Source organism: Folsomia candida, unplaced genomic scaffold (genome assembly GCF_002217175.1).
Source record: "Folsomia candida strain VU population unplaced genomic scaffold, ASM221717v1 Fcan01_Sc017, whole genome shotgun sequence".
In the NCBI taxonomy this organism is placed as follows: domain Eukaryota; kingdom Metazoa; phylum Arthropoda; class Collembola; order Entomobryomorpha; family Isotomidae; genus Folsomia; species Folsomia candida.
This window is the reverse complement of record NW_019091209.1, coordinates 64811-186706: the sequence shown is the minus strand read 5'-3', so window position 1 is coordinate 186706 and position 121896 is coordinate 64811. Positions and strand designations below refer to the sequence as shown.

Sequence of the window (121896 nt, the reverse complement as noted above, 5' to 3'; positions counted from 1 at the left end):
AGTTTTTATCTTACACTGCCAATTTTTCTTTAGAAAATTTGCCAGATTTCTAATTTCTTAATCTGCAATTCTACAAGTTCTAATAAATTTCGAGGATTTGTAAATCGAGATTTTAAGTCTTTCTTTTCACTCAAATTTGTGAAAAAATAGGTTAAATTTTTCTTATTGACTAATTTCTTCAACTGATTTCCCATTAGTTTTAATCAATTTCGGAAAATTTAAAAATCTAAAGATTTCCAGTTTATTAAATTCAAATTTGTATGACAAAAAATTCATTAAATTTTCCCCACTAGTATGAATTTCTCTTCCACACGTGCGTCTTATTTATGCCATTTCGATTACCAATATTATGTAACCATTCATGATGTGAAAAGGCTGTTGGCTATAATGCAATAAATCAATTATTATTATGTCGATTCAATAATTAAATTCACACCATATTCACGTTTTTAATTACCAATTTATTCTTTTTACACAAAGACACGATTTACCAGGGAAAACATATAGTATATTTCATTTCATTTCACTTAAAATTACCAAATTTACATATAATACATTATGACATATATTTACTCATTTACATATATTTCCTAATTTACGTAAGTATACATAGTTTTTTATACCAAGTAAGTATACATTTATATATTTTAATGGATAACAAAAAACGTCGCCATGATGATGATCTCCATCACGACGATGATAAAAGGATTGTCTTACAGCTTTACACAAATTCATAATCAGTGTTTTTTTTCTTAATTTCTTGCACCTTTTCCGCCCTGTATTTCTTGCACTGCACAAATTGCAAGAAATACGCGCCAGCCACCTAGCGGCTCACCCTTCGTATTAGATACACTTATATAATTACAGAGATGGCGCTCATTTCCTGCATTTCTGCAAAAAAAATTCGAATACAGTTTCTCACAGGTGGGTTTCTTTTCACGGGGAATAATCCTAATAATCTGACGTATACATCCTCAATCATTCCCTTATCCTTAATAAATACACATTTACTTATCATTAACATGGTTATCATTATCATTTTTATTACTTTACAACTTACAACTTACTTGTTAAATAACTATTCTAATACATCAATTACAGATATTACATTAGAAACATATTTATAGATTACCGTGGAACGTACGTGCATTATGTGCTATCTCGTCATTAAATATTTCCTATATATACGTCCAAAAAATTCAGATATATAATCTCGCACGTGGCCATAATTCAAAATTACGAAAAAAAAGAAAACATGAAACTTATTTACTACAAAATTTTCCCACTCTTTCCATTTGAGTATCACAAAGTATTCACGTGGGTAACATTTATGTAAATGAGTAAAAATCCCACGTGGTGATGATTCAGTTAAAAATCCCACGTGGTTCAATTAGCTTTCCCGTGATTTGTAATCATAAATGTGTAATAATTGATTGATTTTCATTTTTTTTGGTGATGGACCATCCTTATTTAATACTGACTCGGTAATAATAATTTTATCTATCTATGTACTCGCATTTATTTAGTCCTGCTGCCTCTTATCACAGTTTGTCCTAGCAAATTCGTGAATAGATAGTTATAATCCGTTTAAATACGCGTCGTTCATTAGTGACTGAATAAAGTACAACTTTCTCTCGCTTTCTCTCTCTTAAAGCGTGGCATCATCAAAAAGTTCATTATCATTATTATTGCTGGCCTCCATTATGCATACAAACGGATGAAGATGTGCTGTATTAAATTATTAATCAAGTGTTGCTATCCTTTAAGGATTCAAGCCGCAAGTTCAAAATATTTAAACAGGGTTTTAATTCAAATGTGTTACATGGTGTGATTTTTTTAATATTCTGTGATTTCTTTGTCAATTCTGATTTCTGTGATATTTAACTATTGAAACAGAGTTTGAAGAACTGTGATAATAATTATACGTTGTGATTTCTGTGATTTTCACACCGCGTGATTTTCATGATATTACTGCGGGAAAAGTGAGACAACTTGTGTAAAATACACTTTATGACGAGACCAACTTGATATTAGGATTCGGTCTGAAATTCTGACCATTTTTCTATCGTAGTTGCCCCGCCTAGGACAAAGTCTCGGTTTGCATTAGATTTGTATGTTAAAGGTGAAAGTTGGTCAAAAAAACCGGACCGAAAAGTGTCTGAATTTTGTGACTAATCCGAAAATTAAGCTGGTTTTAAAACTCGCATATTAAAGAAAGTTGCTCCATTTATTTCATAATCACAGAAATCCGATAAATCACATATTTCACAGTAAATCACATCACATTTTGATTTTAACCACTCTCACGTGATTTCCCAAACCTAGCCTTGAACCACCTCCAACACCACCACTGTGAAACGCCTACATTTCTGCGGTCTAGGTCATAAACACAGCTCTTACAACACTCTCTCTTCCCCACATGACCACACGTTCTCCAAGGAGTGAAAACACAACCAGGAATCACACGCTAAAATTGAGTAATTTACTTTCCACTACTGTGGGAAGTTGGCATGTGGCGTGGTTTCGTCCAGTTTAATTTTCTCCGTCGCCTTTTATCCGTCCCAACAATGGGGAAACAACCCAACGGGAAATTTACTAAATACGACGGGAGGTCCGCAAAATTATGCCCGATTAACACATGGCTTAAAATGAACGGTGAAAGCGTGCCTAAAACTTGGTGAAAGTGAAGCTTTCTCCACAGCGGGAGGCATACTTTCGCGGAGAAATCGCTACTTTCCAGCTTGCGAAAGGTCTCGTTTTTGCAGGAAAGCAGTCGCGGTGAAAGCGTGACTTCAAACTTGATTAAAGTATAGCTTTCTCCGCGGCGGAAGCTATAATTTCGCCGATAAACAGCTGCCTATCAATGGAATATGCTTGGCGGAAGGTGTAACTTAAGCGAGATCGCTTTCACAGTGAAAGTTTACCTTGAAACGTGGTGAAAGTGCGACTTTCTCCAGGACAGGACCCACGATAAATAACTGAATATCGCTAAAATAAGGTTTCCGAAAGGTGGTCAAACCCCCCTTAAAAAATTTCGTCCATGATGCACCCTGGTTTCCTAAAATTCCTTAAAATTATCTCCACAAATTTACCTCACATACAAACCGTAATTTTCCCCATGTTACTCGGGTTTTCCTCGCTCTCTCTCTTTCTCTCACTTTCTCCGCAATAAATGCTTCCCTCATTTACATAATCAAATCCTCGTGGGACTATTTCCCATCAAAATATATTAAATACGACAACATCAAGTAGTTAGAGGGAAAATGATGATGCGAACAACAACATACTTTCACCAGCCAGAAAATAGACTCACTCTCCTTTTTCTTAACCATTCCCTTGTTTTATTTTTGGTTCACCAATTTAGCTCGCTCAGTGCTGCTCAAGCCTCATAAATTATTTGGGTGAAAGTCATCCCCGGATCAACAAAAACTTTCTCTTTTAGTACAAATTGTCCTCTCATTTGTCCCAATAAAATACATCCATTCGGGAACTATCATTTTATTTTTAGCGTTAAATTTTAATTCGGTGGCAGATTAAGGGCAGACTTTCTCTTTACGTTGCATCCTCCCCCCACACAGGGGAAAAGGTGGCTTAATTGGAGACATCAATAATTTAATTCTAGGGAAGAAAACTAGATATTTCAATTTACCCAACTTTCTCCTTAGAGAAAGTTCATACCTATTAAAAAATAATTTCATGCTTGGTCGCCTTAGTCACGACCAGGACTGGTCACTGCGTGGGACATAACATTTATTTTATGCCCCATAAATTGAGAAATATATGTATATTTCTATGCATTTCTTCTTCTTCTCAAAGTGAAAGCAAGCCTCCATTCCGCTCAGATTGCAGATTTTCGTGATCCAATCTTGAAGAAATTTGATAAAAAAATATAAGAAACACGGAATTCCACAGAAAAAAACTTGCATTCGATTCGGAAATGGTTATTGACTTGACTTTCTTCATTCGTCGTAGCGAAATCAATGCGGTTGGTTGGCCTTTTTTAGTCCTATATTTTCCTCGGCTGGAGAAAAACGTGTCTCTCCAAAAAATATGAAACCAATAGGGTGAAAGGCTTTCTCTTTTTTTCACTGGGTTCTTTTTTCAATGGATGTTTTCTCATATTTTTGATGATGAGAGGAAGCTTATTTTTGTCCTCGGTCTCTTTTTTATAATCCTTTCCCCAGCCTCGATAAGGACTCGGTAATGGGGAAAGTAAACAAATTCGATAAGAAGATATCGGCAAATTGTATGCGGAGAAAGGTTTTTTCAGATCCAATTCCTCAAGCTCATTTTACAACCGAGGGGAATTTGCACGGACAAATCCGGGGGATAACTTGGCTTTCACTTCTTCTGGAATTTTGTGCATAGAAATTTGCACATTTGCGGAGAAAGTGAACCAACCCTCCGGTTTTGATGGGATATACTCGTTCACTTTTTCGCACATAATTTGCACGGAGAAAGCGACCAATCCGGCAGTTAGAAGGGGCAATGTCTCTTTTACTTCCGGGAGCATTTTTTGCACATAATTTGCACACTCACGGAGAAAGTCCCGCAGTTTGAAGGGATACCCGCTTTCGGCACAGATTTCGCACTTTCACCTTCCCGACTCAATCACAGTTTCTTTCTTTCTTTTTTTGCACCCACAATTTTTTTCGCACAATTACTTTCTCCTCGTGTCCACCACGTCCGCTGATCAAATCGCGCTAACTTTCTCGCCAAACATGGTCACTCCGGAGCCGGATCCGCACCGAATTTCCCGTGGCGTGGTGGAGCGCGTGTTCGTCCCTGGAATAGAGCCACCCGAAGATCTCGGCGTTTCGCGGAAGGTGCAGATCCCATTCATCTGGTGAAGCGAGCCCACCTCAGGGTCCGACCTGCTGTAAAAACAATAGAGCGAAAGAGAACAATGAGACGACCAGGTGGTGGTGAAAGTAGTGGTGAAAGTGGTGGGTTTTAATTAATAAACAACGGAGAAGGAGAAAGCAGCGTCGTCTCTTATTATGAGCCCAGGAGGGTCTCTACTAACGCTTAAAAGATTATCAACTTTCTCTTTCTACCAAGAACAAAAGAGAGGTGGTCTTGTTCTTGGGGTTGTTCTTGCGATGTTAATTTTTGAACAGGGCTGGGCAAAATATGTACGTTCTAATTTTAGCAATGTGCTCCCAACTAAGGGGGATTTCTTGGGGTGTGTATAGTGTGAAAAACATTACATGTTTAACAAAGTACTGCACGAAATTAGTTTTATTCGCGATTTACGCGTTCATTTGGGGGAAAATAATAAGAACTATTAATAAGAAAATTCACGCAGGACTTGGTAACATGATAAAATCCGTAAACTTAAAAACTTTTGCAAAATTTTACATATTTCGAATGAACATTAGCTTATCAATTTTTGTAAACTAACTCAGATCAAGGGCGTCTCTTTATTATGTAAAAGTTTGTAAAATTATTGTAAAAATGTACTCAATTTAATTTAATTTCGTAAAATTTACAGATTTTCCAAGTTACCAAGAACTGTATGAATTACCTGAATGTCAATTTATTTTTTAATTAAATGCGGAGTCGCTAATAGCTTAAAAACTTGTTTTCTGCAGTACGATTCGAACCTATAGCTTCTCATTTTCATAAAGGTTACTCTAACCACTGAACTATACCGACACTTCTGATCTTATACTCGTATATATTTTTGAAGTCTAATCTGTTAATTTCGTCTGCATTTTCGTACCCCACTTAAATTCACTTTAATACCCTAGGAAATCCAAACCTTGGAAATCACGGAGCTCAAAATAATGTAATTTGCCCACCCCTGCCAAAATTTAACTCTGGACCAAACTCTATATATTTTACGAACCGGCGTTGAATGAGAGCCACGGCTTGGTAACCGCACCGCCTGCAGCAGGAGATAAGCCGACAAGAGGGGCACCATCCCAAGTCCTTGCAGCACGGAGGCAGCCGCGAAGTCAAGATTCGTCGAAACGCTGCACGAAACTCGGTATTGAATATGGAATAGATGACCGGGTTGAAGCACGAGTTTGAGTAGCCCAGCCATGTCAGGATCTGAAAGAGAGAAAGTTTGCGACAAACTGATTACTACCCGGGTTTTAAAAATGATTAAAATATGGACACCATGAGCAACCTTGATCTTAAAGCTTAAAATTCTCGAAAATCTGGATGACTTTCTCCTCACCAGGAAAAAGTTGTATGATGGACATGGGACACACAAAAATGCCTGATTTTAGGGGTACTCACTTACACGACAGCTTTTTTGGCATAAATCTCCAAACTAACACAATTTAAGTGACTCTCTCCTCACCAGGAAAATTGTATGATGGGCGACAATTATTAGACCCGAAAATTTGGTGCTCCCTTTTTTACATAAATTTCGAAAATCAATACAATTTGTAGTCAAAATCTGTCCCATTTCATAAAACATTTGGTAGGAAAGTGTGGGATTTTTTGTCCCAAATTTACAGACATTTTGGGTATAAACCTTTAAAATTTTCCACATTTCGCAAAATTTTGTCTGGAAAACAATATTCTATTTATCATAAATATGGACTGTTTTACTATTTTGTGACATTATTTCGCTGGCTAAATATTAACTGAAAATGCAAAATTTATGTAAATAAGTGAGCACCCCTATTAGAAAACCAACCTTAAAAATTTAAATTCAGGGCGTGCCATAAATGCTAAATATTCAAAATTCCCATCTTCCCTCTTAAATATTTCCCTCTTCTATGGAAACATCTTTCTCTCCTTCTCAAATAAAATCAGGCCACGTGTCCCACACCGCAGCTTTCTTTGGCTCCCTCACATTTATCAATATTCTCCTCATTATCACGGTGGTCTGGTCCGAGTCATTATTATTACTCGCCTAACGCGACCGGATTAAGAAGTCAAATGTCTCGTTATCACGCAAAACGAGCCGCTTCATACTTTCTCTCACCCACTTTCTCTCCTTTTCGTTCCTACCACCACCACGTACACAAATTCTAAATTTGAGCTACTTAACTCACTCCTCAGTCGCGTCTTCTTCAAATAATTCGCTCTCTCTCTCTATGTTTGAACAGTAAACTTTTCCTGGGAAGAATTCTGGACACATTTATTTAGCCCAAAGTAAAGTGAAAGTGAAAGTGCTGTTCGTTACGAGGAAATTCTGGCGCTTTTCTTCTTCTTCCTCTAATGAAGTGCCTAAACTTTACGTTTACCCGCCTTCGTGACAGGCACGGTGGAACGGGGGGTGGGGACAAAAGGGGGAGAAAAATATGTGGCTTTTCCTGTTAAACTTGTTTCCAAAAATTTTGCAAAAATTTTAAGGGAGATTTTATTAGAAATTTATTTAGAATTTAAAAAATTTATTAGTCATTTGATAAAAACTTTTTTTTCATGTGTGAAAGACTATTATGCAATTTATTCGCAAGCTAATTTTATCCTGTCAGCCGTTTTAAGCAATTTTATTTTCCTGGTTTTCAGAAATTTACAAAAAAATCATGGAAGTTGTTCGAAATGTATCAAAAAAGTGTTTTTTGTGAGGTTCTTATGTCAATTATTTGCAAACATTGAATCCATTTAATGTTTGCAATCTTACCAAACTCCTTGCTTTCTTGCATTTTTATTAGAATTACAGTTTTTCTAAAGTTTACCCAAATTTTGATGGGAAATCATGAAATTTTTACTGTTTTTATTTTGCTACATTATTTCGAAAATTATTTGGTAAATGATCTGTAAAAGATGTTGGCCTGAGTATGCAAAATTTATCAGACAGCATACTAATATTTATGCAATAAATTTGTCATTGTCCCCTTTCACCGTTCCGCAGCTCCATCAATGTCCAAATATTTGCCTCTCTGTCTGTGAAGGACTGAATGCTCGACCAGTTTCACTTTTCACACCAGTAAACAAACTTAAGGTGCTATACGATGACAAGCTGATTATGTGACATACATTTCTGTTTCACTTTACCCCATTAAACCTCTTTAAATGCAAATTTCTAAAATTGCATGAATTTCACGAGTTTTCAGATCAATCCAACTTTTCATACTTTTTTGTAAAGTATATTTTTGGTACTGTGTAACCTTGCAAAAAATTTCGAAAAAAATAGTCTATTTATTTGTTATTTTTTAAAATAAATGTTCCCCCAATTGAATAAACTATTTTTTAAATTAAAGCTATTGAATTTTTATTTTCTAGAAAATTTATCGTGAAAAAATTATAAATGAATTAATTTTTTTTTAAATTTAGAAATTTGCATTTAAACCCATTAAACAGGGGGTGGAAAGAGACTAAAAATCTATCCAACATTAAATACTCGTCCAATAACACCTTAATACTCAATTCCACAATCATCAATTTCTTTTCACTCTCACTAACAAATCTCCACTCCACCTCTTTTTCTCATCCAATCCATCATCCAATAGCACCTTAACGCAAAAAGTCAGCCTCTATTTAATTTATTTTGCATTTAAATGCACCCTCTTCCATCACACCACGTCCGTCCGTCCATCCAACAAATAATGAAGTCAAAGTCTTTAAAACTTTGTAAACCTGCTAAATACTCACCTTAAAAGCCAAGTCTGGAATGCACGTTTTGCAGAAGGCGTAGACTATGTTGGCGCAGAAAAAGGGCACCCAACACACCAAAAAGGTTCCTGAAAATGAATAAAAACATGTTATTTTCCTTAAAACTTTACACGTCAAATTTCAAAACTTTCCCATTTAGACAAGTTTTTTTTTGCATCCAAGTTGCAAAAATTTTGCACAAAATCTATTAACCGAGATAAGTCCGAAGCTACATTTTTCCAAATTTACGAAAAACTTTTCTCGTTACCTTTTTTCTAAAAAAACTAATTAAATTGTTGTCAATCTCCCAAAGTGTGTTCAACTAATTAAACATTAGTTACAAATAATTTGTTAAAATTTTGGTACTGGACACGAATTACGATCCGAATCAATAGCGATTTTAGAAAAAAAACTGTACGGAAATTTTATTACGTAATTAAAATTTCGAAATGCAGTGCGACCTTATTTCAAGTAATTGAACAGTACCGTATTTTACACAATAACATAAAACTAAAGAAGTATAAAAACCCAATGATTTTCCACTGTCATCATCACAGGGCGGATATTTATTTACAAAATAGTGACGAAATATTGATAAAAAAAATAAGAATTTAAAAATTTTGTAAAATTAGAAAACTTTTACTTTTTAATCCTCGATTTTTTTGAAAAAATATTTTGATTTTTGTGTGATCACACCGACAAAGTCTGACCGTCGGTCGGCATTAGATGAAAAAAATTAAAATAAATAGATACCCGCCCTGTGGTCCGTTACATTATATAACTCTTCATTATCTCCGTTGACTGTGGCAATGTCCAGGAGGACAAGTGTATTAAGGAGCAACTCACCCATGATGACCCCCACTGTCACGGCTGCTTTATGGTCAGAAACCTGTAAAACCCACATCAAATTTTGTCATCACCACAAAACATCTCGTCACCCGGGTTTTTTACGACGTAAAGTCTACGTAGGTGCCATTTCTTTACGGAAAATGGAATTTTTTCCTCTAAAAAGATCCCCTTATTTTGATACACTTTTCGTTTTTCTTATCAAAAAAGCTCCTCTAAATTTTTATCAGGTCTTATCATTTAAAAAAAGGCCTCTCAATTTTGTATCTGGGGTTTTTTAGTAGAAAAAAATGCTCATCTAAAATTTCTTATGCGGGTTTTCAATAGTCCACTAAATTGTTCTATCGATTTTTTTAAGAAAAGGCCTCAAAATTTGCTATCTGTTTTCATGACTTGAAAAACCTCTCCTAAACTGTTTATCAGTTTTCTTAATTAAAAATGACTCCTCTAAATTTTAACCATGTTCACAACGTTAAAAAAGCTCTCAAAATTTGTAATCCTGGTTTTTTATCTTAAAACAGTCCTCTAAGTTTTGTATTCATTGTTTTTCGAAAAAAAGGTTTCCAAATTTGTTATCCTGGTTTTCATTTCAAAATTCGTCTAATTTTTTTTAATAGTTTTCTGCTTAAAAAGGACCTCCAAATTTGTTATCTCAGTTTTTTACCCCCAACAAAAACCTCCCAACTTTTGGCCTTCTTCCTACCAAATTTCGGAAACCCCCACGCATCTAAACCTTTTTAACATGGGACACGTGGGACCCTTTTGCTTCTCAGAAATCGCACCCACTCCTCCCCCCCAAAAAAATGATAAAAAATCCCACCTGATACGACGAGTTAGCATGTGTCGGTGTTGTCCTGGCGGTCGCATCGCCGGCGCGAGGTGGCGGCCTCGTCACGGCTTTGATATTCTTGACGTGCTTCCTGGCATAGAGGTAGAGGCGGCAGTAGATGCCCACCATGATGAAGCACGGCAGGTAAAACGAGACGCAGGACGAGACCTAATTTTTCATTGAAAAAGATTAAGATTTATGAGCCTTGTTATAATTATTTCCGTAAAAAAGGGCCTAATTTTAAAATACAGACCATAGTCTTGTAAAATTATTCACTAATAATGGGGAAGCAAAACAAGTTTAACCCAGACTATTTTTTGATCATGTTAGTTTGAAGGATAAACTCTTTATAGAAACAACATTTAGTGTCAAATTTGCACAGATTTAGTAAGCTTTGGGTGCCGCGAAGACGCTTGGTTTTCCAGCGGAATCTATTCCTTAAGGCCGCAATTGGGAGTTTTTACTAAGTTGTGGCGCCCAAACCTTGCTAAATTTTCGCATCTGCGCAAATTTGACACTAAAAGGTGTTAATAAAGTCCGATCCCATTTTTCCTATAAAAAAGTGAAGGCTAGTATAAAAAAAACTACCCGTGATACTTACAAAAAATGTTCGACATATTTACCTTAGTATTTGGTCTTGTTACCATTTACTTTAACCATGCCCTCAACTCTTTGTTTAAGGCTCTGTGCTAATTTTTCCAATGTGTCTGTGGGAATCGAATTCCATACATCTTGAACTTTTTTTACTAGCTCTTCCCTCGTCCGGGGTTGTGGTTCTTTGTATACATTTTCCTTAAGTATGGACCACAGGTTCTCCAGGGGATTCAAATCTGGGCTGTTTCCGGGCCACACCCCCTTGCTCCAGACCGTTTAAACTTGCGTCTTGATGAGACTCAAACTCGCTTTTGCTGTATGGGCTGTAGCACCATCCTGCATGAAAACTATTTTTCTTTCATTCGGAAATATTTCCTTGTTCCCCATGCTATCGAAATAGATAGGTAATATTTTTTCCATATAATACTTTGCATTGACTGTTTGGCCTTTTGGTATGATATGTAGAGGAGTCACGCCACGTGCACAAAATCCACCCGCTACCATAACTTTAAGCCCGAATTTTGGGACTGCTCTTGATGGTACATCCGATTTGTTTTCTGTCCTGTAACGAACATTTTGTTGGTTCAATTTTGGATATAGCTCAATAATAGATTCGTCAGTCCAAAGGATGTGACTGCGCAATTCTTCACCAAGTCTATTTTCACTCAAATGGCCACTTTTCTGAAGGAGTTCTCCAAATTTCAGACGGTCATCGATATTTTTTTGTGACATGAGAGGTTTTTTGGTTAGTTTGTAAGCTGTGTGACCCCACCTCGTAGATTTCACAAATTTTTGCACGGTCACATAGTTAATTTGCTTCTTCTTCTCTTTATAGCGTTTTGAGTCATTTAACTCCCTTGCACAATTACGTAATGAACTACCGGTTTTCTTGTAAAGTCTGTTTTTAATCATTCTCTTTGTGGTAGGTGACACCTTTCTGGGTCGCCCGGGTCGCTTTTTGTCGTGGACAAAATTTTTGTTCTTCCATTTCCAAACAGTTCTGCGGCTGCAGCCCAATTTTTGCACAATTTCTGCAGGTTTAAACCCCTGCTGATGCAATGTTTGTATCTTAACTCTAAGATGCTCATGACTTACACGTTTAGTTGTTCCTCCCATGGTAAAAATTTGAAATAAATAACTTCACTGGTTCAAAAGTTCCAGCTGAATTTGTAACAACCGCGCTCCAAAAAATTCATGGGATCGGACTTTATTAACACCCTTTAGATGTTGTTTTTATAAAGAGTTTATCTTTCAAAACAGCATGGTCAAAAAATAATCTGGGTTGAACATGGTTTGCGTTCCCTTTGTAGGATAAATATTAATAGAAAAATAAACAAAATGAAAAAATTATTCTTTTCAAAATTAATTACCACGGCGTAGGTCGGGCTCAGATCGAGCGCACACGTGGGCAGGGCGAGTGGGTCCTTGGGCATCTCCAGTTCGTCCGCTCTGTGCAAATCAAGTGAAATGGGGACGAAGGAAATCAGCGCGGCGAGAATCCAGACGACGGCAATGACACCCAAAATGCTCCTCTTGTTCACCCAACGCCCGTAGCGGAGGGGGTCCTTGATATGCACGTAGCGATCCAACGAAATCGCTGCCAGGTTCAGGATGGATGCCTGTGGGGAAAGTGAAAATAGAAATTCGAGGCACACAAATTGCGAGGCACGATAACCTGAAGAAATTGCGAAATATTTTTTTTTGCAAAAAATTACATGGGACAAGCCGATTCGCAAACTTTATCCGGGAAGTACGATTTTCACGATGACCAGAGAAAATCGTGAATTTTGTTCAAAAAACAAAAGCAAATTACGAATTTTTTAAAACATTTCATGGAAAAAGCTTGTCCGCAAATATATCTGGGAAGTGAACTCAAACAAATTTTACGATCGAGCAAATTGCGATTTCTTTTGCAAAAAAATGATCATAGGAAAGGCTGATTCGCAAATTTATCGGGAAAGTGAAAGCGAAAGTTAGTTTATCTCTTCAATTCTCTGTACAAATTTTTGCACAGTTTGTCCCGTATTCACGACAAACCCGACAAGGTTTGCGAAAATTTGTATATATTTATTTGCGAAAATTTGAATGCTAAAAGTTTGCTATATTTTGTCATAAATTAACTCAGGAAATGAGTTAAACATATTTGTTTAAGGTTATTTCACAAACTATTTTGAAACACTTCTGCATCTATTTATGGGAATTTCACAATCATAAAAATATCAAATATTTTATGTTTGTTTATTTTAAGAGTAAAAAAATGCATGGAAACTTTCATTTTTCCGTTACTACTAAATTGCATAGCATATTACTCCTCGTGTGAAAACTGCACAATTTTTATGTCCCCTGAATAATAAATCCTACACAGAATTTATCTCCAGCACGTGAAATGTACTTTCTCCAGCTTATTTTCACCCGAAACATGGCGAATTACGAGGCTGCATTGTGAAGATAAATGGGCCAATTTTCGCCCCATTTTCACTCGCCAAAGTGCACTTTCACTATGCATTTACTAGATTCAATGATACCAAAAGATGCAAAAAACCGCATGCGACCCTCACCGAAAGTTGCAGTGGGATGGAGCAGTGGCCGCGGAAGGTGTGTGGTGGGACATCGGGGGACATTAACATTGTCGGATAGGGAAAGGAGGGGTTTGTATAAGATGGGGAGATGATGCGGACACCGAACAACCGTGATGACATTGTCCCCCTGTCCCCTTAAGCTTCCGCGGCCACTGTACACGTTATTGAGCTGTGGTACCGACTTTCAGTGCCCGCGGAAGGTGTGGGGACAGAGGAGGGCATTGCCATTGTAGATTAGAGAGGGCCGGGTTTATATAAGATGGGGAGATGATACGGACATCGAACAACCGTGGGGACATTGTCCCCCTGACCCCTTACCCTTCCGCGGCCACTGGGAATGACCAAAAAATATGGAACTTGGGAGGCCTTTTCGACCATCACATGCACTCTTAGAAATCCAGTATTAGAATAATCCTACTTTTTAACTGACAGATCTTCCCCAACTTTTAATTTTTTTTAAATAATCCAAAATTTTGGGTTGATTATTTCCACCAAAAAATTTCTATCGTAATATTTCCTAAAGTGAAAGCACGTTTTGAAATTTTCGGTTTCTTATTCAACCCGACGTGCCCTTTTTTGTACGTTTTGTTATCCTTGAATCCAGTAAATGCACATGGTGAAAGTGCACTTTTCCGAGTAAAAATGTGGCAAAAAAGTGAAAATTGGCCCATTTATCTTCACACTGCAGCCTCGTAATTCTACGAGAATATAATCTCGAGACAAATATATCATGTACATTTAATTTTATGACATAAATTCGTGTCTCGGTAAAGGTCACGTGTGAGCAGTATTTAGTTTCTGCTACATTTCTTGCGGCCACAAAGGAATGAATATAAGAAATGGGATGTGCAAGAAATTGCACGAAATAGCTTGTAGCCTTGTAGCCGCGCCATTCCTTGCAAGTGGTCCCTTCCTCTCGAAACCATACCTGTTCACATTCATTCATTCGACGGCAGTGAATTAAAATGAATTTGCTGTCACTTGAACGAAAGTGAGGGATTCGTCATTTCCAATGAATGAAAGAATTTTTCACTTCTTTAATTTTTCACCAAATGCTTAATACATGGGACGAAATAGCAAATGAAGTCGAATGAAGTGAAATTAAATAAATTTGGACGAAAATGACTCAATGTGAATGAAAATCTTCAGTCAGAAATCGGGATGACTGACTTTTGAATGAAAATTGAATTCTTGAACAGGTACATACATATGCTCGAAACCCTGCACTTACACTTTCTTTCTATATTTTGTCATTGTTAAATCAAGCAAATAAAAAAACAATAAAAAAAATTGTTTGAATCTTCTTACCGTTGAGCACATAACGTCAAAAGCAATCCACGTGTCGCAAAACTGTTCTCCAAAGACCCAGTAACCCAGCAGGTCATTCACCCCGGCGAAAGTCATGACCAAACAGGCCACGAACATGTCCGCGATCGCCAAAGAGACGATGAAGAGGTTCCCAATGCGGCGCAGAGAGCGCTCCGTCGCCACAGCGATGCACACCAGCGCGTTTCCCACGATCGACGCCATGATCATGAAGGAGAGGAAGATGCCTAAAACACAAAATGGACAATAATTAGGCTCAAATTGTTAACAAAATTTTGAAATAAACTTGAACCAATTTTTTTTAAATAGTTTTTAATATCGAAGCAATTCACGCAGTCCTTGGTAACTTTGTAAAATCCGTAAATTGCGTTCCACAATTTGATAAACTTTTGCAAAATAAAAGGATCTTAGTAATTTTTCACAAATTTTATAAGCTTATTTTCCTTCGAAATATTTGACTTTCTCCGACTTTGTGCCACCTACTTAATCCATAATAATGTAAAATTCCGAAAATTATCATACAGTGTGTGACAAAATCATAAACATGGTTTATTATGTGACACTCGGTAACACTTTTTCCCACTTTGTGTCACTTTCCCCACAAAAATACCTCCTAAATCGTAACAAAAACCTCTCCCTACTCCTCCACGTCGTTTCATCCACTCCATTTTTGTTCCCGGGGGTAACATGCGACAAAAAGCACTATTCAAATACTGCCCACTCCACTCCACCTCCACCTCGATTTCCATGTATGTCCGGGTAGTAGTGAAACATAATGGGAAACGCAGTGAAGCCGACAGCAGCCAGGGCATTTCATTTCCCCAGCAACCACTTTCGCATTGCCAAATCACTTCATCATCTCCCAATTTACATGCAAAACCAGATTCGAGCCCTATGTCGTGTCGTGTGTGAGGAGCACTTGGCGGTCGGGTGGAGCAGCTCCTTGTTTACTTTTCGATCCCATGTCAACGATCATCTTCACGAGGGGAGGATTGTTATTATGCCAGAAAGCTTATGCCGAGTATGACGACCCAGAACCAGAAAAGCCAACAGGGCGCGGGCAACCACGGGGACTTTCTGAGGGAAAATAATTCACTTACAATAGGGATCTCTCAGCGAATGCTCTCCGATTTTGAGCAAATAAGTGCGAATCGATAGCAAATTTGATTAGTGTGATATTTGCGAAAGACACAATCCCCCAATGGGCACGTTTGCCAGAGATATTTTCATCCGAAGAGGAGAAAACGCGCCACAAAGTCGACAAATTTTTTACTTTCTAAATTTACTGCGCGTTTTCTCCTCTTTGGATGCAAATATCTCGGCCAAACGTGCCCATTCGGAGATCGCGTCTTTCGCAAATTTCATCCTACTCAAATTTGTCATAGATTAACTATAATTTGCCAAAAATCGGAGAGCAACAACTGGGAGACCTCCCTTGTAAGTAAATTTGTCTTCAAATTTACTAATTTAGCTAAAAAAATAGGAATCAACGTCAGATCTACCGCATTTCTAAAACATCTCACAATCCACGTGGTGAAAGCTCAATAACCCCCTAAATTTGGGATTTTTAAACCTACTCTAATTTCCATAAGGGACAATAATTAATAGACTAACGAGGGAACCTCTTATAGTGCCCGGAGCTCCCAGCATAACCACTATGTACATTCGACGTAGATTTTAATACTAGTCCGAGGATGTGACAAAATTTCCGTGTCAAAATGACATTTCGTCAAGTGGTGACGACTTTAGTGACGCGCCGAACGGTCACTTTCGCCCATGCTTTCAAAAGAGGAACGCTTTTCACCACTCGCTCCTCACCTCGTCTGTCGCAACGAACCTCACAGGAATGGGAGGAAGAAGATGTCGACGGTGTAAATTTTACCTATCAAGAGATGGTGAATATTCTTAACTTCTACAATCGTGCCAAAAAAAATAAATTAGAAAAGACAAGGCGTAGGTACAGTAAAGTTCGTGATTATAAATCCATCCATCGTATGCGAAATTATGTCGAAAAAATGGGTTGAGATTTAAGTGAGATGAGTGACGAGCGAGTGGTGGAAAGCGTTCCTCTTTTGAAAGCATGGGCGAAAGTGACCGTTCGGCGCGTCACTAAAGTCGTCACCACTTGACGAAATGTCATTTTGACACGGAAATTTTGTCACATCATCGGACTAGTATTAAAATCTACGTCGAATGTACATAGTGGTTATGCTGGGAGCTCCGGGCACTATAAGAGGTTCCCTCGTAAGAAGTAACAATATTTCGCAATATTATCGTCCCCACCAACCTAGTTCCGCCGCCACTGTCACTACCACTACCTTTCGAGCATAACTTTCACCCAGCCGCCCTCCGGCACTTAAATAATACCACGAATTACTCACTTTTCCATGCAAACAGAGCTTAATGTATGTTTTCCCCACTCTAAATTACTCCTCGAAACAGAGAGGCTCGAGACACACGTATTTTTTCTATTGATTCTTCGTCTCTTTCTCCTCCCAAAGAGAAAGTCAATCTCGAGATGTATGTATCCATTAAGGAATTGATAACAAGACGACCAAGAAAAAGGAACCATCTTGTTGAATAAATACGATAAAAAAATCAACATTTTTTCAACAGCAGTGCAAACATTATGTTCACATCGTACTTAACAATTGTCCTCACGATATTACACAAAACTCTACTTGAGAAAGATTGTCAGGGGCGGTGGAACGTAGTTTGGGGACAGTGGAAAAATATGTGGGATTGTGCAATTCAGGGTATTCCGACCCAGGGTTTTATTGGGTTGGGTTTTTTAGGTTTTAATGGGTTTTAATGGGTTGTTAACGAATAAAACCCATTGGGTTTTACCATGTTAAATGGGTTTTATTTGGGTTTTAATGGGTTTTATTCGGGTTTTAATGGGTTTTAACTGTGTTTCAGCTTAAAACTATATTCTAAAAGCTGAAAACAGCTGTCGTACGTTAGACGAAGTTGTTTCATGGCAGCTAAGCAGTTTATTTGATTAATACTGTAAGTTTTAAAAACCAGGAATAAATGAGCGAGTGCCATTACAAGTTTCAAGTGACAAAAATATTTAAAAATAATAATTTCGGAACGAGGTATGTTTAAGTGAGCATACATAATTTAATTACATTTAATTTACATTTTGCTGTCATAATTAATACTTTTTTCCCGAATACTTCTTCTCATCTCAGCGAATAAATTAAACAAAATACTGTAGTATTTTTTTAATTTATAAAGTTTTTTAAAATGTTTCAAGGCGATCTTAATTATCACCTCTGGAAAAATCGAGTACTTATGGACAACGAAGTACCTTATTATGAGCAAAAGAAGTGTGTCTGTAAAAAGCACTTATTATATTCTCAATACATACGTACTTTCATTGTTCATAAGTACTCGATTTTTTCCAGAATTGATAATACACGTTAAGATCGCATTGAAATATTAAATTTTAAAAACTTTTAAACAACTTGGATTTCATTATGATGAGAGGAAGTATTCGAGAAAAAGGTAATATATATTCTCATAAAGTATTAAACTATGATCAGTTAAACAGGACTATTTCGAAACGGATACAAATTCTAACATGGACAAGTAGGATTTGCATATTAATTGAAATTGGATTGCAATAGTAGTGAAAATTTTTGTTCAATGTATTACTTATGTAAAACCTAATAAAACCCATAAAACCCATTAAAACCCAAAAAACCCATTAAAACCCATTAAAACCCCTGGGTCGTTACTTTTTGATTAAAACCCTGGGTTTTTCCGAACCCTGGTACAATTTGATTAAACTCTTACTTAGCAGAGACTGGAAAAATACTTGGTCAAAATGGACACCATTTTGAGCTCAGTACTATTCCCAGGGTTTGGATTTTCAGGGGTGTTACACCCACAAAAAGGCGTGAATCTACGTGGAGAAAGTCTTTCGAAAATACGTGTTTTGTTAAGAAATTAGCTTTCTGTCGAAATACGGAATTTTTTAAATCTCGCGAAAACAATGCGGCAATTCACGCAATCACCAGGTATAATTCGTAAAATTTGTGCGTTTTGTACCATAATTTACAAACTTTACAAAATAAAGATCCCTGATCAGAGCAAGTTTACAAAATTTTGCAAAGGTTTGTGAATTGTCTCATTAACTTCTAATTTCTTAAAAACCATTTCTAAAATTAAATTTCCCAAAATATAATCAAAATTTTCTAAATCATAAAAATGAGTGCAAATAATAAAGTCAATTTCTACTTACATTTTCTACTAAACCCCTTCATATTCCATGCAATATTTTGCCCACCCCTGCCAATTTTTCGCATGTCCCCATCTCTCTCTCCGCGTCCCTTGGCCTCATACGTACATATTACACAAGCCCATTAACAATTGTCCCGATATTACGCAAAAAAGAACCATTTTCTCCACCACTCTCCGAAATAATGTGGTATTTACCGACTCGATTTATTTGTGTATTTAGCTTCCTTTCTTCTTCTTCTACTACTTTCTCTTCTTCTTCTTCTTGTTTAAGGAAATGATAAATCAATGAAATTCGGTATAAGTAAGTCTTATACAAGAAAAGTTAAATTTAATCCGCTCGTCACAAGAAACGAAACGCGATATGAAAACAGAGACAAGTTTTTCGGGTGAAAGTAAGTAACCACTTGGAAGAAATAACGGGAAGAAAGTGGTTTCTTGAAGCTATTTTGATCTTCAAGAAATGTCAAAGGGCGCCCCGGCGCTGTAAATACTTAATACAGCGCGTCGCTAGATGGCGCATATTCCGTGCACTTTCTCTCAGTTCCTTGCACCTCGCATTTCTTGCGTTTTGTTTCCTTTCCACTATACAAAAATATAGCAAACCTGCAAGAAACGTAACACTGAATGCAAGAAATAATTGGGAGAAAGTGGTAATTATTTGAAGCTGCAAGAAATGCAGGGCGCAAGAAATTCAAACCCGCCGCTGTAAATATTTCATACTGCATGTCGCTAGATGGCGCATATTTCTGACACTCCCCTGCAATTTATTGTAGTTTTTTGCACCTCGGATATCCTGTTTTTCTTGATTTGCAAGAAATCTCCTAAACCCCACAAGAAATGGGTTTTTGCAGCTATTTTTACCCTGCAAGAATGCAACGCGCAAAGAAATTCCTTCCCGCCGCTATAAATACCTCATACGACGGGTGGCCAGATGGCGCAGTTTCTAGCACCTCGTATCTCTTGCGATGTTTGTTTTGCATATCAAGAAACCCGTAAGAAACACTGAAATCAATGAAATTCTGTAAGCGTCTTTACACGAAAAGTTAAATTTAATCCGCTCGTAGGAAGAAACGAAACGCGATATGAAAACAGAACGAGACAAGACCCGATTTTGAGAAACTTGGTGTGTCAGTCAATCACATTGAAAACGTGGCTTAAAATATTGCATCAAACTTTCTCCTGGACTTTCACCATCTGACGGGACATTGTCCTGGGAAAAGTTTCTTATCGTTGACACCTTAAAAAATCCTGTTGCCCTTTCGAAATATAAATGCAGCCAAGATTCAAAATTATTTAATTACCATACTAAATCCAGGGTAAAGTTAATTTGTTAAACGTAAAGTTTACTCTGGATTTCTTATATTTAGTTTCACTAATTTGGATTTTAGACTGGATTTACTGTTGAAAATAGTGGTGGTTTTTAAGAGTGCAGGGTGGTTTAAATGTCACGCTACAAAGGACAAATTTGCAAAGGGAAAAGCTCCTAAATCTCCATTAGTTACGGGTTTGGGATTGAGGTTTTTATTAATTTTTATTAAACCTGATGGATGTATGTATGTATTATGTGAGGAGGATTCCTACCCATAGGGGTAGACATCCAGCTGCGCAGGTCACCAGTTGGACCTATTGCAGACACCTCAATGCACTCGCATGCGATTATTGTGTCGGAGCCTCTCTCGATTCCCCAGCTACAAAGCTGGCGGAAAACCTGATGGAACACTTATGACAAAATTCTTAAAATGTTGAATTTCGGAGACAAAATTTAGGTAATTAATGGAAATTTACGTATTTTTCCAATTGAAAATGATCAGAATTTGGGGCAGAATCCGAACATCAGGCTCGTCTTCATCTAAAATGTATAGGATTATTACAGAAATTTGTTTCATTTTCCCAAATAATCAGTCAGAAATTTCAAAAATTATATATAAAATGATATAATTTTCCAAGGACTGCTTTCTCTCAGGCTCAATTTCATCATCTGTCAAACATGGGGACAATGTTCCCCTGGAAATATTGAATTTTCCTATGTTGTTTCCAAAAAGCTCCCAGTTCCCAATGCCAACGTCCCTGCTTAATACCAAATATTTATAATCTGTTTACCTTCACCGTTCAATAATTCATTAATTTTGCAATGAATGAATGACGAAGTAGACAAACAAAGCAACACAGACGGCTTTCACCAAGCGACTAAATACTGCGGCTGACTGGCTGACTGTTTTATTTCGGGAGGAATGAGACTGCCCGATTTCAAATTAAGTTGGCCCCCTGAACTTTTATCCGATCCAATCCAGGCTTCATTTTGGTGAACAAAGAGCGACTAATTGCATCAGAATGGGTTTGGACTTAATCTCGAATTTGCACTTTGCCCAGGCGATGAAAGTCAAATAGAAGAGAGAGAGTGTCTACTTTACTACGTAGTTCGGTGGAGAAAGCAGAAAAAAACTCGACTTGTGCATAGCCCGAGCCAGACAATTTTCCCATATAATTTCTTTAAAAAACAAGGATTTTCTGCTTCCCGTAATTTTTCTGGGCTTAATTTCAATTTTTTTTAAATTACATAATTCTGTTAAATGAACAAAGTCAACTATTATTTTGTAAAACAATTCCTTAAATTTTTCTAAATTAAATTTTCGTTTCTTCTACCATGTAAACAAACTCTGCCAGATAACCTCTCAGTTTTCCCACTAGTTTTTTTCATGCCACGTGGGTAGAACTTCAGTTGTCTTTGCCTTAGTCTTAATTATGCTACATAAAATTAAATTTCCCCATTTCTTGCATTCGACTGTGACAAACTGCAAGAAATATGCGCCACCTAGCGGCTCACCCTTCGTGCTACAATTAAATTGCAAGGATTATCCGCAAGATGGCGCCTATTTCTTGCATTTGTTTCACTTCTATACGAACTTACACATAAACAAAATATTTCTTGCACCTATTTCTTCAAATTACAATTCATAAACCCAAGAGACAGACTGACATTCACCGCATCTCCATCAGACCTACTTTCTCTCCTTAAACCTTACGAGGACACCCCACCTTCTCTCCTTCACAAAAAATACTTTCTCTTCTCCCCCTTTTCTATCCCACACCCGCTGCAGAATTAATTAGGATTAGATGAAAACGGAGTGATTTGCAGACACGAAAGAAGAACCCGGTCAATCCAAAGAGAGAGAGAGAGAAAGTGAGAGAGTGAGAGCGAGGGATTAGCATGAAGAATGTGTAATAGGAGGATTACGAGATCGTCCTTCTCCTCGATGAAAAGAAGCAAATGCAAACTTTCCAACTTAACCGGGTTCCAATTGTGAGGAAAGAAATGACAAAACTTTGTCAAAAGCGGACTTCACTTCACTTCAAACTCGAAAACACCACCCTCTTCAATAGACAGACAGACAGCTCGGATCCTCTGCCCTTCACACCCACCAAAGAAGAAGAATGTGGGGCCAGAGACAAAAACAATGAGATGCGACACCTCGAGGACTTCAAAGATTTCAAGGAGTTGGAGGTGAGCCGATGTCGAAATTTTGAGATTGCACAATTCTACGTGCTTTCACTTTGCGAAATTGGGTAAAAGTCAATCCTAAAATTGTGACTGTTTCGTAAAACAAAGTAATTTAGGACATTTAGCTTTTGTCAGTGTTAAGTAGCTTGTATAATATTTCATATGACTCTTTCCATGCAATTGTATTGTAACTAAAACTCATATCCTACTATGTAAATGCTCAAGGTCATTCCACTCAAACAGCTACTTATTCTTCCGTATTCTCAACTACTTACTCACTCTCAGTCAGTCACCCATTTGAACCACTTCTTCTTCTTGCTATCCTAAATTCAAAGTCATTTTTAAATAGAAACTAAATTCCCAAATTGTAAACTAAGTAATAATTTCTGACAATTAAAACCTTTATGACTGCTCAATTCAAATTAAATCTTCTGTGCTCGTTTTAAATACACTTATTCGACATCACCAAATTCAAGAAACAAAATTCAACACATTTCATAAGCCACAAACTAACAGTCAGGTTGAAATGTATTTTTGTAGGTGTGCCGATGTCGAAATTTTAAGATGCCACAGTTCTCGTGGATACGTGCTTTCACTTTGGGAAATTGAGATCTTTTTGGTAAAAGTCAACCGAAAATTGGGATTATTTCACGAAATAAATTAACCATAATTCCTAAAAAAAGAAAGGTTGATAGTTTTCTTGAGCTTTGGTGTAAAAAGAAAATTGGGATTTGGTAGACTTTCATCTAGATTAACGTTTGAACGGGGGAGAATTTCAGGTTTTTTTCAGTTTTGAAATAATTCAAAATTTATAAGGTGGTTTTTTAACCAGAAAAAATTCGAGGGTGATACAAGCACGTGTTAATCAAGTATTGGAGGACACGCTGCAATGCAGGAAATTGGATGCATAAAAAGAACAATTGCACTTTTCTACGCCTCTGGTCTTCACATTTTAGCAAAAACAGTCACGTGGTCCTACCCAAAAATGTGGGACGAGCTTGTCACCATTGACAAGATAAGGTCCTAAAAATCAAACGTCTCTATCTCTCTCTGACTAAACTCTCCATTTAAGGATCGCATTCCTCCATATTTTCCAAATTCTCACCAAACTTGGAAACAACTTTCTCCACTCGGCCGACTTTCTGTCTCGCAACTTTCTCCTCCAAGTGAAAAATACTTCTTGATAGTGTACACACTTCGCAGATTGGCTGCCTCTTCATCCGTCCTCTGGCAGGGTTTGGAAAATAACGTCCGAATGTGATTTACTGCGATTTCTGTGAAATATGTGATTTGTGGGGTTTCTGTGATTTATTAGGAAAATGGGACAACTTTATTTAGTGTGCATGCTAGATTCAGACCAGTTTAATATACTGATTTGGCACAAACTTCCGAGTATTTTAACACTTTCGCAGTTGTTAAAATCGCATTTTGATGTGATTTTCTGTGATTATGCTGCAAAATGGAACAATGGACCTTTTTTTGGACCAACTTTCACCTTTAACATACAAATCTCATGCAAACTGCGACTTTGTTTTAAATCGGGGCAGGACGAATAGAAAAATGGTCAGAATTTCGGGCTGAATCCAATTATCAACTTGGTTTCGTCCTAAAATGTGTTTTGACGAATTGACGAAAAAATCAAAGGGTGTGAAAATCACAGAAATCACAAATTATGTTTAGATCAGTGTGTAATTTTAAACAATTTCACATGTTTCGCTTTTCCGAAAAAATATCACAGAAATCGCAATTAGCTAATAAGTGTGAAAATCACACCGAGTGGGTGTTTCACTTTCCCCCAGAAATATCACAATTGGCGAACAATCATGAAAATCACATAAATCACACCACGTGCTTATCACACTTCACCAAAACCCTAATCCTTCTCCTCCACCACTTGCTACACGACCACCACCACCACGGAAACTTATTAACAAGACGGCTTCTTTCTCCCCGCATAAAAACTTCTCTTTTCCTTCCACGACCACGACCAACCACTTTGAAAACAAATTTCCTAAACACTTACTTTCCTCCGCACATTTACGGAAGAAACGAACCAATTAATGAGCAAGGAAGAAGCACAAGATAAGTATGATTTTCAATCAAATTTCAATGAAAGTCAAGCATTTATTCCGAGAACACGATTCTCGAATATTTTCATAAATTCCATCTTATAGATTTCTTCCTTGATTATTGACTCCTCACTTCACTTTACTTCACTTTGGCCTCAGAATAAGTAAAGTTGTCGGAAATCTACGCATTCCAAAGTGATCGTAAGAATTCAAGGAAGGAATTGTGTGGTTTCGTTTATGTAATAAAGTGATAAACAGATGTAGGAAAGGAGCGGAAGTGAAAATTTCTGGGTGAAAGTTAAATTTAAAAACATGACTAATAGGATTGAGCATTAAGGTGCTACACGACGACGATTTGACATGGCATAGATTTTTAATCTCACTCTACCCCAATTCAATATATCTACATGTAAATTTTTAAAGTGGCATTAATTAGTCAATGAATTATGAATATCAATTACCACGTGCTAATAGTACACTCTCAATAATTTTTTGACGATATTGTTACCGGCGGAGGTACTATGCAATTCTACCGCTCGGGTAATAATTTATCACCGAAGAGTAGCATATATACAGAGGCTAAATCCTGCACGACCCCCAAATGTCAACACTCAGTTAATAAAAATATTACCGATGCCGGAGGCAATTTCTTACCCTCAGAAGATAATTTGTTACTATATTGTTACCACGCGGTAGGGTTGCATAGTATCTCCGCCGGTAACAATTTTGTCAAAAAATTATTGAGAGTGTACAAGGTCCCTTGTTTAGGACGATATTACTTATTTCCCGTCCACGGAACTTACACAATTTGGACAGACGGACAGAACATTACTCTCCAAACATAAAACAGCCACTCACTCACCACCCAGATAAGGTTAACAGTCAAACCGATGTATGTTTGTGCAATACGTAGATTATTATTCTTCTACATAACGCTCGAGATTAATAAAGTTTTCGTAACGCTCAAAAAAAAAGTGGAGGTGGAAATTTTGCATCCAATATTATTTAATAAAGGAGCAGCCTGTTGGCATCAGGGTTTATGAAACTGGGACAATCACACGTTATGATTTCTGTGTGACTTTCACAAGTGAGATTTCTCCCACAATGCAATTTCTGTGATATTACTTTGCGTCATAATCACAGAAATCCCATATTTCACAAATCTTAAATCAAATCACATTTTTTCTTAATATTTCAGATGCAGTGCAAGAAATAACGGGGAGAAAGTGGTTTCTTGCAGGTAAATATTTCGACCTGCAAGAAATGCAAAGCTAAAGAATCACTATCAATATTTCATCCTGCACGTGACAACATGAAGCATTTTTATCACACTTTCATGCACCTCACATTTATTCCTTTCTACTGCAAAAAAACCGCAAGAAACTGCCAAACCCTGCTGTTTTTCATAGATATTGCACATTACATCTGGTGGCTGACACACCTGTCGTGGAAAACGAGGAGGAGGAAGAAGAAGATGATCAAACCGGATTTAAGATGCATTAGAGCAACTTGGTGCCCGTCGTCGTCTCGTCTCGTGGAGTGATACCCACTTTCTCTCCTCGCCTCCCAAGTAAATTAAAAGCCGACTTTCTCTCTCTCTCTCTCGACTACAAACAATTACTTCCAAGTCACGAATTGGGAAGACAAGGTTGATCCGATGGAGTTGATTGCAGAATAATGAGCGTTCAAAGCAACTCTGTCAGCAAGGAGGGAACAGAGGTCGGCAGGGAGGAGGGAGTTGTTTTGATGACCTTGGGTTTTTCGGGGATCGATTAAAAGTATAAAATTTTGGATTTTGCTGGATTTTATAAAGATTTTAGAATTGGGTGCGATTTTGTTTTTTGGGAGACGGATTTTTGGTTTTTTAATAAAAAAAACCGGTCCACTAATTTTTTTTATTATAGATTTTGCCGACGAAAAACAGGAATCTGAATTGTTTTCATGGATTTTCATTTTTTTTTAATTCTTAAATTTCATTTTTCTAAATTCAAAACCTTTAAATATATTTAAAGGTTTTGAATTTTTTTAAAGGTTTCCTAAAAACCTGTCATTTCCATTTTTCTTTTGGATTTTCCTTGAAAACCCAGTCATCTGAATTTTTCCTTAAAAAAGATCCCCCAAATTTGTGTATGTTTTTCTATAAAAAACAAGTTCGTCCATTTTTTTCTTCGCGATTTTGCCCCTAATAGACGTCACAAAATGTTTTGTATGGAATTTTTCGCGTTTTTTATGCATTTTTAAAGGAAAATCTAATTCTGCTTTACGTTCCGATTTCCCCCACGTGGCGCAATCTCCCCTTAAATCCAAATCCCACCTTTATCTCCACACCCCCTTTACCCGCCGACCCATGCCCCCACCATACCTCCAACTTTCACCCATCTATCCTCCTAACCCACCCAGAATACGTAAACCCTTACTCTCCCAATACTTCCCTACCCTTCAATCCTATCCATTTGTTGCAATTTTTTATTTCGCAATTTCATTTCATTTCACTCTCAACCTTTATCAACAACAAATCAACAACAAGTCTGGGATATAATTAAACCGAGGAAATCTTCTTGCTCATTGACAGAGCCGAGTTTGGGGGCTGCACGTGGCATAAATTTCAATCTTGGATGACTTTCTCCCCATCCATCGAGTGAATTACTAATCCTCCTCTCCAGCAATAAATTTTGCCAACACGGCGGAATGGAAATGAGCAGAGAGAGAGAAAAGCAATATTCCAAAATAATTGAATACCTACCTACCCACCTCCCTCCATCCCGCTTTCTCTCAACAACTCGGCAAGAAATAATCCCATCCTGACGATTTCTCGGCGTCATCAGCATTCTCGTAAACTAACTAACAGCAAATTGGCGATGTCATCATTAGTAGCATGATCGGAATCCGTCCCCCCCCCACTTCCCCCACAAAATACAAATATTTGTTGTAATTTGTACAACTTGAACTTGTATCTTTCTCGACAGATGGATGATTGTAATTGTTCCCCATTCCCCCCCCCCCAAAAAAAATACTATATTTGTACAACTTTCACTTGTATCATCCTTGACAGATGGATGTCATAAAAAACGCGGAACATAGATATATGAAAAAACAAAAATAAGGTTGACTTGAATACAACCCTCTGAATTTTTAAGGGTCCAATTTCTTTACAACGTTGAAATGTTTACAAATATATATTTTTGGAAAAATTTGGCTTATTTCTAAAATGATAATGGAAATCTTTATCTGAAAACCTAGTTTGACCGTCGGTCGTCATCAAATGGAAAATTTGACAATAAATACATGTCGGACATCCGGTCATAAAATTTCTCAATGACTTCCGGTCATCATTAAACGCACTAATGTATTATACTCCTTACACTAGCTGCAGATTTGTGATAGAATCCCAAACTAAAATTTGTTGCACTCTAAATAAAAATAACTAAAATTTACCCAAGGTAAAAAATCGGATGACACTACAATTGTGCAAAATTTTGCACAATGTAGAATAAAATTTTGCAGTGTTGGATAAATTTTGCACAATTTTTGTCTCATCCTCTTCTTTTTTACTTAACCTTGGGTAAATTTTACTTATTTTTATTTAAAGTGTGCTTTCGCTTGTAGATACACATCAAACAATGTTCCCTTGACGGATGGGTGTCACCCACGTGACAAGTATTATACAAAATTCGGATTGAATTTGTTCCAGGGTGCGACTTAAATAAAAAAAGGTGGAGATTGATCTCGCATTCTGTGCACATTCCAGCTTTCCATTTCCTAATTTCGCTGCCTCCATCGTCTACCCGGCGAGAAGAGAGTTGTACAATGGATGGACATGGTGTGCAAAATAAATTCTGCACATTTTTTTGCATAATATCCGTATTTTTTTACGGAGGGATACTCATGACAATCACTTTCCATAGCGACATCAATAAATTAGTAAATTTCGCAAGTATTTAGCCATGCCCACATAATCTGCTTTGTCACATTTCGAAAGTCTTTTGCAGCAGAAATATGTTTTTGAAATTTTTGAATAATTAGTACCTAGGAAATCATGATAAATATTAGGATTTTTTAGACATAACCATTTTGAATAAAAAAAATTGTTCCAAACTTTCATAAAATTTCACAGTTTCGCAAAGCTCTTGCTGGAAAAATAACATTTTGCTCGCGAATTATCCACACATTTGCAAAATTATTTACATACGAACATGTTAAATTTACCCCTACGTGGCACACAGGGCACAAAAACGCCCCAAAAGCAAAACTCTCCTCAATTTCACAATTTTGCAAAACCGTTACCAGAAAAAAATTACAATTTGCTCGCGAATTTTTCACATACATATTTTTCATTTGGCTAATTCGATACGAAACAATAACTTCTTTCCATCCATAATAATGGCACAAATTTAACACCACGTGGCACCCCATAAAAAATGCCGCACCAGTACAACTCTTCTCTCTCTTTCCCCAAGACGACGGCGAAATTGAGGTTTTCTTCTGATCTATTGGTTCGTCTCGATTATCATCTAATGCAACTTTTCCCCTCGTTTTCGAGAGAACCCTTTGTCCTCTCGCTTTCACTCTCTCGGGTTTCGCCTTCCCCTTCAACAGCTCTCAGAATCCATAATCCTTCCCCGTTCGTCCTTCATAAATACTTTCGAATAAGTTCAACTTGTCTGAACCGCATCGAAACTTTCTTCACTTTCTTCACTTTACACACTCCAACTCCGATCCCATCTCATCATCAACTTAACTCTTGGAAATAATTTAATTTAAATATGTATGCAGACATTTTTGAACGATATGAAATTAAGTTCGGAAATGGAGAGAAAAATGAAAACTTTGAAGGAAATCTTCAATTCTAGGAATAAGTTGGACAAAATTCTGGTCTAATCGGACACGAAAACTGAACAGATAATGAAATTTGCCTTTTTCATGGTGTGCAATTTCAACCTAAAAATGCGTCAAATTGCCAGTTTTTCTGATCCTTTCGGTCAAAAATATTTTGGCCGTTACCTTAAACATACAGAAATATTTGACCAATTTAAAGGTGCCGTTTTTCTTCTCGATATTTCGATAAATTTAAATGAAAAAATTGGATTAGAAAAAAATGGGAAAATTGCTTTTATTATTTTAAGTAATTGAGCATTTTTTAATTGAATTTAATCTTCCAGAAGGCATTGTTTTGCAGTCAGACTTTTACTGAAATGAGGGTTTGTCCACCTTTCGCCAATCTTGTAATGCTATCCAGCTATTTATTTGCGAGACCATGGTCCTCCACAAACCAGGACACAAGTTCACCCCCACTTTCGTGGAGAAAGTCGCACTTTCACCAAGCTTGCTTACGTACTTTTTGCACTTTGGTATCAAAATCATGTCTTCTTCAAAATTTTAAGACTCTTTTCTTCTCCCGTACAAATACATGCTACAAAATTTGCAAATATTTTACAACAATTGCAAAAAATGCGTCACTTTCACCAATTCATAATGTCATCTTGTATGCCTTATTTATCCGGTCATTTTGCACTTTCCTCGGTCGAGTATGTCTCAAAGTCATGCATTAAAAAAATACAATTGCGAAAAATCACGAAATTCACCATGTGACCTTTTAACCCTTGTTTTTCGGGACCATACGTACTTTAAAAGTACCGTACCAACCGTGGTATATGGTGGTACCAAATACCAGGCCCGGGGCCCGCAAGGGCCCGGGCCAGGTCAGTAGCTTTACACTAGATATAATGGACTTTTTCGTGTATTGAAGGTTTTACAAACAAAATATTCCACGCAAATAAATTTTCTTACATCTAACACTAACAATGCACATGTCAGACATGTTTCGCACGGATCTTCTTGAAACCAGCACTAAAATATCAAGGAATTAAATACAAACAATAGTTAGTATGACATTTGAGCACTTCTGCAGAATTCGCGAAATTGTGAAGGTTTTAAGTTGGTGAAAACGCGTATTTTCACCATGCGAAACTATGCAGAGTTCACCTCTCCGCTTTCCAATTTTCTTCTGTTCTTCTCTTCGCCAGGTCATCCGTTTTCGCCTTCACTCAAAATTGAATTATTTAATCTCCCAACCAAGTTCTGATTCGATTTTTTATATTTGGCTTTAACATAATTTTTTATAGTCAAATAGGTTTACAACTAAAAATATGCATTGTGAAAGAAATTTAAAAGAAAATCGAATCCACTATTTTTAACCACTTCTTTAAAAAATTCCACTGATAACAACGTTTGATTTTTAATATTAAGAAGTGTTAGGAAATTATGTAAAAGCCAAACAAAAAATCGGACTTGGTTGGGAAATTAATTAATTCAGTAATTCAGTGCATTAATTTTGTGAGGAAGGTGAAAACCGATGACCTCGCGAAGAGAGGCGCAGGAGAAAATCGGAAAGCGGAGAGGTGAACTCCGTATAGTTTCGCATGGTGAAAATACGCGTTTTCGCCAACTTAAAATCTTCACTATTTCGCGAATTCTGCAGAAGTGCTCAAATGTCATACTAACTATTTTTTGTGTTTAGTCCGTGCGAAACATGTCTGACATGTGCATTGTAAGCTGCTAGATGTAAGTTATTTTTCATGTTCAATTATTTGTGTATGAATTTCATTGGCTTACACTTTTGTATGACTGAAGAGCTAACATACTGTGGAATTTTTAATTTTAATACCTTGACATTCGAATTTTAATTAATAGGCAAAGTCATGATTTTAGCTGAAACTTCATTCAAAAATTAAGTTAAAAGGGAATTTAGGCCCATTCAAGAAAACCTAAAAGTGTGGGTCGACTTATTTCTGTGCAAGAGCAATTTAAAATTTGTGATTTGTAGGGTAAAAATCGGAGAGGATCACTTCATGCCTACCCATTTTTAGTTAAAATTTCACCAAATTTCACCACAATTTGTCAAAAGTTGGCATATTGCTACATGTTATACATATTTTGTGGGATTGTGGGGAATTCTTTGTATGGAAAGAGTTGCTACATTATTAATTTCTTGAAATCGAAAATATGCGAAGTTTGCAAAGATTCAACGTCAAAAAAGCAAAGATGCTTTTTGGCAACTCAGATGTTCCCTGATAGGGGGCAAATGTAACTTAACCCAGGGATAAACTTAGGTATGAACATAGGACCCTTAACTTACAATGCGATGACGCCAGCGGACTCACTCCGATTTTAAAGAAACCACGATAATTATGGAACCTTAGAGAAATAATAGAAAACGTGTTTCTAGGATTTTTCATAACCTGAGGATTTTTCATAATCGGAGGATTTTTCATAATCCTCAGTTTAAACGATATTATAACGGAATCGGTGAGAGAGAATTTCAATTTTGACCGTGACATTTTCTGCGAGGGAGAAAAATAGATTCTGGCCAACGAATTCCATCATAATTTCGTTTAGGCTTAAAATGCTTGGGCATGAACTGGTTTACTCTGTTTTTGATCCGACTAATTTTAAATTGCTCACAAGGAAACAAGCAGACTTGTATATAGCTTTGTACATATTTTCATGCATAGCCCGTTTCCGCCTTTGAGGAAATTTTTGAATTCATTTTCAGCCAAATTTGGATTTTTCAAAGTGATGAAAATTTGTAAATTTTGACATTATTTAAAAAATGAAAGAACATTTTTTGCACAGAATTCTATTGAGTTTATAAAAATTCTACATTTCAAAAACTTTTATTTTTTCGGATTTTCTGGTCTGGAGCATATTTTTAAAATCCCGAAATAGTTTACAAATTTTGAACGTTAAAGTATTTGGAAAGAAAGTTTTTGTAAGTTTATGGAGGTAATTTTGAGCAAATACGTTCTTTCCTTTTCAACATTGCGTTAAAAATTCAAGATCAACAACTTTTTGAAAAATCCTGAATTGGCTGAAAATGTATTGAAAAATTCTGTCACAACCGAAAACACGAACATTCAGGAAAACGAAAATTACGGGACGGATTATTTCAGTGTGAGAAATTTAAAATTGGTCGAACTCAGAGGCAACCAGTTCATGCCTAGGCATTTTAAGCTTAAACGAAATTCTGATGGAATTCGTAAACCAGAATCTGTATTTTTCTCCCTCGCAGAAAATGTCACGGTCAAAATGGAAATTGTCTCTCACGGATTTCGTCATAACTTCGCTCAAGCTGAGCATTATGCAAAATCTTGAAAAACGTGTTCAATTATTTGTCTCAGGTTGCAAAATTATCGTGATTTCGTCAAAATCGGAGAGAGACCGCTGGCGTCATCGAATTGTTAGTCTGACTGCTTCAGGCCCAAATGCTAACAATTCTATATTTTTTATTCTTACCGCTTGGTTCAATTTTGAAAGTATTTTCAACCAAAACGTTGGCTTTTCACCATACTGTATGTTTTTGAATATGTACCTGAACTCGAGAAATAATACAATAAGTGTTCTAAGAATTAACTGGAATTCAGTTTTGGGATTTGCATTTTCGCCAATTCCAAATGAGTCTGGCAATTTTTCAAACTTTTAAAACGGATAGAAAAGTAATTGGTCGTAAAGGGTTTGGGATGTTTTGGGAAGTAAGCGACATGTCATATTCGCATATTTATGCAACCTGGAGAGCGCACGTAAATATTCACTATTTTCCCATTGAACTGGGAAAATAATGTGCTCTTAATACTGGTAGAAAATTATCTACTTCGTTCCAGAATGCTCTAGTATTCCTGAGCGAAAACGCTAGCGTAATATCGAAGATATTGAATTTATGAAAGGGCCCGGCACTGAAGCTCATACCAGGCCTGACAATTTCACGGTACGGCTCTGGTACTTTTTGCACTTTGTCTGTTGGAGTACGTCTCAAGATCATGCATTTTAAAAAAGTTACAACTGTTCCCTAAAAAAATTGCAAATTTTATACAACAATTGCAAAAAAAATGCTTTTCGCTTTCACCCAGTCACTTCATTCACAAGGACAGCTTTTTAGCCGTGGTCTATGTATGTATCAAGTTCGTTTTCTCTGGAATCTGGTACGTAGGTAATTCAGCTTGGCAGTGGTTTGGGGAGGACGTAATTCAATAACGCCATCACTAAATCCGCATTATAATACTTATGAGAGCGGGGCGGGTCGGGAAAGTGACTGCTAATTCTGGGATTCCCATCCATTTAAGCACTCAACGCTAAACCACTTTCTCTCTTCCTTCACAAAAACATAACCTGACACTTCTCCCCCAAAAGCTGGATAACTTTTGGGCTAAATTCTCATCCTACGAGAAGGCAAACGGGTACTCATGACAACGTCTGATTTAGTACAGTTTGCAAATATTTACTTTGCAAAATAAGATTGCGAAATGTTCAAAATTTCCTGGGTAAATTTGGGAACGAAAATCCTATCCTTTGCGTTTAACAAAGGTTTAAAGAAATTTTATACAAATTTCACAAATTTGACTTTTTGCATTTCGCACATATTTTGCAAAACAAGGATACACGTTTGTAAGATTTTGTTTAACGCAATTTTATGAATTTCGCATCTAGTAAAATTTTATAAATGTGAATACAAAAGTGGCATCGTTTTCCAACAAAATTTTGCAAAATTTTACAAATTATTCCAGACTTTTGCACGTTGTCGTGACTACCCCTAAATATTCCATTAATAAAACTCTTTTATTTCACTGATTTTAACATCAAAATCAAATCCCGTACATTTTCAAATTTTGAAGAAAAAAAGAAATTATTAGTAAAATAATTATCGAAACAAATTTGCACAGATGACAGACGTTTCAAATTTTCAGACTACAATTTCAAACATTGAAATGAAATTCTAAAATCAATTTGGCTAATTATCTCCCAAAAACCTGGATTTTCAAAATTCTGTAGCTTTTTCGAATATTGACTTGAAAATTCAAGAAATATATTCATAACAATTTTTGGAAAAATTGCAAACAAATTTCACAATTTCAAAAATTCGACACGAAATTCTAAAATCAGTTTGCCACTTGAAGGGGAAAATATATTCACTCGCTGCCCTTTAGCTCGCCCACTTTCCCTGGACATTCGGATTCTGGAACAGTCAACAATTTTCTCCTCCCCGAAACCGAATTTAATTCAGTTTCCAATCACAAACCCGAATCGCCCGGGTGTTCATTGTCCGATCATCCTGCCAGTTTTTCACCCGGCAGACGTCATCCAATTATATTCTCATTTATAAAACTCCCACTTCACGGACTCCCGTAGTGTCGGAATCCATTGGCAGGGTTCTAAAAACGCCATGTTTTTTGAAAATTCGTGATAAAATAGTTTTAAAAAACTTCAAAAACGCAAACAAGTGCCAATTTGTTAGATAAAACCACGTGTCAATTTGTTAGATAAAACCACGTGTAAATTTTCTCGATAGAAAAACACGTGTCGATTTGTTACATAAAATTACGTGTCAATTTATTAGCCAAAAAATAAGTACATACGTCCCGCTTTGTTACAGGCAAAAGAACACGTACAAGTTTCTTAAACACGTGCAGATTTGTCCAGGAAAAAAAACATGTTCGAAACCCTGCCAAAATTGCATCCTTCCTGCCTTTTTGGCGAAACATTGGAACCTTTTTCTCCCAACAGCCAACCAGCCAACCAACGGACACTAGACCGCACTCATTTTCACGTTAGGTAAATAGGTTCACGGTTTAAATAACTAATTCACCCCACTTCAACCACCAACTTGTTCTCCGCAAACAAAGAAACTCTTTCTCCCACAAAAAAAACGACGCAGATTTAGCCTCGCGATTTATTTTATTTTACTCCCGAGTAAAAATAACCACACGGTTAATACCAAGAAACGTGTGCTTACATATCCACGTGTAAAAAAAGGGTAAAAAATTAGACCATTTTTATGCTGAAAAAAATTGAATTTCTATATTTTCCCAAATTTGAAGGACCTGTGGAACTGATTTTTTTAATGTTTCACTCAAAACCAAAATTTTTAGGTTTTTGGTGTGATTAAGCAAAATTATGTCATGATTTTCACCGATTTTTTTAGTTTTTAGTTCCTAATTTTTAAAATCCTAAAACACTCATTTTGAAAGTTTCTATATTTTTCAATCTCATTATTGCAGACTGATTTTTCTCCAAAAAATTTAGATGTTGGATACGCTTGAATTTTTGATTTAGCGTTGCAATTTATTTTATTTTATTCGCGAGTAAAAATAACCACACGTTTCTTTCTTATACCAAGAAACGTGTGGTTACATAATCCACGTGTAACAAAAAGTAAAAAAATGAGAACATTTCTATTCTATTCTCTGTAAAAAAATTGAATTTTCTTCAATTGAATTGAAATTTCTCCAAATTTTGAAGACGCGTGGAACGAATTAAGAAAATGTTTCACTCAAAATCCATAATTTTGGGATTTTGGCATGACTTATAAAACTCGTATCATGATTTTTTTGTTTTTAGTTTCTAATATTTTAAAACCCTGAGTGAGATTCTCGCCAATATTTGAATGTTTCTATTTTTCAATCCCAGTTTGAAAATTGAAACCTTTTCCCCCAAAAAAGTTCAACTTTTCAAATATCATTGAAATTCTAAGAATTCTATTCTTCTTGAATTCGAACTTCGAGAAATTTACAAATTCAATTTCTTCTTATAAACAGAATAAAAAATGGCCCAGTAGGCAATTCGATGGTCGACTTCTCTGCGAACACAGCGAATTGAGAGCGAATTCGCTGCAGCGAAAAGTCGCCACGATTTCGAGGACTATTTCACGTAGAATTCTGCACGAAATCGCAGCGAAATATGTAACAGCGAAAGACCTACGAAAATTCGCTACGAATTCGTAAAGAAAAATTCGCTATATTTTCGATGAGAGAAAAAGTTCCTCGAATTCGGAGCGAATTCTCAGCGACTTCCGAGCAACAATTGAGCCAACCAAGCGAGCTGCGATTTCCCAGCGAAATCACAACGACTTCGCTACGCCTCCAGCATCAGCGTAATTATAAATTGTAGTCTCTTTCCAACCTTAGCCATGAGCACACGTGCTCACCGTCCTGAGCATCTCTTGAGTAAAAGATCTCAGAGACGAATAATTTCTGAACGAATTAAAAAGTTTTTTATAAACCAGCCAACTGCACCTGAAATAACTAGTTATCCTTCTGATTTACAAGTGAACAGTGATTCTGAGGTACGACCATTTAGTGCAGCGACGAGTGACTTGGAATTCTGGCCCCCCTGTTCACCAGACAATTCTATTGAAGTTTTTGAAAAAGTTAACGTTCCAGAATTTAGTAAGTTTAAGCACATCAATAGTCCTTCGCCTGAGAAGAACTATTTATTAGAAATAAGGAAGTGGGCAGTGAGTAATAATATCACTAGAAATGCTACTTCCGAATTATTGCAAATTTTGAAAACTCACACGTGTTTTGATCACTTTCCGAAGGATGCGAGGACATTGTTAGAAACGCCCAAATTTACAAATAGTATTCCCGTTGGAAAAGGAGAATTTGCATATTTTGGTGTAAGCGATGGTATAACTAGATTTTTAAATTGCGATCCTCTTGTTGGTGAAATTAAGTTGCAAATTAATATAGACGGGATTCCTTTATTTAAGAGTAGTAGTACCCAGTTTTGGCCAATTTTAGTGTCAGTGCTTAATACAAATTATGTGTTTGCGGCTGCTATCTTTTGTAGCGGTGAAAAACCATCCAATTTACAAGCGTATCTTCATGATTTTATTCTTGAACTTAACCAACTATGTGAAAATGGCTTAAATCATAATCGTAAGCACCGTCCAATTAAAATCCAAAATTTTATTTGCGATGCACCAGCCCGTTCTTTTGTGACTGCAATTAAAAATCACACAGGATACTACGGATGTGGAAAGTGCGAGACTAAAGGAACTTATGTAAATCATCGTGTAGTGTTCCCCAAAACAAATGTAATTTTAAGAACAAATGATTCTTTTCGTCAACAATCACAAAGTCGTCATCATCATGCGCCATCGCCTTTACTTGATTTACCTATTGATATGGTAAATGACTTTGTTTACGAGTACATGCATCTTGTGTGTTTAGGCGTCACGAAAAAATTGTTAAAGTTGTGGACTGAGGGCCCTCGAGCTCCGTATAGGTTACGACATGCTGCTATTGAGGAAATATCAAATAGGCTAGAAAGTATTAAACTAACAAAGGAATTTGCCCGTAAACCAAGGACATTGAAGGAACGAGATAGATATAAAGCGTCAGAATTTCGAACATTTCTTCTATATACGGGCCCTGTTGTTTTGAAGGACATTTTGCAAGAAAAATTCTACCATAATTTTCTAGTACTATCCGTCGCAATAAGAATTCTTTTGAAACCACACCAGACCGAATCAAATATTAATTATGCTGATGATCTTCTGACTTTCTTTGTAGAAAAGTTTAAAGAATTATACGGGCGAGAGAACGTGTCTTACAATGTACACGGATTAATTCATCTGGCGGCAGACGTAAAAAATCACGGATCACTAGACCAGTTCAGCGCATTTCGTTTTGAGAATTACCTTGGGAAAATTAAAAGTTTAATTAAAAGTTCTAAGTTTCCTCTCCAACAAATTCATAACAGGCTATCCGAACAAAGTTTTATTTTAGAAACTTCAAATTCCTCAAATAATATTTCTACAAGTTTAAATTACCATGCTAAAGAAATTAACTTTAAAAATTGCAAAATCAGTGTAGAGTTTCCCAATAATATTGTGCTCCTTAAATGTGAAAAAATCTTGGTCGTCAGCAAACTTGTGAATGAATCAGATGCAATATTTCTGACTGGAAATATTGTGTCCTCTCCTAGAAAATACTTTGAGTATCCTTGTGACTCCAATTATGTTTTAGTTTTCAGAGTGAATTTAAAGAAATTAGACGCCACTGAACTTTGCGTCCCAATTTCGGATGTGACCCATAAATGTGTCTGTGTTCCCCTCAGTAAAACCCAGAGATTTGCAGTATTCCCCCTAATTCATTCGGATTGAAAATGGATCATTCAAATTCTACCCATGCCATTGTCCACTTTCCTTCCGACGATACCGTGGAAATTGTTCCAACGAGCTGGATTAACGACCAGGCGACACATTGCCAGTTTCCACCAGCAGGAGAAAAAGGGGTTAAGAAAATTAAGAAGAGAAGCGGTGCACCATTAAATCACTGGGCAGTATATGAAGCAGCGGTACTGAAATATTTTGGCAAGTATAGCTTAAACTTAATTTTACACGCTAGTTTGGTAATTACTCTCCTCGATTAAAACACGAATACGTTGCAGAGTCCTACGAGGCAACAGCAGCGGAGAAACTTCCAAGGGCGATAACTGGCAACAAGTTAAGTGATTCTGAGATCCACAGCGGCACTAGAAGTAAAATGTCCTCGTCCACGCTGCCAGCTATTTTATCAGTTCCCCCAACTACTAATCCTCCATAAATTATTTCGGCGTTGGGACAAGACAATGATAACGAAGGGACGACCTACTTTATTCTATCTGGATATGATGGCAATTTAATCTTGGTGTCGCCAGAAGGACAGACCCAAGGCATCACACCGAGTACTACAAATAGTATCCCTGGTAGTAATAATAGTATTAAATACTGCACGGCTAAGAATTTTAAGCTTTATGATTGATAATCAAGGCTTTTGTAATATATATTCTATGCACTATTGTAGAAATTATGAGAGAAATTTTGGCTCAACGGTGACCCAAAATGAACACGGACGTCGGCTGAATAACATCCTTAACTTGCTGAACACTCGCGGCAACGACCTCCCTGAAATAGAAGATCTATTATTTTCATTCCCTGAGCAATTTTTTCCTCTTCGGACCCTGGCTACCCTGGATAGTTTGGTATTTACTTGAACTATGTATTTGTTATTTCTTTAATCTCCAAAAGTTCAAAGTTGTAATTTTTTTATTTCCATACAGAATAATGTGTTTTTGGGATGTGGAGGAGATAACTTAGAAGAGTGCTTGGAATTAATGGCAAGATACTTATGTTCGGATGAATTATTTTCGCGACCCAGTTACCAGGGACGAAGTGGGAAAAATCAATTTAATTTATTCATTTTATTTAATCATTTTAATTTATCCTCAACTTAATCAAGCTATATTTGGTAAATCCTTGCTTCAGTATTTATGTTCATGTATGTAAGAAACCTTAATCGGGACAATTGTGTATTTCAGAAAGTCTATCAACTAAAGCTTGTGCCATGCCTTTTACAAGAAAATCTATTGATGAAGCCTTCCCAAAAATTTTGAAGAGGGCAGCTGATAGATATATGAAGAAAATGTAAGTGATTCTCATTAAGCAGAGAGCATGGTGAAAAATGTGTTGATAAATTATACTAAATGTGTTTTTTCCTATTAATAGGAAAGCTGCGCCCAGCTTCACACCTTCACAGCCCAAAAATACAACAGTTGGACAGTGAAACTCATTAAAAATAACTATTTCAATATGATACTGAAGTTTGTTCTCCTGGTGTTACCATTAATAAATATATTTTAAATTGGCCATACAAAATGCGTAACGACAAATTCGTAACGGGTTAGCAGCGAGATCGCATCGAATTCATGACGAAACATCGCCTCGAAATCGCTACGAGGTAGCGCGGAGTCGTCGCGATTGTTGTGATGAAACCAGGCATTCATACGCCCCAACTTTTTCGCAGGTGTGCATTCTCGCAAAACTTTGCAAAAAGTATGCAAATTATGCAACCTTCAGGGTATCTATTTTTACTCGAAAGGTCACTTATACTGCAGGTAAGTAAGTAAGTAGTTTTTCCCCGTAATAATTTTTCTCTCGAATATGCATCCACTTCCACGTGGTATAATTTGTGGCAAATTTTTCTACTGCTTCCATTTTACCACAGGTTTTATAACCACGTGAAGAATGCCGCCTGCATATCCGTGAGTCACACCCCGTTTAATGGATTGCATGCACATGAGGCATGAATTATTCAAACCGTCCCGCCTGCCTATCATGTAGTTACATACTTAATTCCGCATTTATGTAGGATAACCAGTGGCCGCGGAAGGGTGAGGGGACAATGTCCCCACGGTTGTTCAATGTCGACATCATCTCCCCATCTTATATAAACCCGGCCCTCCCCTATTATCCGACAATTTTAACGTCCCCACGGCTTCCGAGGTCACTAAGGATGCACACGTAAAGGGAGGATTCACAGTAACCGCGGAAGGGTGGGTGGGACAATGTCCCCACGCTTATTCGATGTCCATTTCACCGTATATAAACCAGTACTTCCCCTATTATCCGATAATGTTAATGTCCCCCTCTGTCCCCACGGCTTCCGCGGCCACTAATGATGTATAGGGAGGATTCACAGTGGCCGCGGAACCTTGAGGGGACAGAGGGACAATGTCCCCACGGTTAATCGATGTCCCATCTTATACATAAACCCATCCCTCCTCCCCTCTCCTACAATGCCAGCAAAGTCCCCCCATGTCCCCACGGCTTCCGCGGCCACTGATGACAACAACGCAACCTGTAAGAAGAAGACCAGGAGAACATGATGGATTGATTGCCACGTTTCATATTTCAGTATGAAAACCACCACGACGGGAATTTTACAAGGAAAACTTGTCTCTCGATTGGGTAGCATGTTTTTAAAGAAATGGATGTCATATTTACTTACATGTCAAGTTATGAAGGACATTTGTGTGTTTTGCATAAAAAAATGCACCTTTTCAATTTTTTTTTTTATAATCTGGTAAGAAATTGTGTCTCAAACATGACAAATAATGAACGATATGTACTTTTCTTGGAAATAATGATTTTTCTGATTTTTTTCAAAATTTGGTAAGAAATTGTAACTCGTAGATGTCGAGTTCCTAAGAAGGATATGTATTTTTCATGGAAATGACGTCATTCCTTCTGATTTTTTCAAAATTTGGTAAGAAATTGTATCTCAAATATGTGTATTTTTAATAGAAAAAGTGCTTTTTTTTAATATTTTTATCAAAATTTGGTAAGAATTTAGACCTTAAAAACCCCATAAAATGCGATTCAGTCCTGGAAAATGTATATTTTTCAGCTAAAGTTGCACCATTTCTGCAAAAATATTGGATTTTGTTTTCCATTTTTGCTGAAATAGATGTATTTTTTTCATTTGCATAATTCTTACTGGAAATATGTAAATTAAGAAATATATGAATGACCCGACCAACAAGTTTTTACCATCGATCAAAAAAAAATACAAAGTTTTTTTTAGGAATCACTTTCTCCAAATTTGCCACTTACTTTTCTTCTGAGCCGTGAAGCAAGTCGAATTTACACAAGAATCCATTTCGCCATTTCGCAAAGTGCTTTTGTAAACGAAACAAATTTGGAATTCTTATTCACATTTTAATAAAATTGTTGACCTAGCCTCGATCCATTCACAAGTGTGTTTTGCTAATATCATTCAATAACAAGAGGGAGACATCCGTATTCTTTTTTGTCACAGCGCGGATATGTATGCAGGAAAAAAATTGGGGAAAATATTCATCTAAAATATATTCATAAAATTCTATATTCATAAAAAATCTTACAAAATGTTTTTACCAAATTTTTAATTTTTTAAATTCAATTGTTAAAATTTGTCTTTTTAAAGAAAAATTGTGCCCAATAAAATCGTCGAAATACCGACAGAATATTCAAACAATGTTTATGAAAAATGTAAAAATATTAATTTTCCGGGCATTTTCTTCCCCAAATTATTAATTTTTTTAAATTCGATATACCGAAAATTTTTACTCAAATATTTTTTTAGCGAAAGCCAACCTCGTCAAAATATCGATTAAAAAACTTATGGAACGACTACACAATTTTCAAATATTAGCACAATTAATAATTGGATTACACGGAGTTAAGTGGAAAAGTCGAAGAAAAAGTTTTGCTTTATTTTGTCAATATTTCGAATGCTATCTGCTATTCATTATCAAGACATTTACAAGATGGGAAATTTGTTACAAGATTTCGTAGTTGAAATTAGTTAGTGTAAATTCATAAAAATAGTTGTCATGTTTGTGGCGTTGGATACTGGGGTCACGTTTTGAAGTGATAAAAAATGTAAAGGGACCCAACTTGATGGACCGAGGGAAAACCTTGCCATAAAGAAAAGAAGGAAAACCTCAGTCAATCCACCCAGACCCCATTTGGCATCAAGTTGGGTTGATGTTTTGTTGTGTGTCGCTTGAAAGTGGGAGTGGTTTTGTGTTAATAAATTTTGGATGTCGAATGATTGGTAGAAGTAAAGCTGCCCAAATGGGGTTGATGTTTTTGCCGTCATTAGAGTTGATTTTGTCTTTGTCAAGTTTTTTAATGTAAAGTCCTTCTTTGTATTTAAGGTAAAAATATCTGTGTTCTGATTCAATAAGTGCAGTGGATTGAAAATGGATGGTGTGAGTGGGATTGTCTTTGATATGTTGTGCTACTGCTGAAACGATTTTTTGCTCGGTGACATGCTTGTTTTTGTTTCTGGTGGTCATTTGAGAAATGTTGGTATACGTTATGTTTACCTTGTCTGTTTTTGATTTGTGTTCTTTTATTCTATCTAAAAGTGGTCTACATGTTTCACCTATATATAGTTTGTTACAAGAGCAAGGAATTTTATATATACCTATCTGAGGGGTTGGTGCTGCCTGTTTGTGTGTACATATCATATTTCCTACCTTTTTACCTGGAATATAACCGAAAGTGCAAGAGAGAGTGCGTCTAAGAAAGTGTGAAAGTTTTGTTGTGAGGGGGCCAGAATATGGTAGTATGATACGTGCGCCTGTCTCTAATGTTTTAGGTTCATTTGTCTGAAATTTTTTAATGCGTTTATTTATGAGATGCAAAGGGTAGCCATTTTGCATGAGTTGTGATTTTATTAATTGTAATTCTTGGCTTAGGAATTCTGGACTGCAAATGGTAAATGCCCTATATAAAAGTGAATCAATTACCGAAATTTTGTGAGATTGGTGGTGGTAAGATGTGTAATGCAAATATCTACCTGTGTGTGTACTTTTTCTGTAAACTTTGTGTTTTGTAGTACCATCTGTTTCTAATTATGGTTATGTCTAAAAAATGTAATTGATTGTTAGTTTCTTCTTCTGACGTGAATTGTATCTCTGGATGGAAATTATTGAACTGATTTAAAATGTTTGTTGTTTCGTTTTTTGTGATGCAAGTGAAAGTATCGTCAACGAACCTACGATGAAAATATATGAGTGGGTTATTATTCACTAGTGTGAGTTCTAAATATTGCATGAAAAATTCAGCAAAAACTGGTGAAATTGGGGAACCCATTGGTGTGCCTGTGGTTTGTTGGTAATATGTGCCCTTGTACTGGAAATAATTGGAGGAAATGCAAAGTGTGAGTAATTCTAAGATTTCAGTAGAAGTGAGACTAGTTTTGGTTTTCCATATATCTTTGTTAGCGTCTAATTGTTGTTTAATATAATTTAGTGTTGGTTGTATTGGAACCTTTGTGAAGAGTGATTTTACATCAAGGGAAATCATGGTTTGATCGCGTGGAATTTTTAAAGTTTTAATCTGTTCTGCAAATTTGTATGAATTGAGAATGGAGTGTTTGCTTTTAATTGTGATTGTTTTCAAAATCTTGTTCAGATAGTGAGCTAAATTATAGGAAGGTGAATGACGGAAATCGCAGATTGGTCTAATTGGAATGCCTGATTTATGTATTTTAGGTAAACCATAAAATATAGGAGCGGAAGAATGCTTTGGTGCAAGGTTATCGTATGTGTGTTTGTCAATTCTATTCATATTATGCAACTTATGTAGTTTTTGTTGGATTGATTGTTCTATTTCTTTTGTTGGGTCATTGGGTAGTATTTTATATGCAGGGTCATCTAATAATTGTGCCATTTTGGTTTCATATTCATTCCTATTCATTATTACTGTCGCATTGCCTTTGTCTGCGGGACATATTACGATGCTATTGTCTGTACGTAATTTTTCTATGTGAGGTAGTGCCCAAGTAAAATCAGAAGTATTTGTATTGGTTTGTTTTTTATGATCATGTATAATTCTTGATGCACCTGATCTAATTATGTTTTTGTCATGTTCCGTAAGATTTTCGTCGTCAGTGTTTTTGAGCCAATTTTCTATTGCTAATGTTGTTTCGATAAGTTGGTGTTTATGATTTTTTATTGGTAATGCATAGTTTAGCCCTATTTCTAGTGTTTTTTGTTCAAGTGGGGATAGTATGCGTTCTGAGAGATTAATAATGCTAGATTTTATGTTCGTAGTTTGTGAGTGTTGTGTGTGTGTTGTATGAGGAAGATTTTTTGCAATTTTTTGAATTTTTGTGTCAATTAATTTGTCGAGTTTTCGTATTTGTCTAGATTTAGTCTGATTATGGAGATGATTGATACGGGTATTTATGAAAAGGGTAATGGTGTCGTATAAGTCGGGACATTGAGATTTAAGGATATTTTTCTTATCTGTGATTGCTTTCTGGTAATTATTTATGGTCTTGTACTTGTCCATGATTGCTTGTTTTAGAATTAGCACAATTATTTAGGAAATATTGATAGTTCCTAAAAATATAGAAATAAAAATATTTTCTAACCTTGAAGCAAACACATACACAAAATTTCCTACACATACGAAAAAACACAAAACTAGCTAAATAACCGTTCTACGCTTACAAAATTCCGCACAAATCTCACAACTATCCTTCACCTCACATATTTAAAAACGAAAAACAGGAAAAATTACCTACATATCTGGTCTACGAACACAAAATTTCATTCACATACTAAAAAACACAAAACTAACTAAATATCCGCACTATGCTCGCTAAAAATCCCTCCAAAATCTCACAACCTTCCTTAACCTCACATATTAAAAAAACACAAAAAACTACCTACATATCCGGTCTGCGATCCCCTTCCTCCTCCTCCACCAAAGGGAATACATTTGCCATAAAAGGTCAGACTGCTCCTCAATTTGGGTAGGATTTCCCTTTACAAGATAAATATTGGGTCCCAGAAATGCCATCTTTTCTCCCGGCAAGTAATCCTTTTGATGTAAACAAGAGATCCTAATTCCACCCGGGCGGGTACAAAATGGACACCGAATTTCCCATCCGCCTTTCACCCGGCCATATTTACGTTCACTTCTCCATCCGTAATCTATCGATAAGGGGATTTAGTCCAAAGGCGGGGACAAGAAGGACCAAATTGAAAATCATGTTGATATTTAGATTTGCCAACAACGTCTTGGAGGTCGACATCAGTGCCCGCGGAAGGGTGGAGGGGGGACAGAGGGACAATGTCCCCACGGACATCCGATGTCCTTATCATCTCCCCATCTTATACAAACCCAGCCCTCCCGTATCTTGCAATATTAATGTCCCCACGGCTCCCGCGGCCATTGAGTTCTCCTTCTTCTTTTAGCAAGGTCCTCTCCCCAGTGTCCGCGGAAACTTGATGGGACAGAGGGACAATGTCCCCACGGTTATTCGATGTCCCTTTCATCTTATATAAACCAGTCCCTTCCCCTCTATCCTACAATGTCAATGTCCCCCTCTGTCCCCACGGCTTCCGCGGTCACTGGTCGCTCCAGCTATTAATCATGTGCCCTCTGAGCAAGTCCCATCTTTTCCGAGATTTGCAATATGCGAGAATGGAATGCGAGACACGAATAACCCAGCCCAGATTTTTAATTTTAAGACAATACCCGCTTTTCAGACTTATCGCCTCTATTGTGCGATTGGAATGTGTCCCCATGAGGGAAAAGCTGCAGCAGATGATTGCGACCAAACAACAATGGAAAGCATCATCGGGTTTATGATGTCGTTCGGGTAATGACGATGGTCTAATAAGAAACATCAAATTCTCTAAACCGTATTTATAATACGGAGAGATTTCCTTACAAGGGAGATCTCCCAGCGTATGCTCTCCGATTTTTAAGGTCATATTAGTCTCAATCGGGGACAAATTTAGTTAGTACGTAATTTGTGAAAGACACGATCTCTCAATGGGCACGTTTGGCAGAGATATTTGCATCCCAAGAGGAGTAAATTCCCAGTAAATGGGGAAAGTGTAAAATTTGTCGACTTTAAGATGCATTTTATCCTTTTCGGATGCAATTATCTCTGCCATTTGAGATCGTGTATTTTGCAAATTTCATGCAAACTAAACTTGTCATCGATTTACGCTATTTTGGTCAAAATCGGATCACCTGCGTTGGGAGACCTGTCATTTATAAAAGCCGTATTTAAAATACAGCAAAATGGTTTGAATTTGACGAAGTGATTTTTAATCAAGCTGGCTCAATTTTGATGAAAAATGGTATATTTTGACCTGCTTTTTTCCACTTATCCTCATTCGAATGTACCCCTTCTACTCCTTACAGGTAAGTAAATAACTAACTAAATTCATCCCGTCCATCCACCTCGACTCTTGTTTATTCCACATAAAAAACCCATTCATCAAGCAGGTAGCTGGATGCAAGTAGCTTTGATTTCTTGCATCTCTCCAGCAGATTCCCCAAGCTGTCAGATGTACATACATAAAAATCCCACGGAATCCTCCTCTCCCCGTAAATCACTCACTCACTCGGACCAGGTTCCAGCCTAACCGGTTGGTGGGCAGTGGCCGCGGAAGCGTGTGGACAGAGGGACGAAGTCCCCACAGTTGTTCGATGTCCCTATTTATCATCTGTCCGTCTTATACAAATAAACCCCTTCCTTATCCAATGCTAATGTCCCCAGATGTCACCACCGCTTCCGCGGCCACTAAGGGTACATATGTAAAGGGTGAACGCACAGTGGCCGCGGAAGCGTGTGGACAGAGGGACAAAGTCCCCACGATTATTCGACATCCGCATCATCTCCCCATCTTATATGATCCCTTGCCTCCCCTGCATCCTACAATCTTAATGCCCCCCCATGTCCCCACACCTTCCGCGGCCACTGTTTGCTGGTTGGTGAGAATGATTGAATACGTACGTAGCACGCCGCACTTTCATTCCTCATTAGAGCCCGTATTCATCGGAGGAGGTGGAAGCGGCGGCGGCGTCGGAGGATAAGTGAGCACTCAGGTGAACGAATCTATTTATGTATACGATGCGGACCAACTTGTCTTACAACTCGATTTGAAATGCTAATTTAAATGGGGCTCCATCCCCTTAATGGAAAATCGTATTTATGTATCATGACAAGCTCGGGGAGAGAGGAGAAAGTCGCTCCTTTGATTTCTTGACTTTCTCTCTCTCATCATCTTCAGGAAGTATTCGGGAAAAAGGTAATATATATTCTCATAAAGTATTAAACTATGATCAGTTAAACAGGACTATTTCGAAACGGATACAAATTCTAACATGGACAAGTAGGATTTGCATATTAATTGAAATTGGATTGCAATAGTAGTGAAAATTTTTGTTCAATGTATTACTTATGTAAAACCTAATAAAACCCAATAAAACCCATAAAACCCATTAAAACCCAAAAAACCCATTAAAACCCATTAAAACCCCTGGGTCGTTACTTTTTGATTAAAACCCTGGGTTTTTCCGAACCCTGTACATATGTATATTGCCAATATTTTATTTTTCGTACTAAAAATACTCAAATTGTGTCGTTATTTTTCAAATTGTTCCCCATGCTCTATTCTGTTTCCGTAAATAATGTCAACCACATGGTCTAAATTAATTTTAAAAACCAGATTTGAAATTTTACCTAGACATTTTTCGTAATCAATTTTTTTATTTTTCAAAATTTTACATATTAATACTCAAACCGGGTCTCACTTTCTTTCCTCCTTCCTTTGATAATACTTATTTCATGATTCAATGAAATTAATTTTTTCAAATTTTGATCAAGACTTCAAATTTTTTAAGTTTTTTATAGACAGACATTTTTCATATGTAAATTTTCCTCCTATTTTACATACTAATACTCAAACCGGGCCTCATTTTCAATCCTCTTATCCGCTAAAAGAAACCCAGCTAGCCAAGTCTCCAGGCTTGCCTCATCCTTTTCCTCTTTGGAAAGAAAGAAAGTCGGATTGTCCCCACTGTTTCGGATTATGGGCTAAACTTCCAACTTTCCTGACAGGATGTGGAGGACGACCCGTCAACCAGATAATTTTCAAGAGATGCAAAATGTCTGCAAAGCAGAAGCTGCTCCTCTTCTCAGGCAGTGGCCGCGGAAGCCGTGGGGACATGGGGGACATTTACATTGTAGGATAGGGGAGAGGGACGAGTTTACAGAACTTGGGGGCATCAAACAATTTTGGCGACTTTTTCCCTCTGTCCTCACACTTCCGCGGCCACTGTGAATTCTACTTTTACATATGCATCTTTAGTGACCGCGGAAGCCGTGGCGACATCTGGGGACAGTAACATTTTAAAATTGGGAAGGTACGAGTTTACATAAGATGGGGAGATGATGAGAATATCGAATAACTCTGGGGGCATTGTCCCCCGATGTCCCCACAGCATCCGCGGCCACTGTTCTGTTTGCATTATCATCACCATGCGATACAGTGGTCGCGGAAGCCGTGGGGACTTCTGGGGAGATTAACATTGTAGGATAAGGGAAGGCCGGGTTACGTAAGATGGGGAGATGATAGGACATCGAATAACTGTTGGGACATTGTCCCCCGATGTCCCCACACTCTGTTCCGCGGCCACTGCACCTCATGGAAGGTCAGACACAGAGAGGGCTGAAGCCAGTCGGTCGACTGAGCCATATTTACACAGCTCCATACACTTTACAAAAGCGTCAAAATATGATAAATTGACCTGACTTTGTTTGTACTTCTCTCGCGCGAGTTATGAAGATGCGAAAGATTAGTTGCGTTTGGGAAATGTTATAAACTACTTAAAATATTTTGGCAGCAACTTCCGCCCATCCAAAAATAATGCACAAGGGACACTTCCCAACTGTTCGGCGTGGTTAAGGTACAAAGTTTTTTTTAGTATCAACCCGGGCCCAATATGAAGGATCAATTCATATTTCCGTGTTAAACTCCAATTTAAGGCTAAAATTAGTACAATTTAATTTTTTAAAACCGCCATTACTTTTTAAATTTTTGAATTAAAATGATCACAAAGAGTTGAATTTTTATATGCTTACATTAATACATTTACATTAATTTTTTTTAATTTCTTAAAAAATCCTTAAGATCATTCATAAAATGGAAGATTCGCCGAAAGAAAACATAAAAGTTTTCAATTTTTTTTAAACTTTTCGTACGAGCCATTCATTTTCAACAAGATCTTAAGGTTTCCCCAAACAAAAAAATTGGAAAATTTAAAAATTTAAAAGTGAAAAATTGAATTTTTTGTATCGTATCTAAACCCAACTTCTTATGATCAATTTAATTTACAAATTTTAAAGTCCTACCAGAACTCATAGAAGTTTAAAATTGGTCAAAAATCCAAATTTTTAAATTTAGCGCTACCCCCACAGCGGCAAATATGACTTTCAGCAAAAATACGAATGGATCCTTCACCAAGATTCACTAACTTCTTAAAAAACAGAATGTGCACCCCAACCGCGACGAACAGTTGGTCCCATTCCCTCCTAACTTTCCATGTTTATCACCACTTTTCCTTATGCAATGCAGCCCTCACTCATCGCGACTCATCACACTTACCGATACAGACGAGCGAGACGGTTGTGAAAGTATCGTCCGTAATGGGATCCGCCGTGTCGTTCGATGAGTTCCCTCGGAACGACCAGTTCCCCCCCTCGTCGTACGACGGGGGCCAGTTCTCCTCGTCCAAATCCATCGCTAAGGAAAAACCTGCGGACAAAAATATAAACAATTAACTTCACCATTTGTTTAAGAGGCAGATTATGTAATGCATACTTTAAAATTAACCTTCATACTACCACCACTTAAATTTTCGGAAATAATCAAATTACAGACATTTATGTAACTACTTTTACTTATGACTTGACTACCTACCCCGCTATGTTTCGAAATATTACGAATTATGCACATTTAAAAGTATAACCAATAAACTTCACTCCTTTTTTAAGAGGCAGGTTATAAAATATGCACTCTTCAATTAACCTTCATATTGCCACTTAATTTTCGCAAATATTCCGCGACATACTAAATTACAGACATTTAACAATTTTTTCAGACTTGACTATCCCGCTATTTTGCAAAATATTTGCATAGTTTGTAAAAATAAATTTGGCAAATCAGTATACAAAATTCGTTTTCTATAAGTTTCTACAAAAATTTATTTAAAACCCGACCAAAAATACACACTTTCACGTCAATCTTTCCAAATCATGAAGACTTATCGACGTTCAATTAATACAGAAATTTACGTTTTTGTCAACATTACGAACATTTTACAAAAATAAGAGAGGATTTTTACACAAAATTATGCCAAAATTCGAGCAAACATCTTACGTTTACTTTTTCAAAAAAGTAAAAGGACAATCCATGCAAAAAAATGCACTCCAATATTTCACAATCCTAATTGGATCCAGCCAGTCCTAAAAATAGCGTTCTTCTGTCCAAAATAAGTTTCCACATTTTCGTCAATATTACAAACATTTTGCAAAAAATGAGACAGCATTTTTACACAAAATTATGCCAAAATTAGAGCAAACGTCTACTTTTTCAAAAAAGTAAAAAAAAATCCCCACAAAAGACACTAATTGGATCCATCCTTCCTAAAAATAGCGTTCTTCTGTCCAATATAAGTTTTCCGAAAATTTATTTCCCATCCAAATGCACACTTTCACGTCAATCTTGCCCCATCATTAGGAGTCATTTCCTTCCCAAATTTCCCCTGTAAACGGAGCAAATGTGGATTTTAACTCGGCCGTAAAATTAGAGCAACGACACTTTAGCATAAACGCGTACATGCATAAATATCCCGTCATTATTTTATATTTACTCGGAACTTACGTTCGAAAAACATGGGCGTCCCCGTAATAGTAAAACAACTCGTAAAATTCAACCCTTTTTGACTCGATAGAAATAAAAAGCTCAGCCAGAATTCGGCCAGAAGTGCATCATATAAAGATTTATGTTCTTACCAAATCACGCCCCGCGCAAGAGTGGGGACGATTTTGGAAAATAAAATAAAATTTAGAAAACTTTAGCTTGAACCGGATAAAGGAATTATTTAGGGTTAAGAAAATTTCAAAATTATGAAAATCTGAACAAAATTCGATTTTTGGGGAAAGTTTGAATGAGCGAAAATAAGATTTTTCGCATTTTTTTACAGAAATGTACAAATTGATTAAAAAACAGTGTTTTGCATATCCACGCTTTATAAATTTTTAAAATCCATTTCAAAAATTTCATGAATTTTGAAATAGATAAATTGAATGCAAGTTAATTTTTGATCTTATAAAACTATTCAAAAAATCGGTCAATGCATTTTCTTGACAATTTTAGCATAAAAATTTCCAAAAATTTTTGCAATTTCATAAGATAAGTTTTGAGCCGAATTTAACTACAATCTGTAGCTAAGAATTTTAAAAATATTAGGAAATTAATGCAATTTCATAGGATTAGTTTTGAGATAAGTTAAATTTTTGATGTTACAAAACTACAATTTTTTTACCCAACTAATTTTCTTAAGGAAAATTTATTGCAAAAAATTGAAAAATATGCACTTCCGTTCCGCGGTCCCTGTTTCTTCCCCCACGAAACATTTGTAGAGACGTCGTCAGTCCTCACACAACAGCCCAGTTAAGATTACTCATACTCCAAACACTAATAAATTTCGAGCCTTTTAACCTCCTAATTTCACGGGCTCCATAAAAACCCAGTTTCGCATTCTCCTTGGCTGCGGAGACGTTACGGCCACCGTTTTCATGGCCAATTTACATCCATGCAAATTGCTCATGGGAGGCAGATCATTTACCCAAAATGATGAAGGGCAAATTTGTCACGAGTAAAAGTCAGACGTGAAATGGCTGAAAATCTGATTTTTTGGAAAATTTTTGGGGATACATTTTTAAATTCAAAGGTCAAAAATATTTTACTTTTGTATTTTTGAAAATTAAAATAAAAAAAACAACAAATTTTCTTCGTTGAAAGTCATATAAGAAATTAAAAAATTGTATTAAAATTTCAATTTTTTATATTCAAATTCGTGCAAGAGCTAAAACTTTAATTTTTGGAAAAATGGAGACATGAAATTTAATGGTTTAAAATCATCCAAGAATTTTAAAAAACGAATTTTCGAAAAAAAGTTTTAAAAAATCTCAAATTTCTTCATTTAAAATCGTCCAATAATTTTTATAAATTGTATTTTTGGGAAAAAAATTCTTCATTTTAAATCGTCCAAAAATTTTGAAAAACATCAAATTTCTTTAAACTTCAAATTTCTTCATTCAAGATCATTCAAGGAATTAAAAAACTTTGATTTTTGAAAAAATACGCAAAAAACATCAATCAAACAACCACCAACTTTGGCCTTTTAAAAAAATTAGCTCCATTGATTAAAATTTACAAAATTTCATAATTTTGCCATAAAATTATCAAGTTTTCTGCCACGTGTATTTCTTCCACGTGTACTTTTTTTTTTGCTTAATCCGGATTTATGTCACGCTCACTCGCGCCCAGAGTATTGTTCTCCCTCGGTTGTTGGTTAATAACTACAGGGAATCCGGAACGGGTATACATAATACCCGGTAAGAAAACCTAACCAAGTCCCGGGTATTTTTAGCAACACCACTGAAACATTACTATCTATTCAACGTACTAATTATGCGACGTCCCAGGGATGTCGTCTCACAAAACTTATTTCGTACAAATTTTGGCAAACTACTTTATCATAATTCATTCACGCAGTCCTTCGTAACTTTGCAAAAACTATGCTTTTTGTACCATAATTTTACAAACCTTTACAAAATAAAAAGAAGCTCTTTAAGATCTTTGTAAATTTGCGCCAAATAAACAAAATTTGTATCCTAATTTTCTTTCAAAAAATGTCCTAAATTTTGTAAAATTTTGTGAGTTTACGTAAGTTACGAATTTTACAAGGTTACCAAGCCCTGCGTGAATTATCTCACTGTATTTTCTACACTATTTATGCGTAATTCCTCTAAATTTACATATTTCTGCCTCATTTTATTTCTCAATTTCACCTCCACCTCCACCGAAATTTTTATAAAACTTTGTAAAAGTTTGTAAGTTTACGAAATTTATGGATTTTACAATGTTACGAAGGCTTGCGTGAATTGCCTCACAGTATTTTCTAACCAATTCATCAGTCCTTTTGTCGCTTTTAGAGTTTAATACGCCATACAAAAGTTGCAAATATCGCGAAAAATTCGCAAAAACAATGTACATATGCATATATACCGGTCGGTAATGATTTAATACCAGTTTTCTTCAAGTGCATGACAATTATTTCAAGTGGGGAACATTGTTTTAAATAAACTGGGAGAAGAGACACGTTGCACTGCATCATCTCCACGTGCTCATCGAAAGTGGAGGGCTTTCTCCGACAACAATTTACCAACTCCATGAAAGGAACAAGTCCGTTATTATTCTTACATGTTTGCCGTCATTGTCATGTCCGCTCGGACGTCTCTTTTATGACCAGAGGGCGGATATGTATTCATTTTCAACTTATTAATTTGATCACGACGGACGGTCAAACTTTCTGAGTGTGCTCGCGTATTTATATAAATCACAAAAATTTCAAAATATTTTTTACAAATTGGAACATATTTCAAGGATTCAAGACATTTGAATATTTCTGCTATTATTTGAATAATGTGGAAATCTTTTACAAATTCTTTTAAAAATGCATCTATGTTTCGTCAATATTGTAAGACTTTTATTTGCTGAGAGAAATTGGGCCACAAAATATTAAATTCAAAGGTACAAATTTTTTTCGTAGATATTTTGTCGTTTTTGGCAACTAATTCCGCGATTTTTCATAAATACATATCCGCCCTTTGTTAATTACACATACCACCAGAAGAAAACTACTATCATTCACTTTTTGATTTGTTGAAACTGACTTCATACATAAATAAACTGACAGCTCTTCAAACTTCGTAAATATTTTGACACTTTTTCCTTTAAATATTTCAGCCGTTTTTTCTTTCCTAAATACATATCCGCCCTCTGCACATTATTTATCTACAAAGACTAAATCCAAGAATAAAAATTTAAATAAAACATATTTTTGTTCATATTTCGTAAATATTTTAACCTATTTTTCCCCTAAATATTAAATACATATTTCACCGATTGTTCTTACATAAATACATATCCGTCCTCTGCCCCCCCCATTTCTGTATGTATACCCATATCCACAAAGGGAAAACAAAGCTAATGCAATGTCACGGGAAAGGCAAACTTGTCCTTCTTCTTCTTCTTTCTCCATCCGCCTCAGGCAGGCAGGCTGGCTTTCCCTACGTTGTGGAGAAAGTGGGGAAAACTTTGCCGGAATTCCAAATTGGGGAGAAAAACCAGGAAAGGCAAGGTTTCTCAAGGAGCTTGACAACTCAATAAAGAAATAACTACCACCACCGCCGACAGTTTACCTACGTTACGCTATTATTATCTGTTATCTGCCGGGTTTGAATATGGATTTATTCTATTTTTCTTTTTCACTGGGAACAAAAAATAACAACCCGTACCGCACCACGACCCGGCACGAGGAGAACAATTTACAAACAATTTCGCACGGGTAGATGACGACGGGGTCTTCTGTCCGATTACTGAATTGTGGGTAAGCAAACAGTGGCCGCGGAAGCTTGAGAGGACAGAGGGGCAATGTCCCCACGGTTGTTCGATGTCGCCATCGTATATAAACCCTGCCCTCCCCTATCCTATAAAACAATGTCCCCACGGCTTCCGCGGCCACTGCTCCCTCAACAAAGTCTAATGTTCTCCCTTACAGTGGCCGCGTAAGGGTGAGGGGACAGAAGGACAATGTCCCCACGGTTGTTCGATGTCCCCATCGTATATAAACCCCGCCCTCCCCTATCCTATAAAAACAATGTCCCCCCCGCTTCTGCGGTCACTGTACACAAAAATATGACAGTTTCCAATCTGCTCGGCATCCCTATAATTTTCCAATTGTCGGAGTTGACATTGACTGGAAAGCACGTTTTTTCCTATGACTGACGGAAGAGAATGAAGCGTTTGTACACGAGACGTATGCATGAAAATAAGTCAATGCTTTTACTCCATACTTTTGTCGCTTGCATAACTTTGAGGAATTATTCCCCTTTTTTCGAAAACCAAGGTTTCAGAAACCATAGAAACATAATCAGCCATACTTTCACCGAAACGAGGGTTTGTCTACCTTTCTTCATTTTTGTACGATATTTACCCAGCTATTTATCCGCGAAATCGTGGCCCCCCACAAATCTGGTGGACACACAAGTTTTCACCCACCCACGTGGAGAAAGTCTCACTTTCACCAAATAAGGCATACTTTCACCATGACACTGCTTTCTTTCGCCATTAACTCACTTTGTATTACTAGAACGCTTTCTCCGTAGGGGTCTCTGTATCCATAACTCAATTATTATTCAAAATTCCTTCATACCCTTGTCGCCATCAGACTTTAATGCACCGCACACTCTTAAGAACCTGGTATTAAGTCTATACTGCCCAGAAAACGTACGTATTTGACACCACCAACACGGTAATAACGGGCATTACGGTTTAGTAAAAATGTTAAAATGCAAATGAAAAAAAATTACCACTCAAAAACAAATTACTACTAATTCGATAGGAAGTTATCTCAGAAAGAGTATTACCGGATTTTTCACGGTGTATAGAATTTGCAAAATATTGCAAAATATTGTAAACATTGTAAATATACTTCGTGCAAAATACTTATTTATTACCAGTACGCGAGGTATGTAAATACATATGTGACTCTTTCGTATTTTTTGCATTGTACCGAATTTACAAATATTTGACACGTTAAAAATGGCAAAAAATAATGTAAGCTTGCAATTTTGATCAATATGTATGAATACGGCCTCGTTGTGAGTTTCTCGTCTCATGTGTCACCGATCCGATCGAATTATTATTATTATTACAAGCGAATTATTTATTGATCCCCATTCTTCTCCTGGCTCGTTCCAATAATTGATATGCCAAATTCTTCCACCCGCCCGGCGTCCGTCCGTCCGCCAAACTCTCTCCCTCCTTTTCCCAGCCAATAAAAGGGATACCATTAACCCGTCCGGCCAGCTTTCTTAGTCATGCGGAGAAACGAATCATATCTCCACTTTCTCCAACAGGGTTCTGTAAATATCATAAAATTCGCAGGGCTTTTTAAAATGTATATTTTTCTAAATGCAAATGAGAACTTCATTTTTACGACGAGTGAACAAAAATTTTCTATTTTTACACAAAAATTTACCCATTTCATTCAGGAACAGGCCGAAAAAGTAGAAAATTTTAAAATACAAATTTATTTTAATCGATCATAAATTTAATTGATATTAAATAATGGACACGTTTTGCAGGCTTATTTGCATCCGAAGAGGAGAAAACGCTCCATAAAATAGAGAATTATAAATTTCCTGCGCGTTATCTCCTCTTCGGATGCGAATATCTCGGCCAAACGTGCCCATCGGGAGATCGTGTCCTTCCCAAATTTCATACCATTAAAATTGTTGACCCTGACTGACCTCCTCCATTGTCAGTCGGCTCATATTTTCCCACGTGCCAAAAAAACACGTGACATTAAGTAATGTCTCCCTCCACAATTTTCTCCCAGTCGTAAGAATTCATACCCCGTAGGAAACGACACCCTATCCACCTCCACATATTGATCCCTTGTGGAAAGGACGGAAATGGGGGAAAAATGCTGCTTTTTGATATGATTATCACGCATGCATCCATCTCCCCCGCGGACACGGGCATTTCATGACCACCACATTTCCACGCCACGCCACCCCACCAACTGTCCTGTCCAGTCCACAGGCGGCGGAAGCAGGGGGACATCCCTGTCCCCTCAGAAATTGAAAATCCGACCCCACGATGCTTTGCTCTTTTTGCAGTTTGATAGTAAATAACTAAACAATAAGACACAGACTAATGTCCCCCTGTGCCCCCAACTTCCGCAGCCACTGGTCCTGTCCTGTCCAGTTCGGTGACTTAATGGCAGGAAAAATGTGTCCCTCTCCGAGAAGATTAAGAAGAAAGCTCCCATCTTTTCCCATCGCAATCAACCCCAATCTGCAAACTAATTGGTCTCACTGACCGGAATCCGTGATGAGAACGACAACACACTTTCCTCTCCAGCGAACAGATAAAAAACCAGCGAAAAATGAGCAGCGAAAAGTGCTTGGAAAATCATACTGGTTGAAATCACAGTAAATCGTGGTTTCATATGATTTCTGGGAAATGTGTGATTTTTGTCAGATTTTAGTGTTAATGCGACAAAATGGAAAAACTTTCCATAATATCTAAACGGTAACCTTAAGGTCACCTTGATTTTCGGATTCAGCCCAAAATTCTGGGCATTTTTATTGACCCGCTTTTTGACCAACTTTCATCATTAACCTACAAATCATCAAATGCAAACTGCTACTTTGTCCTAATCGGCTTGAGCCATTTCCTTTATAACCAAAAATTCGATAATATTTCTTCCAGCAACAGTTTCACAAATTATTTTGCAAATTAAAAAACCAGGTTTGGTCAATTTATGAAATTTATGTACGATGTGCTTGTCATGAGTATGCCTAATACGCCACTAATATCACACAAAATGCTAATTTTCTGTGTAAATTTGCGACCAAAAATAGTTTTAAGATGTTTTTGCAAAGAATTTCATAAATTCGGTCTTTCTGCGAAATTTACCACGTGCTTATGCCCAATACAATATTATCAATTTCTTCAGCGGCATTTTTACAAGTTATTTAGCAAGTTTCGCAAAATTTTCAAGATTCAGTCAATCTGCGAAATTTACTACATGAGTACGCCCAATATCATTTACAAAATTTCCAATTTCTTGGTAAATTTTCCACCAAACAAAAATCATCCATACTTTTCCACCCACAATTTCTTGACCAGTAACTTTTCAGGTGCAAAAAAATGGGATCGCATCCCATCCCACATCCTGCGCCATAGATATCACACAGATTGAAATTCTTTAGCCGACCATTAGCAAATTAATGTTTGTCTTGAGCTCGACGCGGAAAAAAGCAGGTACACAGCAGAGCACTCACTCTCCTTCCTTTTCCTTCCTTAGAAGTCAACCCGGACTAATTTTCCATATCATTTTTCTCCCTCTCGCTCGGCGGAAATAACATGTTTTCTCCGTACCAACGGGAAACAGGGCTCCGTTTCTTGTGGTCGCGGGTTTTGCCACATTTCTTGCACTGCAAGTAAATAAAATGCAAGAAATGGGAGGTGCAAGAAACTGGGAGAAATATACGCCATCTAGCCATGCACAGCTTGAACTATTTACAGCTGTGGGGCTTAGTTTCTCCCACCTTGCATTTCTTGCTGGCCAAACTAACCGCATACCTGTTCACTTTCATTCATTTGACTGATTATGATAGTGAATGAAAATGAATTTCCTGTCATGTGAATGAAAATGACCGAAGCATTCCATCATGAATGACTGTGAATGAAAGGATTTCTCACTCATTTCATTTTGCATCATATGCTTCATACATGGGACGAAGTAAGAAATGAAGTCCGACGAAGTGAAGTGAAATGAAATGAATTTTAAAGAAAATGATTGAAAATCTTCAGTCAGAAATCGGAATGACAGACTTTTGAATGAAAACTACATTTTTGAACAGGTATGACTAGCTTCTGGTAACAAAATTTCTTGCACTGCAATGCAAGAAACTGCAAGAAATAAGCGCCATTTAGCTACCCACCTTACAAAGTAATAACAGCTTCGAGCCTTAGTTTCTCCCACCTTGCATTGAATTTCTCCCAGGTCATCATATTCCCCTCCAAAAAATAACACTTTCTCCCCTTAATTTCTCCCAGGTTATCATATTCACCTCCAGAAAAAAACACTTTCTCCCCTTAGTTTCCCTCAAATCGTAGTCGTCCTTACTTTCTTCCACCCTGACGAAGCCCTGCCACCCACTTTCTCCACCATATGTACATACATCTTTGCCTGGCCGTCGTCGTATGAGAGTAATCATTACGTAAAGAGCACAGGAGCAGCAAATGTGAGGGAAATAGCAGAAGGCATTGTTTGCCGTGTGTAAATGATTTCACATGCCACTCGTTTTTTATGACGACCATCCGGCAGCGGATGGACTCGAGTGGAGGCTGCTCTGCGGCTTAATGCGGTCATTTATGACCCACACCCACCCACCCACTCGGAGACACTATAAATCCAGAGGTTCGTCCTCCTTCTAATTAACCGCGATCAATTTTAGGCTAAATGTGGCAGTAAGGAGGATGGGCGTGGCATTTATGGCATGTCGATATAAAAAAAAGGTTGTAAATTTTTTGAGAGATTTTATAAACAGCGGGGGAATTAATATTAGGCGAAATATGGCATCAGCATGGACGTGTCGAGGGCATTTATGCATTGCCATTTATTCCAAATTTACCTTCATGAGCTCGTAAGCGGCCTCAAAAGGATATTAATAAATTCATTTATGGCAAATCTGTAACGTCAAAGCTATAATTTTTTTATACATTTTTCTTATTTTCTTTTCTATTTCTAATTTTTTAATCTTTTAGATTTTTAATTTTTTACATTTTTCTTATTTTAATTTTTTATTATACAATTTGCATATTGATTTATCACCTGTGTTTGATTTTATGCACCTTATTCAAATTTTTTCACCTGCAAGAAATAAGTAAGCGCCACCTAAAAGGCCACCCTTTATGTTATATTTAATTATACAAATTTTCCACTAATTGGCGCCTATTTCTTGCATTTCTTTCACTCGTGAGAAATAATGTCTGCTAGTAAAAAAAACATTTCTTTTGGTTTTTTCACTACATAGACTGCTTTAATAAATGTGAGGTCATGCCCAAAATTCGTGACATTTACATATTTTCATACAAATGCTAATTTGCATATCCATCCCATTCCCATCCTACAACTCTGCTCAAAGTGATCACAACTACAAGATTGCCCTCCAACCCAGCTTCTTGATCATCTCGAGATAACAATCAGTTCCCGGAAATATTGCCCCAAAAACTTGCATATTATTATCACTCGGAAACCGCACCTAATGGATCAAAGGGTTCTTTCTCTCGGGTATGTTCATGGTTTAGAGAACTGTGATACAGTAATTCGTACGCTCTTTTATTAAACCGTGTATTCCATAGCAGTTAGGTTTGAACAGGGATACTCACATTTTGTGATTTTCACACGCCATGATTTCTTCGTTAATTGTGATCTGTGTTATATTACTTCGGGGGGAAAGTGAGACAATTAGTGTCACAATTTGATATTTGGACTCAGCACGAATTTCTAAGCATTTTTTCTCTCCAACTTGTCCCGACTAGGACAAAGTCGTAGTTTGCATGAGATTTCTGTTAAGGATGAAAGCTGGCCAAAGAACGCGTTTGAAAATGGGCAGAATTTTTAGCCTCATCCGAACATCAAGCTGGTCCTAATCTGAAACGTGTGTTTAAGAAAGTCACCCCTTTTTCCGGCATACTCGCAGAATCTCATATTTCACAGTAAATCACAACTAAAGTTGATTTTAACCAATGTAATGGGACTAAAATGCGAAGAATTTTGGGCCGTATCTGTAAACTTGTTCATCAGGCTGATCAAAATCTAGCACGCATATTAAGGAAAGGTGTTTCATTTTGCCTCATAATCCCAAAAATCACATAAAATCACAATCAGGGTATTCCGACCCAGGGTTTTATTGGGTTGGGTTTTTTGGGTTTTAATGGGTTTTAATGAGTTGTTAATGAATAAAACCCAACGGGTTTTACCATGTTAAATGGGTTTTATTTGGGTTTTAATGGGTTTTATTCGGGTTTTAATGGGTTTTAACTGTGTTTCAGCTTAAAACTATATTCTAAAAGCTGAAAACAGCTGTCATACGTTAGACGAAGTTGTTTGATGACAGCTAAGTAGTTTAGTTGATTACTATTGTAAGTTTTGAAAACCAGGAATAAATCAGCAAATGCATATCATCCCTTACCATCAAAGGCTTCAAGTGATACAAAAATTACAAAAAATTAATTTCGGAACGAGGTATGTTTAACTGATCATACATAATTTAATGCATTTTCTTGTCATAATTAATACTTTTTTTCCGAATACTTCCTCTCACCTCAGCGAATAAATTAAACTAAATACTGTAGTATTTTTTTTATTTATACGAAGAATACTAAAGATACGAAGAAACATTGAATACCCTCAAAGTTTTTTTAAAATTTAATGCTTCAAAGCGATTTTAATGATATATTATGATCAAAAGAAGTATATCTGTAAAAAACACTTATTATACTCTGGGTCATAATACTTGCTTTCGTAGTTCATAAGTACTCGATTTTTTTTCAGAATTTATAATACACGTTAAGATTGCATTGAAACATTAAATTTTAAAAACCTTTAAACAACTTGGATTTCATTATGATGAGAGGAAGCATTCGAGGATAAGGTAATATATGTAATTGTGGTCTCATAAAGTATTAAACTATGATCAGTTAAATAGGACCCTTTCGAAACGGATACAAATTCTAAAATGGACAACGAGGATTTGCATATAACTTGAATTCGATTGCAATAGTTGTGAAAATTTGTTGTTCAATGTATTACTTATGGAAAACCTATTAAAACCCAATAAAACCCATAAAACCCAATAAAACCCATAAAACCCAATAAAACCCATTAAAACCCAAAAAACCAATTAAAACCCATTAAAACCCCTGGGTCGTTACTTTTTGATTAAAACCCTGGGTTTTTCCGAACCCTGATCACAATCACCCTGTGATTTTGCGAACCCTGTGCGAATTTTCCCCCTGAGCCGAAAATTGTCCACCAGCACATGCAAAACTTTGGGAATCATGCAAGATTAAAATTGTCACTCGTTTTGGGCGGAAAGTAAAGACTATAAAGTTGCCTGGGCCTTAATGTGAGTGGGGAGATTGTGAGATAAAAGGAATAAAAATGATGAAAGAGGCAGCAGCAGCTCAATAACTCCGAATGAATGCTCCAGACACACGGGCCCATTCAGGGGGAGAACCTGCCCACGTGTCAAAGCCAAATTTTGATACCCTTTAGATTTCAGTATGAAAAACTCACCTGTTTACCAGATTTTTTCCATTTTTCACTTAACATTTTCTTGATCCTATATGTACCCAAACCGATTTTTAATTCTTTTTTTTAATCTTTGAAAATTTTCTGACTTTCGAAAAAATCTTGACAAACCATAGTTTGATATTGAACTTTGCAAAACAGCTATTTAATTAATATCACGAAAATGTCAAAAGAATCCAAATCCGAGCAGAATAGGACTTTTGGCCTTCGCCAAAACTCCAACACCGCGTTTTTTAGTATTTTACAAAATTTCGATGTCTAAGAAAAAATTAAAAAATTAATTTATATTACATATTACAAAACAACTATCTGGAAGTATAATGGTGCAAGAATTTTCAAAATCCGAGAAACATTGCATTTATTATTGTACGAGCCAAAACAGTGTATTTTAGCCACTTTGATGCCGTGTAGCAGATGCAAATGGGGCCACGAAATAAAAAACTCTCAAAATCTGACTTTGACACATACCGACGTTCTCCTCCTCCTATCCGCTCTCGCATCGCATCCATAACATTGACCAAAGGTGAATCCGTACAAGTCGCGCTGTACAAAAGGTCACTTTTTCCTCTTTTTCTCCTCCACATAAAAGAACAAAGTCGTCCCTAATGTCTGTATCCCCTATCTCTCTCTCTCTCCCTCCCTCTACCTACACACACACATCGCAGACTTTTTCCCTTTGAAGGCCTCCTTTTCACCCGAGCAAGTGAAAGCAAACCAGGAGAAGAATGGGGCCTCGATTTCTAACTTGAATTTTCTCTACCCCGCAAAACTTTCTCCACACACATCAGAGTTTAAGTTGGCATTTTATGAATATTAGTGCCGTTTTTGACCATTTTTTAATGACGGACGGACGGACGGACGGAAGGATAACGTTTTATTATGAACTTTCTGTTTAAGGTGGCATTTTATGAATATTAGTACCGTTTTTGACCATTTTTTTAATGACGGACGGAAGGACGGAAAATGTTTTATCATGGAATTTCAGTCTAAAGTGATCAATTTTCCTTATGAGGGATAATGTTTTATCGTGAAATTTCCATGCGGGAAATTGAAGCTGTTTAAAATATTGCGTTCAAATTGACCATAACTTGTCCAGTTTTCTGTAACATTCTCCTTAACTTACATGCTACCACTTAATTTTCAGAAATATTCTGTCGCGTAACCATGAGAACGGATATTATTTCTGACAAATCGGAATTCTGTACCCCTCAAAAAAATTCCCCACAATCATTAGTTTAAGGTAGCATTTTATGTGTTTCTGACCAGTTTTTTTTATCACGGACGGACAGATGGACAATGGTTTATTTCATGACATATTTTACGATTTGTTGAGTAACGCGGGGAAGTTTATTCCACTTAATTTTCAGAAATTTACCCGTCTCGCCGCGAAATAGGGACAGATTATTATTATTCGCAAAATAATTTGCAAAATAAATTGTATACGTGCCCGTTGTCATGACAACGCGACTTTCACCGGGAAGAAAACATCCCTACCCGCCTCTCTCCAGGTGGGTGGATTTCGATCGTATTACATTTCATCAATTAAACCCGCATCTTCTTTTCCGCCCCCGTAAATCATTATATACTTTCACCAGAACGAAGTACACTCTAAGAAACCCGGTAACTAAGTTATTACCAGGCGGAGTATCTATGCGACTCTACCGCATGGTAATTTATTTATTATTGCGTGGTAGACATTTTGTTACCAAATCGGTAATAACCCCGCACTCTTAATAGTCCGGTAAAGTCTCGCAGGTAATGATTTCTCGGTAATAAATTTCGTAATAATATTTTACCAGTTAGTAAAAATTCGTTACCATGATGGTAAAAGTTTATTACCAAGGCATTACCACAAGGTACAACTTATCATTACCATTTTGGTAGAGTCATATACTTGTGCTTTTCGGTAATGTTTATTACCAGATTATTTGTCAGTGCGGTCGCGAAATTTGAAAATACTACCAGTTGATAACTAATTTTCTACCATTCAATAATAAATAAATTACCATGCAGTAGAGTCACACAGATCTCCGCCTGGTACACTCAAAATAAGGTAGTAATGAATCATTACCATGCGGAATCACTATGTGTCTCTACCACGCCGGTTACGATTTGTCCTAGAAATGGTAATAATAAGTTCAGGGAAATTCAAATTTAATACATAATGGTATTCACTTCACTAATATTTGGTAATGAATTTGAATTTCCCTGAACTTATTATTACCATTTCTACGACACATTGTAACCGACGTGGTAGAGACACATATATAGTGATTCCGTAGGGTAATGATTCATTACTACCTTATTTTGAGTGTAATAGCTTAGTTACCGGGTTTCTTAGCGTGTAGCAGACTTCGACTCCGACACAAATTTCTGGGGAAAAGGAGGGAGGAATCTGCTAAAGTGGGGTTGCTTTCTCTTTTCGTGGCCCTTTCATCTCGTGCGACAGGTCTCAAAGGACTCCCGCCGTGCAATCATGTCACCCGCAAGGCCGTCTATATTGTGTCAGCTTTTCGAGACGACGGGCCCAATTCCGACCCCACATTTCCAACGAATCAATACAGTTTTCTCCTGATTTAGAAACACCACAAAGCCACCAAACAATCCACCGACCGACTTGTTTTGTGATGAGGAATCTCAATTTTCTTACTCCACAGTCCACACGGCTAATTAAACTCGACCTCCCATCTCGCCCAAAATAACGGGGAGAAAGTGACCCGGACAAAGCAGGTTTATCTAGAATTTCGGGGACAAGTTTTGTCCACGAGTTGTCCGGATTTTTAGGAGGACGAATCACAAGTACAATTATTGTCCACGATTTGTCCAACTTTTTAGGAGGACCACCCTTCACTGGGAGACTCGCAGATTTTAATTAATCTCAATTCTATCATATCGCTGCTTTCTCCACACAGGTAAGTAAACTCGATCTCCTCCTGCCCAAAATAGCAAGGGAAAGGTGACCTTGAAAAAACCGAATTTATCCAGAATTTCGGGGCCAAGTTTTGTCGACGAGTTGTCCCCGTTTGCAGGTGGACAAAATCACAAATTTTGATGAATCTCAATTCTGTCAGCCGCTTTCTCCAGATGACGGCTAATTATCTACAAAATCGATCTCCTCCAGTCCGAAATAACAAAACGAAAGTGACCTAAACAAACCTAATTCATCCAAAATGATTTCGGGTATAATAGTTGTCCACGAATTGTCCCTATTTTTAGAAAGACAACCCTTTGCTTACAAAATCACAGATTTTGATTAATCTGAATCCTGTCACGTTTCCACTTTCTCCAGACGGCTAATTATCTGTAAAATCGCGCCGAAAATAGCAATGCTAAGGTGACCCCACAAACCAAGGTGGTGGTGATGATGGGTATAATTCATCCAGAATTTCGGGGACAATTATTGTCCACAGGTTGTCCTGTGTCCTCATTAATAACCTCTAACGCCCCTAAAAAGTTGTACTTGCCGCCGTGCCAATTTATTATCCTCGCTTATTGCCCCCATTCAAATTTATGATCAATGTCCAACTCTATCGAAAATTTCGTTATCACGCAAAATTTTATCCATTTTTAGCCATAAACGTTACATAATTCATTCTGCAAAAAAAATTATTTGCAAATTTACACCCTTTTATAAACCTTAATTGAGGGGCAAAACAGTTGTGGCAATTTTCACCGGAAATTTTGCACTATTTTATTCTACACAAAATTTACCCTTCGTATAAAATTCTATACAGAAAATGTGCCAATTTTCCGCCCCATTTCATACAAGTCACTTTCATCGTCAGGTAGTAATAAAACCGCCGGCGGAAATAAAGTAATACCGCCGACGAAACCATAATAATAATAACAGTAAATAAATTACAACATCCTTTTCCTCAATTGCGTTATTACGTCCGTCATTACGTCATATTACGAAATATTACGACGCCCTCATAAAACTGGGGCGAGTCATCAAAACGCCGTAAAAAATACACCTGACTGACTGACGACAAAGCTCGAAAGCAGGGGCCGCAGAGGCGGTGGGGACATCGGGGGACATTAAAATTGTAGGATAGGGAAAGGCCGGGTTTGTATTACTGTTCATCCAATATTAATAGTCGCAATTTATTGGAAAATTTTCTGAGAGGTTATTTGGTTGCTAATTGAAAAATAAATAACGTGCTAGGTAACCTTTTAGATTTTTTTGCGACTAATAATATTGGACGAACAGTAGATGCTGATATCGAACAACCCTGGGAACATTGTCCCTCTGTCCCCTCACCCTTCCTCCGCGGCCACTGCTCGACAGTCCAATAATTAATCAACTCTTTATATCCCCTCAATATAAATAGGTGAGTGACGTTGTCCTGGATACTTTCGGATACAATAAATGTCCTCCACTTCACCCTGCATAATGTCCTGTCCTCCGAACTAATGTAGAAATTCACAAAACCGCAAACCCAAACTAAATGTGTACAAAGAGAGAGAGGACAGAACGGGTAAAACAATTTGTTTAGCACCGCGAGATTCCCCTTTGTTCCTGCCGTGGTCATGGTCCCGAAAACAAAACCGCATGTTTGTACATACCCGGGTTTTCTCGGCCCGATCAACACCGTGCCGACACGTGGACTGAGCAACGGTCTCACAATTTTTGGGAATAAAATATTTCGTGTTTCGGAAATCAAACATAATTTAGCAGACTTTCACTGAAACGAGGGTGAAAGTCCAAGCATTCCGCTAAACCAAGGCTCCCACCGGTGGAGACATTAGTTCGACCATTGATCCAAGTTTGAGTCGCAAGTCAAGTCATAATTTTAGAATTTATTCCCATTTTTTTGGAAACCGTACCCGAAAAACGTATACACAAGCGTATAACCAGCCAAGACTTTTACACTTTGTCCAAGTTCCCAAGTCTAACTTTCACCAAGTCTGAACAACTAAGGCACACATTCACCATGGCAGCTTTCTCTGATCTACATGTTTATTGGGTCAGTCTACTTTTTGCGCTTGTCCGGTCTCGCAGAACATACAAATCTCAGACATTCTTCAAAGTTCCTACGTTTTGCAATTATAGAATTTTTAAATATTTGGCGACACGTGGATAATCGTCAGAAAAAAGCGTGGCAAATTATGCACAAATTGGACCAAGTAGGGTAAGCTATTTACCATGCATGCCTTCTTTTCCCCATTTCCCTCCATGTTTATCGGGTCGATTCTGTCCCCAACTTCACTTCACTTCTTAACACCTCATCATCTCCCATCAGAAACATTTTCTTCCTCATCGGTGGCCGCGGAAGATGTGGGGACATTAACATTGCAATTTATCTAACACGGGCGTCATTATTCGCTGTCTTATAGATGACGGAGACAGCGAATAACAGTGGGGACATTGTCCCTCTGTCCACACACCCTTCCGCGGCCACTGTTCTTCCTCATGCCTATGTCCTCATCTTCACACCCTTACCCATCCATCCATCCATCTCTCCTTCCCAGTTTATTATGCATGTATGCATCCCCCCACCCGTCCGCCCGCTACACACACGCAAACAAGATTTCAATTCAAGGTGTCGAGTGAAGTGCAAATATTTCCGTGGTCGTGTTGATCCACATTTTATTTATTTATGCAATTTCACCACCACCACCACCGGGACGAACCCGATTATCAGGTGGACGACGATATTGTTTAATAAATGGACTCACTGACATGAAATCATCAATTAAAACTTGGGATAGAAACCAATTTCGTTTTCTCATTCCATTTCCGAACCAGTTGATTGCCAAATCCTAAGCCCACCTTTATACGTACAATCGTCAAAAGAGAGATGGACGGAATCTCATCATGGATACACAAACTTGCAAATAAACCAAACCACATGAATCGCAATTTGGAATCGTTGCGAAAGAGAGAGAGAGAGAATCCAATCCAATCCTGTTTTTCGTGGAGGTATGATTCGATGAAATTCTGTAATACACTCTTAGAAAATGGGTATTAAATTGGACGGTAATAGAGGGTATTACCGTATAGTAATGTTAAGATTTACCACGCAGAAACTATTACCAATGTAGTAGAAAGCTGTTACCAAATCAATACGGAGTGCAATCATAGAAAGCTGATCGTAAATCATTTCCGACTGGAGTACATATGCACATCAATCTACCGGCACTGGTAATAACTGGCATTACAGTATAGTAATATCGTGGTAATGAAAAACTTGCCACGCAGAATCAAACTATTATTGGCACGGTAGCAAATTATCACCAAATAAACGCCAGTGCCGATTGTATATATGTAAATTTTTAATAGTGTACACTCTTACAAAACTGGTATTAAATCATTACTGACCGGAGTACATATATCACTCTACCCACACGGGTATTACCGTTCAGTAAGGTTATGGTAATGAACTATTACCAATGGGGTAGGAAGTTATTACCAAATCAACGTTAGTACGCAGTAAATATATGACTTTACAACCTTTTTAACATGGTCGACACAGTTTAATGTGCGTAATTTTTTCGTTCCCACAACATTACTGCTAAACGGTAATACCCGTTATTACCGCTCCGGTAGTAACGATTTCTTAAGAGTGCATTTATTCTGGTCTGTATTTGGGAGCGTAATACAATCAAACCGCGTGAGGGAGAGAAAGTCGAATATTTATTTAATATACTCATTGACGGTTTACCTTTTTTTGATGGATTGCCTATATCGTGGGATACTTAAGGAACGAGACGCGCCGCGTTGTGTACTGCATGCATTCGCCAATGTCCATCAATTTAGCCCTATACTTGCGTGCTTTCACATTTGCAACTAAATTTGTCGGCTGGAGTAAATATACACCCGATAAGCATAAACTACAGGAAAGATTTGGATACAAGGACGGTTTGGTCAGCATGAATAATTTTAAGGAATTATTAAAATTTTGCGGAAACCATACGTTCCCCAAGTGTTTCATTTTTTGCACATTTTCTACGTTCCTATGTTCCGCAGTGAAAAAAAAACTACAATAAATAAGCGCTACCTAGCGGATTGCCCTTTGTGCTAGACCTAATTATACGGATTATCCGCGAGATGGCGCTAATTTCTTGCATTTTTTTTCGCTCGTGCAAGAAATCATGCGTGCAAAAAAACTATTTCTATTAGTAGTTTGTTGCAGGTGAGTTTTTCATTTCTTGAACTGTACTGTACTGCAAAAAACTGCATGAAATAAGTGCCATCTAGCGTCATTTGTGGTACGATGGCACTTATTTCTTTCACCTTGCAAGAAATTACATCTCTAAATCAAACAATTTCTTGTAGTAGTTTCTCCCACGTGCTTTATTTTAAGCTCACCTTTCACCAATATCACGCCATGTGTATCGACACGTTTATCGGGGAGCCCAGCTTTCTCTCTCTCTCATCGATGTACATACGTGGCTGGTCACCGCTTCGCCATCCATTCAGCACCACGACGAAAAGCAAAACAACTTTGTCACAAACAGAATAAAATGAATTTCCAATTTCCCAGGATATTTTTCAAATTGGAATGCAAATGCCCGTCTACCAACCCATCAACAAACCACCAACTGGGCGCTTGCTTTCTCTCTTTGTCGTGCAAAACGAACAAAAACCTGTCGCCAAATTCGACTAAAAAATCAAAATTGCTTTCCCCTTTTTGTCCGATATGTATGTATCGAGAATCAAAGTGAACATCAAAATGGAAATCATAAATTTACAATTGTTACCATATAAATGATTCTGTAAGCAAATGTACAAGTTTCGGTAACAATTTTTTGTCATTGGTCCTGTAACGCTGTCTATATTTTGAAATAACATCAAAATTATTTATTTAAATTTTAAGAATTATTTTTCCCGTTATATTTTTATAAACAATTCTCAAGTTTCTGTTGTCAGAAAAGAGTGGACAAAATTATACTTGAAATTTAAGGAATTGCTATTCCCGTTTTTATAAATAATAAAAATTTGATTAAAAATATTGATTTTCAACCAATTTAAACAATAAATTTTATCTAGTTCTTCTTTTTTTAATACAAAAAATTGTTTATTTTTGCTATCATCGGTTAAACAATTCACGTAATTGAGACAAGTTTGAGTTATTTAGCTTCACCAATAATAAGAGGGTGGACGAAAAATTGTTAAAATATTCATGTGATGTTTATGAAAAAATGTCATAATATGTAGAAATATTGTACAAAAAAATAAAAATAAGAATTTTCGAAAAATATACCTTGTACTTTTGAGTTTAATACTATAAAGATTTCTTTGAGCAGAAAATTTTGTCTCACATAATGTTAAAATAGTTTCAACATATATACATATTTTTGAAAAAATATGTTTAAAAATTTACGTATCTTTTCAAAAAATGCGGAATTTACACAATTGGAATTTACACAAAAAATAATTGGGAACACTTTCCCGATTATTTTTTTTACACAAAATTTTACCCCAGATTCCCGTGACTTTTTTTGTGACCAGATTATTATTTCCAGTGTTCAAACACACATTCATGATTCATTCATTTCACATCTATCGATGAATGTTTGTGGTTGTCGCTTAATAAAAAAAATCATCGCGGTTTCCAGAAATTTTCCATTCAAAAACAAACATTCATGAGATGAAAGGAGCAAAAAAGAAAGGAATAAATTCGTGTAAAATGTAGCAGCAGCCCCGTTTTTTTGAAGTGGTCGTCACATGGCACTTGTTGGCGAAAAGTTCGATCCCAGCCAAAAAAATAAATTCAAAGTCGATACTTTCCAACGAAGAAACGCCTCTTTGGCACTCTTTTTGGGGAAAAAATATGGATATTCCGCAACTGAAGAGGTTTCGGGTGGAAACCAAATTGACAACAAACATGGAAATTTATAGGCGGTATAATTTCGAAATTCAGTCAACAACAAGTTATGTGAAAGGAAGAAGTGGAGAGGGGAGGCAGGGTTCCAAAAAAAATGGAAAATTTTGGCGATTTTTTTGTGGCAAATTTTGTTATTAAGCAATTGATTTAATATTTTTTTTCGCGAATTTTGCGTTATTCTTAATCGAATAAAGCTACGTCGTGCATGGATAAACGAAAGATGGGTGTCTTAAAAATTATACATTTTTTAATCGCTTATATCTTTAAGAAATAATTAATTTAAGAAACCCATGCATTACAAAATGATACAGTTTAGCAATAAGGTTTTCTAAATCATGCATTTTTTAAGGAAATTATTTTCTTAATACACTTTTTTAGAACACATATTTACTTAAAAAATCATAAATTTAAAAAATGATACAATATTAAAATCATACATTTGATAAATCCGTAAAATTTGTCATTTCTAAAAAAAATCGTAAATCTTCAAGCAAAAATAATAATTACAAAAATTATGATTTTATTTATTTAAGAAACGATAAATTTTTTCAAATCATACATTTCTTTTGAAGAAATCATTCATTTTAAAGCAAAATAAAATTAGAGGTTTCAAAGCATGCATTTTTTACAAGTTAGGTGCCCCAGCTTAACAAGTAGCTGCATGATTATCACCGTGTTTTTTAGTCACCCTGAAGATTCAACCAAACTCAAGGAAAAGTTATGCATTTATGCGTTCTTGCTCGTTGATTTCGAATGGATCCCAAGATTCAGACAGAGATGGCCAGAATACTTTAACTAAATATTCATATACCGCTTTGATCTCATTTATTCGCAGGGTTTGGATTTCCTGAGCTGTTACACTCACAACAAGACGAAAATTAACATGGAAAAGGCAGCAGTCATACAAAATACACATTGTGTGACAAAATTAACTGGTCCATGTTGTTTAAATATGAGGCAATTCATGCAGACCTTCGTAATATTGTAAAATCCGTAAATTTGCAAACTTTTACAAAAATTTTGTCATATTTCGAACATAAATTATGTTACAATTTTTGGAAAGTTTTTGTAAAGTTGCAAATCAAATCAAGGACGTCTCTTTATTTTGTAAAAGTACGATACAAAATTTCATGAGCTTTACAAAGTTACGAATGACTGCGTTAAAAAATCAAGGAAACAATGTGTTTTGACAAATATGAAAGTGAATTTCTTCATAAAACGTGGATTTTTCATGTAGAGTCCTAAAAATCTCCGGGAAGTTCGGAAATCAACCCTGGAAATCCAAACCCTGCTAACAACGGCATCAAAGTAGGGTACATTTTCACGTCAAGTAATTTAGCCATCCTTGCCAAGATTACGAAACCACTCATAACCATTTCTCTCTCTCTCTCCCTCAGGCTTCTCGATTATTACTATTTCCAGACCTCACTTTTTCACCTACTCAAAAAATGGTGATAGTCGTGGTTCCACGCAGTGGCCGCGGAAGCGTGCGGGGACATCGTCTCTCTGTCCCCAAGTCCCCACCGTTATTCAATCTCCCCATCTTATACAAACCCTGCCCTCCCCCCATCGTACGATGTTAATATTCCCCCATGTACCCCGCGGCCACTAAATTTTTACGCCTTCTCGCATGCCCACCCTACACAAATATCAAATTCAGTGGCCGCGGAAGCTTGAGTGGACAATGTCCCCACGCTTATTCGATCATCTCCCAATCTTTTACATGTAATTACATGTAAACTTGTCCCTTCCTCCCCTATCCTACAATGTTAATGTCCCCACACCTTCCGCGGCCACTGGTTCTACGAATATGAACCATCGTAAACAAAGTGTACTCCACTTCCACTTCCTTGCAACACAAGGCATGTTGTTTTTTTAGCAAATGGAGTCATAAATGTGTCACGCGTCACATATTTCCAACGTCACATTTACCGCTTGACAATACTTGACACTTTTCAGAAATGTGTGTTTGTTATTCAAATTATTTACTTGTTTAGTGAGGCGGAAAAAGTGTGGGCGGTGGTGGCAGCGGCGGCGTGTGTGTTACATACTTTACGCTTTACAACTTGTCCCCTTTTTTCATGAACAGAACTGAACACCGAATATTTCCTCAAAAAACCTTGAAAAAGAGTAGTAAGTTGGGCATTACATATGCAAAATTATGTATGTGAAGGTAGGTATATTCAGCTAGGGTTGGGAAAATTGGGGAAATAATTGTTAAAATTGTAAAGCTGTGGTGTGGTTTTAACCAGGGTGGGATTTTATGTGAAATATGTGATTTCTGTAATTATGTAGTTAACAATAGCAACCTTTTTTATTACGCATTTTAGATTAGGATTGGCTTGATGTTCGGATTTAGCGCAAAATTCTGAACAAAATTCTGAAAATTTTTTGGTGAAAATCACGTCGTGATGTGATTTAAATCAGTGTGATTTATGTAAATTTTGGAATTATGTGTCAAATTGAACAACTTTCAATAGGTTAATATGCGAGTTAGATTAAGAATGGCTTGAATTGATATTCGGCTCCAGCCCAAAATTTTGAGCATTTTCATACAGTGGTTAAAATCACGTGGTGATGTGATTTTAACCACTGTGATTTTGTGTCAAATATGTGATTTGTAGGATTCTTGTAAAATAGAGCAATTTTGTCTAATAGGAAAAGTTGGTTTGGTTTTAGAAAGCATCTTAACCAATTTGTCTCACTTTCCCCGCGGTAAAATCACAATTGAAGAATAAATCACAGGGTGTGAAAATCACACTCTGTGATTATCACATTTAAACCCTGTGCAGAATGGGTATACTAATTTCTGCCACACAGCTCATTGTGTCTCCCATTGGATTACATATTTTCGTGTGGAATAAATAAATCGATAAAATCCACACGTTAAATTTTAACTTTTCTTTAACACGCAAGGTCACATTTTTAAGCGAACATTTACATACATACATACATATGTAAATGTTAAGTGCAGACTATTCATGTCATTGACAAAATTGGTATGTGGATAATTGACACATTAACAATATTTTGTACTCCAGATATTTCAAGGGCAGAAGAGAATGTGCCAATATTTTAATTTTTTGCGATGCAATGAATATTTCATTTGTGCAAAAACTGATGGAAGCGTTTTGTTTTGCTAAAGTATTTACGCGGAATTTTTAGAAACACGTATTTTTTACAAAAAAATTGGATATTTTAGTAAATTTCTACTTCAGATGAGTCGGAGAATAATACTTATCTCATTTTTTTAAACAAGATTTTCGCACATGCAAAAATTTGGAATTTTTTTTACTCTGAAGATTAACTTAAACAATTTCGAATTTTGCAATATTTGCAAACTTCAACTGTTAAATTTTCATTTTTCTCATAAATTCCAGCATTTTTGCACGACACAGATTCAAATTTTAGGCCAATTTCCCATTACAAATGTCACTTTAACACATGCAAATTTTCATGATGCATACATATTCCATCACCACAATAGAATTCGCCAGAATCGTTTTCTCGTCACATTTTCGCAGAAATTTGGCAAATCTGTGGCTGGCCGGATGCTAATTGAGCATCGGATTGGCTTCACTGCGTTAATTAGTCGCTCTCCTCGTCATCAATCATTCCTCAATTTGACGCAAACCGGTGGGAATTCGAGGAGACAACAATACACTGCCAGCCACCCGGGCTAATTCATAATTATTGCCACCACTCCCGCGATGATAGACAATCAGTGGCCGCGGAAGGGTGAGGGGACCGAGGGGACAATATCCCCACGGTTGTTTGATGTCTGCATCATCTCTTCATCTTATATAAACCCCGGGCCTTCCCCATATCTCACAATATTAGTGTCCCCACGGCTTCCGCGGACACTGACTCCTCCTTCCTCTTATACCAAAGCCATCCTTCCAGTGGTCGCGGAATCGTGGGACCAAGGGGACAATGTCCGCATCATCTCCTCATCTTATACAAACCCGTCCCTCCCCCTATCCTACAATGCTAATGTCCCCCGGTGTCCCCAAGGGTTCCGTGGCCACTGTATGTACCTGCAGCATGGTGATGCTAATGCAAAAAGAACAGTGGCCGCGGAATCGTGGGAACCAAGGGGACAATGTCCCCACGGTTGTTTGATGTCCCCATCTTATATAAACCCGGCCCTACAATGTTAATGTCCCCCGATGTCCCCCACGGCCTCCGCGGCTAATGGATTTTTTCCCAGGGTGGATTTTGTCTGCCACACCCACGTGCTCAAATTGCCAGGAAATTAACTGGAACGAGGGCAACGATGAAATGAAATGCATTTCTGGACCATGCACATTGTGTGAGCATCGATTTATAATAATAATCTGTGTCATGAGTCGCAAACAAATGGGAATTAGATGAATTCAGTGGCCCCGGAAGCCGTGGGGACATGTGGGGACATTAACATTGTAGAATGGGGGGAGGGACGGGTTTATATAAGATGGAGAGATGATGCCGACATGGGGACATTGTCCCTCTGTCTTCCGCGGCCAATGTAAGCGTCTCATAATTATTTTAAAGATTATAGTTCATTCCAAGAAATAGAAACAAAAAAAATCTGAGAAGTTATCTGGCACAGAATTTTTGACTTTTCAAGTTTTTGATAAAATTGAGGTGAGTACACCCAATGACAAAATTTAGGTTACAAATATTCTAAAACTTGGTTAAAAATTTTAAAATGAATTTTCTACATTTTTTTTTGTTTTTCCTTACTGTTTTTTTTTGCAAATTTTGTTAAAAATTTCCAAAGTTGGGTGCGATCTCGTAAAAATGAATTGTGTATACCTATTTCTTCAATTTTTATCAAAATTTTCCAAATCTATGAACGTAAAAATCATATTTTCCCAATTTGTAACCAAAATTATTACATAACTTTCACCACGTGCTGACCCACCCACCCTTTTTTAAGCCCTGCATCAATCCACAATTTAAAAAAGTTATCCTTCAAACAATCCCTGGAAATGATACGAGAAAACAAATTTGCATAAAATTCATGTCAACTTCACTTTAGGAAGTGATCAATACTTGCAAAATTTGGTGGCTCGGAGGCCTATTTCTTCACCGAAATGGGCTTTCTTTTTTGTGCCCTGAAAAATGCCAACACGGGCAAGTTGTTTGTCTCACTTTGTCAATCTTGACTTCCTCTGACACTCCGTCACTCTCCGGTAAAAAAAGGACAAAAAAAGTGGACAAAAAAGAAGAATCATATTTATTTTCCCAGGCACTCGAAAAAAAACAGGGCGAAATTTTTGTCACGTGGGCGAAAAATATCCAAGCAAAATAGTGAAAAACGTGGACAAATTTAGCAAAAAAATTTCTGGAAATTTGAAATGGAAAAACAGGAAAAACCTTTGCGAATAATTGGCACAATTTGACTAAATTTTTGCACATTTACAATTTTTGCAAGCTTTCTACCCCATAAGTATGGGACGAAGTAGGAAAATGTATTTCTGTTTTCGCACGTGTTCAAAAAAATAAGGGGAAAATAGCTCTAAAGTTTAACCACGTGGGTAAAAATCTCACAAATATGCATAAAAAGTCTTACTTTTCCCTTGGCGAATAACTCAGGGGACGTCGAAGCACGACTTATTTTCTGCAAAATTCTTGCAGATTTCTATCCAGACTAGATAAAATAATTATGGTGACATAGTATGAAAAAAAAATTATCAAAAACTAGGCCGGAAACAAATCTAAATTTTAATTACATCATGGGTAAAAATCTTCCCGTAAAATCCCCACAAATAATGAAAACCTTAACGTATTACTTTCTCCACCATGAATAATTCCCACTATTTGTTACAAACTAGAAAAATAGCCTTAATGAATCCATGAAAACGCGCATCTCATCAAAAATCCCGGCACGAAAAAGCAAAGATTGTGATTAATTGGTGTTGAAATTGTAAATCGACTCCTTTTCTCGCCCAGCGGGCCATCAATCAGTCAATTTTTGTTCCCTCCGGACAACCTAATCTGGCCGAGGAGTCAATCGCCGTCCTCCTCCTCCCACCGCCACCACCACCACCACCATCACCCCCGTTCGATGCATGCATAAATAACACATATTTTCTGGCGACGACCCGTCCACGCCTCTTTTTTTGCTTACTTACCCACCTACCTCCACCAGTCCCATTATTATTTATTACTGGTTTGTGCAAAGTCCCGTAGCCTATAATTTATCATGGCCCGACCAACATGAAATTAGTCACGGGAAATCAAAATTCGGGTGGAAATTGGGATAATTTTTTTTGTAGATATTTTTCGACTTTTCCTTGAAAATAGATAAATAAAAATTTAGGTGGTTAAAATTTTTGTCTTCAATTTCAAAAATCAGGTCGAAATAGGGATCAAATTTGCAACGTTTCCATGAAAATTGGAATATTTTAATTGGACAAGTTGCCTTTCCACGTTGAATTTTTATTGTACAAATAGTAACGAAATGTCCAATTTTTCGCACCGTTTCCACCGTAATTTGGAAATTTTGGATTACAAATCGATAAAAATGAGTGGAACACGAGTTTGGTTTCTAATTAAATTTTCGATTTATTTTACAAACAGGAAGGAGGAACTTGTTTTTTAGAACCGCTCCGTTTCCATAGATACCAAAATTTTGTACTTTGTGTACAAAAATTGACATTTTCGTACGACTTCGCTGTTTCCATGGTTACAAATTACCGTAAATTCTATACCGACACAAATTAACCGTTTCACTCCCAACAAACAAAAGTCCCCTCGGGTTTACATACCCACTCAGGATCAGACTTTCGTGTCTCCCCATAATATTCATGACTTCACATTTAATTCAGAAATCAATAAGCCGAGAACCCGTCTCTGTCTGGAGGCGTTGCTGCATAAATATCTCAAAACTCTCAAACAAGTAATCATGGATCATTTTAGTGCCAGGATTCCGAATTAAAATTAACTCGTGCTCATATATATTTTCATTTTCCAAATGAGTCTCTAGTGTTTCTGGGAAACTTTTACTTGCTTCTTTTTTGGTAAACAACACGTTACATTACACAAGAACATGTTAATTTTCTTCGTCGTCATCAAAGTCGGAGGAGAAATCATAACTGAATAAATAACAAACAGGTATGTTCGAGATGAGATGAGATGAAGTTCAATCATGCAGAGATGCAGTCTAATGTGAAACGCAAATCTAGAGAAGGAACCGTGTTTGATTTTTTTTATTTGGGGAGGAGGAATTTGACGGAGGAGTCAAAGTGGATTTCAGTGCTGGAAGGGGACAAGGATTCCTTGAAGTTATTAAGGTGCTGGGGAAGGGAAGGGAAGGGAGGAGGGATACTTTATGGGAATGGTATATATGTTTGTCTGTAGGTATGTGTGTCTGTCGGTAAATGAATGAGGATGATATTGAAGTATGATTGTTTATATTTATTTTTGCGTGATTGCTTGAAGTTATTAAGGAGATGGGATGGATGGGAGGAGAGATACTTTATGGGAATGATCTATTTGTCCGGAGGTATGTATGTCTGTCTGGGTAAATGTGCACGGTGTTTAAATAAGTCTGAGTTTTTTTAGGTGGAAATTAGAATATTGATATGTATCTAATGCAAAGTTATTGAGGAACGAGAGATACTGTATAGGAATGATGTTTGTCCGTCCGTATGTCTGTCTGTCTATCTCCCTCTGACTGAAAATAATATTTAGGACTGGTTTTTACTTGTTTTTCAGATATTTATATCTAAGAAAAAACCAAGAATGAATTTTTCAACATTGTTTATGACGAAGATTTCAGAAATCGTGACCATTTCGCTTTACGATGGTATTGTGATCCAAGGTTAAAGGTCAAAGCGGTCACATTTTCATGTCCAACACTCAAAATCATACATATGCAGTATACTGCATAAATATTGTAAATACTCTAATTTTCCTAAGTAACTTTCTCCTCCCTTTCACTCCTTCATTCCATCCGTTCCCCTTCCTCAATCCACATTATTATTAACGAGTCACAAGTAAACTCTGTGTGATTTACACTTTTCCAAATTCACTCACTCACTCACCTAGTTATTTACGTGGAAAAGGAAGAGGAGGCTGGAGAAAAAATCACTTTTCCAATAAACAAGAAAACCTGGTGAAAGTGAATTTTCACTCCGCTGTCTCTGCCACACGATCCCCGCCGGCGGTCTGGCTTCCCATTTTTTATCCACCTCCTCCTCCTTCCTTCACTAGAAAAACACTATTTGCTCTCTGAGACCAACACCAAATTATGCAAAATACGGGTATCTCAAATTTTTTCGAGGTGAGAGTAAATAGTTTATATTAGTCAAAATTCAGTTAGTTACGAGCGTAATAAATTGGTATCCGTCCTGTAGGCATTTCGTGTCTCTGTTTGCCCCACACTTGAATTTGCAAGGTAATCGGGGTACTCACGTCAACGTCTTATTTCTCGAATCACAAGCCATTTTTGTGGAATAAATAATGTCCTAAAATTAAAACATGTCCGAAGTTTTCGGGGTAATTTTTATGCAACGTTTTAAGCGAAATGTGACAAATTTATGCTTAACCCTTTAAACTGTAACGACGACAATAGTCGTTTTATAAGAAATGGTTTAATTCGGGAGTACGACAAAAGTCGTCATGAAAAATCGTGGTCATGTCGCGGAAGGAAGACAATTGTCGTTTCTAGGAGGTCATTGATTTTCACCATTTTCACTCCGCGACCTAAAATTTGTTGCAATTTTGAGGGATTTCTCCTATGCCAACACAATGCTAAATTTGAAGATTTTGTTCCCAAAAATTTGGATATTTCCCTATACAACTCAATGTTAAATTTTTGATTTGTCAGTTTTTCGAGTTTTATTAAAAACTCCTGAATTTCTCCTCCCGCGCCATGACCACAACATACTTATAGTGTCCCCGATTTAATGCAATTTCTTGTCGTTAATCATAAACGTTAAAGGGTTAATTTGCGAATAAGAAAGGTCCATTTATATGCAAAATACGTGTATCAATTTTTTTCGAGGTGAAAGTAAATAGTTTATATTAGTCAAAATTCAGTTAGTTACGAGCGTAATAAATTGGTATCCGTCCTGTAGGCATTTCGTGTCTCTGTTTGCCCCGCAACTCAATTCGTCAAGTACAAGGCCACCCTTACAAAATGGGCGTAGTCACGTCAACGTATTAAGTGACACCTAATTCGGCAAATAAATAATGTGAAATTAAAATTTCGGGGTAAAAGGTTTAGGGAGAATTTTTCAAATTTATCGAAGTAAATTTTACGAAGCGACATCCAGTTTCTGGGTAAAATTGCATAGTTTAAGCGAATAAATAAAGTCTTGAAATTAAAACATCTTAAATTTTCGGGTTAACAAAAAGCAAATTTCGGCAAGTTATTTTAATACGCTTAATTTTCTACAATTCGCTTAAAACTTGTAAAAAGTAAAAATGTGCATTTCCAGAGTAAAATTCCATCATTTTTGCAATTTTGCAAAAATGATGGAATTTTCCAATATTTTAGATCTTCAATTTTTTAGATTCCCAATCTTTTAGACCTTATAAATTTCTAATTTATGCTGTACGTACAAAATTTAGTAGAACTTGTATACCCCGATTTAATCCCCTTCATAATTCTCACCATAAAAATATTTCTTTGCTCGGTAAAATTTTATCCTTTCTGCAATTCCAATATTTTGGAGTTTTTTAGATAACGCAGACTTACCAAATTTCGTTTGAGTGAGTACCCCCCATTAAATCCGCTTCGAAATGTATGCCATTTCTAAAATTACGATCTGTACTTTCATGATGCATCCCATCCCTCAATTTTTCGAAATTTATATCATTTTAAAAGTTCCCATCACATATTTCCATGATGTCCTTTCCATCCCACAGTTTCTCTTCTCCTCATAAATACATACATAATTCTGAAAAACTTTCTCCTCCTTCAAAAACCCCTTCACTTTCTACAAAAACCATAAAAAACTCCCCCAAACACATACGCTGCAATTGCACAAGTTTTTTTTCTCTAAAAAAACTTTGTATCCCCAATTTGTCCCAGACAGCTATCTTAACGTGAATGAGTTGAGTACCCCGATTAAAATCCGCTTCAAAATTTCTAAAATTCCCATCAAATTTAAATATTTCCACGTCTTCTTCATCCCACAACTTAATACAAATTTCCAATTTATTCTCAATTAACAAAATTTTCTGAGTTGAGCATCCCACTAAATCGGATTCGAAATTTATGTCATTTCTAAAATTATGATCTATATTTCCATGATATATTTCCAACCATTTCTCCTCTCCTCATAAATACATACATAATTCTGAAAAAAACTTTCTCCTTCTTCAAAAAAACCCTTCACTTTCTACAAAAACCATAAAAAACTCCCCCGAACACACTCGCTGCAATTGCACAAGTTTTTTTTTCTCTCAAAAAAACAAACTTTTTATCCCCAATTTGTCCCAGACAGCTGGCTCTGGATCCAACTTTTTTTTTGGAATCGTCCCCCCGTGGCAGGCGGACAAACCTCTTGGCTGGACAGGACGAGGAAGGAGAAGAAGAAGAAGGGAAAAAAATCTCGCGAAAATGGTGAAACTCGATAACCCCTGGGGGAAAATGTGTGGTTCGAGAGACGACGAGAACCTCTCTCCGCCAACGTCGTCCTCAAACCCACGACTGGACTTTTCCTCTCTCGTGATGGGCAGGGTTGGGCTAAATATTTTGTGGAAAAATTTTGAAAATTTTGGGAAAAGATTTATAAAATTTTGAGGAGATAGTTCAAAAAATTTGTAAATATTTTTCAGAATTTTAGTAAATATTTTATTAACATTTGAAACAATTTTACTAGTTCATTTACAAAATTTTACAGGGTTTGGATTTTTACAACCACAGAAAGACGATAATCTACTTGGAGAAAGCAGTAGAAAATACTTTTGGTAAGAAATTTACTTTAAAATTTATAAACTCTGCAAATCAAACAGTTCTTAATAACTTTGTAAAATTTGTACGTTTTTGTACCATAATCTTTAGAAACTTTTACAAACTAAAAAAAATCTGAGCTAGTTATCAAAAGTTTGTATGCTAATTGGTCTGAGCGGGGTTAAAAATTTGTAACTTAATTTTCGTTCAAAATGTCAGTAAAATTTTGTAAAAGTTTATCAATGTACAGAATTTACGGATTTTACAAAGTTACCAAGACCTGCGTGAATTTGCTCGCTCTAATTTTACAGCGATAAAATGTTAATAACTTAAAAAGGACACGTACTTTTGAACAATTGATGCCCTATTCTCATCCTTTTTCAGCTGTAAGAACCCCAGAAATTTAAACCCTGGTTTCAAAATTTCCAAAAAAATCCTTTGCCCATCTCTGCCCCGGCCTAGTCATCATTCTCGCCGCAGCTTTTACTCCCTTCCGGCAAGCGTGGTGTAGTGGTCGTCTCCGCGGTTAACAAAATCAGAGAGCCTCCTCTCCCTCAATGAAATAAAGACTGGGTAATTACCCACACAATTTCAAAGGTTTGCAAAATCACACCCAAATTAACAATCGATTCCGTGAGGAATGGAAAAGCAGAAAATATTGAGATTCAGCCTCCTCCCAGAAAGGGTAAAATTACCCCTGAAACATCACTCCTATTTAATTATTTTGCACAAAATTTGCGCGCCAAAATATTGGAGTGAAAGTTATGCAATACGTGGAATGAATTTCGCAGAAAATTAGGATGCAAAATTACTTCGTGCCCTTGAAACATCACTCGTAAATATTTAGAGTAATTATTTTGCACAAAATTTGCACCCACGGAGGCCAAATTATTGGAGTAAGTTATATATGTATGTAATACATGGAATGGATTTCAAACATAATTAGCGTGCAAGGTTATCAAGGAAATTAATCATTTCATTCCTCTCAGACATCACTGGTAAATATTTAGAGCAATAATTTTGCACAAAATTTGCACGCCAAATTATTCAAGTGAAAGTTATGTAATACATGAAACGGATTTCGCACACAATCAGTATACAAACTTATCAAAGATGTTATCTCATACCCCGCAAATATCACTCGTGAATATGTAGAATAATTATTTTGCACACATTTTGCACACACGTAGGCCAACTTATTAGAGTGAAAGTTATGTAATACATCGCTACTAATTTGGCACACAACTATTAACATCCAAAGTTATCAAGGGAAATGTCTATTGGAGTGCAAATAATTAGGTATTTTTCATCCCCTCAATTTTAATGCCCCCACAGCTTCCGGCTGCGGAGTATTTATCATAAGCAAACCTGACGTCGAGGTTTGCTACATAACCCACATATGCATACACAAATCCGAGCGAAATTCATTCCTGTGAAGTCAAAATTAGCGAATTCAAGGTACATTCGTACCCCTGAAAGATAAATTTTTCACACAAAATTAACATGAAGGGAGGTGAATTAATGTGAAAATTAATGCTGCATATTTGTCATCGCCTCAATTTTAATGCCCCCACAATTTCCGCGGTGTATTTATCATGTTAACCCTCAGGAAACATGAGGTCGAGATTTGCTATGCCACATAAACGCATAAATTCGCCTTCTCTTCGGAGTGAAAGCAATGCGGATATCAAATTTCGCACAAAATTAGCATTCAACTTCATCCAGACATTCCTACTGTTCGTGCAAAATTAATATGCAGTAAAAAATCTGAAAGGTTATTTGGCAGATGATTTTTTTCCATGACTTGATTTTGTTTAAAAATGCGTTATTTTCCTATCTTCATTTAAAAAGTATAATAAAGATGCACAATTAAATCGTTTTCAATGGCAACCAAAAAATTCGGCCATTTGACCTCTTAAAAAATTTTGAGGGCTTTACTGCATATTAATTTTGAACGAACAGTAGGAGGCAAATAGAGCTTTCTAATTCACAGTAAATTCGTACATATTTTTCACACATCACAAAATTAGCATGATTAGGGGGGTCAAAGTTCAAAAGGTGAAGGAGTAAAAGTTAGCAAATTTAATATGCCGTAGATTTGCTACTGAATTAACCCCTCAATTTTAATGTCCCCACCACTTCCGCGGTGTATTTATCATGTTAAACCTCCCTGTACGAGGTCGAGATTTTGCTTTCACATAACTTTCCCTTCCTCCCACTTTCACCAAAGTGAACAGAAGTGAAAGCCTGGAGTGAAAGTGGGTTGGGATTTTCGAGGCGAAAATAAATATTTGAGTGACACGGAGAGAGCATTTGGATGAGTGGAGAGTAATTTAAATATCCGATTGACAGATTCCTTACATTGCACTTCTCTTTTTTCCTAGGAATCATCATCACCCCAGTTAAAGTGCAGTTATCGGAAAACTTTTCTAGTAAGAGAGCCATTTTTTCCGATTTTTTTTTGTACTTTTGGAGATATTTTTGTGGCGTGAATTTATGCATAAATTTCATTTTTTGTCACCATTTAAAGTGCAGTTATATCTGCAGAAAAAACGTTTCTTGTTCGACAAGCATTTTTGTAAATTTTTGAATTTTGGAGATAAATTTGAGGCGTGAATTTATCCATACATTTCAAATTTTTATTTTTTTCCCCATTAAAAGTGCAGTCATTTTCAGAAAACTTTTTTTAGCTCGAGAGACCTTTCCTTGAAATTTGTTTATTTGTGTATTTTTAATAAATTTTGGGTTTTGAAAAGTATATTTAAAACTTTGTAAATTACACTTTTTAATATTTTAAATTTTGCTTAAAATCACACTTGAAACACAATTTTAACCAAGAATTGACTAAATCAATCTTCAAGTAGTAATTTTCAGCCATACATTTCTGTGGAAATTTAAAATAAATAAAAAGTGAAACAATTTTAAACAATTCTAATTATTTTAATCTCCAATTTGTCCAAATTTGACTAAAAAATTAAAAGAAACGTGCATCGTCCACGTGCGATAAATCCAGTGTAATAAAAAAATATATCAACATCCTAACCGCGTGTGCAGCCCAATTTTGTGTGTAAAAAACCTGGATTAACATTGTTCCTAAATCCTCTTCCGATCCGACACGCAATTTTTCGGGGTAAAAAGTTACAAACTCTTACCTTCTATAAAGTTCCTGATCTTCTATTCTTCCTAGATTTTCTACGCCCACCAAAAAAAACTGTCAAGAAGCTACCCAAATTGTTCTGCCGTATTTCCGCTGATTTTTCGGGGGTAAAAAGTTGTGCTTCTTTCACTTTCACAACATGTTAGTCACAAAATCTCCAAAATTTGGGACTCTTTTATTCCCGTTTTTTCGAAATTTTCGACAATTTCTCCTCACGTGATTTACTTTCACTTTCCCCTTCACGGAATGTTAGACACACAAAATCGCGAAAATTTCGCCCTTCTTTATTGTCTTTTTTTCGCAATTTTCTCCTCCTCAAACTTTGCTGGATGATCGGATCGCGTCCGTCCGTCCGTCCTAAACTGTTTCACACTTCTTTTCACATTTATTATTTGCACCAGCAGTAGGAAACTCCTGCATCCTCGATGGCGATGCTATGTGCCCACTTGTGTCACGTGTACACACAAATACATACACGACCACTTGACGAAAGGGCGACGAGGAGTGTGCAGAATTACAAAACTTTGTTTTATCAAGAAACACAGGAGACACACGTCGTTCAGGTTTTTTTCGGGAAAATCCGACTTCTTTGTTCTCCATTAACTTCACTTGTGAAATGTTTTGAGAGAGAGAGAGATGAGAATGACACGGTCTTTATTTTGAGTGGGGCAGATAATCCACAAATAGTTGAAAACAGGCTGAAAATCGAGAAGAAAAATATGTCGCGATTATTATTATCATCGTTTTCATTGGTGTTATTATTACATTGTTGTGACGCACGGAAACCGACCCGATAAACACAATGAGACACGTGACACCACGTGTTTTTTATCTTTCCGAAAGAATTTTTTTGATAAAAATCAACCCAAAACTTTGGATTATTTCAAAAAGAAAGTAACTCGGGGAAGGTTCATCGTCCAAAAAAGTTTAAAGTTGTATTGGGACAAGGATTTGGGTGTCTTTCACCTTGAATAAGTTTTGCACGGGAACGAATTAGTTTTTGTCAATTTTTGATGGATTTTTAGCCAAAAAAATTTGAGGGTGATATTTCCCTAATCGATAACGGCTTAAGGTGCTATATAATGCAGCATAAATGTTTAATCTTACTCTTCAAAGTGTTTAAATGGCAACGATTTCATGAGTTTTGAGACAAATGCTACCCTTGTGTCAAAAAAAACTCGTGGAATTGCTGCCATTTTAATAATTTGCATTTAACGCGTTGAATTTAGGTGGAGCGGGATTAAAAATCCACATCCAATAGCACCTTAACGCTTAAACCAACTTCATCCCGTCATATTATGCTCATCGGGAAGAAACTATTCACATCTCGATTCCACATCCCGTCCTCGTCGCAGATGACGCGAGAACTATCCCAATTTGGACTTTAAGCGGACAACTTTTCACGACATATTTATCCCAAGAAGAGAGAAAAAATAGCGCAAATATTTGACTTTTCAACTACTCACTACTTACTACAATGGGTAAAATAATGTGCCAGTGGCCGCGGAAGTTGGGGGGGACATGTGGGGACATTATCATTATGGGATAGGCAAAGGACGGACTTATTAACATGGACAAGATACAATTTTTTCCAATCTCTTGGGGAATTTTTTGTCCCCATGTCCTTCCGCCGCCACTGAAGGCGCACGAGGGGCAAACTAATGTGCCAGTGGCCGCGGAAGTTGGAGGGGACATTGGGGGAAATTATCATTATAGGATATACGAACAACGGACTTATTAACAAGGGCAAGCAACAATTTTTTTTTAATTTGTGGAAAAACTTTGTGCCCCCCTGTCCCCCTGCTTCCTTCCGCCGCCAATGAATATGCACGAGGGAAACGTGCCCATTTTTTCGTCCCGTATGAAAATTCACCTCACTTCACTGGGCTTAATGGCTCGACACATTTTCAAAGTCATTTATGCAAACGATTCATTCCACATAAACAAACTTTGCAGCAAAAAAAGGTCTGCTACTCACATACGCTTTCGTCCTCGACATTACGCTTTTTTTCATGGGACAAATTTAGAGTTGTCGGACGGGCAAGACAATTTTGGACATAATAAATATTAGTATTTATAGGGCATCAAAATTCGCATCAAAATTCGCATCAAAATTCGCATCAAAATTCGCAAATTATTCCGCAATATCAATTTACCCTTGGAAATTGTACGTATGAAATTTGGCAAAACTCTGGCTGGAAAAAAAGTATGCCATTTTTCCTCCAAAGTTTTGTTGCCCAGTAAAAACTGTAAGTTTGGACATGATATTAATATTTATTGGGTAAATTATATTTGCAAATTTTTCATATCAATACTTATAGCGTGCAAAATGTTATGAAATTTGTAAAATTTAACAATTCCCATTGACATTTTGGATATTCCAAAGGGAATTTATCAGGTATACTCACGTCAACCGCTTCAAATACACCACAAATTTCACGAATTTTGCGAATAAATTGCGAAATTCTGAATAACTCTTGCTGCAAAAACTATGCATTTTTTTAGCCAAAAACTGTACCCAGGAAATCGACATGACAGAAATTCTCAAACCCATCTAAATATGCACGACAAACTGAGTAATAAATCTCTCAAATTCAAGATATTAACATAACACGCAACAATTTGTAAAATTTTAGAATTGCACAAAATTGCACAAAATTCGCGAATTCTCAAACCTCAAACAAATTTAAATGTTTCGTTGCCTTGTCCTTGTACATTCTAAAAAGTACAACTCTTGACAAACTTATTCTCTCTGCGACCTCTTGGAAAAAAATATTATGATGTCAATCCCACATCGAGTTACGTACGTATACAAAAAAGTTTTTTTTCGCCGGTTTTGATGACGCAGTTTCAGCAAATTCGTTGAGGGTTTCGTTCAACAATTTTTTTGGAGGGGAAAACTACTTGGAATTTTTCCATAAACTTTTGCACATCACTTTTCAAAATTGCAACATATTTTTCTACCGTTTTTCAGAATCTTATATTTCAAAAATATTATTCATAAAGTAATAAAATATTTTTTTATTGTGAGGATAGCTACTTTAAATTTATGCAGAATTTGTTCAACAAATTTTCGCACTAAAATTTCAACTTATTTTTCTACCGTTTTCCAAAATCCAATGTTTTAAAAATATTATTCATAAAATAATGAAATATTATTTTTTTAATGTTGTAAATATTTTTACCATTTTAAAACAGCATATTTTTACTTAAAAAATTACACTAGATAAAATAAAATGTTCTCAGAAATTCGTAGATCATTTTGATACTACTTTTATACTCTGTAAATATTTATTTAGCATATTTTTAAAAATAGATGTTTAAATTTTGTAAATATTTCGACGATTTTTAAATTCAACAAATTTGTATTTAGAAAATTGAACTAAAAAAATCAAAAGTACTGTAAGTCAGCAAAAATTTTAGAAATATTTCTTTTTCTTTTTCATAAATATTTTTTCCTCTTTTTTATGAATTATACTTAATTTTGCCACAATTTTTATAAAATTGTCCTAATCTTTTAATCTCTCAAAAATCTTTAAAAAATCCCTTCCAACTCAGGAAACGATTTTTGTATACGATTTTACACAAAAAAATTATTAAGAAATTTGGACTACACGAAATCTAAATGAACAAATTTGAAATGTTAATTAACCAAAAAATTTATATATTTTTCTCGTTTTCCCATAAATCCCAATTTATCACAGTTTCTCCCATTCTTACCTCCCCCAAAGCCATCCCAAACCTTGGAAACCCTTTCCAAGAAATTTCCCTCTGGAGAGACTTTTTAAATTTCTGAGCAAATAAATCTCTCCGTTGTGTATACTTCTCGTCGTCATCATTACCATTGATAACCATCATTACGGACAAAAATCTTCTTTCCCTCCGCAAAACAACAAAGGTCGCTAAGGCTGAACAAAATCAATTCCAGCTCAAAGCCAGTTTTTTCGCGTCCCGTAACACACATAAATTACAGGGCTGGCTAAAATACTTTGTTAAAATGTAGTATTTTGAAGTCCGGCTTTGAATTTTCCGGGCTTCGAAAAAATACGGTAATTTTTACAAGAGTTTTACGAAAATACACGTTTTGTGAAGAAATTTGCTCTTTATCTCCGTCAAAATAAATTGAGGAAATTCACGCAGGGCTTGATAACTTTGTAAAATCCATAAATTCCTTAAACTTACAAAATTTTACAGAATTTTACTCATATTTCGAAGGGAAATTAGGGTACAAATTTGTGTAAACCTGCTCCGACCTCTTTCTTTTGTAAAACTTTGTAAAATTATGGTACAACGTGCACAGATTTTACAAAATTACTGCGTAAATCGCCACACTGTATTTTTTAAAACAAAGTATTTTGACAGCGATAAAAAGCTAATTTTTCACAAATCATGTATTTTCGCTGCCTTTTCGACGTAAATTCCGGCCTTTTTATGGTTCTTGCAGCCCCGGAAATCCAAACCCTTTATTAAAAATTCCATCCATTATTCCCCAAATATTTTGCCCAGCCCTGAAAAATTAGTCCCTCCACTGCCTTCCCCACGTAAATTCCCGTCTTTTTTCGGCCCTCACAGCCCCGGAAATCGAACCTATTTCCCCAAAATTCTCCCCATAATTCCCCCCGTATTTTGCCCATCCCTGAAAAATTAGTCCCTCGTTGCTCTGATGGCCCCGTCCCAAGTTTTTTGATTGGTAAACAGCAGCATTGGATGGCATGATTGATTTACTTGCACGGCTGGATCGTGAATAAAATGCGGAAAACTGTGCCGAAAATTTCCCTGGTGAAGGGTTTACTGTTGTCATAAAGTAAATAGACTGCTGGATCGGCGGAGCTGAACTTTGCCCCGACTCGTCCGCACAAGCATCCATTTCAAATTGGAAGCTTTAGTAATAACCGTTCCGGCCTGAATTAAGTGCCTGGTTGACAGTGAAGGAGGGAAAAAAAAGTTTACTCTGTGGTGGTAATAGTGAGTTTTTTTCCTGGGTGCAGTGCATGGTCAGGCCGGCACGGTGAGAAAAATCGAGAAAGTTTGGCTAAAATAACCGTTTAAAATCTCGAAAAATCAGACAAAAAACCTACTCCAAGCAACTTTGCGGGGCCTTTTAAGATGGCATTATACCATCTTGGTAGTTAATGGCAACACATTTGGGTGGAAAAGACCCCCACTGGCCAACTACTTGGCCGATCATGCCCATCTCCGAACTCATCCTTACTTTTGACCCGAAGATGAAGTGTGCAAAATTTCAAGTCGATAGCTTGTGTTTAAAGAGAGTTATCGTGCGCACAGACGGACGGACAGACAAACATCTTGGTAAATCTATAAGGCCATCTTAAAAGGCCTAAAAATCTGTATTTCAACAACAAAAAATTGCCGATGAGGAATTTCAGTTCAAAATTTCTGATAATAAAATTGGCAAAAATTTGACACCTGTAAAAAAATTATGATCTTAAATTTAGTATAGTACCTCAAAAAATCAAGTAAAAAAAATTACCTCCTATTAACAACCTACACAGAATTTAGAGCTCAAAATTTTATTTTTAATCAAATAAAATAAAATAAAAATTGGACAAAATTCAATACTCACAAAACTTAGTAAAGAAGTTAAAAACCTGTATCATAATTATTTTCTAACACTTTTTGCTACACTGTACAGAAAATTAGTAGCCAAAGTTCAATTTCTCGGCCAATTTTGCAGTCTAGACTTTTTTGCATAATTTTTCCTGTAAATAAAGCTTGTCCATAATTTTACTCATTTTCCCCAGTGTGCATCGCATGCAAAAAAAACTTGTGGTTCTGCTAGTTTAGCGGGTGTAGTTAGTTACTACTTAAATCGCAATCTTATACACTGTTAAAAATCTCCTACATATGTATTGATTTCTCCGTGTTAACACAAATTTGGCCGGTTTTCCTGCAGAAATTTGCCTTTATTTTCTCTACAAATTTGGCCCGCCTTTCACCAGAAATTTTTCCTAAAGTTTTGCTGGCAACATTTTTACAGAGCTAATTTTTGTGCATAAAATTATGCAAAATCATGCACTCAGCATTCAGAATAAAACCGATACAAATTCCATGCAGGATTATGCATCAAAAATTATGCAAACCACAATATTCATTTCGTCTTCTCGATTATTGCAGAATTCGATACAATACTTTCTCCTCGGGCAAAAAAACTACTGGATTTCTAAGAGTGCGAAATACCCGGGCTGCTGCTGATATGAATTTTTGGGCAGGGTTATGCAAAAAAATATGCAGACCACAATACGCATAATTCACTGTAGTACTTTCTCCTCGGGTATTTCAACATTATTTTGTCACAAGATTTTTAAGAGTGCGTAATAACCATGCTGTCTAGTTTTTGCCTCATTTTACTGGTTCTGCTGCTGCTCGACTGCACTCCATAATGGGGGGGAGAGGAAAACAAACATTGTGTAAATTCAGAGATCATTTGGCTAATGTCTCGGAATGTTTATGCCTTCCTTCCTCCTTCCTCCACAACCAGCCACCCAGACTCTCATCCCTCATTTCACCATGTGGCCAGCTCGCTTATCCTAAGAAGCACAGAAATCCAGACAAAATTTGATGACCATTGCATCCAATCCACCAAATCTTGGTGGAGTCAATGTCATGCTTTTTTTCGGACTGGAAAAAAAATCATTTAGAAACTGAAATGATCCAGATACATGATCTTTTTGGAAGATTTGATGACCTCGTGACCTCGCATAGATTGAGATTTAGTCACCTAGAATCTCATAATCTCGCTACTTTTAATACCATGTGGCCAGCTTGCTTGCTAAGAAACACAGAAATCCAGCCCTAGATTTGATGGCAATTGCATCCAATCCACCAAATCGAGGAGTCAATGTCATGCTAGTTTTTTGCATACTGGAAAATCATTAGAAACAGAAATGATTCCGAATTTGATGACCTTGTGACCTCGTCTAGATCAAAAATTCGCCAGCCAGACTCACATTTCTCATTACATTTTTGAACCACGTGGTCAGCTTGCTAAGAAGAAATACAGAAATCTAGACCAAATTTGACGACCATTCCATCCAATTTACCAATTCTTGGAGTCAATGTTTTTTTCATAATGGAAAGCTATTAAGAAATAGATAGACTTTTTGATGACCTCGTGACCTCATCCAAAATTGAGAATTCGCCACCTAAAATCGCCTACTCTTATTACATCATCCAGTACGTATTACACCATGTGGTCAGCTTGCTTGGTAAGAAACACAGGAATCCACCAGCCCTAGATTTGATAGCCAATCCACCAAAAATGGAATCAATGTCATGCTTTTTTTGGCCTGGAAAATTATTAACAAATAGAAATGATTCAGACAGACTTTTTGACCTCGTGACCTCGCCAAGATTGAGAATTTACCTCCATAGACGCGCAAATCTCGTTATAATTTACACCAGCTTTTACTAATATTAAGAAATACAGAAATCCTGTCCAGACAAACGACCAGTCGCAGATTTGATGGCCATCCACCAAGTCTTGGAGTCAATGTCAAGTCTTTTTATTATTAAGAAACATAAATGATGAAAATAGTCGTCTCGGGTGATTTGATGACCTCGCCTAAATTCGGATTTCGGGTGAAAGTAACCACGTGCAAGAAATAACTGCAAAAAAATGTGGTTTCTTGCAGGTGAATATTTTGACCTGGGAGAAATGCAAGGTGCACAAAACTATGCAGCGCCGCTTTAAATACGACATACGGCGCGTGGATAGGTGGCGCATATTTCTTGCACCTCGCATTTCTTACGGGGCTTGCTTACCAGTGCAAGAAATGTAGCCAACCCGCAAGAAATGCAAGGTGCAAGAAACTGCACATTTCCTGCTGCAGTAGCGTGGCTGGGTGGCACATATTTATCACACTTTCTCCCAGTTTCTTGCACCTCGCAATTCTGACATTGTTTGCTTCCCAGTGCAAGAAATGTGATTGTAGAAATTCCAGCGTAGCCCACCCGCAAGAAACGATTTCTTGCAGCTATTTTGACCTGCAAGAAAACCCGGGAGAAACGAAGCCCGGAGTCAATGTCACGTTTACGTAAGGGGGGAATTATTATTGCACAATCTGGACGAATCTGGATGATGAGAAGTGTTATTCTTATGTCAAGAAGGGTCTCTCGAGTGGGGTGATGCTGGAAGTAATGACAACTACCAGAGGGCGGATATGTATTTATTTTCATTTGATGACGATCGACGGTCAAGCTTTGTGGGCTTATTCTCTAACTCGTATTTTTACATATGTCTAGGTTTTCACAAATATCAATATTTCCGAAATTCTTTTAAAAAATATGGAAATTTTTTACACATCTATTTACAAAAATACATGTATTTTAAAAAATTTCAACGATGTGACAAATAATTTTTCTTGCTCAAAGAAATTCGACTATTTTGGCTTTCTTTTTGCGCTAAATATTAAATACATATCCGTCCTCTGGTAACGACATCGTGCCATAACCTCAAAGCTTTTTGTCTTGTTGTCACATTATTATTAACGGGGTCATTTTCTCGACAGCTTGCTTTCTCCGCCAGAAATTTCCCCTCCTCGCACTTTCACCGACAAACAACAGCAAGAATAGAATAGAAATGTGTTATTTGACACAATAGGGGTACTCAATAATGGGTGAGAATCTTAATTTTCAAAATTTGTAGAATTTTCGAAATTTTACTGAGGCAATTCACGCAGTCGTTTGTAACTCGTAAAATCCGTGTGTAATTTTACAAAATATTACACCCTTGATCTGAGGAAGTTTACGCAACCTTGTGCACTAATTTCTCTTCAAATTATGACTAAAATTTTGTAAAGGTTTATAAGTTTAGGGTGTTCACGGATTTTACAATGTTACGAAGAACTGCGTGAATTACGTTATTCCCAAATATACCTCTAAAAAAATTGTACATTAAAAATCTTCCAGTATATTTATTTCCCTTCTCCAAATTAAGAATAAGTTGCCACTGAAATTTCCAATAACCTAAAACCCTAATTTTAATTCTAAGATTTAACTTTAGAATTTTTTGTAAAATCTTTGCTAAATATGTGACTTATAAATAAATATGTTAAATTTAGTACCCCGAATACATAAAAGTTGTACAAGGGTTTAGAAAAAATTGAGATTAATTAGAACAGATAAGCCCCCTCATCCCCTCAAGGAATTCGGCGGAGCGCGTACACCGTCCACATCAATCACATGTAAATTCTCTCTTCTCCTGCACTAAAATTAACCATGTGCACGCTTTCACCACAAAAAAAATTTTGTCGTCGATTGTTGTCTGTGCATCTTTTGTTCGAGATTTAACGTTCAAAAGCCCCATAATTTTTTATCTTGGGCAAAATAGCCTACAGAATAACGATGCACTTTCTCCCGTTCTTTTCTTTTTATTACTTGGACCTTCCTCCTCCTCCTCATTTCTCAGTTACATGGGTTTCCTCATATCGGAGATAATAATAATGACACGTGGGAGCGGATGGTGCACTCCGAGACGCTTATTGACAAGGGAGGTCTCCCAGCGGGTGCTCTCCGATTTTGAGAAAATTAGTGTCGATCGATGGCAAATTTGATTAGGATGAAAATTTACGAAATATATGATATTGATATGATATTGATATAAAGATATGATATTGGCACGTTTGGCTGAGATATTTGCATCCGAAGAGGAGAAAACGCACTTTAAATTCGACAAGTTCTACACATGCCAAATTTTCCACGTGTTTTCTCCCCTTCGGATGAAAATATCTCGGGCAAACGTGCCCATTGGGAGATCGTGTATTTCCCAAATTTCATATTAATTAAATTTTTGATCGATTTACCCTATATACCTTGTTCAAAATCGGAGCGCATCATCTGGTAAACCTCTACTGTTAGTTGAAAAAAAATTCTGGGCATAATTTGTGCATTTTGGCAGTGCAGAGAAGGTCACCATTACAATGGGCCTACTCACGTCAACGTGTTTTAAGTACATGGAATCGTTCGTCATAATTTTTCAGAAATCTTTTCAAATATCCGAAAATCTTTCCAATTTAAATTTATAAACTAACATCAAATTTGGGTACAGACAAAAAATACGTGTTCCGTAAAAAACTAGTCACAAATTTTAAAAAATATAAGGTTTAAGTCCGATCACGCTTAAAAATTATACTGTTAAAAAATATCTATTTTGCTTAAAAATTTTGCAGGACAACAACAAAATTTGCAAATTTTCAGCGCATATTTGCCAATTGTACACCTCTATCTAACCTCCGATCACGCTTACAAATTCCGTGTTAAAAAATATCTCTTATTTAAAAATTTTGCAAAGTAACCTGACAAAATTTTGCAAGATAACATACCAAAATTGTGCAAATTTTCTGCACATATTTGCCAATAGTACAACTTTATCCAACCCACCCAACCAAATCTATCCCCTCCTTGCTAAATCTTCTTCTTCTCTCCTAGTTCCTTATTTATCTCAATCACGCCTGTTTGCAAAAAAAGAGGGGAATCTTCTTCTCTCCAAACCATATGTAACCTCTCTCTTTCTCGCTTTCACTAAATGGCACGACATCAACCCAACGTGCAGCATGGGTGGAATTGCCCAAAAGGAGTAACTTTCTCCTTGAAGAAAGTACTTACATTTTCATCTCCACAACCACCAGGCCACTTGGCAAAAGAAGACGTGCAGGGTGTGTCGGGTGGTGAAAGTAAGTAATCACTTGCTCAAAATAAGAGGGAGCAAGTGGTTTCTTGCAGGTGAATATTTTGACCTGGGAGAAATGCAACGTGGGGGAAACTACGACCCGCCGCTGTAAATAGTTCATACGACAGGTGGCGCTTATTTCTCCCAGTTTCTTGCACCCTTAATTTCTTGCATTTCTTGCTCTGCAATGAAAAAATGTAAATAAATAAAAATGCAAAAAACCATACCTGTTCACCTTCATTCATTTGAGTTATTAAATGTTATTATTCAATTATAAAATTTTCTTCTTATTATTATTCATTTACTTGTGATAGTGAATGAAAATGAATTGCTTGTCATTTAAAAGAAAATGACTGAAGGATTCCGTCATTTCAGATGAATACATATGAATGGAAGGATTTTTCAGTTCTTTCATTTTTCACCCTATGCTTAATACATGAGACGAAGAAAGAAATGAAGTCGGATGAAGTGAAATGAATTTGACCGAAAAATGACTAAATATGAATGAAAATCGGGATGATTGACTTTTGATGAAAACTGAATTTTTTGAACAGGTATGACAAACCCGCAAGAAATGTGGCCAACCCGCCCGAACCGAAACCCTGCCTGCCTGCCTCTCGTCTTCTTCTTCTGCGGAGCGGAAACTGTCATTATTTTCTTCTCTCTCTCACTCTGCAGAAGAAAGCACATTTTATCCGCACACCAAAATATCATGATACGTCCTCGTCCTCCCGCCCGCCGTGGATAATTATGTCACTTTCAGAAAGACACATTTGCTTCCTTACTCTACATTTCATCGCTGGTATTAAACGCATTTTAATCTTATTGAACATAACGCAACGTGAAAGGTGCAGTGGCCGCGGAAGGGTGAGGGGACAGAGGGACAATGTCCCCACAGTTATTTGACGTCGGCTTATGTTATATAAACCCGTTCTTCCCCTATTCTACAATGGAAATGTCCCCACGATTTTATGCGCCCACGGGTATTTTATGTCCCCAGACGTCCCCACGGGTATTTTATGTCCCCAGATGTCCCCACGGGTATTTTATGTCCTCAGATATCCCCACGGGTATTTTATATACCCAGATATCCCCACGGGTATTTTATGTCCCCAGATATCCCCAAGGTTATTTTATGTCTCCAGACGTCCCCACGGGTATTTTATGTCCCCAGACGTCCCCACGGGTATTTTATGTCCCCAGATATTCCCACGGGTATTTTATGTCCCCAGATATCCCGACGGGTATTTCATCTCCCCAGGCGTCCCCTCGGGTATTTTATGTCCCCACATATCCCCACGGTTATTTAATATATCATCTCCCCATCTTACACAAACCCGTCCCTCCCCCATCCTACAATGTTAACGTCCCCCGATGTCTCCCCACAGCTTCCGCGGCCACTGCGAACAGGGCGGATATGAATCTGGCAGCGTGTCAAGTTTGCCATTTTCCACTCGAAAAGACACCCGGAACGACAGGTTTTCTTTCCCCCTTTTGTTTTTCCGGCATGCTGCTTTGGTCAAGTTCTTGCATACGTATGTTAATCTGTTGAGGCAGAAATTGTTTTTTGCAGAACAACATCTTGCGCAAATTTTATGAATTGAATTAACATGAGTAAAAACCACATGGGATTCGCACCGGGTGCTGAGGTTTCGTTTCTAAGGAAGGAGAGAAATTCGCCTTGGTAAAAAGCAGGACAGGTGGGAGAAAGTGGTGTGTTATTAAATTTGCAAAATACGCACGTGAAATTTGCAAAATACGCATAATTTATGTGCTTCAATGCACGTTTCCAAAATGGCATCAATCTCACGAGATAAAATTTGTTTTGAAAACCCCATCAAAAATTTAAATGGAGGCAAATAAAGCCAAAAATGCCACGTGGACGGACCACGTGGTAGGTAAAAATTCTACTCTCCGAAACCCTGTCAACAACCACACGTAAAAGCAAAGAAAATCTTACTACATAATCCGGAAATAAGTTCGGCATTCATCATCCGGTTTAAAAAACTTGGCTGTTTCTTCCACTACTCCAAAACAATAGTCGTTATGCACCCAAACGTAATCCAAGACGAAAAAATATAAATATTCCCCACAAACCTGAAGAAACATATTTTCTGTTGAAACCAAGGCACGTGTTGGCATAGTTTTTTTTAGTTTTTTAGCAAACATATCTCGAGTAGAAGTTATTATGTCAAATTCTACACTAATCGACAAAAGCTGGATGAATATTGTATTTTTCATATTTTTTTACATAATCTTGCAGAAAAATTTTGTCCCATTCCGTAGAACCTTATATGCATAATTCCGCCTGGTTTTATGCATAAATCGCTTTGCATAAAATTTGTTCTGCATAAAAGTTGGCCAAATTTCTGCAAGAAAGCAGTTCAAATTTTTATACGGACAGAGCAATGTCGAATTAACCAATGATCGACAAAAACTAGGTGAATATTGTATTTTGCATAATTTGTTTTGCATAATCCCTTCCAAAAATTTATATCCTTTTTATTCTGTAGTTTTCTGAATAATTTTATGCATAAATCGCTCAGCATAAAGTTATTATGCATAAATCGGTTTGTATCAAGTTTTTCTGCATAAATCCCTCCACCTCCACTTTTTCCGCAGAAAATTACGCCAAAATTCTACATTTCGCGATTATGTCATGCCATAATCTCCTACAACTCTTGTACTTATCCTCTCCTCCCACACTTATCAACCTTCTTTATCTCCACCACATTACCCTCTATTCTTTCGTATTCGATTAATTTCAAAAGGAAGCCGTAATAATTTTTCTCTCCAACCGACCAAATCCCCAAAGACGAGGAGCACAAGAAGTTGTTCGAGTTGAAAATCATGTCCAACATGCTCTTCTTCTTCCCTCCATTGAAGCTTTTTTTTAATAAAATAAGAACAAGAAAAGAAAAACCGTGGTAAAAACAGTGGTCGCTTCTGAATCCATCCATCCAACCAGCCACATTGTGCCGGCAACAGGGTTGCGAATCTTGCCAGTTTTGCGAATTTTCTTGCACTGGAAGAGTACGCAACGCAAAAAATTCGAGGTGCAAAAAAGTGGTAGAAATATGCGCCAATTAGCCAAACGCTGAATGAATTACGGGACGTTGTTTCGTGCACCTCAAAATAGCTTCTAAAAATCATTTTTTGTAGGTTTGCCACATTTCTTGCACTGCAAATCACGTAACGAAAGAAATCCCAAATGCAAAAATGTGCAAAAAATATGCTCTATTTATACAGACACGTGGTATGAACTGTATCAGTTTTTTACAGGCCTTGAATCTCTTGCAGGTCAAAATAACTACCAGAACCCGTTTCTTGCAGGTTTGCCACATTTCTTGCACTGCAAACAAGCAACGCAAGAAATCCCAAATGCTAAAAATTGCAAGAAATAAGCGCCATCTAGCCACGCGCCGTATGAACTATTTACCGTCATTTATTGCGCCTTGCATTTCTCCTAGGTCAAAATATTCCCCTGCAAAAAACCACTTTCTCCCCCTTATTTCTTGCAAGTGTGATTTTACTCACAGCCGAAACAGAGTTGCAGGAAGTGGGACGAGTGGAAGGCAGGAGATGAAAACATGACGCCCAGATGTGTCTTCAAAAAACACGACTCATTCCATCTCTCAAAATAAGCAGAGGAAATGGAAAGTTTCCTGCCACATTCTGGCACAAAATTCTCCCTCGCAAGTCAAAAATTCGTCGCGAAAAGGTGTCATAATCTTCTCCTGTATGTATTCACTTATTTATTCGCATACCTTGCAAAAAATAAATTTCGCACACATCAAAAAGTTTCGTGTCGTCCTTTTTCTCGAGTAAATATGGTCTTTTTTTCTCTAAATTTACCCAGAAAATTAAGTAAGTGGTCTTGACGTGATTTGTTGTGTTGCTAAATTTATGTACATGTTTTTGCGATATTTTGAACCATTTTGCGAAATCGGCGAAATTGGAATTTTGCGAAATCGCGAAATCTACGCCTAAAATATGCAGTGCAAATGCAGCTAAATGCACACTACTTTACAAATGTACACATCATCCTTAAGGTGACATAAGATGACGATGAAGCATACATAGATTCTTAACCTCATTCTACACCTGTTAAATCTCTTTAAATGCAAACTTCTAAAATGCCATCAATTTCACGAGTTTTGAAATAAATGCAACTTTTCCTACGATAATCTAAAGTTCATCAAGTACTAAAAAACCATCGATTCGAAAAAAATTGGTAATCCATTACAATTTTTTCGCAATACATTTCGCAAAAAATATATTTTCCATTCCTTAAATCTATAGTTTATGTGGTATCAAAAATTAGCTTTACATTATCGTATGCAAAGTTACATGTATCTCAAACTCATGAAATCGATGCTATATTAGAAATTTACATTTAAAGAAATTGATCAGGGGCAGAGTGAGATTAAAAATCTATGCCAGCCTTAAAATGCATACCATTTATCAGCTAAAAACCACCACAAAAAACTGTTTGTGCTCACGCCGAAACGTTTTTTCTTCTTCTCAAGAGTCAACTTAATTTAGACGGCACAAACGAAAAACATTTCTAACTCTCGTTCAAAGAGTACGCTTTCTTCTTTTCTGAAAAGTTTGCGAATTTTGTGGATTCCTTCTTCTTCTTCCTGGAGAAGAAAAGAGGGAGAGAGAGAGAGATTTCCCATTTATACGATTTCAATAAGAACAAGATTCTCATCTCAGCCCGTCTCTCGGCATTCTTTTCTTTCTTCTTCTTCCCATTATCCAATCCCCCCATCATCATCGTCGTCATCATCGTCATCATCATCGCCGTCTTCTGCTTTTTCTTCGGAATGATAAAAAAAACTGTACAATTTCACAGCAAGACTCGGACTGGACCTTCTTCTTAAGTAGATATGAGTAGTGTTTCGGTTGTTTTTTGGGGGGTTTGTTACATACATTTCTTGCAGGGGAAAGGGAGAAATGCAAGAAATGCATGCGAGGTGCAAGAAAATGTGAGAAATATGCGGTACGTGTTGTATAAAGTATTTACAGCGACGGGGCCTAGTTTCTTGCCACGTGCATTTCTTGCAGGTTAAAAAATACGCTTTCTTGCACTCCAAACACTGATTCTTAAGTAGATATGAGTAGTGTTCCAGTTGTTTTTTGGGGAGTTTGTTACATGAATTTCTTGCAGGGGAAAGGGAGGAAATGCAAGAAATGCATGCGAGGTGCAAGAAAGTGTGAGAAACATGTGCCATGTAGCCACGTGTTGTGTGAAATCATGTAGCCACGTGCAGTATGAAGAATAGCGGCGGGAAGTAGTTTCTCGCTCCATGAAATTCTTGCAGGTCAAAATAGCAGCAAAAAACGTTTTTTTGCGCTCGAAACACTGATTTAAAATTATGCGGTTAATATTTTACAATAAATAACTTCCCCAGAAACATTTCGTATATAAATTAGTGAGCAGAAATCAAATCAGGAAACCAAGAAATCCCGGAATCTCGAATAAAAACATAAAATTTAACACCAGAATTTCGTTTCTTGCAGTTTAGCTACATACATTTCTTGCACTCGAAAGCAAGCAAGGCAAGAAATGCGAGGTGCACGAAACTGGGAGAAAGTGCAAAAATAAGCGTAATCTAGCCACGCACCTTAGGAACTATTTACAGCCTCGATACGTATTTTCTCCTACCTTTCATTTCTCCCAGGTCTAAATCTTCCCATGCCTAAAACCATTTTCTCCCCCTAATTTCTCCCAAGTCTTTACTTCTTACTTGCACCCGAAACCCTGCCCTTTCCGTCCTATTTTTACTTTTAAGAAATACACAAGTGTCGAAAGAGTAGTTTCCGAGCGGCACATTAATTATGCAGCAGCGAGAAAACAGAGCCCCCGGAAGGAGCAGAAGTTTCAGAATTTAATGGAAAAAAGAAGCTTGCCCAATCAACCTTCTTCTTCCGAGAAGGTGATCAGATCAGGTGCTAGTTCGTATTTTAATCACGGGAATCGTCAGGTGGTATTTATTTGCGAGAAAATTACAGTAATTTGGGGTGATTAGTGGATAAAAAGCAATACAAATACTTCTTTTTATGAGGAAAGAATAAGTAAGTTCAAGGTTTTTGAGACTTGGCGGTAATTAAATTTCACCCCTAAAAATAAGTAGAACATTGTCTCAGTTTTCCCAAACTAGGGGGAGAAACAGTGTTCGTTCATTTGTGTGTTACTTGTAGTGGAAAACAAGCCACGCAAGAAATGGGAGGTGCAAAAAACTGTGAAAAAGTTCGAGAAATATGCAAATCTAGCCATTCGCCTAATAAGCGTATAGTCGTTTCTTTCGCCTTGAATTTCTTGCAGATCAAAATATTCACCTGCACGAAACCACTTTCTTCCCGCTATTTCTTACATTCGAAACGCTTATCCCGTTTAAATTTCTGGCCCCAATATTTTACAAGAAATGTCTTCCCCAAAATTTATTTTGTGCGCATGACTAATCCTCAGCGTGGTTATTGACGAGCTACATAATCATGGAGTCATGTGTCGCTCGTAAAAAAACGACTTTTAACTGTCCGATTATAAAGTATGAAGTTTCTCACCCCGTCCATTTCTTGCAGGGCAAAATATCCGCAAAAAAAACACTTGCATCCCATAATTTCTTACCCTTGAAAGACTAATCCCAGCTTTAAATCAATTTATGGTTGCAATATTGTACAAAAAATGCCCCAAAATTTATTTCCTATGTACATGACTAATTCTCAACGTGGAAATTGATAAGGTAATCGTGGAATTATGTGTGGCTCGTAAAGAAAAACAGCGACTTTTAACTGCCCGATTAAAATGCGGGGTTTCTTACGGCGTGCATTTCTTGCAGGTCAAAATACCTTAAAAAAGACCTTTTTTGTTGCAAATTCAAATAAATTTTTGCCAATTTTTTAAAAGAAATAAAAATACCCACAAAATTTAATTTGTACATGACCAATTTTCAATTGATTAGGTAATCGTGGAGTCATGTGACTTGATGCCCTATTTAAATAAATTTTTGGTAAAATATAAATATTTCATAAAAACTGCTGCCCCCCACCCAAAAAATTCCAGAAATTTATTTTGTACATGACTAATTTCCCTGCGTGGAAATTGATGAGCTAATCGTGGAGTCATGTGTTGCTCGTAAAACAGCGAGTTTTAACTGCCCCAGGAAAGTGTGGAGTTTGAAAAATCATATTTATTTACCATCTCTCGTACATACACTCTCGTACGAAAGTTGACTTTTTACCCAACCATGCAACCCACTCACTCAGTTATTCATTCCTTGTAAATAAACCAACCCAACCCCGGCCACGGCAAGATTCCGGTTTGTGTAGGAAAAAATAAAGAAAGAAACGTCTCATTCCTCCACTTTTGGGAGTTGCCACACACACAGGTGAACGAGGAAGTAGATAGACACAAATTCGACACGATTTTTACAAGGACGGCGGAACCTGGGGATTTTTGAAAAAAATGCATGGAATAAGCGCCATCACGCTATTATCCGCTAGATGGCGCTTATTTCTTGCATTCCTGTGAGAAATTATGTCTTTGCAAAAATGTGACGTGCAGGAAATTCAAGAAATATGTAAACGCTATCTACTGTTCATTCAATATTAATAGTCGCAATTTCTTGAAATATTTTCTGAGAGGTTATTTGGTTGCTAATTGAAAAATAAGTAATCTGCCAGGTAACCTTTCAGAATTTATTGCGACTAATAATACTCGCAATTTACACCTATCCTTGCACCCCAGCAAAAAAATATGCCTCTAAAAAAATCACAATTTCTTGCACTAGTGTTTCCAGGCCGTTTTTGTGACGGCAAACACATCGATTGCAAGAAGGGGAAAAGATACGAGTTTACTACCAAAATCCGTAGGGCGTACTCACGTCAACATCTTATTTCGCATTGGGGACTCATTTAACAAATAATTTGCGAAATAAACTTTCAAAATAAAAATATTCTGGGTAAATTTTCCTACAAAAATTATATATTTCCTAGCAAATGTTTTTTCTTCCAAATATTTCAAAGTCATATAAAAAATATTTATATTTTCAAATTCCAACTATTCTCTATTAGACATGCACCGAGTACTCGGCGCTGCCAAGTACTCGGCAGGTTTTGGCCGTGTTCTCACTACTCGGACTCGGCCGAGTATTTTTGCGTACTCGGCCGAGTATTTCTTACATTTTTATATGCATCCAGTACCACTTTACCCGGTATTTACACCGCGCAGTTCAAATTATCCATCATGGGATTTTTGCAATCAACATCAAACTTACTTGAAAAATACACCAATGAAATTTGTTACTTCTATCCGGTAATCAACTTTAATCGAAATGTTGGAACAGGAAGAAGAATCAGTAGCTTCACGTGATTCCGTCCACCAGTTCTCAAAATAATGATACTGGTGGTTAAATATTATGTAAACAATGATTTTTTTTATGATCTTTTTGACAATTTACTCGGTGGCCGAGCCTTGCTCGGTACTCGATTGCCGAGTTTTGCTCGGTGCTCGGCAAACGAGCAGAAACGAGTACTCGGCAAAAATATAACCGAGTACTCGGTGCTCGGCCGAGTCGACTTTTTCGGTACTCGGTGCATGTCTATTCTCTATTACCCAATATTTCTGTGAGTGCATTCATCTTCGTTCCGCAGCCTTTGTACATACAAAAACCGACTCTTTTTTATTACAAATGCGAATTTTCTGCACTCGAGTTTCCTTTTGCCAGCACACAAATGCAATAATAACACATTTTGCTAGCCCATCCACCACCACTCAGTGGCCGCGGAAGCGTATGGACAGAGGGGCAAGGTCCTCACGGTTGTTCGATGTTCACATCATCTCTCCATCTTATACAAAATAATACAAACCCGTTCCTTTCTTATCCTACAATTTTACTGTCCCCACGGCTTTCGCGGCAACTGAATCCTACTTCACCTTTTAACATAGTCCTAATCCCAGTGGCCGCGGAAGCTTGAAGGGACAGAGGGACTATGTCCTCACGCTTATTTGATGTTCGCATCATCTTATACAAACCCATCACTTCCCTATCCTACAATATTAACGTCCCCAGATGCTCCCACACCTTCCGCGGCCACTGATTACCACCAGCCCTGCCTATGTTTATCCCACACATTGCCATTAATCAAGGCGGTGTATGTACATACATTCGCAGCGACCTTGCAGCAGCCCACTAACCATTCCGATGGATCAATCCGTCCCCATTATTATTATTTCCGTCCATGCCCACCACTAAACGATGTTTGTCTTTTCTGCCTCGATCGTGTCACCTGCGATGCGAGGATGACGAGTCGATTATTTCTTTCCCATTCGCCAACCCACTTTCACCTCGCTTAGTTTTCCCTAATCGGACACAAATTGGGGGATACATGCAATCTTTTTGGTGACAGTTTGTCGCCAAAAAATCCGCATTTTTATAGCCCACTTTCACCTGGTTATCGGTAATCGGAAAATAAATTAGGGAATGCATGCACTTTCTCTTTTTGGTGAAAATTTGTCACCAAAATTTCTAGATTTTAGGCAAATTATTTCATACGAAGTTTCTCCCAGAACGATTTGTTACCAGGTTATAAAAAATACTAACTTTCACCTTGTTTTCGTTAATCTGAGACAAATTAGTGGATGCATGCACTCTTTTTGGTGACAGTTTATCACCATAATTTTCCAATGTTAGTCAAATTATTTACTACCAAGTTTCTCCGAGAAGGATTTATTACCACGTTATAAATAAAAAATACTAACTTTCACTTGTTTTCACCGCTAATCGAGAGACAAATTATTGCATTCGTACACTCTTTTTGGTGACAATTTGTCGCCAGAATTTTTTTTTGTCCACTTTCACCTGTTTCTCGGTAATCGGAAAATAAATTTGTGTATGCATGCACTTTCTCCTTTTGGTGACAATTTGTCACCAAAATTTCTGGATTTTAGGCAAATTATTTACTACCAAGTTTCCCTGACAAGGATTTGTTGCCACATTACAAAATTGGGCACTTTCACCCACCTTTTTGTTCACAGGGTAAAAAAATGGGGTACTTAATTTGTCACGGAGTGTATTTTTTTATCAAAATTAGACATAAAATTTAGTGGATAACTATTTGGTAACAAATCTTCACCGGTGACAAATTATTACCATATTATTTACATGTACGAAGAAAGCATCACCATTACAGTTTTTTACTGGGCTCGTTCACCCACTTTCTTTGGCAATAACTGGAAACGATTTGTCCTCATTTTGTCAAATTATTCGGTAACAAATCATCACCGATTCTTTGGCAATAACTGGAAACGATTGGTCCTCATAAATTCGGTATTTTTTTCAAATTATTGGGTAACAAATCATCACCGAGACAGTTGACAGTTTTGTTACCAAACTATATAACCTTATAAACTTCGCAATTATGCATACATCGGTATTACCGGTGACAACTTGTTACCACGTTATTTACATAGTTACTCCAGGAGAAAGCATCGACATAATGTTGTAAAAAGGTGGTCTCATTTACACACTTTCTCTCCCTACTGGAAACAATTTGTCCTCATAAATTCGGCATTTTAGTCAAATTATTCGGTAACAAATCGACAATTTTATTACAAAAAATCTAAAAACTTCGTAATTACGTCCCTTCCGTAAAAAAAGTGGCCACTTTCACCCACCCATTTATTCGGGACACATGGTACAAAATGTGTCACAGACTATATTTTTTACCAAAATTTGGGCATGAATTTACTAAAATTTTAGCACATGTGCAACTCTTTAGTAACAAATCGTTACCAGGGACAATTTTGTCCTGGCATTATTTACATACTTGCTCGGAGAGAAAGCTAAACTTACATTTTTATGAGGATGCATTTATCTCTTAAAAGTGAGCTCGCACGTGTGTGACACAGGTAACGTAACCGCACGGTTTTCGTTTTTTGGCCAGCCTATTTATCAACTTTCCCCTTCAGGACGACGACGTGGCCAATATTGCTTTCTTTCGTCATGACGATGATGATGATGATACGCGTACGTATCTCATCTCAGCGTGGTTTAGCTTTCTCCTTGGCGAGCGATATATCAACTTTGCTCCTCTGCTTCCCACTCGTTTTTTCCTCCTCCCTTCCCTTCCCTTCTTGAAGACAACAATCAATGGGTGTATATTTTTCGCAAAATCCGACATCATCTAACTGACTCTGAGTCTGACTCGGCAGTGGCGGCGGAACGGGGGGGTGGGGACAATAAGAAAAAAAATGGGAGAGTTCCGTATTTTTGGGGATGTTGTTGGGCAAGGTGGGGAATTTTACGGTGTACATTTTTCTGTGGGGGGGGGGGTATCCTTTTAAATCATCAATTAGTGTAATTTTTCTGTAATTTTGTTGTAATTTTGGGGAATTTGAAAATTGCGAATGGTAAGTTTTGTGCGAAATTTCAGAGGGCAAATTTTGTGCAATATTAGACAATTGCGGAGGATAAATTTTGTACGAAATTGCGAAGGGTAAATTTTGCGCGAAATTTCACATTTTTGCGTAACATTAGAAAATGGCGGAGAGTCCGTTCTGTGTGAAATTAGAAAATTGCGAATTGTAAATTTTATGCGAAAATGAAAAGTTACTCGTTGCAAATGTAGATTGTAATTACATATTTCCATAATGGGGACATGTTGTCCCCGTTAAACTGAATATTTTTATGGATTCAGTACATTAATCGATTTGAAAATTTGCATTGAAGTTTTATGCGAAATTTTGTACACCTGAGTCCTACACTTTTTGCATTTTTTATTGACATAACTTGTCTGAGTTGAGTTTTTCTGTAATAAATATTTTGCTACTAACCATTTTTCAAATATTTCCTTTTCATCGCGTACAATTCAGATTATTTCATCTCAATTAGAAGAATTAAGCTTTGGGGTCACGTTGCCAAAAAAAATATTTAAAAAAATTCAGAATTACGAACCAAAAAATGACCAAAAAATCCTTTGAGATCACATTTCCAAAAAAATTGTAACAAAATATCACAATTTATAACCAAAACCTTCACGTGAAAGTCACCACCTGATTTTCTCCCTTTCCGCGGGCACTGCATTCTTCTCCTCTCATAATACACTTTTTCCCTCAGTACATCCCGAATTCAAAACGTGTCCCGACTTTTAAAAGATGCAAACAAGTCGGACACAGAATGATAAATGCGCTTTTTGCCCAAAACATTATTTCCTCTCGAGAGAGAAATGAAGAGAAAGCAAGCTCCCACCAAAAAAATGGCCGGGACGACGACAATAAGTCCACATTTTACATATTCACTTTCTCCTCCTTACTTTCTCCCCCCATCAAAACTTTACTGCGGTTTCTTATTTTATTTCATTTTATTTCACCTCCCATTTCACCAACCATTTCCTGTTTTCCAAAGAGAAAGTAAACACAAAATCGACACGGAGAAAGCAAAAAAGAAAGAGAGATTGCTAAATAACGAGTTTTTTGTTACCTCTTGACGGAAACCTGGGGCAAGTTGAGATTTTCCACAAATCTGAGCTACTACTTTCACTTCAAGTATCCTCCTCACTTTCTCCCGTCCACAACTAAAAAAGTCGACACACTCAACCCAACCAAATATTTTCTTCTTGCGATCTCCTCCACCTCCACTTTCACCCAAAGTCGAAAGTCCTTCACTACTCGAGAGAAGAGAGAAAAGAGAAAGTAAGAGGAACCGCTTTCACTCAGGATGATCTGATCTTGACCAAACTTTTTTTCCGAGCGGAAATGGGGTACAAATTGGTAAAAGAGAAAGAGAGGTTCACATGTCAAACTGTGTTCTTCTTCTTGTCCTTGTTCTTTAAGAACAGAGAGAGCTGAAAGAGCTAAAAGAGAGAGAGAGAGCCGAGTTTGAGACGATCCAGTCTCTGTCGCTGTCTTCCCCAAAGTGAGGCTGGTTGCGAGACTATATACTCCGAATTTAGTGGTGGGTAACATGCGCGCAGGAGCCCGGTTTTTACTTACTTGGAGCTGGTTTAGTTAGTTAGTTGGTTACATGGGAACGAAAGGACAAAATATTCATGGATATTTATGTAAGTATCATTTTTGGCGAGGGTCACTTTCACTTTGGTTCTTCATTTACATGTGATGCCTGGCTTTCACTTATTTTACGAGCAATTATGGTTATTGTTCAGAAGCCTGGGGGCAAAATTTGTGGAAAAGTTGGATTCCGAGGAGTAGACTGGACAGTGGGCACGGATTTCTATTTTCTGTCCAATTTGTACCCGTCGTCCCTTTTTCACGGGGGAAAAGTGGCTTCATTTTTGACGACGGGGAAGAGGACACCAGGTTTTTGGTAGGGTTGGTTACCTGAATGCTTCGTGTTAAAGTATGTAAGTTCGTTGAGGGAAGATTTGCTACATTTCTTGCAGCACAAACCGAGAAACGCAAGAAATGCGAGGTGCAAGAAACTGGGAGAAAGAATGAGAAACATGCACAATCTAGCCACGCGCCGTATAAAGTATAGCGGCAGAAAGTTGTTTCTTGCAGGTCAAAATAGCTTAATGAAACAAATTCTTGCAGGTTTTGCTACATTTCGTGCGCTGCAAAGCAGAAAACGCAAGGTGCTAGAAACACCAAGAAACATGCGCCGTATGAAGTATTTATAGCGGCGGGAAGGAGTTTCTTGCGTCTTGCATTTCTTGCAGGTCAAAACATTTAACTGCAGGAAACCCACATTCTTATGGGTTTGCTACATATCTTGCAGTATAAAGAAAACAAATGGGGGGTAAAAGCACTTCAAGAAAGTGCAAACAAAACATGCGCCATCTATCCACTTGCCCTAAGAACCATAGAAGCGGGACGTAGTTTCTTGCACCTTGCATTTCTCCCAGGTCAAAATATGTATTTACCTGCAAGAAACCACTTTCTCCCCGGTTATAATTCTCCCACTATTTCGTTACTTACCCGCACCCGATCCATTGCCTAAATTATTAACCATCTATGTATCCATCTCCCCCCAAAAACGTGTCTATCTATGCACTGAATTAAATAAATAACTATCTCTCTCCACAAAAATTACGTACGTATTTTGGCTGCCACGAAAATCCAGCTCGGGACTGAATGAAATGAAGGAGAGATTCAATCAACACCACTTTACCACGCTTGTTTTATTAGACTAACACTTCACCAACCACGGGGACGACGATGCCACTCCACCCTTCATGTCCATCAATTAATGTCATCACTCACACACTACTCACTCAAACGGGATAACTTACAATATGGAGATTAGGGATGGATGGATTGATAACTCTAAAACATAATCATATGAGAGAGAGATAAAAACAGGGCGGGCGGAAGGACGAGGTGGGACCGAGGGGGAAGGTCGAATTCTGTCCTAATTGATAAAAGAGGGATGTATCCTGTATTTTGCATAAATTGGTTTTGCATAATCAAGCACAAAATTTGTACAGGGTGTATTATGCAGAACGGTATTTGCATCGGTTGTATTATGCAGAAGGGTATAGAATAATTTTATGGATAATTTTTTGCATAAAATTTTGCTCAAAATTATGAAAGAAAGTAGTTCAAATTTTTACTGTCGAGTAGAAATCACTTTGATTTTATGTGCATAATTGTGTACATAATTTTCTGCATAAATCACTCTGCGTAAAATTTTTCTGTATAAAATTTATGCACAAGATCGCGACAAATTTCTGCAAGAATGCCAAATTTTCAAATTTTTACTCGAGAATAAAAATTATCCCAATGTTCTACACCTAACTTGTGCAAAATTGGGGCAATAAAATTGACCAGCTTAATAACATTGCAAACATGCGAATAGAACATGATATACCATTTTTGGGGGGGACAAAATTGTCCCCGCAGTTGTGCCGCGCCTGGATAAAATAATAATAATAATAGCTCTAATACAATCAGCCGTGATGAGACGTGATGGTTGAACGAGTCCGGATGGATTCTTCTCTCTCTCTCTCTCGTTTTTTATTAAATCTTTATCCTCGGTAATTATTTATGTCGTTATACACACATCCGACGTCCCTATTTATTCACTTTGATGGAACGAAAAGTCTCTCATCCAAGTAATAAAAAGTGGCAGCAAAAATCCATTCTGCAGGGTGGGCTAAATCACGGCACTGTGTGGTTTACTGTGATTTCAGTGAAATAAATATGGGATTTGTGAGATTTTGGCGCAAGGTAATGTTGGGAAAATCACGGCACAGTGTGATTTACTGTGATTTATGTGAAATACGTATGGGATTTCTGTGATTATGGCTCGAAATAGGGTGGGAAAAATCACGGCATGATGTGATTTTCTGTGAAATATGTGATTTTTGGGATTTCTGTGATCTTTTATGGCAAAATGAAACAACTTTCTTCCTTAATTGGTATGCCTTAGGGTTTGATAAATCACATCGAACTGGTTAAAATCACGTTGTGGTGTGATTTTCTGTGAAATACAGGTGGGATTTGTGGGATTTCTGTGAGAACAACTTAACTTTCTTTAATAAACGTTTTAGATTGAGACAAGATTTTTATTGGGATTCGGCACAAAATTCTACGTATTATCATACAGTGGTAAAAATCACATTGTTATGTTTGTGATTTACTGTAAAATATATTTCACGTGATTTCTGTGATTAAGCTGGCTTAAATACATACGTGTTTTAAAATAAGACCAACTTGATATTCGGATTAACCCCGAAATTCTGACCATTTTCAGACACGACTCGTCCCTCCGTTTTTTGAGCAACTTTCACCTTTCCCATACAAATCTCATGCAAACTGCGACTTTCTACAAGTCAGGGCAAGTCGGATAGAAAAATGGTGAGAATTTCGGGCTGAATCCAAATATCAAGTTGGTCTCGTTCTATAATGTATTTTAACCAAGTTGTCTCACTCTCCCCACTAGTAATGTCACAATTGAAGATCAAACCCTGCCCCAATCCAGGATTGATTTAGAAATACATTTGTCAATCTGTGTACGCTTTGTTGCATGTTAATAGGAGAAACATACATAAGTACCTGAAAGGTTTGCACAATGTTCCATAAAATTTGCGAATCTTGTCATATTAACCCGACAAACATATTTAATTTTTTAGACCAAACCCTATAGTTTCCATGTTCAAAGTATTTAGCAAAATGCAAAAAATCGCAACATTGCAAAAAAGCCGGCACTTGGACCAAGACCACCCCACGTTTCCCACGTTGATCGGGATCATCTACCCCCATGTTTTCTCAACCTCTCATAAATCTAACTACCTCAGATCAGAGATCACCTTTCCGTCGCTATAGCAACCGTGTCATTTCTCTCTTTAAGAAAACCCTCAACTTGTTTCTGAGAATAAGAATAAGAATCAAGAGAGAGAAAAAAATTCAATCCGGTTTTTGTCAGTTTCATTGCACAATTTTTTTTATGAGTTGGTTCAACAATCTAAAAGTCACTTAGGAGCGACGGCATCATTCTTGTCGTGGAGAGTTGAACAAATAATCTTTAAATAAAAGCCGTCCTTCTTGGAACAAGTTGTACAACTAAATAAACCCAACAAAACGACGACAACAACAACCACTACCACGAGGACTTTGTTGATTGTGTATAATTCGCACAGGGTTCGGAAGCTGCTAAAAATAAATGTATGGAAAATTTACGTTTCTTTTTCTTTTTCTGCTCGAGATACGTGCAGAATTATGAACAATCATGCTTTTCTAGAGAAAAATTCGTTTTATGAACCCTTGAACTTCTGAAAAACACGGTGTTTTCTCAATTTAAACAGAAACTTTCGTTCTTGCATTTATTTTAAAATACCGTGTTTGTAACATTTTTGTATAAAAACACAATTTGCAAACCTTCATATTTCCAGAAACTTTGTTTTCTCAACTTTTGTGCATTTGCCAATTTCTCAATAAAGCTATATTTTCCCAAAAACACCACATGGTTTAGCGTTCCCTACAAAATAAAGTGTTCTGCTCATGTTTTTTCACATTTCCCTTAAAAAACGCATGTTGAACCTCTCATATTTCTCAAAAACACAGTGTTTTACTTTATATGGACACCTCCATTAAAAAAATAATAAATTTGTGTTTTGCACATTTCACAAAACCTCATATTCTCCCAAAAACACCGTGTTTTCTAAATTTTTCTGAAACCCCCTATTTTAAAAACGCACATATTCGCCCATCTCAAAAACACCCTGTTCTCCTTAACATACAAAAACACACACATTTCATCCGCTTCCCATAAAAAACACAATTTTTCGCTCTCTTTTCAAAAAATCTGTTCCCAATTTTTGTGGCACCCTGTCCTCGTTCCTCCACCGAACCGTGAAATACATAGAATCCATCCATTAACAAACCCTCTGGATTTGGATCCCTCTTCGGAAATGGTTTCCCCGATGGCGAGACAGAATCGGATCAAAATCATGCCAGCAGATTATTATCATCCGATCCTCCTCGCTCACAACAATTATAAAATTAAATCGCGATGGTGATTGAGCACTGTGTTACGTTCACGTAATTCTCTTGTGACATGCTTGCTCTCTCTCTCTCCGCTTACACCCAGTTAAGCAGGCTTATCTTCAAGAGGAGCTTATCATCAGAGTCATCATCATCATCAAAATCAGCACAAAGTAAATACGTGATTTGTTCCTCTTCTCCAACGACGTCGTTGTCCTGACCTGATTGATGGCGAATTGTGTGATGAGATTTTTACATACGGAATTTTTTTTGATGAGTTATTATTCACCTTTTTTAATTTGGAAACCGTTCCCGACAAACATTATCTTTCAGAAAACATGTTTTTCTACTTCTGAAAATTTTGGGGGTGTACAATTTTCGGGGTATGTCTATTTTTTCGAAAAACATGTTCCAGAAACATTTGGATAATGAATTGTGTGATGAGATTTCTGCATAAATAAGTGTACATATTTTTTTGGCCAAGGATTAATTAGTTTCTTTTTAAATTTTATTCACCTTTTTTAATTTGGAAACCATTTCCCGAGAAACATTAAATTCCAGGAAATATGTATCCCTTCTCTGCAGATTTAGAGGATGTATTATTTTTTAGGAATGTTTCTAGTCGTTTTAAATTATGGTCCATAAACATATTTACGTAATGAATCGTGTGATGAGATTTCTACATATGTACGTACTTTTTTTGACGAATTATTATTCACTTTTTAGCCCGAGTCAGGGCTTATGGAACCGTCATGTCCGTCCGTCTGTCTGTCTGTCTGTCTGTCTGTCCGGCACGATAGAGCCAAAACGGCTGAACCGATTGACTTGAAATTTTTACCATATGCATATTGGACAAAGTTAGGAAACGAGTTCGAAGATGGGCGAAATCGGTCCAGTGGTTGACCGGTGGGGGTCATCGGAGTGGGTGGGGTCTTATGCACCAAAATTTCAAAATTGTTGTAGAGAGCTGAAATTTGGTACAGAGGTTGCTAATGGCTCCTAATAGAAAAAAATAACTTCAGGTTGGAAAAATTTTCATCATGAGTGACCCTATGGGGTGACCCATACCGATTTTTCAAAACCATCATATCGAACTGAAATTTGGTGGAGAGGTTGCTTATGGGTCTTAATAAAAGAATATGATATGATATTGGTAAAATTTTTATCTGGAACGCCCCTATGGGGTGACCCATACCGATTTTTAGAAATTGTTTTAAAAAGATGAAATCCGGCACAATGATACTTAATGACTGCTAATTAAAGAATATGAAGTTAAAAGTGAACAAAGTGCAACCAGACCAAAGTGACCAGAGTGCAATCAGTATGGGGTGACCCATACTGATTTTTAAAAATCGTTATATCGAGCTGAAATTTGATTTGGAGGCTGAATAGCACATACATACAGCTTAGAACTTCAGGTTGTTAAAGAAGCCACTGGTCATGGTGGTCAAGGCACATGATTTGTAACTAATTCAAAAATTTGGTACCAAATAATAGAAACTATCTAACAAACTTTTAACCATCCACAACACGGAAGTTGGTGATATTATGTCGGTCAGTTCGGAAAAGAATTTAGAAGCGGGCTCTGACTTATTGAGTCAGGGACTATGTCCCTGACTCGGGCTATATGGAGTCTGCACTGTAGGTTTTTAATTTGGAAATCATTTCCGGACAAGCATTATCTTCCAAAAAACATGTTTTTTTCAATTTCTGCGAATTTTGAGGGTACATAATTTTATGAATGTTTCTCATTTCTGTAGAAAATTATGCTCAATTATTTACATAATCTTTCAAATATTGAGGCGAAAGTCTGCAAGAAATCTGTTGTCGCAAAAATATAACCTAAATAATTTGGACTATTTTAATAAAGAAGTTGAATCCTATTTTTATAAATTTGGGACAAATTTCTGCATAAAATCTGACCAAATTAGGACAAAATCGGGCAAAATTTATACCCAAAATCCAGCCAAATGTCTTCCGAAAATTGGATCAAATTCCTATCCAAAATCAAACCATTCAAATTTTTCTCGGCACAAAATCCTTATCAATTTCCATGTTTATCGGGTCGTCCGGCACCCACCCACCCTGATAAATAACGAGATACATACATTTCCCTCGAGGGAAAGTAGTCGGACGAGTAAATTGCTTCAATCCACACACACTCCACACCAAAGAGAAGAAATTCAGCCTTGCGAAAAAGCGAGAGCGCATATACGCAAAGACTAAATGTTGTTGTTTTTCTCTGTGGTTAAATACAAGTCCAAGTTTCGCTATCTTTTTGACGTGGCGATAAATAAATGCCATTTTTTAATTCGCACATGTCTCAAGAAGTATGCAAACTTTAACCGAGTAAAAAAATGGGCAGTGCATACTTACTTTTTCTCCAAGAAAGAACTATGCACCACTTAAAAAAAGTTTAAACTTTTTCCGTCCACGTTATATAAATGGGTGCGTTCAAAAATTACGTTATGATATAAGGTCATAAAGGTCAAGGTATGAAAAATAAATGCAGAATTTTTTTGTGAATTTTTTAACCCGTTATATGATTAATTTCCTTGGGCATTTATTACCGCAGAGATTTAATAACCCAACTAAATAGATAAGTTAAGCCATTCTGGGGCAATGTGAAATCCAGTTCAAATGGGGCAAATAGAACACGCCATCAATTCCTATTGGGACCAGAGGCAGTATTTAGTTTCTTACACCTTTTCCATATTTCTTGGACATTTTGGCATTGCACTGCGATATATGCAGGAAATTGCAAAATTTGCAAGAAAACAGCACCACCTCGCGGGTCACCCATTGTACCACACTTAACTACACGGATTTTCCGCTAAATGGTGCTTATTTCTTAACATTTCGTGCAGAAATGCTGCCTTTAAAAAACCACAATTTCTTGCAGTACCGTTAGTTAATCCTATGAATAGACAAACCTGTTCATTTTTACAACCTTCTCGCGTCACTATTGAACGTTCCGTTCTCCTCTAAAAAACAATTTCAATCTAATTTTTTCCTAAAAAAGCAATCAAATCTTTTTTTTAATTTTTTCTAATTAGTCTTCTCCTTAATTTTTTAAAAAGCCCAAATTACCAGAGGTGACGGATTTAATCATTTCTAATTAGTCTTCTTCTTAATTTTTTTAAAAAAACGCTAAATTAATTTTTTCTAAAAAATCCTAAATGCAATTTTTTTTGTATCCCCTTTTTCTAATTAGTCTTGTCTTTAATTTCAAAAAATCTAAATTACCCGAGGTGACTGACTGTACAGCCTTTGTTTTAATTGAAGTCATGCCGTTGCATAAATACCGTTGCTGAATGCGGGGTTCGCATCGGTCACACGGCGGGGTTCGTCTCCGTGTTGAAAGGGTTGATTGAAAACTTTTCCAATTTGGGCAATAGGCGAATAAATTGGAAAAATGAGGACGCAATAAAACCCTTTAATGAGGTTATTTGAAACAGTGTGGAGTTCGCTAAATACACCGTCCGACCCACCCACCGGCAGACACACCAAACTTTTCTCACTCACTCACTCAGCAAGTTTGGGAAACGTTGTTACGTACTAAAATCGCCCACTAAAATGTATTCGTATGGATGGATCTAGTTGAATAAAAGAGTTAACGCCACGCCACGAAACACTTATTTATGACGGGGACTTATTTATGACGGGGACTTATTTATGACGGGGTGCTGGCCAAAGCTACTTTATGGGAAGTGGAGCTTATCTGTCTCTCTGTCCGGCTGATTATTAATACTTGATATTGATAATAAATATGTGGAAATATCAATACATATATTCGGGTACTCATTACAAAAATAAAAATATGGTGCAAAATATGTGCAAATTATTGAAAATTTCAAATACTCAATAAATTCGAAAATCACGGTTGAAGCCAATTTTAAACAAAATTTTTGTAAGCTTAAAGATGCGTGAACACACATGTCAAAAATTGGGCACAAAACACGTCTACAAATTTTTGAGCAACTCAAGTTTGCAATTTTTTGCACATTAAATTCTACCTTAAATTGAATATGCGAAAATGATTTTTCAAGCAATTTTTAACAAAGTTCTTGCAAATCCATGTGCGAATTTTATTCAAGCTTCCAACGTGAATACCCTTAATTTTGTCTCTAAAATAGTAAAATTGTCACAGGTCTCTTCTTGACTTAACCCTTGTCCCCCCGGCCTTAAAAACTGCTAAAATCAAACATTTCATACCCTCTCTTGACCCCCCACTCCCGCTCCTTTGTTACCCCTGTTCCTCCCCCTGCACGTCCTGCACCTCGAACGGTTTTGTTTTACATGCGAAGCCCAGGATTTTTCCCTCTCCTGCCTGACTTTTTCCATGTAATGAATAATAATGTTTCCCCCTGGCTGGGCGCACAGACCAGCCAAACCAAACTACACATCACTTATTACTCCTCGTCCCCTACTTGCGTAACGAAAAAAGTAACGCGGCTGATCTCGCACAGACGAATTTACCTGCCGATTACGTAAAAGCGGATATAAATAAATACATACACGATAACCTCCACCACCTCCTCCTCCTCAGTCTCGCCAAACTTAAGTGATAAATTTTTCGCAAACATGGGCAAAATACATATTTAGACAAAATTTTGTTCTTTCAGTTGTTCACAAGGTTTGGATTTCCAGGGGTAAAAACAGCCACAAAATGACGAAACTCCACGTTGAAATGCAGGTTTTCGTGAAAATGAACTTTTCATCACTCTCAAAAAAAGTGCAATTTGGATGACGGATTAATAACCATTGATTTCTTTATTTGGGGCAGATGTGGGCAAAATATTTTACCAAAATACACCCTTTTAAGCCCTGGGTTTCCAGGGATGTTAAAGTAAAAAAAGACGACAATCTATGTATGACCAGAAGACAGCCAAAATACTCGTTTTGCGAAGAAATTAAATTTTCATGTGCCAAAATACTGAGACAATTCACGCAGTCATTTGTAACTTTGTAAAATTCCTGCGTAATGTTGTATAATTTTACAAAATATGGAGACCCCCTTGATCTGAGCAAGTCTACAAAAATTTGTAACCTAATATTCCTTCGAAATAATTTGGTAAAATTGTGTAAAAGTTGATGAATTTTACGATTTTTACAATGTTACCAAGTATGAATGCACTCCATTTTCAGGTTCATGAGTTCCTAAAAATCAAGTATTTTGACAGCGATAGAACATGAATTTGTTGACAAAACTTTACAAAATTTTCGTACGATTGCTGCCTTCTCGACGTAGATTCCATCGTCTTTTTGTGACTGTAACAGCTCTGTAAATCCGGAAAATATTACATTTTTTAACCCAAAGTATTTAGCCCATCCCTGCCAAATTTTCTCTTAGCCGTGGATCCGCCAGCCTGCATAATGGCGATAGGAGCGGAGACAAAGGAGAGGATCGCTTAATGAGACCAAGTTCAGTTTGGCGAAAAAAAGTGGAAGGATGCAGCGAGGAGAAGACCTTGGATGAATGCCTGCCTGGTGTGAAAGTTAGGATGGAGCCCATTATTACGACCAAATTGCCCCCATTGTTCCCCAGCACTGGGACAGAGGGACACCAAGCACCGCGGAGGAACAACAATGTCCCCACCGAGAGATAGACGGACATTTAGGAGTTTCGCACACTAGTTTTTTCAGAATTTTTGAAAAAGTTGATTGGAAATCATGCAAATTTTTGTCTCAAATTTACCAGAATTCTTTTAAAACATTATTTAACAAATTATTCGCAAATTTACAACATTATTTAGCAAAGTTTTGGCAAATTTGATACATTATTTATCAAATTATTCGCAACAAACTTGCAATATTATTCACCAAATTATTCACAACTTTGTGACATTATTCAGCAAACTTGTAACATTATTTAGTAAATTGTTTGCAAATTTGTGACATTATTTAGCACATATTCGCAACCTATTTACACGTAGACTAGCTTATTTATTCCATCTTTGCAGTACTATTTATTTAACTCTTAAAATTATCCTTATTTTATGAAATTTTGTACAAATTTTAGTCGAACACCTTCTGGTTCCGAAATTGGCACGCGTTTATTTTGCAAGATTATCATTTCGCAAACTTCTTGCTTACACACATTTGATCTTTACAATCCTATCAAACTCCTGAAAATAGTCCCATTTTCCAGAAATAACAATCGAAACAATGGAAAATCATGCCCATTCCGGTCATATATTGCAATCTCCTCGTGTCCCCCGAATAGTTCCGCGGGGAGGGCGGCTGACAAGCGGGGATTGAGATTCATCCGAGAACAAAGAGGAGCGGATTGCGTGCTGGATACCATTCTAAAATTATTACAACAGCTTTTTCCAGATTTCTCGCCTCCTCCATCCAAATTCCCAAGATGAAAACACAGCCTTGGAAATCTTGTCCGGGAACGTGGCAGTGTTGGCTGGCTGGCTGACCAATCTCCTCGTCGGTCCTATCGAGAGATATGTCGCCCCTCAGAAATCCTGTCACACGCTGTAAACCAGACTTTACACCTCGACAGTGGCCGCGGAACAGAGTGACAATGTCCCCACGGTTGTTCGATCGATGTCGCCATCATTTTCTCATATTGATTTATTGATAAACCCGTTTCTCCATTATCCTACAATTAATGTCCCCAGATGTCCCCTCACGGCTTCCGCGGCCACTGCCAGGAATCACCACCGGTTGACAAATACCTCACGTATGTAACAGGGTATGTATCGGGATAAAGCAGTATTTGATTTTTGCCACCACTGTTTCGCCATTTCTTGCAAAAAACGGCAAAAAATTCCAAAAAAATATACGCTTAATTTTCCCGATAAAACAGTCCTTAACTGTTTCGGCATTTCTTGCAAAAAATAAGCGCTCCCGCACATTTCACCCTTTGTTCTAGACGTAATTGTCCTCAAGATTACACTTATTTCTTGCATTTCTCTCACTCCTGCTGGAAATTATGCATGAAAAATAAACAATTTCTTACAGTAATTTATTCCGCTTGTGTTTTTTTTTAATTTTTTGCACTCCATACCAAGAAATAACCGCCACTTTACGGTTATCGTCCGCTAGATGGTGCTTATTTCTCACATTTCTTCTCCTTCCTGCAGGAAATTATGCCTTCAAAAAGAACCAATTTCTCCCACGTGGTTCTTTTTTATACGGCGAAACCCTTCCTTCAGAAAATCACCCTCCCCTCCCCCCCAGCGGCTCATCCCTGTTTGTCGTCTAAACCCAGCTCAATTTTTCCCCAATCAGAGTAAACGTGTAGACAAAAACAGTCCGATCGGACGAACCATAGAACCAATCTCGACTCAATAAAGTCTCATCGCAGCAAATTTTGTGAAACAACTTTCACCATCATCACTTCGGAGGAGAGAAATACTTTCACTTTCGAGTTGCATCATTTCCAACGGCTGCATTTTCCAGAGGAGAACTAACGTTTTGTAAGAGGGAAAGTCCTCTCACTCACTAAAACCGCATGGCTCACTGACTGACTGACGGACAAGGGAGGTCTCCCAGCGGATGCGATCCGATTTTGAGACTCGAACTAGTGTCAACCGATCACAAATTTAATTAGGATGAAATTTGCGAAAGACGCGATCTCCCAATGAACACGTTTGGCAGAGATATTTGCATCCGAAGAGGAGAAAACCCGCAGTAAATTTGCAAAGTGTAAAATGCTTCGACTTTACTGTCCGTTTTCTCCTCTTGGGATGCAAATATCTCGGCCAAACGTGTCCATTGGGAGATCGCGTCTTACGCAAATTTCATATTAACTAAATTTGTAACCGATTGACACTAGTTTGACCCTCAAAATCCGAGAGCATCCGCTGAAAGAGCTCCATTGTAACTTAGAGTCGCATGTTTTGCAGAGATATTTGCATCAGAAGAGGAGAAAATACGCTTTAAAGTCGGCAAATTTTACACTTTTCAAATTTACTTAAAGTTTTCTCCTCTTCGGATGCAAATATCTCCGCCAAATGTGCCAATTTGGACATGGCGTCTTTTTCAAATTGTATGTTAATTAAATTTGCACCCGAATGACACTAGTTTGACCTAAAAATCGGATCGCATACACAGGGAGACCTCCCTTGTGAGAGAGAAAGAGAGAGAGTGAAAGTGAGTGAGCGAACGGACTAAAAAATTCAGAAATCTCTTCTCCCTTCATTCATTCAACTTGCGACACGAATGGTCCATTTCGCCCA

The 121896-nt window shown here is 37.0% G+C and overlaps 1 protein-coding gene across 1 annotated transcript; it reads right to left on the bottom strand.

The window, feature by feature from the left end:
* Positions 1–446: 446 nt before the first annotated feature.
* Positions 447–109146, bottom strand: LOC110856902 (dopamine receptor 1). The gene is made up of 10 exons (XM_035857479.1): positions 108741–109146; positions 85564–86266; positions 50110–50259; positions 14716–14960; positions 12199–12447; positions 10226–10402; positions 9406–9448; positions 8560–8648; positions 5852–6057; positions 447–4877 (listed from the first exon to the last, which is right to left on the bottom strand). The coding sequence occupies exons 3-10, from the start codon at positions 50243–50245 to the stop codon at positions 4694–4696; spliced, it is 1329 nt and encodes a 442-aa protein (XP_035713372.1). The 5' UTR covers positions 50246–50259; positions 85564–86266; positions 108741–109146; the 3' UTR covers positions 447–4693.
* Between the last annotated feature and the right edge of the window lie 12750 nt (positions 109147–121896).

Coding starts and splice junctions, on each gene's coding strand:
- LOC110856902 (XM_035857479.1), bottom strand. CDS start 50,245: ATGGATTTGGACGAGGAGAACTGGCCCCCGTCGTACGACGAGGGGGGG. Junction 12,448..14,715: donor TTGACGTTATGTGCTCAACG/GTAAGAAGATTC, acceptor CTTTCCCCACAG/GCATCCATCCTGAACCTGGC. Junction 10,403..12,198: donor TGAGCCCGACCTACGCCGTG/GTAATTAATTTT, acceptor ATGAAAAATTAG/GTCTCGTCCTGCGTCTCGTT.